General features: G+C 42.6%; 1 protein-coding gene across 1 annotated transcript; it reads right to left on the reverse strand.

Moving 5' to 3' along the window:
• Positions 1-10333: 10333 nt before the first annotated feature.
• LOC135052908 (vomeronasal type-2 receptor 116-like) lies at positions 10334-94614 on the reverse strand. Its single transcript, XM_063957453.1, has 6 exons — positions 94556-94614; positions 87493-87592; positions 85653-85955; positions 39641-39865; positions 11705-11828; positions 10334-11241 (listed from the first exon to the last, which is right to left on the reverse strand). The coding sequence occupies exons 1-6, from the start codon at positions 94612-94614 to the stop codon at positions 10334-10336; spliced, it is 1719 nt and encodes a 572-aa protein (XP_063813523.1).
• Positions 94615-144179: the final 49565 nt, after the last annotated feature.

A 144179-nucleotide genomic window follows, 5' to 3' on the forward strand; every position in this document is an offset into this window, starting at 1 on the left:
ATTCTAAGAGTATTCATATATTAGCAAGTATCACCATGGATATATGTATCTCAAACAAGGCCATATTTGGCTAATATTACAAAGACTCTGGTATGATTTAAATTACATTCTAATATTGTAAAACTATATTATTGTTATCTAGTTTATTTATCTGTTAACAAACTTCAACAATTAAGGGCATGGGCACAGACCATCCTTATTATGGAAATCCAAAGTCGCAAAAAAAATGTGATATTAGGAAAAACAAAAAACAAAAATAAAAATAAAAATAAAAATAAAAAATAAAGATAAAAATAGAAATATGTATTTGCTGAAGACGTGAATTTAGAGAATTATTCCAAAAATATCCCATAATGAATGCCTTCATTTAGGCCTCGCGGGCGAATAGTGTCAAGCCGGTAGATCCATGATGCCTCTCGTTGCAACAATAATTTTGCTCTGTCTCCTCCCCTTTTCAGTGGTAGTATCCGATCTATGATCATGCATTTGAGTGATGCCAGAGTATGTTTCGCTTCATAAAAATGCCTTGCGACAGGCTTGTCTGAATGTCCAACACTTAGTGCTGTTCTGATGGATAGGCGATGATTCGCCATTCTCTCTCTAAATGGACGAATCGTTTTGCCCACATACATCAGAGAGCATGGGCACATAAGTATGTAAATGATGAAATCAAACATACAGCTTACTCGCTGCTGAATCTTAATTTTCTTTCCAGTATGCGGATGATGGAAGTATTCACCAGAATTCATACTTCTGCACGTAGTGCAGTTGACACATCGATAGCACCCCATTTTCTGTGGTTGTAGCCATGAGTCAGAGTCAGATTTTAATAATCTATCAGGTTGCATAAGGATATCTTTCAAATTTCGCCCCCGTTTGAAGCTAATTAGAGGCTTAGTTGGTAGATATTTGTTGAGAGCAACATTGCGCCATCGTATGCTAATTTATTTATGGATATCTATGAGAATACACAGATACTCCCGCTGTTTGGAGATAGTATCGGCTTCTACCGTCGCTTTATAGACGACATATTCCTGATTTGGACGAATAATGAGGTGGCATTGCAAAATATGTTGAAAAGCCTTAATGAGCTGGACTCTCCAATCAGGCAGACTATGGAGTTCAGTAGAAATGAAATTAACTTTTTAGATGTGACCATCTATGCCACAGAGTTTGGGTATGGACACAGACTATTCAGGAAATCCACGGATCGCAACACTCTGCTGCAGTTTGGAAGTTACCATCCTGGTTCCCTTAAATTAAACATGCCGGTCTCACAATTTTTGCGAGTACTTCGCAACAATTCAGACCCAGATACAGCCAATATACAACTTGAAGAGATGAAGTTGAGATTTTCCTCTAGAGGATACAGCGAACAGATTATCAACAACTGCTTGCATAAAGCACGGAAGATCTTCTCCTCTGGAAATCGGAGGAAACAGAAGGTGCAAAATCCATTTGTGGTCACTACGACATTTGATACTGCAGGTTCAGCAGTACGACAAGCAGTAAAAGATCTCTGGCCGGTGGTGAAGAGTGATCCAGCTCTCAACAAATATCTACCAACTAAGCCTCTAATTAGCTTCAAACGGGGGCGAAATTTGAAAGATATCCTTATGCAACCTGATAGATTATTAAAATCTGACTCTGACTCATGGCTACAACCACAGAAAATGGGGTGCTATCGATGTGTCAACTGCACTACGTGCAGAAGTATGAATTCTGGTGAATACTTCCATCATCCGCATACTGGAAAGAAAATTAAGATTCAGCAGCGAGTAAGCTGTATGTCTGATTTCATCATTTACATACTTATGTGCCCATGCTCTCTGATGTATGTGGGCAAAACGATTCGTCCATTTAGAGAGAGAATGGCGAATCATCGCCTATCCATCAGAACAGCACTAAGTGTTGGACATTCAGACAAGCCTGTCGCAAGGCATTTTTATGAAGCGAAACATACTCTGGCATCACTCAAATGCATGATCATAGATCGGATACTACCCCTGAAAAGGGGAGGAGACAGAGCAAAATTATTGTTGCAACGAGAGGCATCATGGATCTACCGGCTTGACACTATTCGCCCGCGAGGCCTAAATGAAGGCATTCATTATGGGATATTTTTGGAATAATTCTCTAAATTCACGTCTTCAGCAAATACATATTTCTATTTTTATCTTTATTTTTTATTTTTATTTTTATTTTTATTTTTGTTTTTTGTTTTTCCTAATATCACATTTTTTTTGCGACTTTGGATTTCCATAATAAGGATGGTCTGTGCCCATGCCCTTAATTGTTGAAGTTTGTTAACAGATAAATAAACTAGATAACAATAATATAGTTTTACAATATTAGAATGTAATTTAAATCATACCAGAGTCTTTGTAATATTAGCCAAATATGGCCTTGTTTGAGATACATATATCCATGGTGATACTTGCTAATATATGAATACTCTTAGAATCTCGTTTTAGACTATTGATCGCTATGACAACGGAGGCAACTGTTTACATACACCTATCACTTCCTGATAAGATACTGGAACTTGCGTTCCAGAGACAGGAAGTACTGAGATTTGCAGAGCACTCTAAGTCTATCTATACCAGCTTTCAGTACACACTTCCGGTCATGTGACCGGAGCGTGCGTTCCACAGACCGGAAGTACGGGACGCAGTGGAACGCACGCCGCTTCTGCAGTGATCACAGCAGTCTATATGGCGGTTCACAATGGATATATGATTTTAAAGTAAGATTTGCACATTTATTGTTTCATATGATCCACTGAAAATAAAGAAAACTTGCTTTTGAAGACTGGTGAGTGCTCCTTTACTTTTGGATGTATATATATATATATATATATGTATATATATATATATAATGTTATAACTCTCTTTTATAAATGCATTGTAATATCTGGTGCTTGACATGTTTCATTTATGTGTTGTAAGAAATATGTGTTGAATATATCTTTGTGGCTAGTCTGTGTGAATGCGTAGGCTACCATATATCGCTGTGCATGCTGCGTGTATGCTCCATCTGTTTGGAGTTTATATGTGGTGTGTATGTAATATTTTTGACTTTCACAGTCCACCCTTTGTCAATAGACAATAACTGTCATAACTGACACACTAAAAATAATTGAAAAAAAATATTTCAAACACACAATCTATGACCTAGACACACGTATGTATTAATTTCACAAATCAGACATTGACTATATTTGGGGAAGACAGGGATGAGGATGGGACATCCTCTATATGCACTCGGCAGTCACGGGACAACTGGTTGGATGTGGGATGACATTAAACCTGTAGAGTATGCTGAAACAGTGCTATGGCCTATGATGTCTGATTTGAACAAACGTTGCACACATACATGTACTTACATCTTTGCAAACTGATGTTTGGATTCTATAAATGTTTTGCTGGGTAGAGGGAGAAAACACAAACAAATCGTGAAAGAGACATATAAAATATTCCTGGTATATATTCCTATCATTTCCTGAACATTGTTTCCATTTCTGGAACGTATGCTAGGTCTGTTTAATCATTGAACAAAGTTTATTATTTCAGTTATTGTCCTTCCTAGATAACATAAACCTTCGGAGTTCGGGGAGAGCAACTCAAAAACTTTTCTTCCACATATATTAATGAGCTCTTTATCTGCTATGTGTGAATAGGCCATTGTCTTATTGTTCTTGATTACCTCCCAATTTCCTGATTTCTTGAAATTGGTGAGATTTAAACATACCAGGGATTTATATATGGTACTGGTGGATCTTAATACTAGCAGATCTAGTTATATTATATTCCTTGTCCACCGGTCCCCCCCCCCTCAGTATCATTCAAGTACCTCAGCTAACTCTAAAGAATATGACTCTAGTCCTGCATTATTTTGTATTAGAGGTACCTGTGAGCAGATGCAACATTACATTTGGTTTAAGACCTTACCCACTAGTGAGTGGTAATCACTCAAGGGATGTCTGTCAAATGCTGCCTTATTGCTAGACTGACATCTCTGGATGCACTCATCTTCAAGTATAGGGTCCCGATGACTACAAAATACAGTATTCCTCAGACAATAGCCACATTACCTCTGAACTCCGTAACTACTAGACCTTTGATTTTCTCTGGCTTTAACAAAGTGATAGGCTGATCCTGGGATCCTATAAAGATATCACTCCTTTCTCCAGAACCAGTTCCAGTTCCACACTCGACTCCTCATGAGACCTCACAAAAATAGAATGTCTTGAAAAAAATATTTGTCAATGGGAAAAAGAAAGATAGAACAAAACAAATCTTGCTTATAGCAAATCCATTACTACGACTTGTCTTTTTGCAATTCTTTAGTACGCACAGGTAGTGTTCAGTGCCGCCTCTCAGTCTTCACGGAACAGACTCTCGGGTGATACTTCTGCAATCTCACTCCCTTTACAAGTTCCTTCTGGACTACTGACTTTCCTGCAATGGGAATTCGTGGACCCAAGTCTCTCTCTCGGCTACTTTCACTAGGATCGTGCTGTCAACAAAACTTGATACGGTCCTTCCCACCTGTCTATTAGGCAACCTGAGCATAAGAACAATCAGACAGTCTCTTGGTTCACAATCAAGACAGTTAGTAGTTGGCATATCAGGAATCAACAGTTTCAAGTTCTTTTGTTACGTTCTCAAATGCTGGCTCATCTCGATAAGGTACTGTACTGTCACCTCATTGGTGTATTTCTGATCATGGTGTGTATAGATCATGACATTTGGTTGTCTTCCAAAAAAACACATTTTTTTTTAAAGAGGGTGATTCGTTAAGTGGGGATCTGGGAGTGGTTCCGATGCTACATAACATTAGTGGTAGTGTCTATGACCACAATAGTCCAGTTTCAAGCTATCCCTTTGCTCCTAATCCTAGGGGTACCATATCTACACACAAATATCTGCACAATTTTCTTTGCGGTAAACACAGCAGTATTTGTGGTGGCAGGAAATGCATCTTCCCAATTTGAGAAAACATCAGTGCACACCAATACATATTTCAAATTCCTACAGGGTGTTAACTGTACGAAGTCGATTTGTATTACCTGAAAAGGTCCGTCTGCAGAAGGAGTATGGGATGGCTCTGTCAGTGATACCTTACCAAATGTTCTTCCTCATGCAAGTAAGACAGGTCATTGCTTTCCTTCTTGCCTGAGAAGAGAACCCTGGTTTATGCCAGTATTCTCTTACCAATTTGCACATACCTTCCCTACCCTAGGTGAGTCAGAACATGTGCTGCCTCAGCTAGGCCTAGGAGATACATCCTGGGGGCCACTGGCTTACCTTGTCCATTTCTCCGGAGTCCTGAGGACTCCTGAACATACCCCTTTGCATTCCAGACCTCCTTTTCCTGTAGGGAACACAAATTTGCATCTTAATTTAATTGTTGTATGATTGCAAATATAGAGTACCATGAGCATAACTCAAAAAAAAAGAAAAAAAATCTCTAGAGAGAAAAAAAAGAAAAGATATCAGGTCTGCATTAACCAACGGGCTGTCACTGATGTCTGGTCTCGTAGTAAAGGTCTGATTCAGATATTCCATACCATCATGCATATCAGTGTCTATACAAAAATGTCCCTTCACCAGTATTCTCATCCTCCACCCTTTGTGCATGGCAAGGCACACTGAAGTAATATACTGGTGCCATCGTGCTGATGAGACATACCGGGTTCGGACAGAACTTTGAAGGACCAATATGGCATGTGGTGTATGAACTGTCAAATCATGTACCAGTACTACGACCCAGGTATTTGACCCTTGTCCCACACAATTGCAGTTTATCCCTTAAAACCTGGTGTCCTGTCTGGAAAAGACGAAACAGAAACTGCTTTGTATCTGCCAGGGACGACTCAAATGAATCAGTGCATAACAACAAGTCATCAACATATTATATCAGCACCGACCCATTCTCAGGCTGAAAGGTCTGTAAACAGTCATGTAGGGCAAGGGAGAAAATACTCAGGCTGTCACTTGAAACCTTGGGAGAATAGGGTCCATGTATTGTACCCCCTTTGTGAACGCAAAAGATGAAGAGGAAACTGTGAAGAAAACAGAATAGAGGTTGGTGACAGATAAGTTTGTAGAGGTGGAGAGGATTTTATAAAAATGACAGCTGGATTGGGCACTACGGGGAATTGATTCACTACTTGGTCTACCTCCCCTTAAAGCTTGTTCTTGCTGTTTCACTACTGGGACTACCTCATCCATTCCATCAATCCAGTGTCCTGTCCATCCTAAGTTCATAGGGAACCCGGTATCTGTGAGATAATTTCCTCTACCTGTTATGGACATGAATCTAGAACAGTGGAATGCAACATTAGTCTTTGAGGAGTATCTAACATACCTGTTACCTTCTGAGCAGGAGTACAATATATGTATTACACATTTCAATTTACATAACAAAATCTCTGTCGATTAAGTTAGTCAGGGGCCACTGCTGCTAGGGAAATAGAAAAAGGTTTAGCATCATAGATGCCCAATCGTAACTTCAGCAGGTTTTGTCAAAGGGTAATGTTGCAGTTCTCTCGTTCCTCCCATTTGCCGAATTAGTGTTTACCAGTAATCTTATCCTGACGGGGAATTTTCTAGTACTAAAAAAACAACCAAATAAGCTTCTAGGTCATGCAAAGTATTCATTCAATCCTTCTCATCCCGTATTAAGGGTCTGTATATGGTCCAACAAACATTTCAGAGATTATGTAGACAAGGGCATTCCTAGAAATGAATACTTCTTATGTGGTAATTAAAAATAAATTCCCGGGGTTTACCCCATCTCGGTCTGCTTTCCTACTGGGAAATACTAATGTGCAGACAGGATAATCTCCATTTATGTCATTTCTTTCTTGATTTTTGTTTTATTTTTGTCTATATCTGTACTTGAATGGCTCCATACTTACCAGTTCCACTGGTCTCAGCCACTTCCCCTGCAGGCTACAGCTCCTCTTTTACCAGGTTGGATACTACTCCTCTGAATGCATGAGAAATGGCTGAAACCAGTCAGGTCACCTTCTCCTCCTAAATAAAACTTTGACATTCATTAGTGCATATATATTGGTTACATTCATATTTTTCATATTTTTATTATTTTCTATAGTTTGTATACTGGCTGTAACTGCTTCCACATCCACATATGGCAGTGTACTTGCTTTCTATTTTTACTTACTTATTTTTGCTATGAGTTCAAACAGTTATTATGTTTTTGTTCTTGTCTTATATGACTTTAGTTAAACATACTACCTGCAACCTCATGATCAAAACCACCAATCACTTGAAAATGATATTCCACCATTCATACGTACTCAATCATTACAAAAAGCCTTTGTGTGTGGACTATATTTCCCACACATATTACACCGAGTGGACCCTCTTAGCCTCTGCTCCTCAGCCTGAACCCTGGCTCCTGAACGCCTCTCGGTTGCGCATTTGGCTCCCATTGTGGGCTTTTTTCACAACCCCAAATGGACAATGCAAGCAAACGATGAAAGTTCTCAGAGTTATTTCACCAACTCCTTCTCCTCTGGAAATACCATGGGCATCTTCTGTAGTGACTACCGCGTACCCAGTGAAGATCCCTACCAGACACCTCAGCAATGGAAGTATGACATATTAACAGCAAAAAATCAATACTAACAAATTTGCAGCAGCGTTCAGGTCTGAATTACCCCAACAGTCCTCTGCGCCAAATACAAAATTGCAAGCAATGTGGAAGCTTCTATGAAGAATCCTACTTCTACTGGCTCCATAAAGCAAACACAAGGCATCTCCAATGGCAAGCAAACCACACAGATGAAAGTCCTCTACCAGCAAATCGGTGCAGGCAACAATACAGGAAACGTGCCTCCAAGCCATGGACCTACAATCAAGCTACATAATGGTATGGTGTTCAAATGCCTGTACAAAATATTTTCCTCATGAATACTGAATTTTAAAAATCACAGTGGTTACACTCATGGTTAAAGTTGTGGATAAAATGTGTTCAAGAAATGTTTTAAAAGGTATTGAAAAGGACTACATTAGTTTATTGTGTGGTCAATCAAAATTATTTCTCATGACTGGAAGGGAATGACTGTTGCCAGATAGGTGATTTGCGTAAAATATATTTTAGGAATATTGAGATTAAAGAGATATTGTCTGAATTAGAATATTGTTAAGGATGAAAGGTGGTTTTAACCCAAGTGAACAGTATGGAAATACATTTTATAGTAAGAAACAGGTTTAATAGGTTTGAACATAGGTAAATGTTTAAATTGTTTTGGAAATAAAGTTTTGTATACAGTATGTGTGTTTATTTGTGTTTACTGTAAGACATTGTGTAGGGAACAGGTTTATTCCACTCAAGCCATAAATTAGGCTAGTGAGGTTACAATATAACAAATAATTGTTTCACAATCAAATGGACCCTGTAATCCACAAGTGTATATTTTAATCAGATTCAAGATTTGCAATACAGTACCTTTGGTATTTATAAACAATCTGGCCTATTGCCAATGTATACTGCAGACCAGAGACAATGACAACATAACAACATAACATTTTTTATCTACTACCAACAAGTCCCAATTGTTGATGCTAACAACCAAGGCAAACACATACATTTACACTTTGATGATTAACACATTTTATGACCCCAATATATATGTACTGTTATCCACCTTGGTGCAGAACAATTACACATGTTTTAGGACACTTTTGAATCTGGCAGCAATCCGTTACAAGGGAACCAATAGGAATATGCCAGTTTGAAATGGTTATGTTATGTATACATGTAGATGAGTTAGTTAGAGTCAAGAGATAAAGGAAATCAGAAGGACAGAGGAAGATGCAGAGAAAAAGCTAAGTGCAGGAGGAAAGGAGACATGGTCAGACAGAGAAAAGGATCTTAAGATGGTAACTATGGAACTGCAAGTGTACAATTTGTGTTAGTAATTGTCTAATAATTTCATGTTTTTTATTAAGGAAGCACAAGTATAAATATTAATAGTGTGTATGTATATATATATATATATATATATATATAAAACTATATATCACTACTGTGTATATCTTATTCTGTATGATTTGAGTTTGCCTGTGAATAAACAATGAGATGATAAGATCTGTGAATACCATGTTTGAACTCCTTTTGGAATCATGATTTCATAACTCATATGTATGAGAACTGCATATATGTATCAGCTGGATAGTATCTAAGTCATACATAATATATTTGCAGATAAATATGATAAACGTATATTATAAAATATACATATAGATTCTACTTTTCAATAATTGGCACTCCAGACACTACTATAAAAGTATAAGATAATATAAGATTCCTCAACAAGTATCCCCTGCCTCACCCCACCGCACGTCACGGCTCTACGCTAGCATGCAAAGAGGGGCTATCTTTGATATAAATAGGCACTACTACTCCCAGTACTTTGGAGAGGGGAGAGGCAGGCACTTAATCATGTTATGTATAAAGGGAGATCCAGGGCACCACTCAGTATGTCTCTGTTGTTCCTGCTGGAGGGATGTGTTGAAGAAGGTTACATTTGTGAACCAAAATGTTGACTCTATGTATTAAAGTGGTGATGTGAGTAATAAAACTCTGAAATATTGCTTGTGAAAAAAACTGCAACCAGCAATAGATCCTCTTAGTGTACCCTGTCTCCGCTTTATATAATTTGTGGACCCCAGGAAATAAATATATCTGGAATTAATGGATAAGAAGAGGGCGCCCATAGTGCAAATCAATTTTTTTATTTAAAAACAGTTCTTGTAAAACACCACAATACAAAATACACCTTCTGACCAAGAATCTCACCGCTGTGGGCTGGACACCACAAGATGTAAAACAGAAAGCCACGGCAATAATGTAATACTTCACTAGGGAAAGAGTCAGGACCATAGACTGTATCTACTGGTCACCATAGGGTCCATCTGGACACTGCTCACTACCAGCATGACAATAATCTGGGCACACACAACATTGGATAGGCCAAAATCTTATGTGTTCCATGTAATCACTTTGTCAGTATAACGAGGCTGCAATCTCTCTTGTGGTGTTTTAAAAGAACTTTTTTTAAGTGAATTAAAAAATTCACTTGCAATATGGGTGCTCTCTATTCCCACACACAGACATATATATATATATATATATATATATAAATATTTTTTTTTCCTTTGTCCATGTCACTAAATCCAGATCTTTCTATACGTATTTACATAAACCAATTTAGAATGAAAATATTGTTAATGAAGCAAAATTTAAGGAAAACAACAGGTTTTGAATCGTATAATGGTAATGTACAGTATCTGATGGTTTATATAGTGTTTTTCCCCAGTATTGTTTTTCTGGAGTTAAATGCAGGTTTTCTAAGCAAAATATACAGTTTTGGGAAAAATATACAGCCCAGAACACCAGCACATGAGGTCAGTATGGCGAATATCTCCACAGCCACCATGTATTTCCCTTTGGTGCTCAGATAGGCTGGGATCATTGCAATCCAGACACTGCAGAACACCAGCATGCTGAAGGTGATGTACTTGGCCTCATTAAAGCTGTCTGGTAATGTCCTCACCATGAAAGCCAGAGCAAAGTTCACAGATGCCAGGATCCCTATGTAACCCAACATAGAGTATAACCCAAGCACTGACCCCTCATTACACTGAATGATGATCATTCCCTTATAGGAGTGATGGTCATACTCCTGGTATGGAGAAGAAACAGTCAGCCAGATACCACAGATCAGAACTTGGAGAGAGGAAAACACAATGACCACATGTTTAGATACTTTGAGTGTGACCCACTTCCTCCAGGAGCTTCCGGGTTTGGTGGCTTTGAAAGCAATGAAGACAGTGACAGTCTTGGCCAGTACAGAAGAGACAGCTGTGGAGAAGAAGATCCCAAATGATGTCTGTCTGAGTCTGCATGTTATATCCACCGGCTGGCCAAGGAACAAGAACACACTGAGGAAGCTCAGCAACATGGAGATCAGTAGAATGAAGCTTACAGCCCGGTTATTGGCTTTCACAATTGGGGTGTTCCAGTAATAAATAAAGTTCCCTAATATAAATAATGTTATTGCAGAGAAAGATGAAGCTGTTACTGCAGATATTTGCACCACAATGTCCTTTTCATAGGACAGAAAGTCATATATTTTGGGTACACATCTCACTCTTCTCTCATCCGGCCACTCTTCATCAGGACATCTATGGCAGATCTCACTATCTAATGTAATATAAAACCATACATATAATCTCGGTGGGTCAGTTCTTTTGTTCGTTATAAACAATCAAACTGTATGTATATTCAATATAAATCTGCAAAAAAAATTAATGTGTTTTGTCAGCAAAGGGAGCATTGGACATTTGTTCTTCTGAAATGTTTTCATGGGGTATGTACCCAAATGGGGTGTATCAGAGTATTTTTTTCTTTATTGTAATACTTCTGTCTCTCAATAAAAAGTGGTAATTAACTGAAACAAAGTACTGCAATATAATATGTAGTGAATTTGGAATGTGGTATTTTATACTTTAATGTGAGAACATCAATATAGTTTTGTGCTATTTGTATTGTGTTTTTATTCTATGGTACAGTTTGTCTTCTATACTTATATGTTACTATGACAATTGTTAAATCTTTACTCTATTATGTTGATTTATCTAATGTATATACTGTAACACATTCCTACCTGTTGTATTAGATATTTCTCCCTCAGAACATGGGACACAGTCATAGCAGCAGACATGGAATCCCCCATTAAAAGCTTTTCTGTATCCAGGAGGACATCTGTCATTGCACCGAGATGTTGGGATCTTGTACATGTATTAAAATATAAAATATGATTCCGGTTTTTTATAAATCATTTAATTTAATTATTGTTTCTTTTTATTTGCAAAACCGTTTACTATTTTTTAAAATTTCTCTTAGGGATATAATATACTGATATGACCTCATCCTCCAGTGATAACATGGACCATATCTTCTGTCCCTCAAGTCTGTTTCCTCTTTGGCATTCTAAAATTCACTTTCTCCTTCTCTCCCCACATTAACGCTTTATTTTAATACTGACGCCAGATTAGGGGTATAAAATATACCTTTTTATTAAAGCATTTCATCCTTCCTGTTTATTTGATTCTCCAGCCCTGCACAATATATATTTCTCTGGTCACCCTCCAGCTGTTTTTCCCTTCACTTTAGAGTGTAAGCTCCTCCTTCTTGTTCTTCCTTAGTACACCGCCTTTCACCAGCACTCCATGGCCTTGTCTCCTTCCTACTGCCACTCTGATTCTTGTAGCTTGCCCACATGCTGGGTACAGGATCACTGCACTGCCCTGACTCCCACCTTTGCCTCCAGCTATCTTCAATGAGTTGTCATACAGTATGTAAGCCCCAATTGTCACTTCCAGTCTGGTGTAAGCTTCTTTTTTGACACTTATGTTATGGCGTTCCTTTGTGTATTTTATGTAAAACCTACTGTAATGCCCTGTTAATGAGAAATGTTTTGTATGTGTACTCTGTACAGCGGTGTGTACATTTTGCGGCACCTAATAAATAAAAGGTAATAATAATACTGTGGGATTACACACATGAGAAATTGCACCTATTGAAATATACAGTAAATAGACTAAATTCTGTAAATCCTAGAACTTGTTTTGTTGGTGTTACATTGTACACAGCAGATCATTCATAATAATGTTTACAACGTATTTATTTTCTAATCATTCCTAACATATTCCAGCATTCATTGTTCTGTGTATAATCCACATCCCTCCTGCACAACAGCTCTGACCACTTACTGCATATCAAGGAAAGATGCTTCCCCCGGTCACACACTCCACATTGTGATCACTCTGCAGCTTATTTCTAATATATAATAATTTATGGTCAGATATCACTCTGACTCTTATTATAGGATTTACTATCAGACATGTAACAGTTTCCAAGTACTTCTAGAAGATGGTTTACATATAAGACTGATTACAGCAGTACATGTCCTTATTACTTATATTATTATTATTTATGTATGTAATTTACAGATGCTGAGGTAAGTAGATGAGGGTGCACAATCCCACACATCTATACCAGCTGCAGGGGTTGCAATGTTATCAGGGGGCTCTGGTTCCCTGCACCTGGCTGTTACAATCAGGGCCGGCGCTACCACTAGGCAGCTTTAGGCAGCTGCCTATGGGCGGCGACCACTGGAGGGTGGCACTCAATGAAACAGAGAACGCTTTCTTTATTACCCTGCCTCGCCTCAGCTCAGCCAAGCTCCTGCTCTACTTTAAGAGACGAGGAGCAGCCAGGGATGTTGTATGCGCCCAATTGTCTCGGTGCGGGTGCTGACAATTGTTCGTGAGTGAGTCAGTGAATCCCTCCCTCTCTCCCTCCCTCCCCTCCCTTCCTCCCCCCCTCCACGATTGTGCTCCCGAATGTTACCTCCCCCCCTGCAAGATTATGCTCCCCTCCGCATTATTACCAGCCCCCACTCCCGAGATTGTGTACCCAAACATTACCCGCTACCTCCCCACCGCCTGCATCTTGTTACCATCCAGGGCTGCCAGGGCCAGGCTGAGGAAGGTCAAGACCTCCCCTTTGCACTCAAAACACGGCAGCATTAGGACCCGGGACATCCTCCATGACCATGCGCCCTCCCGCCCCCCGGCTGTTGCTGCTGTGTGGCTGAGCCTGACATCGAGCGGAGCTGAGCTGCCCTGAGCAACTGAACAGCGGTCACACCAGCTGCAGCTACTGTGCCACACTTTTCCAGTTATCTGGCTGGACACATAGCACCTGCGAATGACATCTGCCTCCCGGGCTCCTCACAGCCAGCTGCGCAGTGCGAGGTGGCACTAGGTGAGCACTACTGGGTGCATTGTTTGTGTGTGGGTGACATTGTGGGTTACATTGGGTGTATGCTGTGTATGGGTGCCAGTGAATGACTGCTGTGTGTGGGTGCCAGTGAATGACTGCTGTGTGTGGGTGCCAGTGAATGACTGCTGTGTGTGGGTGCCAGTGAATGACTGCTGTGTGTGGGTGCCAGTGAATGACTGCTGTGTGTGGGTGCCAGTGAATGACTGCTGTGTGTGGGTGCCAGTGAATGACTGCTGTGTGTGGGTGACATTGGGTGAATGCTGTGTGTGGATTACTGCTGTGTGTGGGTGTCAGTGAATGACTGCTGTGTGTGGGTGCCAGTGAATGACTGCTGTGTGTGGGTTACATTGGGTGAATGCTGTGTGTGGGTGCCAGTGAATGACTGCTGTGTGTGGGTGCCAGTGAATGACTGCTGTGTGTGGGTGACATTGGGTGAATGCTGTGTGTGGATGACTGCTGTGTGTGAATGTGTGTGACAGGGGGTGACTCCTGTGTGAGTGACTATGCTAAGTTTAAATTTCCACCATATCTGCCGTGATGCTCCTGATTTGAGATGTCTATGTCCCTGCTTGGGGTAGGAGCTGCATTGGATGATAAATCGCATTGGGGAGAGGGGCTAGGGGTTAAAGAAAAGAAAGCTAGTTAGAGGTGTGGGGATGAGTGAAGGAATCAGGTGGGGCAAGGAAGCAGGCAGGGAGTGAAACAAGCAATGAGAGGTGAGGGAATGAGGGGGGGCAGGGGTAGAGAGGGAAGAAGGAGACAAATGGGTAGCAGGCAAAACGCGAGGTGTAAGTAAAGGTGAGAGACACCGGCATTCAGACACTAAGGAGAGCAAATGTTTTTTGGGATTTTTTTTTTTTTTTTGGGGGGGTGGGGGTGTTAGGCTGAAGTTTTGCCTAGGGTGCCGAGATACCTTGCACCAGCCATTGTTACAATCACATAAGATCAGGCTACTGCTGACAGGGTCAGGGCTATGGTTGTGTGTCAGCGTCTGCTCCAGCCTTTAGTTTCCCAGCCCTCAGCTACTGCCTGTGGATGTGAGTTACTGATAAGCTGTAACTGGAGTATGTCCCTCTCACACACACGCTGCAGCAGCCCTGGCAGGGAGTGGGAGGAAGATGGAGGCTGGGGCTCTTCACTAGCTTTGCATGGATTTGTTATAGGGTCTGGTTGTTCTGCAGTGCCAGGAATGCTGAGTGATGCCACTGAGGTCAGGAATGCTGAGTGATGACACTGAGGTCAGGAATGCTGAGTGATGACACTGAGGCCAGGAATGCTGAGTGATGACACTGAGGCCAGGAATGCTGAGTGATGACACTGAGGCCAGGAATGCTGAATGATGACACTGAGGCCAGGAATGCTGAGTGATGACACTGAGGCCAGGAATGCTGAGTGATGACACTGAGGTCAGGAATGCTGAGTGATGACACTGAGGCCAGGAATGCTGAGTGATGACACTGAGGCCAGGAATGCTGAGTGATGACACTGAGGCCAGGAATGCTGAGTGATGACACTGAAGCCAGGAATGCTGAGTGATGACACTGAGGCCAGGAATGCTGAGTGATGACACTGAGGCCAGGAATGCTGAGTGATGGTACTGAGGCCAGGAATGCTGAGTGATGGTACTGAGGCCAGGAATGCTGAGTGATGACACTGAGGCCAGGAATGCTGAGTGATGACACTGAGGCCAGGAATGCTGAGTGATGACACTGAGGTCAGGAATGCTGTGTGATGACACTGAGGCCAGGAATGCTGAGTGATGACACTGAGGTCAGGAATGCTGAGTGATGACACTGAGGCCAGGAATGCTGAGAGATGACACTGAGGTCAGGAATGCTGAGTGATGACACTGAGGCCAGGAATGCTGAGTGATGACACTGAGGCCAGGAATGCTGAGTGATGACACTGAAGCCAGGAATGCTGAGTGATGACACTGAGGCCAGGAATGCTGAGTGATGACACTGAGGCCAGGAATGCTGAGTGATGGTACTGAGGCCAGGAATGCTGAGTGATGGTACTGAGGCCAGGAATGCTGAGTGATGACACTGAGGCCAGGAATGCTGAGTGATGACACTGAGGCCAGGAATGCTGAGTGATGACACTGAGGTCAGGAATGCTGTGTGATGACACTGAGGCCAGGAATGCTGAGTGATGACACTGAGGTCAGGAATGCTGAGTGATGACACTGAGGCCAGGAATGCTATGAGATGACACTGAGGTCAGGAATGCTGAGTGATGACACTGAGGCCAGGAATGCTGAGTGATGACACTGAGGTCAGGAATGCTGAGTGGTCAGTAATGCTGAGTGACGACACTGAGGTCAGGAATGCTGAGTGATGACACTGAGGTCAGGAATGCTGAGTGATGACACTGAGGTCAGGAATGCTGAGTGGTCAGTAATGCTGAGTGATGACACTGAGGTCAGGAATGCTGAGTGATGACACTGAGGCCAGGAATGCTGAGTGATGACACTGAGGCCAGGAATGCTGAGTGATGACACTGAGGTCTGGAATGCTGAGTGATGACACTGAGGTCAGGAATGCTGAGTGATGACACTGAGGTCAGGAATGCTGAGTGATGACACTGAGGTCAGGAATGCTGAGTGATGACACTGAGGTCAGGAATGCTGAGTGATGACACTGAGGTCAGGAATGCTGAGTGATGACACTGAGGCCAGGAATGCTGAGTGATGGTACTGAGGCCAGGAATGCTGAGTGATGGTACTGAGGCCAGGAATGCTGAGTGATGACACTGAGGTCAGGAATGCTGAGTGATGACACTGAGGCCAGGAATGCTGAGTGATGGTACTGAGGCCAGGAATGCTGAGTGATGGTACTGAGGCCAGGAATGCTGAGTGATGACACTGAGGTCAGGAATGCTGAGTGATGACACTGAGGCCAGGAATGCTGAGTGATGACACTGAGGCCAGGAATGCTGAGAGATGACACTGAGGTCAGGAATGCTGAGTGATGACACTGAGGCCAGGAATGCTGAGTGATGACACTGAGGTCAGGAATGCTGAGTGGTCAGTAATGCTGAGTGATGACACTGAGGTCAGGAATGCTGAGTGATGACACTGAGGTCAGTAATGCTGAGTGATGACACTGAGGCCAGGAATGCTGAGTGATGACACTGAGGACAGGAATGCTGAGTGATGACACTGAGGTCAGGAATGCTGAGTGATGACACTGAGGTCATTAATGCTGAGTGATGACACTGAGTCCAGGAATGCTGAGTGATGACACTGATGCTGAGTGATGACACTGAGGCCAGGAATGCTGAGTGATGACACTGAGTTCAGGAATGCTGAGTGATGACACTGAGGCCAGGAATGCTGAGTGATGACACTGAGGCCAGGAATGCTGAGTGATGACACTGAGGTCAGGAATGCTGAGTGATGACACTGAGGTCAGGAATGCTGAGTGATGACACTGAGGTCAGGATTGCTGAGTGATGACACTGAGGTGAGGCTCAGGCTCCCTATCTGGGCTGTCACATGCCAGGTGTCTGTGAGACAGGGAGCATAGCCACTATGGTATTACCCTCAGTATTCTCCCATAATATACTGTATGTGAGCAGACACCTAATGCTGGCATCCTTCCTCAGTGATAAACTCACACAGATCCCATAGGAGGGATCCGGTTAGGATCCCGTCTATCGGGATACCAGCTGTCAGAATACTGATGCTGGAAACACGACACAGCGGTTAATTCAGGTTGCATTGCTGTCATGATGGGACCGTAATTCGCCCTCCATGGTGCCAATGCGCAGGCGCAGGTTCCATCCTGCATATGCGCACCCACCAAATGTGATAGGTGCGATTTCCTCTGCCTGAATTACAGGCATACAGTAGGTGTTCGCGGGGCATGTGCGGGGTGGCGACGGACCATTGTGGGGGCAGTGTGGGGAAACCAGAGGCGGGTCAGCTGCATTTTCAGGGTTGCGGCATGACATCACACACAGCCGCTCTGATGTAAAAAATGTTGGCTGCCCTCCTGCATATACATCCCTAATTTCTGCATGAGCAATGAAATCGCAATTGTTTTCCAATTGCATCGCCAGGCCCGCCAATTATCATGCCGGGAGGCCTTGCCCTGCGATGGGCAGCCCCCAGAATGCCACAGAAGGAATTGCAGACCCTGTTTTTTGCAAAATCTGCAATCTCTACTGAATAACCCCCACTATTAGGAATGCTGACACCAGCATCCCGATTAGGTGCACCATCCCAGCACCGGAATCCCATCAGCCAGGATGCCAAATGGCAAGCCAGCGGGACGATGCAGGGATGGGGGAAGTTAGGGTAAGGCTGCCGGGGGAGGGTTAGGTTTAGGCTCTGGTGAGGGAGGGTTAGGGGGCCGGGGGGAAAGGTAAGGTAGGTATATATACTCTGTATATAGATGATCAAGCTGCTGCTGCAGGTACAGGGGGGTGGGAGAGGAGCACTGGAGCCCCCAGGAGGACACATCAGTTCAGCTCCTACTGCCTGGCCGCGCACCTCATAGCACCCTACACATCATACTCAGTATAGATCTACCCCAGGCTGCCTGCATCAGTGTCCATGCTGTGAGTTACCCCCCAGCAGACACGGACATGGACACCACTGCACTGAAGCTGGATGTGCTGAAGTTCACAAAGCTGTGTTCCACTACAAGGTATGATCCCAGCCCCGGCTGCCTTACCCTGTACACTGCAGCGTACACCTGCGTTGTGGCAAGCTGCATTACATCACTTACCCATGTTGCTGTACACTGTATATAGATCATGTATGTTGTGTGACAGTAAGCACCTGTCCCCATTCCAACTCCTGTGCACAGTGATACCCAACAGTGGAGAAAGTGACTATTTACTCTCCTAGAACAAAGTTGTCATTTTATACAATCCTGGCCGTAATGAGCATAATGTGTAAGGGCCACTACAACTGCTCTTTTCCCATGAGCGCCAAAGTATATCAAAGCATACCAAAAAATATGCTTCGGGCCAGCCCTGTGTGTGCCTTAATACTTTACTGCTTGCATAACATCTTTACAGTGAGACTGGCACGACTTTTGGATATAATAGAAACTGTAGCACCTTTTATATAATGCCACCAGAACCACTGTGTTCATACACTGTATGCTGGTGTAAATCCAGGTCTGTTATAAGCCAGTGCCTCCACCAGTCATTGACCTCACCGCACATCACTGATAGTGAGCAGGGAGTGTACACAGCTTTTATGCTGGCTGATTATAATAAATAGATGTTGCTATTATTAGTATCTCAGATGGAACTGTGTAGTAAGATATTTGGGGTATTGTATTCATTAGCGGGTGAAAGGGGAAACCTGTCAAGTCATTAGATAAATTATCTAATGTGAATTAGTACTGCACCAAGCAACACAGGCCATGAAAGTATTATCTGTTAAGACACTGAAAGTAATCTTACAGGAGGGCTATAAAGCCTAGAGGCTTACCCATAGCAGATCAGTTCCGATCAAAGCTAGTTTTGTCTGCAGCGGATATAGCCTTCCACAAATCCCCTCCAGCTTTTAAATTGAGACAAAGTTAATAGGCGGGACCCTGGAGAATCAACTGAACTTCATTTTTTAAACTACTTAATCAATGACCATCATCTGGGACATATCCTAAACCATCTGAGATAAGAGCAAAGTATTCTCATTTGTTCATGCTATTATTGTAACTGAGTATAACTTGTTACTTTCATGTTTTTATTGATGTAACTTAGATAAATAAATGCTTATCCTTTTTTAAATGTCCTGTGTAAATCTCCATATTTAATACATTGTATCCCAGAACCTGGGTCTCTTGGGTTTTTTACACAAGATGCCTCCTGAGGAGTAACCATATGGTCACACAGCAGCTGCACACAAAGATGAAATGGTTGCAACAGTAGCGTTCACCTCTGAATTAGCTCCTGGATTTTGGAGGTGGAGTGTGTAGAAAGTCAAGAACAGATTGTGAGGGAGGGGGGGGGGGGGCAGAAAGCCTGACAAGGAAGTTAATATTGACATGGCAGAACTGTTCGATGAGAGCATGAATTTGAAGTTGCAGAAAACAGTGTGACTTCATTGACTGTAATTCAGTGGAAAGGGAAAATTGCATAGGTAGGAGGAATGTAAAGTGTGTCATGGTTGATGTGGTAACCACCAATGCTTAATAGCAGCAACCAGGACAGTAATATCTAGATCAAGGTAAATGTGTAATTAAAGAGTAAAAAGGCCTCTTTGGGGCAGAAAGGATATCCATGTACAAATAAGAGAGTTAAGAAAATAGTAGAATGTAATAAGTACAACTGTTAGGCGCCGAGGGTCCGCCCGTCAGTGTGGCCCGGCGCCTAGCAACTAGGGACGCCGCATGCGGACAGCCGTCGGCTCCCTAGCAACGTTAGACGCCGGGCGCACGGAGCCGCTCAGACCCTAGCAACGGGGACGCCACTGTCGGACCGCGTTCCCCGTTGCTGGGTCTAGATTAATCACCTCATTGGTATCCTGGCCGTGCAGCATGCAGCTGCACGGCATGATTGGTAATTACCCTGTCTGGCTCCTGATTGGAGAGCTCCCAGTTAAAAGCACTCTCTGGACTTCTCACAGACGCCGGTAATAGCTTCCTGTTTGCTGTGTCTGTTGCAGAGAGTTTTCCAGTCCTGTCTATCCGGTCGTTCTTGTCCTCAGTGGTCCAATACTCGGAAGTTGTCATCTTTTCCTGGAGTCCTGACCGAGCACCTTTAACATCCTGTGGTGTTCGTGAGTCGCGGCGTAGCCGTGTGTTGCGGCTTGACCGCTTACTATTTATTATTTGGTTATATTGTGTTTCGGAGCTTTTGCGGAGGATTCCGCTCCCACAAATCCACTCTGGTATCCAGCGATGCTGGATAGGAGTAACGGATTCGTGGATTTTTGGTTGTCCTTTTCCCTGGCGGTTTGTCCGCACATACTTCTGGTTTAAGTTAGTTAGCTTGTAGCCCCTGGCCTGGTTGCTTAGTCAGAGGGCCCCTTGTTATCACCCTGTCTCGGATTTCCCTTTGTCTCCCATTAAGACCTGAGGGGGCATCGGAGTTGGGCAGACATAATCCGCCCTTCAAACGCGGCTGCCATGGGCTCAAGCAACCATAGTCTCGCAGGGGATTTCTGATAACACGGGCGAGACAACGGAGTTAGGGCGCCAGGGGTTACTAGGCTATCCTGCTCCCGTAACCAGCATTCCATTCCAGTACTCTGACCTCCGTCATAAGATCACCTCTGGTCAGACGTACTGGTATCATAACATTATTACCGGCCTGACTAAAATTTAAAATTAAACAGGGTTTGATTTTTTCCCTTATTTCAGTTTGGAAGATTTGTCGGCCTCATGAATCCCACTGGTGTAGGGCCAAATCCTGGCCAGCTTCTAGTTAGTCAGATTCAAGAACTTACTCAGATGGTTCAGGATCTATCCCTTCGGGTGAGGTCACAGGAAGATCTGTTACGGACTTCCCCGAGGGTCGTTCCTGAACCAAAAATGCATTTGCCTGACCGTTTTTCTGGGGATTGAAAGCAGTTTTTTAATTTTAAAGAGTCTTGTAAACTTTATTTTCGTTTAAGACCAGTCTCCTCAGGTACGGAATCTCAGCGGGTCGGAATTATTATTTCTTTACTTCAGGGGGATCCCCAGACCTGGGCTTTTGGTTTAAGAACAGACGATCCGGCATTGTTGTCTGTAGACGCCTTTCTGGGGTCTTTAGGGCTATTGTATGATGACCCTGATAGAGAGGCATCCGCCGAGAGTCATTTGCGTGCTCTCAGACAGGGTAAGAATCCCGCAGAGATTTATTGTACGGAGTTTCGCCGTTGGTCGAACGACTGTGGATGGAATGACCCAGCCCTGCGCAGTCAGTTTCGCCTCGGCTTATCTGAGTCTATAAAAGACAGTCTCCTTCAGTATCCCGCTCCTGAGACTCTTGATAAACTCATGGAGCTTTCTATTAAGATTGATCGTCGTCTCAGAGAGCGGAGGGCTGAAAAAGGAGCATCTGTCGGGTCTACTCCTGGTGTTTTTTCCATTCCTGTGGACATAGAGGAGCCCATGCAGATAGGTCTCTCCAAGCTGTCTCCTGAAGAAAGAACCAGAAGGCAAAATTCTGGTCTTTGTTTGTACTGTGGGAGTAAGGGACATTTTGCCCGTAATTGTCCGAACAAGTCGGGAAACGCCTCGACCAAGTGAATTGTGAGGGGGTTCACTTTGGTCTGCAGCTTATCTCCTCAAATAATTCACTGTTAGTCCCAGCTAAAGTTTCCTTTGGCAGCCTCTGTTCCTCGGTGTCGGCTTTTGTTGACAGTGGAGCTGCAGGGAACTTTATGGACTTAACGTGGGCCAAGGCCTTAGGTATTCCTCAGTTAGCCTTGGGTAGGTGTATCACCATGCATGGTTTAGATGGGAGTCCCTTGTCCAATGGGGTTATTTCTCTCTGTACACCTCCTGTACTATTTTCGGTAGGAGCTCTTCATTCCGAAAAAAATTGAATTTTTCCTTACCCATTGCCCAGCAGTTCCAGTGGTTCTGGGTCACCCTTGGCTGGCCTTTCATAATCCCATCATTGATTGGCAGTCGGGGGAGATCTCACAGTGGGGTACCATCTGTAATAAGGAATGTATTACGCTTCCCATCAGAATAGCTGCTGTCATTCCCGCACCCATTCCTGTGGAATACCAGGATTTTGTTGATGTATTTTCCAAGGGCAATGCGGACATTCTGCCTCCCCATCGGCCTTATGATTGTGCTATTGAGCTAATTCCTGGTGCCACTTTGCCTAAGGGAAGGTTATATGCATTGTCCGGACCAGAAACTGTGGCCATGAATGAATATGTTAAAGAAAGCCTAGGGAAAGGATTTATCAGGCCGTCTAAATCCCCTTTAAGTGCAGGCTTCTTCTTTGTGGAGAAGAAGGATGGATCACTCAGACCTTGCATTGACTTTAGAGCCTTGAATAAAATCTCAGTAAAAAATACTTACCCTTTGCCGCTGATTTCTGTCCTCTTTGATCAGCTACGTTCGGCTGTGATTTTTTCTAAGATTGACCTGAGAGGAGCATATAACCTCATCCGAATCAAGTCAGGGGATGAGTGGAAAACGGCATTCAGTACTCAGTCGGGTCACTATGAGTATCTGGTTATGCCATTCGGCCTGTCTAACGCTCCGGCAGTTTTCCAGGATCTCATTAACGATGTGCTCCGTGATTTTCTTGGAAGATTCGTAGTTGTCTATTTAGACGATATCTTGATATATTCTGACTCTATTGAACAACACGTTACCCAGGTGCGTCAGGTTCTAAAAAAATTACGTGAAAATCACCTATATGCCAAGCTGGAGAAGTGTGAATTTCATGTCACGGAGGTATCCTTTTTAGGGTACATTATTTCCCCTCGGGGATTCTGTATGGAACCGAAGAAGCTCCAAGCCATCCTTAGTTGGGCGCAACCCACCAACTTAAAAGCAATTCAGCGCTTTTTTGGGTTTACGAATTATTATAGAAGATTTATTCACTCTTTCTCCGACCTAGTTGCTCCCATTGTGGCACTGACTAAGAAGGGAGCGGATCCAACCAACTGGTCACGTGAAAGCTGAGTTATCTTTTCAGGCCTTGAAACAAGCCTTTGTCTCAGCCCCGGTCCTCAGACATCCCAACCCAGAATTGCCTTTCATTGTTGAGGTTGATGCCTCGGAGGTTGGATTAGGGGCTATCCTATCTCAGAAGGATCCGGATTCTCTAGAATTACATCCTTGTGCCTTTATGTCCAGGAAATTCTCATCTGCTGAATCCAACTACGATGTTGGTAACCGGGAATTACTGGCTATTAAATGGGCTTTCGAGGAGTGGAGGCATTGGCTTGAGGGAGCAACACATACCATTTCAGTTTTGACTGATCACAAAAATCTTCAGTACATTGAATCAGCTAGACGGCTGAATGCCCGGCAAGCTCGTTGGGCTTTATTTTTTACTCGTTTCAAGTTTATTATCACCTTCAGGCCAGGTTCCAAGAATGCCAAGGCGGATGCCCTGTCACGCAGTTTTCTTCCAGTTCATGATAACAGTCCTGTTACTCCCATACTTCCGTCTTCAGTCATTCGGGCAGGCCTCACACAAGATTTATTTACCCAGTTAAAGCAGCTTCAACATCAAGCTCCTGGAAATACTCCTGCTGGTCGTCTTTATGTCCCTGAGTTTTTGAGAGCAACTGTTTTGACGGAGTTTCATGATAGCAAAGTTGCCGGGCATCCGGGGATCGCTAAGACTTTGGAATTAGTCTCCCGCTCAGTATGGTGGCCTGGTCTTTCCAAAGACATTAAGGAGTTTGTTTTTTCGTGTCAGGTCTGTGCACAGCATAAAGTTCCCCGTTCCTTGCCTATCGGTCAACTTATGCCCTTGAATGTTCCTCTCAGGCCATGGTCTCATATTTCCATGGATTTTGTGGTGGACCTTCCTCTGTCAGCCGGATGCCGAGTCATATGGGTGGTAGTTGACCGTTTTAGCAAGATGGCCCATTTCATTGCCCTTCCCCGATTGCCATCTGCCCAGGGATTGGCAGTTTTGTTCCTCCGCCATGTTTTCAGACTCCATGGGTTACCCACTGATATTGTTTCTGATCGGGGTCCACAATTCATTGCACAATTTTGGAAGTCTTTTTGTGCCTCTTTAAAGATGAAATTGTCTTTAACGTCTGGCTACCATCCCCAATCCAACGGGCAGACTGAGCGAGTTAATCAATCATTAAAACAATATTTGCGTTTGTACTCGGCCAAACTCCAAAATGACTGGTCCGAGTTTCTTCCGTTGGCGGAGTTTGCTTACAACAATGCCTGTCATTCCTCCACCAATGTGTCTCCATTTTTTACAGTTTTTGGTTTTCACCCCAGAGCTAATTCCTTTTTTCAACATTCCTCTGTCTCCTCACTGACCTTGACCGCTCATCTCAGACTCATTTGGAGAAAAGTGCACCTTGCTCTCAGAAAAGCGGCATTTCGGGAGAAAAATTTTTCTGACAGGCTCCGGCGGCCGTGCACTTTTAAAGTTGGAGATAGGGTGTGGTTGTCGACTCGCAACATTAGACTTCGACAAACCTCAGCCAGATTGGGCCCTAAATTTATTGGACCATTTCATATTATAAAAAAAATCAATCCAGTTGCTTTCCGGTTACGTTTACCAAGAACTCTCCGGATCGGAAATACTTTCCATTGCTCCTTGTTGAAACCATACGTTTCTTCCAGTAGATTTCCTCGGAAGATCTCTCAGGGGAAATCACCAATAGATGTACAGGGTCAGCAGGAGTTCTTGGTGGAGAAGGTTCTCGATTCCAAGTTGTCCCGGGGTCGGCTTTATTTTTTGGTACATTGGAGAGGTTATGGTCCAGAAGAAAGGTCTTGGGTCCTGGATGAGGATCTCCATGCCCCGAGGCTCAAAAAGGCATTTTTTCGAGAATTTTCTCAGAAACCTGGCCTTAGGGGTTCCTTGACCCCTCCTCAAGGGGGGGGTACTGTTAGGCGCCGAGGGTCCGCCCGTCAGTGCGGCCCGGCGCCTAGCAACTAGGGACGCCGCATGCGGACAGCCGCCGGCTCCCTAGCAACGTTAGACGCCGGGCGCACAGAGCCGCTCAGACCATAGCAACGGGGACGCCACTGTCGGACCGCGTTCCCCGTTGCTGGGTCTAGATTAATCACCTCATTGGTATCCTGGCCGTGCAGCATGCAGCTGCACGGCATGATTGTTAATTACCCTGTCTGGCTCCTGATTGGAGAGCTCCCAGTTAAAAGCACTCTCTGGACTTCTCACAGACGCCGGTAATAGCTTCCTGTTTGCTGTGTCTGTTGCAGAGAGTTTTCCAGTCCTGTCTATCCGGTCGTTCTTGTCCTCAGTGGTCCAATACTCGGAAGTTGTCATCTTTTCCTGGAGTCCTGACCGAGCACCTTTAACATCCTGTGGTGTTCGTGAGTCGCGGCGTAGCCGTGTGTTGCGGCTTGACCGCTTACTATTTATTATTTGGTTATATTGTGTTTCGGAGCTTTTGCGGAGGATTCCGCTCCCACAAATCCACTCTGGTATCCAGCGGTGCTGGATAGGAGTAACGGATTCGTGGATTTTTGGTTGTCCTTTTCCCTGGCGGTTTGTCCGCACATACTTCTGGTTTAAGTTAGTTAGCTTGTAGCCCCTGGCCTGGTTGCTTAGTCAGAGGGCCCCTTGTTATCACCCTGTCTCGGATTTCCCTTTGTCTCCCATTAAGACCTGAGGGGGCATCGGAGTTGGGCAGACATAATCCGCCCTTCAAACGCGGCTGCCATGGGCTCAAGCAACCATAGTCTCGCAGGGGATTTCTGATAACACGGGCGAGACAACGGAGTTAGGGCGCCAGGGGTTACTAGGCTATCCTGCTCCAGTAACCAGCATTCCATTCCAGTACTCTGACCTCCGTCATAAGATCACCTCTGGTCAGACGTACTGGTATCATAACAACAACAACAGTGCGGAAGCTACTCCTAATCAGGGCTTTTTTAGAGAAGGATGGAAGGGAGACCATGAAAATATGGTACAGGAGAGGAGAATGAGGCTGAGAATGAGGCTGGACAGAGATTTTTTTAATAGCCAGAGACAGCATAGAGGGAATGTACATAAACATGGATAAGAGATGAGATCCATTTACATTGTGTAGAGTTAGACCATTGCAGAAGAATAAAAAGACTGGAGGCAGCAGGTTCAGAAACATTGTCAGTTGGGATGTTAAAGAACAAAACATGAGAAAGGGAAGGTTGTAAGAGAAAAAGAAAGGTATCCAAGTGGCAAAATTATCAAGGAATTCATAGACTATTTTAGTTATGCAAATGTTGAATAGGTGATAGAGACAGATAGGGAGGACATCAAAGGAGGATGAGAGGGAAGATTCAGGGCAAATAACCTGGAAGGTGTAGTTGAGGATAATGAATAATCTTTTTGTTGCTTGTCAGGTCAGGGATTATAGAAAATGAACAAAATTACAAAGAAGACAGCAGTATGCCGGTTGTGTCATGTGAGGACAGCAAAGAAGTTAAGAGAATTAGAGATTAAGTAATCATGAACAGAAAGTACAGTATGTTTGGTGCACATCACTTTGTTATTACAAAGTGCACAAGAAAGAGGGAGAGAGAAAAAAAATGGTGGTGATATTTCGGGTTTGCAGGGTGGGCAATGTTTTTATCAAAGAGGTTGATATAAAGAGTAGAGGGAAATGAGTCAAGAAACAGAAAGGGAGGGAGATCATCAGTAGACTGGATCGGAAGAAGTGTGAGTGGGACATACTATTTTGTGATGTTGTGTTGAAAAGAAAGAAGAGTTAAAGAATCAAAGTGAAAATAAATGCTAGAAAACATTTAGGTTATTGCTACAAAAATAGAAAAAAATCACAAAATTGTTCACTAGCTCACACTGGGGCAGATGTATTAACCTGGAGAAGGCATAAGGAAGTGATAAACCAGTGATACGTGCAAGGTGATAAAGGCACCAGCCAATCAGATTCAAACTGTTAATTTACATAATGGAGCTGATTGGCTGGTGCCTTTATCACCTTGCACATATCACTGGTTTATCACTTCCTTATGCATTCTCCAGGTTAATACATCTGCCCCCACTGGCTGGTACATCAATTCACATAATAATAAAATCTTTACAAAAACAATTAAAAACAGCAAAAATTCAAAGTGAATTAATTTCATTAGCTGCTGTATTCAACATTAAGCTATGAGTATTAAAATTCACTAGGATATTTCATGTAAGCATATAAAGGGTTAATAGTATCAGGGCCGGACTACCCATCTGCCCTCCGGCTCTCTTGTTTGGCCACCCTTGCCTGAAGTGTGTGTCTCAAGAAAATTGAGGTGTACTGTGAGTACACGCCCCCTAACTCATGGTACACCCCTGTGAGCTTTGTTGCAAGCCCTTGTCCCCCCCATCTGACGTGTCTGTTTCAAGGGAAATGTGGGTGTGCAATGAGTACATGCCCCCTGATTTGTGTGTCTGTGCGCTCCCCCTGTGACATGTGCACACACTCACAAATGTCAGTGCTGATTTGTAGCCCCAGTACGTCCTTAAATAGCATATAACATAATCTGGCTTTCTTGTTATGCACATGCATGCACATATGGATATAGTTTGTATTTGTTTTGTAGCATGGAAGCTTATCTAGCTTTCTTATTGAGTACACATAGGGTCTAATTCAGACCTGATCTCTGCGGCCCTTTTGCATAGATAATAGTAACGGTTCCTGATTGCCTAATCATGCTGGCTAAATGGTAAAAACTCTCACCCTCCGTCTTACACGTAGACAGATTCAGCTGGAGATACACTGCACTGCCGGTCAGGTGCGGCTAGGGAGCTCCGGACGTCTCCGGCCCCCAACGTATGAAATGCCGCTGCAGTCCAAAGTGAAGCCGCTGGCTTCCGGCGTGGTGCAGTGATTCTTAGGTGATAATCGCAATGAATGATATTGTCATCAGATGTCACTTCTTTCCTCTGACTAGTTTCGCTCGTCACTGGAGCTTCCTCATAGAGTCTATGCAAAATGAATTGCTTGAGACTTTGTAACAATGAGTTTTCAGTGTAATAACACAAGGAGCCGTTCTGAGACTTTGTAACAACGAGTGTTCAGTGTAATAACACAAGGAGCCGTTCTGAGACTTTGTAACAACAAGTGTTCAGTGTAATAACACAAGGAGCCGTTCTGATACTTTGTAACAACGAGTGTTCAGTGTAATAACACAAGGAGCCGTTCTGAGACTTTGTAACAACGAGTGTTCAGTGTAATAACACAAGGAGCCGTTCTGAGACTTTGTAACAACGAGTGTTCAGTGTAATAACACAAGGAGCCGTTCTGAGACTTTGTAACAACGAGTGTTCAGTGTAATAACACAAGGAGCCGTTCTGAGACTTTGTAACAACGAGTGTTCAGTGTAATAACACAAGGAGCCGTTCTGAGACTTTGTAACAACGAGTGTTTAGTGTAATAACACAAGGAGCCGTTCTGAGACTTTGTAACAACGAGTGTTCAGTGTCATAACACAAGGAGCCATTCTGAGACTTTGTAACAACGAGTGTTCAGTGTAATAACACAAGGAGCCGTTCTGAGACTTTGTAACAACGAGTGTTCAGTGTAATAACACAAGGAGCCGTTCTGAGACTTTGTAACAACAAGTGTTCAGTGTAATAACACAAGGAGCCGTTCTGAGACTTTGTAACAACGAGTGTTCAGTGTAATAACACAAGGAGCCGTTCTGAGACTTTGTAACAACGAGTGTTCAGTGTAATAACACAAGGAGCCGTTCTGAGACTTTGTAACAACGAGTGTTCAGTGTAATAACACAAGGAGCCATTCTGAGACTTTGTAACAACGATTGTTCAGTGTAATAACACAAGGAGCCGTTCTGAGACTTTGTTACAACGAGTGTTCAGTGTAATAACACAAGGAGCCGTTCTGAGACTTTGTAACAACGAGTGTTCAGTGTAATAACACAAGGAGCCGTTCTGAGACTTTGTAACAACGAGTGTTCAGTGTAATAACACAAGGAGCCGTTCTGAGACTTTGTAACAACGAGTGTTCAGTGTAATAACACAAGGAGCCGTTCTGAGACTTTGTAACAACGAGTGTTCAGTGTAATAACACAAGGAGCCGTTCTGAGACTTTGTTACAACGAGTGTTCAGTGTAATAACACAAGGAGCCGTTCTGAGACTTTGTAACAACGAGTGTTCAGTGTAATAACACAAGGAGCCGTTCTGAGACTTTGTAACAACGAGTGTTCAGTGTAATAACACAAGGAGCCGTTCTGAGACTTTGTAACAACGAGTGTTCAGTGTCATAACACAAGGAGCCGTTCTGAGACTTTGTAACAACGAGTGTTCAGTGTCATAACACAAGGAGCCGTTCTGAGACTTTGTAACAACGAGTGTTCAGTGTAATAACACAAGGAGCCGTTCTGAGACTTTGTAACAACGAGTGTTCAGTGTAATAACACAAGGAGCCGTTCTGAGACTTTGTAACAACGAGTGTTCAGTGTAATAACACAAGGAGCCGTTCTGAGACTTTGTTACAACGAGTGTTCAGTGTAATAACACAAGGAGCCGTTCTGAGACTTTGTAACAACGAGTGTTCAGTGTAATAACACAAGGAGCCGTTCTGAGACTTTGTAACAACGAGTGTTCAGTGTAATAACACAAGGAGCCGTTCTGAGACTTTGTAACAACGAGTGTTCAGTGTCATAACACAAGGAGCCGTTCTGAGACTTTGTAACAACGAGTGTTCAGTGTAATAACACAAGGAGCCGTTCTGAGACTTTGTAACAACGAGTGTTCAGTGTAATAACACAAGGAGCCGTTCTGAGACTTTGTAACAACGAGTGTTCAGTGTAATAACACAAGGAGCCGTTCTGAGACTTTGTAACAACGAGTGTTCAGTGTAATAACACAAGGAGCCGTTCTGAGACTTTGTAACAACGAGCGTTCAGTGTAATAACACAAGGAGCCGTTCTGAGACTTTGTAACAACGAGTGTTCAGTGTAATAACACAAGGAGCCGTTCTGAGACTTTGTAACAACGAGCGTTCAGTGTAATAACACAAGGAGCCGTTCTGAGACTTTGTAACAACGAGTGTTCAGTGTAATAACACAAGGAGCCGTTCTGAGACTTTGTAACAACGAGTGTTCAGTGTAATAACACAAGGAGCCGTTCTGAGACTTTGTAACAACGAGTGTTCAGTGTAATAACACAAGGAGCCGTTCTGAGACTTTGTAACAACGAGTGTTCAGTGTAATAACACAAGGAGCCGTTCTGAGACTTTGTAACAACGAGTGTTCAGTGTAATAACACAAGGAGCCGTTCTGAGACTTTGTAACAACGAGTGTTCAGTGTAATAACACAAGGAGCCGTTCTGAGACTTTGTAACAACGAGTGTTCAGTGTAATAACACAAGGAGCCGTTCTGAGACTTTGTAACAACGAGTGTTCAGTGTAATAACACAAGGAGCCGTTCTGATACTTTGTAACAACGAGTGTTCAGTGTAATAACACAAGGAGCCGTTCTGAGACTTTGTAACAACGAGTGTTCAGTGTCATAACACAAGGAGCCGTTCTGAGACTTTGTAACAACGAGTGTTCAGTGTAATAACACAAGGAGCCGTTCTGAGACTTTGTAACAACGAGTGTTCAGTGTAATAACACAAGGAGCCGTTCTGAGACTTTGTAACAACGAGTGTTCAGTGTAATAACACAAGGAGCCGTTCTGAGACTTTGTAACAACGAGTGTTCAGTGTAATAACACAAGGAGCCGTTCTGAGACTTTGTTACAACGAGTGTTCAGTGTAATAACACAAGGAGCCGTTCTGAGACTTTGTAACAACGAGTGTTCAGTGTAATAACACAAGGAGCCGTTCTGAGACTTTGTAACAACGAGTGTTCAGTGTAATAACACAAGGAGCCGTTCTGAGACTTTGTAACAACGAGTGTTCAGTGTCATAACACAAGGAGCCGTTCTGAGACTTTGTAACAACGAGTGTTCAGTGTCATAACACAAGGAGCCGTTCTGAGACTTTGTAACAACGAGTGTTCAGTGTAATAACACAAGGAGCCGTTCTGAGACTTTGTAACAACGAGTGTTCAGTGTAATAACACAAGGAGCCGTTCTGAGACTTTGTAACAACGAGTGTTCAGTGTAATAACACAAGGAGCCGTTCTGAGACTTTGTAACAACGAGTGTTCAGTGTAATAACACAAGGAGCCGTTCTGAGACTTTGTAACAACGAGTGTTCAGTGTAATAATACAAGGAGCCTTTCTGAGACTTTGTAACAACGAGTGTTCAGTGTAATAACACAAGGAGCCGTTCTGAGACTTTGTAACAACGAGTGTTCAGTGTAATAACACAAGGAGCCGTTCTGAGACTTTGTAACAACGAGTGTTCAGTGTAATAACACAAGGAGCCGTTCTGAGACTTTGTAACAACGAGTGTTCAGTGTAATAACACAAGGAGCCGTTCTGAGACTTTGTAACAACGAGTGTTCAGTGTAATAACACAAGGAGCCGTTCTGAGACTTTGTAACAACGAGTGTTCAGTGTAATAACACAAGGAGCCGTTCTGAGACTTTGTAACAACGAGTGTTCAGTGTAATAACACAAGGAGCCGTTCTGAGACTTTGTAACAACGAGTGTTCAGTGTAATAACACAAGGAGCCGTTCTGAGACTTTGTAACAACGAGTGTTCAGTGTAATAACACAAGGAGCCGTTCTGAGACTTTGTAACAACGAGCGTTCAGTGTAATAACACAAGGAGCCGTTCTGAGACTTTGTAACAACGAGTGTTCAGTGTAATAACACAAGGAGCCGTTCTGAGACTTTGTAACAACGAGTGTTCAGTGTAATAACACAAGGAGCCGTTCTGAGACTTTGTAACAACGAGTGTTCAGTGTAATAACACAAGGAGCCGTTCTGAGACTTTGTAACAACGAGTGTTCAGTGTAATAACACAAGGAGCCGTTCTGAGACTTTGTAACAACGAGTGTTCAGTGTAATAACACAAGGAGCCGTTCTGAGACTTTGTAACAACGAGTGTTCAGTGTAATAACACAAGGAGCCGTTCTGAGACTTTGTAACAACGAGTGTTCAGTGTAATAACACAAGGAGCCGTTCTGAGACTTTGTAACGAGTGTTCAGTGTAATAACACAAGGAGCCGTTCTGAGACTTTGTAACAACGAGTGTTCAGTGTAATAACACAAGGAGCCGTTCTGAGACTTTGTAACAACGAGTGTTCAGTGTAATAACACAAGGAGCCGTTCTGAGACTTTGTAACAACGAGTGTTCAGTGTAATAACACAAGGAGCCGTTCTGAGACTTTGTAACAACGAGTGTTCAGTGTAATAACACAAGGAGCCGTTCTGAGACTTTGTAACAATGAGTGTTCAGTGTAATAACACAAGGAGCCGTTCTGAGATTTTGTAACAACGAGTGTTCAGTGTAATAACACAAGGAGCCGTTCTGAGACTTTGTAACAACGAGTGTTCAGTGTATTAACACAAGGAGCCGTTCTGAGACTTTGTAACAACGAGTGTTCAGTGTAATAACACAAGGAGCCGTTCTGAGACTTTGTAACAACGAGTGTTCAGTGTAATAACACAAGTAGCCGTTCTGAGACTTTGTAACAACGAGTGTTCAGTGTAATAACACAAGGAGCCGTTCTGAGACTTTGTAACAACAAGCGGTGATTACTGCATCTGATTATTCCGTCTCTCTACAAGCAGTTAGTGGACAATCTGAGAATACTGATTTGCACAGCAACTAATAAGTATATCCCCTATTGCACATATTGTGGTTATTATATACGCATGAGAGCTGATCCATATTTTATTTTAGGTGCATATAGAAATCCGGCTTTTGAAAATAAGAATTAATTAGAGTTGTTGAATTTATATATGCATATGATAGCTTTTTTTATTAGATTAAGAATTTTAGAGATTTATGTGATTAATCCAGAATAAAAAGGTGTTTTTATGTATATATGTGAATTCACTTTATTTGGAGTCTGAAAGGTTCTTAAATAGCGCAGAGTGTTCTTTTCTTATATTGTCTAGTTGGTAATTCCCCCTTTCTTAAAGGGGAACCGCTGATTTTATGCTTACACTAGCACAATTAACATTCAGCAGCTGATTAATATCTGTATTCCTATTAACTATTAAGGTTTGTTTTAGAATAAATATAACATTTAAAATTTAGTACTAGCGCCGTGAGACATTCTTGTATGAAGATTCTACACTGTGTTAATTTATCCATATTATTCCTCTTTCTGTTGATCATTATCAGTGTCCTACTACACAAATCAAGAGGTTCATATTTCAACTACTTCTATTATTTATTATTATCCTTTATATGACATCACAAGGAATTAACAACACCCAATTACAGAGTACATAAAAAAATACGCAAAACAGGCAAACAGTGACTTACTGTCAAAGACAATGTAGGACAAGTACAGGGTAAATAACATATCTGCATCAGCTCCCGACACTGAACTAAGTGTCATGGTGTCAGAAAACTGTGTGATTTGATGCTGTTGAAGATGGTTAAAGTAAGAGAATGAAAAGCACATGAGGAAAGAGGACCCGGCTCATGAAAACTTACATTCTAAAGGGGAGAGACCGACAGATGTGATGCAGATGAGTGAGCATGGAACAGAATGTTATGATGAGATTTGGCTGCAGTTGTTGGGTATCGAGAGCCAATTTAAAGTTTTGTAGAGAGGTGGAGATTCTGAGGGGGAGATACAAAGAATTCCATAGAAAGAGAGTGGCACAAGAAAAATATTGGAGCTTGGAGTGGGAGGAAGTAATCAGTAGGCAGTGCCTTAGCGGAGTGAAGAGTGCAGGTGGGAGTGTAAAGGGAGATAAGTTCAGAGATGTAAATGGGAGAAGAGTGGGTAAGAGCTTTGTAATGTAGCGTGAGAAACTTTACTTGTATTCTGAAAGGGAAGGAATGTTAGTTATGGGCTTGTAGAAGAGATGAGTTGGACAGTTTTGTTTGATGAGGTTGATAAACTGGGAAACAGCATTGAGGATAGATTGGAGTAGAGAAAGGCATTTTTCAGGGATTCCAGATAGAAGGAGATTACAGTACTCCAGTCTGGAGATGATCAGTGAGTGAATTAAGGACTTGGTAGCATCCTGGTTGAGAAAGGGTCTGATCCTGGAAATATTTACAGATGAAAATGGCAGGTTTGTGAGAGGTGATACATTTGTGGTTTGAAGTAGAGAAAGGAGTTAAAGATTACTCCAATACAGCACACTTGGAGGCTAGAGGATACAATGGTGCCATTAATAGATAAAGAAATTGTGGTGGGTGAGGTTGTGTGGAAGGGTGGAAAGATGATCAGGTCAGTCTTAGTCATGTTATGTTTAAGAAAGTGCTGGGACATCTACGAAAAGGTAGCATAAAGAGAGTTGGAGATATAGTATGATGGAGGAGAGTGAAGGAGAGGTCAGGGGACAAAAGGTAAATTTGAGTATCATCAGCATAGAGAGGAATTGGTAGTCAAAAAAGCTGATGAGTTTACATAAAGAGGACATATAGATAGAGAAAAGGAAATAACCAAGAACAGAACCTTGAAAGACAACAACAGTTAGTGAAAGTGGAGGTAAAGTGGCATCATGAGAGGAGAAAGAGAAGGAACAGTCAGAGATCAGACCAAGAGAGTGAAGGATATGCAGAAGAGGGTAGTCCACACTGTCAAAAGCAGAGTTTAAAATTAATTATCAGAGATCAGTGTCCCTTAAATGTTGCAGCATGAAGGTCATTGCAGACTTTGTGATGACAGTTTCAATGGAGTAGACAGGACAAAATCCAGACTGGAATGGGTCAAGCAGGGAGTGGGAGGATAGAAAGGCAGTAATGCAGTTGTACAGAATATGCTCAAGTAGTTTGTAGTGAAACATGAGGAGAGAAATGTGTCAGTACATGGAGAGGGTGTTTGGATCAATGGTAGGTTTTAAGAATAGGGGAAATGAGTGTATTCTTGAAGGCATAGGGTACAGTGCCTCATGAGAGGGAGATATTGAGGAAGTGAGTCAAATGGAGAGGTGGTGGTGAGAAGGAATGGATGATGGTTATGAATTTATCATTAGTTATAAGGAAGAAAGATGTTAGAGCTGATAAGAGGGACAGGGAGGGGTGTTAAGGGACAGGAGGTTGCTGATGGACTGGTAGGATGTGAAGTCCTAATGTACAGATAGGTCCTCCATTATCTTTGCTGACTGAGGCATTAGTCGCGATCGGGCATACGCAGCGTGCCTGGGCGCAAGGAGGCGCGCCTAGTTGAAGGGATGCGCACAGAGCGTTTAGTGTTACCTTTGAGTGTAATACCTAAGATCATCCACCAGATGTCGCTTTTTAAAATCACCAATGCGCATGCGTGTGGTCTCCATTAAAATACAATACTGAACTACAGGGTAAGAACTACTTTACTGGTGCGTCTCATTACGCTACATTATGCTACAGTATGTCATAAAGTATATAACAGTATATACAGTACAGATGCAAATAGTACAACATATACAGATGCAAACAAACGTGTTACAGATACAGTGTGGTCTATTGATGTTAGGAATATGTGAGCGTCCAAATCCCATAGTATTAAGTATAATGGGGAGAGATAAAAGATACTCCCTAAGTTCCTGGATGCCAAATCACTGTGTGAATAGTTTATACAGATGAAAATGAACATTTTAAAACACTTGTGTATGCAGACGCAACTAATGTGTGAAAGGAATAATGTAGCTCATTGACTTTACAGTATGTACAGTGCACTAAATGAGCAGCCGAGTCCCCTAATGGCATAAATGAAAACCAATAGGAAGGAATCACTGCTTGCATTACTTTTACACATGAACTTGTGTATCTTCCATGCAGCGACGTAGGCTATCAGTGAAGGCTCCCACCTCCCATGCTGAGGATCCCGGCTTCGATTCCCAAAGTGCCAATCTATATATTTTTTTCCCCTTACATTCACTTTATTAATTTTGTTTTTCTGTGTAATATATTGTAAAACATTCAATGGAAAGGTGCACACAGGTTTCACATAAATCAGGGTTTTTAGTGAACAGCTAATTAGTACCATAATAGAACATACTGTACAGAGATACTAAGGACGGTGATTTGGCACCCAGGAACTTAGGGAGGAGCTTTTATCTCTCTACACTATACATAGAAAGATTGCAATGGAGAGAGATAAAAGCTCCTCCCTAAGTTCCTGGGTGCCAAATCATCATTCTTACTATCTCTGTACAGTATATTCTATTAGGGTACTAATTAGCTGTTCATGCTAATTAGTTGTTCACTAAAAACCCTGATTTATGTGAAACCTGTGTGCACACTTCCATTGAACGTTTTACAATGGATTACACAGGAAAAAAAGAATATGAAAGTGATTGTCAGGGTAAAAAAAATTCACACTTTAGTTAGAAATTAGAACTACATTATTCCTTTTACACATTAGTTGCGTCTGCATACACAAGTGTTTTAACATGTTCGTTTGCGTCTGAATAATTTTTTTACATTTTTTTTACTCTCTCCGTCTGACCATTGGTTACCATCTATGAGTACACTATGCAGTACAGGACTATATTAAAATTACAGTCATCACTGACCATTTTCCAGAGCTTGTACTGTAGATCAATCCGCCGCTATTCAAACTAAAGTACTGGATTAGTGGAGCATTAGCCACCCAGTGGTGGAGATGTGTATTGCATGCTGAGTATCTAGTCATGCCTCAACGCGCCTGTCCGTGATTAAACTCAGCAACATAAGCTATCGCCTCGGCGTGACTAAACCTCCGTCTATGTGCTGAAACAATCAAGATAATGGAGGACTCATCTGTATAGAGTACATTTTGGATGTGAAGTAAGTGGAAAAATCAAGAGCCTAGAATGAGGAGGGGAGATGAGTTTTTGGTTATGTAAACTTCTCTAGACACATGCATTTAATTGTAATATCCTTGATATTCAAAGATTTATCTAATCACGACAGGTTTCACAGACTAACAGAGCAACATCTGCGATCCCAGAATGTCCAAGTTATTCAATATTGAAAACAGTTTGATTAACGATAGAGAATAATGGAGATTTCGATAAGTTTACTCTGATGAATTCCCCCAATGAAAAGAGTAAAGATTCTTCAAAAATATTTATTTTATTGAAATCCCTTTGGCATTTTGTTTAATTATAAATGAATTCCAAATTGGAAAAAATATTTTCCCTTTTGTTATCTTACTTTTTACAATTTTACTTTGCTATTATATAAATTTATATTTTTAAAGAAATAATTCACTGTGGGGGAATTCCATAGTGCTTGAGGTTTACTGAGGTCAAACAAACAACTCACATACTGTACCTCACACCTGATTTTGGATTACCACAGTTATGAAGGAATCTAATATCTATGGGATCTAATTATAAAAAAAACTATGGTTGAAGGTTTTTCAGCTCTGAAAAAAATATACTCATCTCTCCATGCAGAATATCAAGATTGTATGTTAATATTTCAGATCTCAAAGCTGTGAACATAAGAACAGTCTGCACATGTTGACATGTTCATTGTTGTCATTTTATCAATGTTCAAAATACCAAAATCCTAATTTAGTCTACTATCTTGATGGCAGTGACGATAGGCAGACAGAACCTGGGGCAAAAAAACCATGGTATGGTTGACACAACGTTTTCTCAATTTCTCCTTTACCACCAAATTCAGCTCAATTTTCAGAATTAAAAGCATTAACCAAGTCTTGACTTATGTCAGAAGAGAGGACCATAAATACTCATACAGAAAGTTCATATGATTTTGTTGTATTACTTGATTTTGGCGATTCATATAAAAAAGAGACTTCATAACAGTAACAAGCAACCAATATGTACATGTTAAAGCAGTTAAGGAGTTGCCAGAAGTCATACAATTAAAACCTACTCTTGGCTGCTACAAATACCAATCCCAGGACAAGATAAAACTAATAATGTAAATAACTGTGTGCAGTTATAGCATCCATGAGTAATCTGATTAAGACCTACTGATATAGTAATATCTTCACATTATTTCTAGACGTATACTTTGTCTCCTGTATTGTCTATTTGCAAATTAAAAAATCAGTAAGGAAGGTTAAAACACTACCTTCATATATTTCCTTTTACACATCCTATAACCAAATGTAATTCAAGTTACAGAGGCTAGAATGACTCAGTGTGATTTGGTATCGGATGAAGGGGACAGTATGTCATTGCTAAGGCACAAGATTATTTCTGTATGTATAGTATGCTAATGTAATACCATCTGTTCAAAGTACACATTTTACTACACTACTTTAAAAATAAACCAAATAATCTGTAACATTCGCAAGTGGGAGAGGTGATGGAAAACTAGTACTACTACTACTACTACTACTACTACTACTACTACTACTACTACTACTACTACTACAACAACTACTACTACTACTACTACAACAACTACTACTACTACCTATTACTACCAACACTTCCACAACAACTAAAACTAATTCTACCACTATCACTAATACTACTACTACTACTACTACTATTACTTACTACTACAACTCCTACTCCTACTACTACTACTACTAATAATAATAATAATAATAATAATAATATAAAATTGATTTAATCACAATGTTCTTGTATATTCTTTGTTGTCTAACAAATTTTGGGAACCTAACTTCAGTGCTTCATGAAACTCAAAGTGCTTGAGATGACTAATAATATGATCATGTGTTTTATATCTGCACAGTGTGCCTTCATCAGTTTGCCATAAAGGTGGCACCTACTGTTTGCCCTATCACACTATGCTGCACCAAGAGGCTCTCTGAAAAATCCCTTTAGCAAATTTACTATTTTCTCTCACTAATCTCGGCTAGGAAGATATTCCATGTCCAGTCAAAATAATTCATTACACAGAAGTTAATGATGTTTTTCTTTGTGTAACAAATTTGTTGCCAGATGTCATGTATCTAGGCTTACCATACATACCGTGTAACTGGGGCACACATGAAACACACAGATTCTCTAGCTGAGTAATACCAGGTGAAATGCAAGTTTGAAGTCAGCCAGCGACAGAATATGTGTGATTCATGTGTCCTGGTATAAAGGGATAGTACGGCACATCTGCATGTATAATACACCAACTGCATTCCTACTGTATATGATATACTGAATTTCATCATCTCTTACCATGCCATTTTTCCACGTGATTTCTCCTGCTTTTATATTATAAAACTGGTCATCTTGTGATTCGTCAAAGATGGTCACAGGCTTTATAACAAATTCATATGATGTATTAGTTTTATATATAACCCAATTTTCCATTAACCACTTGGAGGGCAGATCTCCTCTCTCATTGAAGGTCATCTCTTCTCCAGTGGGATCTGTGTAATGAAGGTTTCTCATAGAGTGCTGCTTTCAATAGGAAATAAAAATGTCTGTATAAGTAATGGCACAAACACAGTAAATGTTCTGGACATATAAATCCACTTATAGCATAACTGTGGCCATAGATTTTATAGGTAATGAGAGAATGGGTCTATTTACAAAACATAGGAAGTAGAGATGAGTGGGTTCGGTTCTCCGAGAACCTAACCCCCCCGAACTCCACGTGGTTTACACGGGTCCGAGGCAACTTCGGTTCTTCCTGCCCGACTTGGAAAACCCGAATGAGGCAAAACGTTATCATCCCGCTGTCGGATTCTCGCGAGATTCAGATTCCATATAAAGAGCTGCGCGTCGCCGCCGTATTCACTTGTGCATTGTAGACAGAGCGGAGAGGACGTGGCTACGTTCTCTCAGTGGAAATCTCAATATCAGTGCTCAGTATCAGTGCTTACTGATAACTTATTGCTGCTCAGTAATACTTCTAGTTGTGTGTCTCTCCTGCTCAGTGTCAGTTCTAGTATCCTCATCAGTGCTCAGTATCACTGCTCATTGTCTTGTGCTACATTGTGTGGTGCTCAGTATATTTCAGTACATTACTAATAGTCCAGTGCTGCATCTTGCTGCTCAGTGTCAGTTCTTCTCAGTATAATCCTCATCAGTGCTCAGTATCACTGCTCATTGTCTTGTGCTGCATTGTGTGGTGCTCAGTATACTACAGTACATTATTAATAGTCCAGGGCTGCATCATGTTGCTCAATGTCAGTTCTAGTCCGCATCAGTGCTCAGTATCACTGCTCATTGTCTTGTGCTACATTGTGTGGTGCTCAGTATACTACAGTACATTACTAATAGTCCAGTGCTGCATCTTACTGCTCAGTGTCAGTTCTAGTATTCTCATCAGTGCTCAGTATCACTGCTCATTGTCTTGTGCTGCATTGTGTGGTGCTCAGTATATTTCAGTACATTACTAATAGTCCAGGGCTGCATCTTGCTGCCCAGTGTCAGTTCTTGTATCCTCATCAGTGCTCAGTATCACTGCTCATTGTCTTGTGCTGCATTGTGTGGTGCTCAGTATGTTACAGTACATTACTAATAGTCCAGTGCTACATCTTACTGCTCAGTGTCAGTTCTAGTATTCTCATCAGTGCTCAGTATCACTGCTCATTGTCTTGTGCTGCATTGTGTGGTGCTTAGAGATGAGCGGGTTCGGTTTCTTTGAATCCGAACCCGCACGAACTTCACTTTTTTTTCCACGGGTCCGAGCGACTCGGATCTTCCCGCCTTGCTCGGTTAGCCCGAGCGCGCCCGAACGTCATCATGACGCTGTCGGATTCTCGCGAGGCTCGGATTCTATCGCGAGACTCGGATTCTATATAAGGAGCCGCGCGTCGCCGCCATTTTCACTCGTGCATTGAGATTGATAGGGAGAGGACGTGTCTGGCGTCCTCTCCATTAGAATAGAGATAGATAGATTAGATAGAGAGAGATTGTGCAGAGTCGCAGACAGAGTTAGTTTACCACAGTCAGTGACCAGTGCAGTTGCTAGTTAACTTTTATTTAATATAATATATCCGTTCACTTCTCTCTGCTATATCCGTTCTCTGCCTGAAAAAAAAAACGATACACAGCACAGTCAGTCACACAGTGTGACTCAGTCTGTGTGCACTCAGCTCAGCCCAGTGTGCTGCACAGTCATCAATGTATAAATTAAAAGCTTATAATTAATTGTGGGGGAGACTGGGGAGCACTGCAGGTTGTTAGCAGGAGCCAGGAGTACAATTATATTAATTAACAGTGCACACTTTTGCTGCAGGAGTGGTGACCAGTGCCTGACCACCAGTATAGTATTGTTGTATACTACTAATATCTCTTTAAATATCAACCAGTCTATATTAGCAGCAGACACAGTACAGTGCGGTAGTTCACGGCTGTGGCTACCTCTGTGTCGGCACACGGCAGGCAGTCCGTCCGACCAGAATTGTATTATTTATTATTATATACCTACCACCTAACCGTGGTTTTTTTTTCATTCTTTATACCGTCATAGTGTCATCCTAATTGTTACGAGTATACTACTATCTCTTTATCAACCAGTGTACAGTGCGGTAGTTCACGGCTGTGGCTACCTCTGTGTCGGCACACGGCAGGCAGTCCGTCCGACCAGAATTGTATTATTTATTATTATATACCTACCACCTAACCGTGGTTTTTTTTTCATTCTTTATACCGTCATAGTGTCATCCTAATTGTTACGAGTATACTACTATCTCTTTATCAACCAGTGTACAGTGCGGTAGTTCACGGCTGTGGCTACCTCTGTGTCGGCACACGGCAGGCAGTCCGTCCGACCAGAATTGTATTATTTATTATTATATACCTACCACCTAACCGTGGTTTTTTTTTCATTCTTTATACCGTCATAGTGTCATCCTAATTGTTACGAGTATACTACTATCTCTTTATCAACCAGTGTACAGTGCGGTAGTTCACGGCTGTGGCTACCTCTGTGTCGGCACACGGCAGGCAGTCCGTCCGACCAGAATTGTATTATTTATTATTATATACCTACCACCTAACCGTGGTTTTTTTTTCATTCTTTATACCGTCATAGTGTCATCCTAATTGTTACGAGTATACTACTATCTCTTTATCAACCAGTGTACAGTGCGGTAGTTCACGGCTGTGGCTACCTCTGTGTCGGCACACGGCAGGCAGTCCGTCCGACCAGAATTGTATTATTTATTATTATATACCTACCACCTAACCGTGGTTTTTTTTTCATTCTTTATACCGTCATAGTGTCATCCTAATTGTTACGAGTATACTACTATCTCTTTATCAACCAGTGTACAGTGCGGTAGTTCACGGCTGTGGCTACCTCTGTGTCGGCACACGGCAGGCAGTCCGTCCGACCAGAATTGTATTATTTATTATTATATACCTACCACCTAACCGTGGTTTTTTTTTCATTCTTTATACCGTCATAGTGTCATCCTAATTGTTACGAGTATACTACTATCTCTTTATCAACCAGTGTACAGTGCGGTAGTTCACGGCTGTGGCTACCTCTGTGTCGGCAGTCGGCAGGCAGTCCGTCCATCCATAATTGTATTATTATTATAATATATACCACCTAACCGTGGTTTTTTTTTCATTCTTTATACCGTCATAGTGTCATACTAGTTGTTACGAGTATACTACTATCTCTTTATCAACCAGTGTACAGTGCGGTAGTTCACGGCTGTGGCTACCTCTGTGTCGGCAGTCGGCAGGCAGTCCGTCCATCCATAATTGTATTATTATTATAATATATACCACCTAACTGTGGTTTTTTTTGCATTCTTTATACCGTCGTCATAGTGTCATACTAGTTGTTACGAGTATACTACTATCTCTTTATCAACCAGTGTACAGTGCGGTAGTTCACGGCTGTGGCTACCTCTGTGTCGGCAGTCGGCAGGCAGTCCGTCCATCCATAATTGTATTATTATTATAATATATACCACCTAACCGTGGTTTTTTTTTCATTCTTTATACCGTCGTCATAGTGTCATACTAGTTGTTACGAGTATACTACTATCTCTTTATCAACCAGTGTACAGTGCGGTAGTTCACGGCTGTGGCTACCTCTGTGTCGGCAGTCGGCAGGCAGTCCGTCCATCCATAATTGTATTATTATTATAATATATACCACCTAACCGTGGTTTTTTTTTCATTCTTTATACCGTCGTCATAGTGTCATACTAGTTGTTACGAGTATACTACTATCTCTTTATCAACCAGTGTACAGTGCGGTAGTTCACGGCTGTGGCTACCTCTGTGTCGGCAGTCGGCAGGCAGTCCGTCCATCCATAATTGTATTATTATTATAATATATACCACCTAACCGTGGTTTTTTTTTCATTCTTTATACCGTCGTCATAGTGTCATACTAGTTGTTACGAGTATACTACTATCTCTTTATCAACCAGTGTACAGTGCGGTAGTTCACGGCTGTGGCTACCTCTGTGTCGGCAGTCGGCAGGCAGTCCGTCCATCCATAATTGTATTATTATTATAATATATACCACCTAACCGTGGTTTTTTTATACCACCTAACCGTGGCAGTCCGTCCATAATTGTATACTAGTATCCAATCCATCCATCTCCATTGTGTACCTGAGGTGCCTTTTAGTTCTGCCTATAAAATATGGAGAACAAAAAAGTTGAGGTTCCAAAATTAGGGAAAGATCAAGATCCACTTCCACCTCGTGCTGAAGCTGCTGCCACTAGTCATGGCCGAGACGATGAAATGCCAGCAACGTCGTCTGCCAAGGCCGATGCCCAATGTCATAGTACAGAGCATGTCAAATCCAAAACACCAAATATCAGAAAAAAAAGGACTCCAAAACCTAAAATAAAATTGTCGGAGGAGAAGCGTAAACTTGCCAATATGCCATTTACCACACGGAGTGGCAAGGAACGGCTGAGGCCCTGGCCTATGTTCATGGCTAGTGGTTCAGCTTCACATGAGGATGGAAGCACTCAGCCTCTCGCTAGAAAACTGAAAAGACTCAAGCTGGCAAAAGCACCGCAAAGAACTGTGCGTTCTTTGAAATCCCAAATCCACAAGGAGAGTCCAATTGTGTCGGTTGCGATGCCTGACCTTCCCAACACTGGACGTGAAGAGCATGCGCCTTCCACTATTTGCATGCCCCCTGCAAGTGCTGGAAGGAGCACCCGCAGTCCAGTTCCTGATAGTCAGATTGAAGATGTCAGTGTTGAAGTACACCAGGATGAGGAGGATATGGGTGTTGCTGGCGCTGGGGAGGAAATTGACCAGGAGGATTCTGATGGTGAGGTGGTTTGTTTAAGTCAGGCACCCGGGGAGACACCTGTTGTCCGTGGGAGGAATATGGCCGTTGACATGCCAGGTGAAAATACCAAAAAAATCAGCTCTTCGGTGTGGAGGTATTTCACCAGAAATGCGGACAACAGGTGTCAAGCCGTGTGTTCCCTTTGTCAAGCTGTAATAAGTAGGGGTAAGGACGTTAACCACCTCGGAACATCCTCCCTTATACGTCACCTGCAGCGCATTCATAATAAGTCAGTGACAAGTTCAAAAACTTTGGGTGACAGCGGAAGCAGTCCACTGACCAGTAAATCCCTTCCTCTTGTAACCAAGCTCACGCAAACCACCCCACCAACTCCCTCAGTGTCAATTTCCTCCTTCCCCAGGAATGCCAATAGTCCTGCAGGCCATGTCACTGGCAAGTCTGACGAGTCCTTTCCTGCCTGGGATTCCTCCGATGCATCCTTGCGTGTAACGCCTACTGCTGCTGGCGCTGCTGTTGTTGCCGCTGGGAGTCGATGGTCATCCCAGAGGGGAAGTCGTAAGCCCACTTGTACTACTTCCAGTAAGCAATTGACTGTTCAACAGTCCTTTGCGAGGAAGATGAAATATCACAGCAGTCATCCTACTGCAAAGCGGATAACTGAGTCCTTGACAACTATGTTGGTGTTAGACGTGCGTCCGGTATCCGCCGTTAGTTCACAGGGAACTAGACAATTTATTGAGGCAGTGTGCCCCCGTTACCAAATACCATCTAGGTTCCACTTCTCTAGGCAGGCGATACCGAGAATGTACACGGACGTCAGAAAAAGACTCACCAGTGTCCTAAAAAATGCAGTTGTACCCAATGTCCACTTAACCACGGACATGTGGACAAGTGGAGCAGGGCAGGGTCAGGACTATATGACTGTGACAGCCCACTGGGTAGATGTATGGACTCCCGCCGCAAGAACAGCAGCGGCGGCACCAGTAGCAGCATCTCGCAAACGCCAACTCTTTCCTAGGCAGGCTACGCTTTGTATCACCGCTTTCCAGAATACGCACACAGCTGAAAACCTCTTACGGCAACTGAGGAAGATCATCGCGGAATGGCTTACCCCAATTGGACTCTCCTGTGGATTTGTGGCATCGGACAACGCCAGCAATATTGTGTGTGCATTAAATATGGGCAAATTCCAGCACGTCCCATGTTTTGCACATACCTTGAATTTGGTGGTGCAGAATTTTTTAAAAAACGACAGGGGCGTGCAAGAGATGCTGTCGGTGGCCAGAAAAATTGCGGGACACTTTCGGCGTACAGGCACCACGTACAGAAGACTGGAGCACCACCAAAAACTACTGAACCTGCCCTGCCATCATCTGAAGCAAGAAGTGGTAACGAGGTGGAATTCAACCCTCTATATGCTTCAGAGGTTGGAGGAGCAGCAAAAGGCCATTCAAGCCTATACAATTGAGCACGATATAGGAGATGGAATGCACCTGTCTCAAGTGCAGTGGAGAATGATTTCAACGTTGTGCAAGGTTCTGATGCCCTTTGAACTTGCCACACGTGAAGTCAGTTCAGACACTGCCAGCCTGAGTCAGGTCATTCCCCTCATCAGGCTTTTGCAGAAGAAGCTGGAGGCATTGAAGAAGGAGCTAACACGGAGCGATTCCGCTAGGCATGTGGGACTTGTGGATGCAGCCCTTAATTCGCTTAACAAGGATTCACGGGTGGTCAATCTGTTGAAATCAGAGCACTACATTTTGGCCACCGTGCTCGATCCTAGATTTAAAGCCTACCTTGGATCTCTCTTTCCGGCAGACACAGGTCTGCTGGGGTTGAAAGACCTGCTGGTGACAAAATTGTCAAGTCAAGCGGAACGCGACCTGTCAACATCTCCTCCTTCACATTCTCCCGCAACTGGGGGTGCGAGGAAAAGGCTCAGAATTCCGAGCCCACCCGCTGGCGGTGATGCAGGGCAGTCTGGAGCGACTGCTGATGCTGACATCTGGTCCGGACTGAAGGACCTGACAACGATTACGGACATGTCGTCTACTGTCACTGCATATGATTCTCTCAACATTGATAGAATGGTGGAGGATTATATGAGTGACCGCATCCAAGTAGGCACGTCACACAGTCCGTACTTATACTGGCAGGAAAAAGAGGCAATTTGGAGGCCCTTGCACAAACTGGCTTTATTCTACCTAAGTTGCCCTCCCACAAGTGTGTACTCCGAAAGAGTGTTTAGTGCCGCCGCTCACCTTGTCAGCAATCGGCGTACGAGGTTACATCCAGAAAATGTGGAGAAGATGATGTTCATTAAAATGAATTATAATCAATTCCTCCGCGGAGACATTGACCAGCAGCAATTGCCTCCACAAAGTACACAGGGAGCTGAGATGGTGGATTCCAGTGGGGACGAATTGATAATCTGTGAGGAGGGGGATGTACACGGTGATATATCGGAGGGTGAAGATGAGGTGGACATCTTGCCTCTGTAGAGCCAGTTTGTGCAAGGAGAGATTAATTGCTTCTTTTTTGGGGGGGTCCAAACCAACCCGTCATATCAGTCACAGTCGTGTGGCAGACCCTGTCACTGAAATGATGGGTTGGTTAAAGTGTGCATGTCCTGTTTTGTTTATACAACATAAGGGTGGGTGGGAGGGCCCAAGGATAATTCCATCTTGCACCTCTTTTTTCTTTTCTTTTTCTTTGCATCATGTGCTGATTGGGGAGGGTTTTTTGGAAGGGACATCCTGCGTGACACTGCAGTGCCACTCCTAGATGGGCCCGGTGTTTGTGTCGGCCACTAGGGTCGCTAATCTTACTCACACAGCTACCTCATTGCGCCTCTTTTTTTCTTTGCGTCATGTGCTGTTTGGGGAGGGTTTTTTGGAAGGGACATCCTGCGTGACACTGCAGTGCCACTCCTAGATGTGCCCGGTGTTTGTGTCGGCCACTAGGGTCGCTAATCTTACTCACACAGTCAGCTACCTCATTGCGCCTCTTTTTTTCTTTGCGTCATGTGCTGTTTGGGGAGGGTTTTTTGGAAGGGCCATCCTGCGTGACACTGCAGTGCCACTCCTAGATGGGCCCGGTGTTTGTGTCGGCCACTAGGGTCGCTTATCTTACTCACACAGCGACCTCGGTGCAAATTTTAGGACTAAAAATAATATTGTGAGGTGTGATGTGTTCAGAATAGGCTGAAAATGAGTGTAAATTATGTTTTTTGAGGTTAATAATACTTTGGGATCAAAATTACCCCCAAATTCTATGATTTAAGCTGTTTTTTAGGGTTTTTTTAAAAAAACACCCGAATCCAAAACACACCCGAATCCGACAAAAAAAATTCGGTGAGGTTTTGCCAAAACGCGGTCGAACCCAAAACACGGCCGCGGAACCGAACCCAAAACCAAAACACAAAACCCGAAAAATTTCCGGCGCTCATCTCTAGTGGTGCTCAGTATATTTCAGTACATTACTAATAGTCCAGGGCTGCATCTTGCTGCCCAGTGTCAGTTCTAGTATCCTCATCAGTGCTCAGTATCACTGCTCATTGTCTTGTGCTGCATTGTGTGGTGCTCAGTATATTTCAGTACATTACTAATAGTCCAGGGCTGCATCTTACTGCCCAGTGTCAGTTCTCAGTATCATCCTTATCAGTGCTCAGTATCTCTGCTCATTGTCTTGTGCTGCATTATGTGGTGCTCAGTATACTACAGTATATTACTAATAGTCCAGTGCTACATCTTGCTGCTCAGTGTCAGTTCTAGTATTCTCATCAGTGCTCAGTACCACTGCTCATTGTCTTGTGCTGCATTGTGTGGTGCTCAGTATACTACAGTACATTACTAATAGTCCAGGGCTGCATCTTGCTGCTCAGTGTCAGTTCTCAGTATCATCCTTATCAGTGCTCAGTATCACTGCTCATTGTCTTGTGCTGCATTGTGTGGTGCTCAGTATACTACAGTACATTACTAATAGTCCAGGGCTGCATCTTGCTGCTCAGTGTCAGTTATAGTATCCCCATCAGTGCTCAGTATCACTGCTCATTGTCTTGTGCTGCATTGTGTGGTGCTCAGTATATTACAGTACATTACTAATAGTCCAGGGCTGCATCTTACTGCTCAGTGTCAGTTCTAGTATCCCCATCAGTGCTCAGTATCACTGCTCATTGTCTTGTGCTGCATTGTGTGGTGCTCAGTATATTACAGTACATTACTAATAGTCCAGGGCTGCATCTTGCTGCTCAGTGTCAGTTCTAGTATCCCCATCAGTGCTCAGTATCACTGCTCATTGTCTTGTGCTGCATTGTGTGGTGCTCAGTATACTACAGTACATTACTAATAGTCCAGGGCTGCATCTTGCTGCTCAATGTCAGTTCTAGTATCCTCATCAGCGCTCAGTATCACTGCTCATTGTCTTGTGCTGCATTGTGTGGTGCTCAGTATAATTCAGTACAGTACAATAGTCCAGGGCTGCATCTTGCTGCTCAGTGTCAGTTCTAGTATCATCCTTATCAGTGCTCAGTATCACTGCTCATTGTCTTGTGCTGCATTGTGTGGTGCTCAGTATACTACAGTACATTGGCCCTCATTCCGAGTTGTTCGCTCGGTAAAAATCTTCGCATCACAGCGATTTTCTGCTTAATGCGCATGCGCAATGTCCGCACTGCGACTGCGCCAAGTAAATTTGCTATGCACTTTGTAATTTTACTCACGGCTTTTTCATCGGTCTGGCGATCGTAATGTGATTGACAGGAAATGGGTTTTACTGGGCGGAAACAGGCCGTTTTATGGGCGTGTGGGAAAAAACGCTACCGTTTCCGGAAAAAACGCAGGAGTGGCCGGAGAAACGGAGGAGTGTCTGGGCGAACGCTGGGTGTGTTTGTGACGTCAAACCATAAACGACAAGCACTGAACTGATCGCAGATGCCGAGTAAGTCTGAAGCTACTCAGAAACTGCTACGAAGTGTGTAATCGCAATATTGCGATTACTTCGTTCGCAATTATAAGATGCTAAGATTCACTCCCAGTAGGCGGCGGCTTAGCGTAAGCAACTCTGCTAAAATCGCCTTGCGAGCGAATAACTCGGAATGACCTCCTTTACTAATAGTCCAGGGCTGCATCTTACTGCTCAGTGTCAGTTCTAGTATTCTCATCAGTGCTCAGTATCACTGCTCATTGTCTTGTGCTGCATTGTGTGGTGCTCAGTATATTACAGTACATTACTAATAGTCCAGTGCTACATCTTGCTGCTCAGTGTCAGTTCTCAGTATCATCCTCATCAGTGCTCAGTATCACTGCTCATTGTCTTGTGCTGCATTGTGTGGTGCTCAGTATACTACAGTACAATAGTCCAGTGCTGCATCTTGCTGCTCAGTGTCAGTTCTAGTATCCTTATCAGTGCTCAGTATCACTGCTCATTGTCTTGTGCTGCATTGTGTGGTGCTCAGTATACTACAGTACATTACTAATAGTCCAGGGCTGCATCTTGCTGCTCAGTGTCAGTTCTAGTATCCTCATCAGTGCTCAGTATCACTGCTCATTGTCTTGTGCTGCATTGTGTGGTGCTCAGTATACTACAGTACATTACTAATAGTCCAGTGCTGCATCTTACTGCTCAGTGTCAGTTCTAGTATCCTCATCAGTGCTCAGTATCACTGCTCATTGTATTGTGCTGCATTGTGTGGTGCTCAGTATATTACAGTACATTACTAATAGTCCAGGGCTGCATCTTGCTGCTCAGTGTCAGTTCTCAGTATCATCCTTATCAGTGCTCAGTATCACTGCTCATTGTCTTGTGCTACATTGTGTGGTGCTCAGTATATTACAGTACATTACTAATAGTCCAGTGCTGCATCTTGCTGCTCAGTGTCAGTTCTAGTATCATCCTTATCAGTGCTCAGTATCACTGCTCATTGTCTTGTGCTGCATTGTGTGGTGCTCAGTATACTACAGTACAATAGTCCAGTGCTGCATCTTGCTGCTCAGTGTCAGTTCTAGTATCCCCATCAGTGCTCAGTATCACTGCTCATTGTCTTGTGCTGCATTGTGTGGTGCTCAGTATATTACAGTACATTACTAAGAGTCCAGTGCTGCATCTTGCTGCTCAGTGTCAGTTCTAGTATCCCCATCAGTGCTCAGTATCACTGCTCATTGTCTTGTGCTGCATTGTGTGGTGCTCAGTATATTACAGTACATTACTAATAGTCCAGGGCTGCATCTTGCTGCTCAGTGTCAGTTCTAGTATCCGCATCAGTGCTCAGTATCACTGCTCATTGTCTTGTGCTGCATTGTGTGGGGCTCAGTATATTACAGTACATTACTAATAGTCCAGTGCTGCATCTTGCTGGTCAGTGTCAGTTCTAGTATCCTCATCAGTGCTCAGTATCACTGCTCATTGTCTTGTGCTGCATTGTGTGGTGCTCAGTATATTACAGTACATTACTAATAGTCCAGTGCTGCATCTTGCTGCTCAGTGTCAGTTCTAGTATCCTCATCAGTGCTCAGTATCACTGCTCATTGTCTTGTGCTGCATTGTGTGGTGCTCAGTATATTACAGTACATTACTAATAGTCCAGGGCTGCATCTTGCTGCTCAGTGTCAGTTCTCAGTATCATCCTTATCAGTGCTCAGTATCACTGCTCATTGTCTTGTGCTGCATTGTGTGGTGCTCAGTATATTACAGTACATTACTAATAGTCCAGTGCTGCATCTTGCTGCTCAGTGTCAGTTCTAGTATCCTCATCAGTGCTCAGTATCACTGCTCATTGTCTTCTGCTGCATTGTGTGGTGCTCAGTATATTACAGTACATTACTAATAGTCCAGGGCTGCATCTTACTGCTCAGTGTCAGTTCTAGTATCCTCATCAGTGCTCAGTATCACTGCTCATTGTCTTGTGCTGCATTGTGTGGTGCTCAGTATATTACAGTACATTACTAATAGTCCAGTGCTGCATCTTGCTGCTCAGTGTCAGTACTCAGTATCATCCTTATCAGTGCTTAGTATTACTGCTCATTGTCTTGTGCTGCATTGTGTGGTGCTCAGTATATTACAGTATATTACTAATAGTCCAGTGCTGCATCTTGCTGCTCAGTGTCAGTTCTAGTATCCTCATCAGTGCTCAGTATCACTGCTCATTGTCTTGTGCTGCATTGAGTGGTGCTCAGTATAATTCAGTACATTACTGATAGTCCAGTGCTACATCTTACTGCTCAGTGTCAGTTCTCAGTATCATTCTTATCAGTGCTCAGTATCACTGCTCATTGTCTTGTGCTACATTGTGTGGTGCTCAGTATACTACAGTACAATACTAATTGTCCAGTGCTGCATCTTGCTGCTCAGTGTCAGTTCTAGTATCCTTATCAGTGCTCAGTATCACTGCTCATTGTCTTGTGCTGCATTGTGTGGTGCTCAGTATACTACAGTACATTACTAATAGTCCAGGGCTCCATCTTACTGCTCAGTGTCAGTTCTAGTATCCTCATCAGTGCTCAGTATCACTGCTCATTGTCTTGTGCTGCATTGTGTGGTGCTCAGTATAATTCAGTACATTACTAATAGTCCAGGGCTGCATCTTGCTGCTCAGTGTCAGTTCTAGTATCATCCTTATCAGTGCTCAGTATCACTGCTCATTGTCTTGTGCTGCATTGTGTGGTGCTCAGTATACTACAGTACAATAGTCCAGTGCTGCATCTTGCTGCTCAGTGTCAGTTCTAGTATCATCCTTATCAGTGCTCAGTATCACTGCTCATTGTCTTGTGCTGCATTGTGTGGTGCTCATTATACTACAGTACATTGGCCCTCATTCCGAGTTGTTCGCTCGGTAAAAATCTTCGCATCGCAGCGATTTTCTGCTTAATGCGCATGCGCAATGTCCGCACTGCGACTGCGCCAAGTAAATTTGCTATGCACTTTGTAATTTTACTCACGGCTTTTTCATCGGTCTGTCGATCGTAATGTGATTGACAGGAAATGGGTTTTACTGGGCGGAAACAGGCCGTTTTATGGGTGTGTGGGAAAAAACGCTACCGTTTCCGGAAAAAACGCAGGAGTGGCCGGAGAAACGGAGGAGTGTCTGGGCGAACGCTGGGTGTGTTTGTGACGTCAAACCAGGAACGACAAGCACTGAACTGATCGCAGATGCCGAGTAAGTCTGAAGCTACTCAGAAACTGCTACGAAGTGTGTAATCGCAATATTGCGATTACTTCGTTCGCAATTATAAGATGCTAAGATTCACTCCCAGTAGGCGGCGGCTTAGCGTAAGCAACTCTGCTAAAATCGCCTTGCGAGCGAATAACTCGGAATGACCTCCTTTACTAATAGTCCAGGGCTGCATCTTACTGCTCAGTGTCAGTTCTAGTATTCTCATCAGTGCTCAGTATCACTGCTCATTGTCTTGTGCTGCATTGTGTGGTGCTCAGTATATTACAGTACATTACTAATAGTCCAGTGCTACATCTTGCTGCTCAGTGTCAGTTCTCAGTATCATCCTCATCAGTGCTCAGTATCACTGCTCATTGTCTTGTGCTGCATTGTGTGGTGCTCAATATACTACAGTACAATAGTCCAGTGCTGCATCTTGCTCTCAGTGTCAGTTCTAGTATCCTTATCAGTGCTCAGTATCACTGCTCATTGTCTTGTGCTGCATTGTGTGGTGCTCAGTATACTACAGTACATTACTAATAGTCCAGTGCTGCATCTTACTGCTCAGTGTCAGTTCTAGTATCCTCATCAGTGCTCAGTATCACTGCTCATTGTCTTGTGCTGCATTGTGTGGTGCTCAGTATACTACAGTACATTACTAATAGTCCAGTGCTGCATCTTGCTGCTCAGTGTCAGTTCTAGTATCCTCATCAGTGCTCAGTATCACTGCTCATTGTATTGTGCTGCATTGTGTGGTGCTCAGTATATTACAGTACATTACTAATAGTCCAGGGCTGCATCTTGCTGCTCAGTGTCAGTTCTAGTATCATCCTTATCAGTGCTCAGTATCACTGCTCATTGTCTTGTGTTGCATTGTGTGGTGCTCAGTATATTACAGTACATTACTAATAGTCCAGGGCTGCATCTTGCTGCTCAGTGTCAGTTCTCAGTATCATCCTTATCAGTGCTCAGTATCACTGCTCATTGTCTTGTGCTACATTGTGTGGTGCTCAGTATATTACAGTACATTACTAATAGTCCAGTGCTGCATCTTGCTGCCCAGTGTCAGTTCTAGTATCCTCATCAGTGCTCAGTATCACTGCTCATTGTCTTGTGCTACATTGTGTGGTGCTCAGTATACTACAGTACATTACTAATAGTCCAGGGCTGCATCTTGCTGCTCAGTGTCAGTTCTAGTATCCTCATCAGTGCTCAGTATCACTGCTCATTGTCTTGTGCTGCATTGTGTGGTGCTCAGTATATTACAGTACATTACTAATAGTCCAGGGCTGCATCTTGCTGCTCAGTGTCAGTTCTAGTATCCTCATTAGTGCTCAGTATCACTGCTCATTGTCTTGTGCTGCATTGTGTGGTGCTCAGTATATTACAGTACATTACTAATAGTCCAGTGCTGCATCTTGCTGCTCAGTCTCAGTTCTCAGTATCATCCTTATCAGTGCTCAGTATCACTGCTCATTGTCTTGTGCTGCATTGTGTGGTGCTCAGTATACTACAGTACATTGGCCCTCATTCCGAGTTGTTCGCTAGGTAAAAATCTTCGCATCGCAGCGATTTTCTGCTTAATGCGCATGCGCAATGTCCGCACTGCGACTGCGCCAAGTAAATTTGCTATGCACTTTGTAATTTTACTCACGGCTTTTTCATCGGTCTGTCGATCGTAATGTGATTGACAGGAAATGGGTTTTACTGGGCGGAAACAGGCCGTTTTATGGGTGTGTGGGAAAAAACGCTACCGTTTCCGGAAAAAACGCAGGAGTGGCCGGAGAAACGGAGGAGTGTCTGGGCGAACGCTGGGTGTGTTTGTGACGTCAAACCAGGAACGACAAGCACTGAACTGATCGCAGATGCCGAGTAAGTCTGAAGCTACTCAGAAACTGCTACGAAGTGTGTAATCGCAATATTGCGATTACTTCGTTCGCAATTATAAGATGCTAAGATTCACTCCCAGTAGGCGGCGGCTTAGCGTAAGCAACTCTGCTAAAATCGCCTTGCGAGCGAATAACTCGGAATGACCTCCTTTACTAATAGTCCAGGGCTGCATCTTACTGCTCAGTGTCAGTTCTAGTATTCTCATCAGTGCTCAGTATCACTGCTCATTGTCTTGTGCTGCATTGTGTGGTGCTCAGTATATTACAGTACATTAATAATAGTCCAGTGCTGCATCTTGCTGCTCAGTGTCAGTTCTAGTATCCTCATCAGTGCTCAGTATCACTGCTCATTGTCGTGTGCTGCATTGTGTGGTGCTCAGTATATTACAGTACATTACTAATAGTCCAGGGCTGCATCTTGCTGCTCAGTGTCAGTTCTCAGTATCATCCTTATCAGTGCTCAGTATCACTGCTCATTGTCTTGTGCTGCATTGTGTGGTGCTCAGTATATTACAGTACATTACTAATAGTCCAGTGCTGCATCTTGCTGCTCAGTGTCAGTTCTAGTATCCTCATCAGTGCTCAGTATCACTGCTCATTGTCTTGTGCTGCATTGTGTGGTGCTCAGTATATTACAGTACATTACTAATAGTCCAGTGCTGCATCTTGCTGCTCAGTGTCAGTACTCAGTATCATCCTTATCAGTGCTCAGTATCACTGCTCATTGTCTTGTGCTGCATTGTGTGGTGCTCAGTATATTACAGTATATTACTAATAGTCCAGTGCTGCATCTTGCTGCTCAGTGTCAGTTCTAGTATCCTCATCAGTGCTCAGTATCACTGCTCATTGTCTTGTGCTGCATTGTGTGGTGCTCAGTATAATTCAGTACATTATGTCACGATCCGGGTATCTGGACGCCATTTCTTACCCATCAGATGCCTCCTAAGGCTGGCTCAGCGCTCCAGGACCGGATCCCATCTGTTATCCTAATGTTCACATTCCTGCATCCTCTCCTGTCTCTCTGAGACGCTGTCACAGTAACGCCTTATTACATCTGGCATGGCGTCTCCCGCGGCCTCCGCCGCCGTCCCTGAGCTTCTGCATGCAGAGTGTCAGAGTGGCGATTACGTCAGCCGCGGCCTCCGCTGTGTCCGCGTGGTTGGATGTGCACTTGTCAGCCTGGCGTCTCCTGTCTCCAGTGGCCGGCGCCGCCATTACTGTTTTCATTACCACATGGATTACAAACCAAACTTCCCTCCAAGTGTCTGCATGGGCGCAGCCATCTTGGATTCTGTCAGCTGATCATTTCCTCCAATCTGTTGTCAGTATTGTTAATCTGCATAATTGCCTAGCCAATCCCTTCCTTGCTGCAGGTATAAATACACTGTGCCTGAGCAAGGAAGGCGTCAGTGCTTTGGTTGTCAAACCTAGTTCCTGTTTGTCTCTCTCCTGTGATTGTCTTCCAGGTTCCAGCTCCTGTCTCAAGACTTCCACCATAGAGACCCGCACCAGCATTCCACCTGCGGTGTAGCTTGACTCTCCAATCCATTGTGGATTCATCTGTTTCCAGCTACAACATTACCTGCTTCCAGCTCAGCTTCCAGCAGAGTACAGCTTCCCTTAAAGGGCCGGTGTCCTTTCTACACTTTACCACTCTCCACCGGTATTATTATTTCTCCGCTCTCAAGTTCTACATTTCAGTTCATATTTCATCGCTCCCAAGTTCATTTATTATTTAACTGGTTCCAGCCAGTATCCACTCCGTGCTAACAACAGTCTGGTTCCAGCCAGTATCCACAGCAGCTGTTTTACCTTCAGCAACCCAGCTTTTCCTGGAACACCAGCTGACACAATCCTGGGTTATCTCCATTGCTACAGTCGGGCCTGGTAAGGACTTTCCATCTAGAAGATCATAAGAACTATCTCACACTACCAGTGCCCTGTGGCTCCTGCCATCCTGTAGTACCCAGGAACTGTATTTATTATTTGCTGACTTTTACGTTTTCTTTTACTGCTGCTGTGTTGCGGAGTTGTCATAATAAACATCATTGACTTTTATCTAAGTTATTATTATTTTATTATTATTATCATTTATTTATATGGCGCCACAAGGGTTCCGCAGCGCCCAATTACAGAGTACATATGCACATAATCAAAACAGTGACTTACAGTTGAAATCAATTTTGGACAAGTACAGGGTAACTAAGCATAACTACACCAGTAAATGACAGAGATAAGTTCCAGGTGGCCCAAAAACTGTGATTTGGGCAGTTGAGAATTATTAAAGAAGAAAAGGGTGAGCACATGAGGGAAGAGGGCCCTACTCGTGAGAGCTTACATTCTAGGGGTAGGGGTAGACAGACAGGGGTGACACAGATGGGGTACATTGAGAGCATGGAACAGGGGGTTAGGATGAGATTTGGCTGGGTTTGGTAAAGAAATGGGTCTTGAGAGCCCGTTTGAAGTTTTGTAGAGAGGTGGAGAGTCTGAGGGGGAGAGGTAAAGAATTCCAAAGGAAGGGAGCAGCACGTGAAAAATCTTGGAGATAGGAGTGGGAGGAAGTAATCAGGGGACAGGAGAGGCGGCGTGCATTAGCAGAGCGAAGAGGACGGGTGGGAGAGTAAAGGGAGATAAGGTCAGAGATGTAAATGGGAGAGGATTGGGTGAGAGCTTTGTAAGTGAGAGTGAGAAGTTTGAATTGGATTCTGAAGGGGAAGGGAAGCCAGTGAAGGGCTAGTAGGAGAGGGGAGGTGGATGTAGTGCGTTTGGTGAGGAAGATGAGCCGAGCAGCAGCATTGAGGATAGACTGGAGTGGAGAGAGGTAATTGTCAGGGAGGCCAGTTAGGAGGAGATTACAGTAGTCCAGTCTGGAAATAATCAGTGAGTGAATAATGATCTTAGTGGCATCCTGGGTGAGAAAAGGTCTGATCCTGGAAATGTTTTTGAGATGAAAATGACAGGTTTGTGAGAGGTGCTGAATGTGTGGTTTGAAGGAGAGGGAGGAGTCAAGGATTACACCAAGACAGCGTACTTGGGGGCTAGAGGAGATAGTCGTGCCATCAATGGATAATGAGATTGTGGGAGGTGAGGTTGTGCGGGAGGGTGGGAAGATGATCAGCTCAGTCTTAGACATGTTGAGTTTAAGAAAGCGCTGGGACATCCAGGAAGAGATAGCAGAAAGACAGTTAGAGGCACGAGTGAGGAGAGCCGTGGAGAGATCAGGGGAGGAGAGGTAGATTTGAGTGTCATCAGCATAGAGGTGGTACTGGAAATTAAAAGAACTAATGAGTTCACCTAAAGAGGACGTATAGAGAGAGAAAAGGAGAGGCCCAAGAACAGAACCTTGGGGGACACCAACAGTTAGTGGAAGTGGGGGCGAGGTAGCATCATGAGAGGAGACAGAGAAGGAACGATCGGAGAGGTAGGAGGACAGCCAGGAGAGGGCAGTATCACGTAGACCAAGAGAGTGAAGGATTTGCAGAAGAAGAGGGTGGTCCACAGTGTCAAAAGCAGCAGAGAGGTCAAGAAGAATAAGCAGAGAGTAGTGGCCCTTAGATTTGGCGGCATGGAGGTCATTGCAGACTTTTGTGAGGGCAGTTTCAGTGGAGTGGAGAGAGCGGAAACCAGACTGGTATGGGTCAAGCAGTGAGTGAGAGGAAAGAAAGGCAGTAAGGCGATTATAGACAATACGCTCAAGAAGTTTGGAGGCAAAGGGGAGGAGAGAGATCAGTCGATAGTTGGAGAGAGTGTTAGGATCAAGGGTAGGTTTTTTTAAGAATAGGGGAGACAAGAGCATGCTTGAAGGCAGAGGGGACAGTGCCTGATGAGAGGGAGAGATTGAGAAGGTGGGCAAGATGGGAACAGGCAGAAGGGGAGAGGTAGCGAAGGAGGTGGGAGGGGATAGGGTCGAGTGGGGAGGTTGTGGGGGGGGAGGAGTGTAAGAGGGCCATGACTTCCTCACCAGATACTAGGGAGAAAGATGTCAGAGTTGGTAAGAGGGTAGGGGAGGGGTGGCAAAGGATGGGTGGTGGCTGGTTGCTGGACTGGTGGGATGTGATGTCCTGACGTATGGAGTCAATCTTGGATGTGAAGTAAGTGGCAAAGTCAAGAGCAGACAATGAGGAAGGGAGAGGAGGTGGTGGTGGGCAGAGGAGGGAGTTAACAGTGGCAAAGAGGCGCCGGGGGTTGGAAGAGTGGGTAGAGATGAGGATTTTGAAGTATGATTGTTTAGCAAGGGAAAGGGCAGCACTGAAGGATGAGAGCATGAATTTGAAATGGAGGAAGTCTGCTTGAGAGCGTGATTTCCTCCAGTGTCGCTCGGCAGTACGTGAGCATTTTTGTAGATATCTGATGCATTTGGTGTGCCAGGGTTGAGGTGTTGATCTGCGAGGGTGAATAGTGGTTGGCGGAGCAACAGAGTCAAGGGCTGAAGTAAGAGATGCATTGTATAGAGATGTGGCTTGTTCAGGGCATGTGAGAGAGAGAAGAGGAGAGAGAATCGAGTCAAACAGGGAGGATAGGGATGAGGTGTCAATAGCCTCAATATTACGCTTAGTGATGGTAGCCTTAGGAGGGAGAGATGGGGGAGCAGAGATAGATAAGTTGAATGAGAGCAAGTGGTGGTCAGAGAGGGGAAAAGGGGAATTGGAGAAATCAGAAATAACACAGCGGTGAGTGAAAACCAGATCCAGTGAGCTCCCGTTCACATGGGAGGGTGAGGAGGTCCACTGGGAGAGACCAAGTGAAGAGGTGAGGTTAAGGAGTTTAGAGGCAGGTGGTTTTGTGGGGTTATCGATAGGGATGTTGAAATCACCTAGGATAATGGTGGGAATGTCAGAAGAGAGGAAGTGAGGAAGCCAGGAGTCAAAGTTGTCGAGGAATTTAGAGGAAATGCCAGGTGGACGGTAAATGACAGCAACTCGAAGATTAGTGGGTTGGTAGAGGCGAATTGCATGGACCTCAAATGTAGAGAATGTAAGAGATGGTTCTGGAGGTATAAGTTGGTATGTGTAGCTTGAGGGTAAAAGGATCCCAACACCACCCCCATGACGACCCCCAGGTCGGGGTGTGTGTGAGAATGTAAGGCCCCCAGCCGAGAGAGAAGCAGGAGAAGCGGTGTCATAGGGTGTAATCCAGGTTTCAGTAATGGCCAGGAGGTGCAGGGAGTTGGATATGAAGAGGTCGTGAGTGGGGGTCAATTTGTTGCAAACAGATCTGGCATTCCAGAGCGCACAGGATAGGGGGTATGAGTTTGTTGGAGAGATGTGAATGAGATTATCTGGATTGCTATGGCGTTGAGGTAAGCTTGATGGGGAAGGAAGGGATAAAGAGGGTGAATTGATGGTGCTGGGGCCTTGGCTAGGAAGGGAGACTGCAGGAGTGAGGCAGGGAGGGAGTGCAGTATGATACTGGTGGAGGAGAGGTGAGGAGACAGGCAGAGGAGGGAGAGAGCAGGGTTGAGTGCTGGGGTATAAATGGTGTGAAGGGGCAGAAGTGAATTGCAGTGGGGAAACAGAAGAGGAGGGGAAGGGAGGCAGACAGAGGAGAGGAGACAGCATGAGATGTAGGAGACTGGGAGAGAGGGATAGAGGTGGTAACAGGGGACAGAAAAAAGGAATAGGAAGACGAGGATTAATGAGGGATGTTGCCAGCCTGGCCATAGTGTGGATGGGGTAAATAGTGGTAGCAAAATAAGAGTAGGAGGAGGAGTGGTGGCTGAATAAGAGAGCAGTGAAGTTTGCAGAAATAAATTCAATGTTAAACTGTCGTTATTATCTACAGGTAACAGTAAATCAAATATTTGCTGATGTTAGTTGGAAAATTACACAGTGTTGGCAAACTGCAAGTCAGTGTTACTTCATTAAATATGCTTCTCAGTGACCCATTTGTTGTCCAGGTGTTTGCAGGGTCAGAGTAGAAGTTGCAATGCAGGTGTTTGTGCAGAAAGTGAATGTATAGTTTTACAAATAAGTGAGGTTTGGAGAATATTAGGAGTAAACAAACATTTGTAGCTGCAGTCCAAGTATTGGGGTTTGTGTTGTTTTTTTGTGTGCAATTGATGGTGCTTCCTTTCAGTTTCCGTCCAGTAGAAGTCCAGTAAAAGTCACAGATGACACCCTTAGAAAGTTTATCCCTTTGAAAGCTTTCACCCCACACTGAATCAGCTACGCTGTTTCAGCTAGACTACAAGCTAATATAAAGAGCAACAAACATGTGTATGTAAGCACATTGATTGATTGGACCCACCCCTAGCCCATCACCCACTTAAAGCAATAAAACTTACACAGACAAATGGTGTGGGGGTATGAAACCATCACACATTCCCCAAATGCAAAAAATAAAGTTTGCTTAAATCTGCTAATGATTAATAAGCTAAACATACCTATTGCTAAGCATTCATGAAAGTCATATATGATAATTAACAGATGCAGTGTGGCTTGCTGGCGCTTGTAGTCCCACTAGACATACCTATTGCTAAGCATTCATGAAAGTCATATATGATAATTAACAGATGCAGTGTGGCTTGCTGGCGCTTGTAGTCCCACTAGACATACCTATTGCTAAGCATTCATGAAAGTCATATATGATAATTAACAGATGCAGTGTGGCTTGCTGGCGCTTGTAGTCCCACTAGACATACCTGTTAAGAGAACAATGAGATATGAGGTTACTTCATACTCCTTGCAAATTGATCACTAATTTTCCAGTAAAAGTCACAAAGTTGTCGTGGTCACGCCTTCGGGCAGTTATTATTCATGTTACTTACATGTCCAGGGGTCTGATACAACCTCCCAGGTTCCGGTACATCTCAGCCCCTACAACTGAGGCTGCCTCCCGTCAGCTCAGGCCCTCAGTTGTGACACATTACTAATAGTCCAGTGCTACATCTTACTGCTCAGTGTCAGTTCTAGTATCCTCATCAGTGCTCAGTATCACTGCTCATTGTCTTGTGCTACATTGTGTGGTGCTCAGTATATTACAGTACATTACTAATAGTCCAGTGCTGCATCTTGCTGCTCAGTGTCAGTTCTAGTATCATCCTTATCAGTGCTCAGTATCACTGCTCATTGTCTTGTGCTGCATTGTGTGGTGCTCAGTATACTACAGTACAATAGTCCAGTGCTGCATCTTGCTGCTCAGTGTCAGTTCTAGTATCCCCATCGGTGCTCAGTATCACTGCTCATTGTCTTGTGCTGCATTGTGTGGTGCTCAGTATATTACAGTATATTACTAATAGTCCAGGGCTACATCTTACTGCTCAGTGTCAGTTCTAGTATCCTCATCAGTGCTCAGTATCACTGCTCATTGTCTTGTGCTGCATTGTGTGGTGCTCAGTATACTACAGTACATTACTAAGAGTCCAGGGCTGCATCTTACTGCTCAGTGTCAGTTCTAGTATCCCCATCAGTGCTCAGTATCACTGCTCATTGTCTTGTGCTGCATTGTGTGGTGCTCAGTATATTACAGTACATTACTAATAGTCCAGGGCTGCATCTTGCTGCTCAATGTCAGTTCTAGTATCCTCATCAGTGCTCAGTATCACTGCTCATTGTCTTGTGCTGCATTGTGTGGTGCTCAGTATATTACAGTACATTACTAATAGTCCAGTGCTGCATCTTGCTGCTCAGTGTCAGTTCTAGTATCCTCATCAGTGCTCAGTATCACTGCTCATTGTCTTGTGCTGCATTGTGTGGTGCTCAGTATATTACAGTACATTACTAATAGTCCAGGGCTGCATCTTGCTGCTCAGTGTCAGTTCTCAGTATCATCCTTATCAGTGCTCAGTATCACTGCTCATTGTTTTGTGCTGCATTGTGTGGTGCTCAGTATTAGAGATGAGCGGGTTCGGTTTCTCTGAATCCGAACCCGCCAGAACTTCATGTTTTTTTTCACGGGTCCGAGCGACTCGGATCTTCCCGCCTTGCTCGGTTAACCCGAGCGCGCCCGAACGTCATCATGACGCTGTCGGATTCTCGCGAGGCTCGGATTCTATTGCGAGACTCGGATTCTATATAAGGAGCCGCGCGTCGCCGCCATTTTCACACGTGCATTGAGATTGATAGGGAGAGGACGTGGCTGGCGTCCTCTCCGTTTAGAATTAGAATAGATTAGAGAGACACTTGATTTACTAATTTTGGGGAGCATTAGGAGTACTCAGTAGTGTACAGTGCAGAGTTTTGCTGATAGTGACCAGTGACCACCACTTTTATTTATAATCCGTTCTCTGCCTGAAAAAAGCGATACACAGCACACAGTGACTCAGTCACATACCATATCTGTGTGCACTGCTCAGGCTCAGGCCAGTGTGCTGCATCATCTATTATCTATATATAATATTATATATATCTGTCTGACTGCTCAGCTCACACAGCTTATAATTGTGGGGGAGACTGGGGAGCACTACTGCAGTGCCAGTTATAGCTTATAGCAGGAGCCAGGAGTACATAATATATTATATAGTGAGTGACCACCAGACACACAGTGCAGTTTATTTAATATATCCGTTCTCTGCCTGAAAAAAGCGATACACACAGTGACTCAGTCAGTCACATACCATATCTGTGTGCACTGCTCAGGCTCAGGCCAGTGTGCTGCATCATCTATATATATTATATATCTGTCTGACTGCTCAGCTCACACAGCTTATAATTGTGGGGGAGACTGGGGAGCACTACTGCAGTGCCAGTTATAGGTTATAGCAGGAGCCAGGAGTACATAATATAATCCGTTCTCTGCCTGAAAAAAGCGATACACAGCACACAGTGACTCAGTCACATACCATATCTGTGTGCACTGCTCAGGCTCAGGCCAGTGTGCTGCATCATCTATTATCTATATATAATATTATATATATCTGTCTGACTGCTCAGCTCACACAGCTTATAATTGTGGGGGAGACTGGGGAGCACTACTGCAGTGCCAGTTATAGCTTATAGCAGGAGCCAGGAGTACATAATATATTATATAGTGAGTGACCACCAGACACACAGTGCAGTTTATTTAATATATCCGTTCTCTGCCTGAAAAAAGCGATACACACAGTGACTCAGTCAGTCACATACCATATCTGTGTGCACTGCTCAGGCTCAGGCCAGTGTGCTGCATCATCTATATATATTATATATCTGTCTGACTGCTCAGCTCACACAGCTTATAATTGTGGGGGAGACTGGGGAGCACTACTGCAGTGCCAGTTATAGGTTATAGCAGGAGCCAGGAGTACATAATATTATATTAAAATTAAACAGTGCACACTTTTGCTGCAGGAGTGCCACTGCCAGTGTGACTAGTGACCAGTGACCTGACCACCAGTATATAATATTAGTAGTATACTATCTCTTTATCAACCAGTCTATATTAGCAGCAGACACAGTACAGTGCGGTAGTTCACGGCTGTGGCTACCTCTGTGTCGGCACTCGGCAGCCCGTCCATAATTGTATATACCAGTGACCTAACCGTGGTTTTTTTTTCTTTCTTTATACATACATACTAGTTACGAGTATACTATCTCTTTATCAACCAGTCTATATATTAGCAGCAGACACAGTACAGTGCGGTAGTTCACGGCTGTGGCTACCTCTGTGTCGGCACTCGGCAGCCCGTCCATAATTGTATATACCAGTGACCTAACCGTGGTTTTTTTTTCTTTCTTTATACATACATACTAGTTACGAGTATACTATCTCTTTATCAACCAGTCTATATATTAGCAGCAGACACAGTACAGTGCGGTAGTTCACGGCTGTGGCTACCTCTGTGTCGGCACTCGGCAGCCCGTCCATAATTGTATATACCACCTAACCGTGGTTTTTTTTTCTTTCTTTATACATACATACTAGTTACGAGTATACTATCTCTTTATCAACCAGTCTATATATTAGCAGCAGACACAGTACAGTGCGGTAGTTCACGGCTGTGGCTACCTCTGTGTCGGCACTCGGCAGCCCGTCCATAATTGTATATACCACCTAACCGTGGTTTTTTTTTCTTTCTTTATACATACATACTAGTTACGAGTATACTATCTCTTTATCAACCAGTCTATATATTAGCAGCAGACACAGTACAGTGCGGTAGTTCACGGCTGTGGCTACCTCTGTGTCGGCACTCGGCAGCCCGTCCATAATTGTATATACCAGTGACCTAACCGTGGTTTTTTTTTCTTTCTTTATACATACATACTAGTTACGAGTATACTATCTCTTTATCAACCAGTCTATATATTAGCAGCAGACACAGTACAGTGCGGTAGTTCACGGCTGTGGCTACCTCTGTGTCGGCACTCGGCAGCCCGTCCATAATTGTATATACCACCTAACCGTGGTTTTTTTTTCTTTCTTTATACATACATACTAGTTACGAGTATACTATCTCTTTATCAACCAGTCTATATATTAGCAGCAGACACAGTACAGTGCGGTAGTTCACGGCTGTGGCTACCTCTGTGTCGGCACTCGGCAGCCCGTCCATAATTGTATATACCACCTAACCGTGGTTTTTTTTTCTTTCTTTATACATACATACTAGTTACGAGTATACTATCTCTTTATCAACCAGTCTATATATTAGCAGCAGACACAGTACAGTGCGGTAGTTCACGGCTGTGGCTACCTCTGTGTCGGCACTCGGCAGCCCGTCCATAATTGTATATACCACCTAACCGTGGTTTTTTTTTCTTTCTTTATACATACATACTAGTTACGAGTATACTATCTCTTTATCAACCAGTCTATATATTAGCAGCAGACACAGTACAGTAGTTCACGGCTGTGGCTACCTCTGTGTCGGCACTCGGCAGCCCGTCCATAATTGTATATACCACCTAACCGTGGTTTTTTTTTCTTTCTTTATACATACATACTAGTTACGAGTATACTATCTCTTTATCAACCAGTCTATATATTAGCAGCAGACACAGTACAGTGCGGTAGTTCACGGCTGTGGCTACCTCTGTGTCGGCACTCGGCAGCCCGTCCATAATTGTATACTAGTATCCAATCCATCCATCTCCATTGTTTACCTGAGGTGCCTTTTAGTTGTGCCTATTAAAATATGGAGAACAAAAATGTTGAGGTTCCAAAATTAGGGAAAGATCAAGATCCACTTCCACCTCGTGCTGAAGCTGCTGCCACTAGTCATGGCCGAGACGATGAAATGCCAGCAACGTCGTCTGCCAAGGCCGATGCCCAATGGCATAGTACAGAGCATGTCAAAACCAAAACACCAAATATCAGTAAAAAAAGGACTCCAAAACCTAAAATAAAATTGTCGGAGGAGAAGCGTAAACTTGCCAATATGCCATTTACCACACGGAGTGGCAAGGAACGGCTGAGGCCCTGGCCTATGTTCATGGCTAGTGGTTCAGCTTCACATGAGGATGGAAGCACTCAGCCTCTCGCTAGAAAACTGAAAAGACTCAAGCTGGCAAAAGCACCGCAAAGAACTGTGCGTTCTTTGAAATCCCAAATCCACAAGGAGAGTCCAATTGTGTCGGTTGCGATGCCTGACCTTCCCAACACTGGACGTGAAGAGCATGCGCCTTCCACCATTTGCACGCCCCCTGCAAGTGCTGGAAGGAGCACCCGCAGTCCAGTTCCTGATAGTCAGATTGAAGATGTCAGTGTTGAAGTACACCAGGATGAGGAGGATATGGGTGTTGCTGGCGCTGGGGAGGAAATTGACCAGGAGGATTCTGATGGTGAGGTGGTTTGTTTAAGTCAGGCACCCGGGGAGACACCTGTTGTCCGTGGGAGGAATATGGCCGTTGACATGCCAGGTGAAAATACCAAAAAAATCAGCTCTTCGCTGTGGAGGCATTTCACCAGAAATGCGGACAACAGGTGTCAAGCCGTGTGTTCCCTTTGTCAAGCTGTAATAAGTAGGGGTAAGGACGTTAACCACCTCGGAACATCCTCCCTTATACGTCACCTGCAGCGCATTCATAATAAGTCAGTGACAAGTTCAAAAACTTTGGGTGACAGCGGAAGCAGTCCACTGACCAGTAAATCCCTTCCTCTTGTAACCAAGCTCACGCAAACCACCCCACCAACTCCCTCAGTGTCAATTTCCTCCTTCCCCAGGAATGCCAATAGTCCTGCAGGCCATGTCACTGGCAATTCTGACGAGTCCTCTCCTGCCTGGGATTCCTCCGATGCATCCTTGCGTGTAACGCCTACTGCTGCTGGCGCTGCTGTTGTTGCCGCTGGGAGTCGATGGTCATCCCAGAGGGGAAGTCGTAAGCCCACTTGTACTACTTCCAGTAAGCAATTGACTGTTCAACAGTCCTTTGCGAGGAAGATGAAATATCACAGCAGTCATCCTACTGCAAAGCGGATAACTGAGGCCTTGGCATCCTGGGTGGTGAGAAACGTGGTTCCGGTATCCATCATTACTGCAGAGCCAACTAGAGACTTGTTGGAGGTACTGTGTCCCCGGTACCAAATACCATCTAGGTTCCATTTCTCTAGGCAGGCGATACCGAAAATGTACACAGACCTCAGAAAAAGAGTCACCAGTGTCCTAAAAAATGCAGCTGTACCCAATGTCCACTTAACCACGGACATGTGGACAAGTGGAGCAGGGCAGGGTCAGGACTATATGACTGTGACAGCCCACTGGGTAGATGTATGGACTCCTGCCGCAAGAACAGCAGCGGCAGCACCAGTAGCAGCATCTCGCAAACGCCAACTCTTTCCTAGGCAGGCTACGCTTTGTATCACCGGTTTCCAGAATACGCACACAGCTGAAAACCTCTTACGGCAACTGAGGAAGATCATCGCGGAATGGCTTACCCCAATTGGACTCTCCTGTGGATTTGTGGCATCGGACAACGCCAGCAATATTGTGTGTGCATTAAATATGGGCAAATTCCAGCACGTCCCATGTTTTGCACATACCTTGAATTTGGTGGTGCAGAATTTTTTAAAAAACGACAGGGGCGTGCAAGAGATGCTGTCGGTGGCCAGAAGAATTGCGGGACACTTTCGGCGTACAGGCACCACGTACAGAAGACTGGAGCACCACCAAAAACTACTGAACCTGCCCTGCCATCATCTGAAGCAAGAAGTGGTAACGAGGTGGAATTCAACCCTCTATATGCTTCAGAGGTTGGAGGAGCAGCAAAAGGCCATTCAAGCCTATACAATTGAGCACGATATAGTAGGTGGAATGCACCTGTCTCAGGCGCAGTGGAGAATGATTTCAACGTTGTGCAAGGTTCTGATGCCCTTTGAACTTGCCACACGTGAAGTCAGTTCAGACACTGCCAGCCTGAGTCAGGTCATTCCCCTCATCAGGCTTTTGCAGAAGAAGCTGGAGGCATTGAAGAAGGAGCTAAAAGGGAGCGATTCCGCTAGGCATGTGGGACTTGTGGATGCAGCCCTTAATTCGCTTAACAAGGATTCACGGGTGGTCAATCTGTTGAAATCAGAGCACTACATTTTGGCCACCGTGCTCGATCCTAGATTTAAAGCCTACCTTGGATCTCTCTTTCCGGCAGACACAGGTCTGCTGGGGTTGAAAGACCTGCTGGTGACAAAATTGTCAAGTCAAGCGGAACGCGACCTGTCAACATCTCCTCCTTCACATTCTCCCGCAACTGGGGGTGCGAGGAAAAGGCTCAGAATTCCGAGCCCACCCGCTGGCGGTGATGCAGGGCAGTCTGGAGCGACTGCTGATGCTGACATCTGGTCCGGACTGAAGGACCTGACAACGATTACGGACATGTCGTCTACTGTCACTGCATATGATTCTCTCAACATTGATAGAATGGTGGAGGATTATATGAGTGACCGCATCCAAGTAGGCACGTCACACAGTCCGTACTTATACTGGCAGGAAAAAGAGGCAATTTGGAGGCCCTTGCACAAACTGGCTTTATTCTACCTAAGTTGCCCTCCCACAAGTGTGTACTCCGAAAGAGTGTTTAGTGCCGCCGCTCACCTTGTCAGCAATCGGCGTACGAGGTTACATCCAGAAAATGTGGAGAAGATGATGTTCATTAAAATGAATTATAATCAATTCCTCCGCGGAGACATTGACCAGCAGCAATTGCCTCCACAAAGTACACAGGGAGCTGAGATGGTGGATTCCAGTGGGGACGAATTGATAATCTGTGAGGAGGGGGATGTACACGGTGATATATCGGAGGGTGAAGATGAGGTGGACATCTTGCCTCTGTAGAGCCAGTTTGTGCAAGGAGAGATTAATTGCTTCTTTTTTGGGGGGGGTCCAAACCAACCCGTCATATCAGTCACAGTCGTGTGGCAGACCCTGTCACTGAAATGATGGGTTGGTTAAAGTGTGCATGTCCTGTTTTGTTTATACAACATAAGGGTGGGTGGGAGGGCCCAAGGACAATTCCATCTTGCACCTCTTTTTTCTTTTCTTTTTCTTTGCATCATGTGCTGATTGGGGAGGGTTTTTTGGAAGGGACATCCTGCGTGACACTGCAGTGCCACTCCTAGATGGGCCCGGTGTTTGTGTCGGCCACTAGGGTCGCTAATCTTACTCACACAGTCAGCTACCTCATTGCGCCTCTTTTTTTCTTTGCGTCATGTGCTGTTTGGGGAGGGTTTTTTGGAAGGGACATCCTGCGTGACACTGCAGTGCCACTCCTAGATGGGCCCGGTGTTTGTGTCGGCCACTAGGGTCGCTAATCTTACTCACACAGTCAGCTACCTCATTGCGCCTCTTTTTTTCTTTGCGTCATGTGCTGTTTGGGGAGGGTTTTTTGGAAGGGACATCCTGCGTGACACTGCAGTGCCACTCCTAGATGGGCCCGGTGTTTGTGTCGGCCACTAGGGTCGCTAATCTTACTCACACAGTCAGCTACCTCATTGCGCCTCTTTTTTTCTTTGCGTCATGTGCTGTTTGGGGAGGGTTTTTTGGAAGGGACATCCTGCGTGACACTGCAGTGCCACTCCTAGATGTGCCCGGTGTTTGTGTCGGCCACTAGGGTCGCTAATCTTACTCACACAGCTACCTCATTGCGCCTCTTTTTTTCTTTGCGTCATGTGCTGTTTGGGGAGGGTTTTTTGGAAGGGCCATCCTGCGTGACACTGCAGTGCCACTCCTAGATGGGCCCGGTGTTTGTGTCGGCCACTAGGGTCGCTAATCTTACTCACACAGCTACCTCATTGCGCCTCTTTTTTTCTTTGCGTCATGTGCTGTTTGGGGAGGGTTTTTTGGAAGGGACATCCTGCGTGACACTGCAGTGCCACTCCTAGATGGGCCCGGTGTTTGTGTCGGCCACTAGGGTCGCTAATCTTACTCACACAGTCAGCTACCTCATTGCGCCTCTTTTTTTCTTTGCGTCATGTGCTGTTTGGGGAGGGTTTTTTGGAAGGGCCATCCTGCGTGACACTGCAGTGCCACTCCTAGATGGGCCCGGTGTTTGTGTCGGCCACTAGGGTCGCTAATCTTACTCACACAGCTACCTCATTGCGCCTCTTTTTTTCTTTGCGTCATGTGCTGTTTGGGGAGGGTTTTTTGGAAGGGCCATCCTGCGTGACACTGCAGTGCCACTCCTAGATGGGCCCGGTGTTTGTGTCGGCCACTAGGGTCGCTAATCTTACTCACACAGCTACCTCATTGCGCCTCTTTTTTTCTTTGCGTCATGTGCTGTTTGGGGAGGGTTTTTTGGAAGGGACATCCTGCGTGACACTGCAGTGCCACTCCTAGATGGGCCCGGTGTTTGTGTCGGCCACTAGGGTCGCTTATCTTACTCACACAGCGACCTCGGTGCAAATTTTAGGACTAAAAATAATATTGTGAGGTATTCAGAATAGACTGAAAATGAGTGTAAATTATGGTTTTTGAGGTTAATAATACTTTGGGATCAAAATGACCCCCAATTTCTATGATTTAAGCTGTTTTTTAGTGTTTTTGGAAAAAAACACCCGAATCCAAAACACACCCGAATCCGACAAAAAAAATTCGGTGAGGTTTTGCCAAAACGCGTTCGAACCCAAAACACGGCCGCGGAACCGAACCCAAAACCAAAACACAAAACCCGAAAAATTTCAGGCGCTCATCTCTACTCAGTATATTACAGTACATTACTAATAGTCCAGTGCTGCATCTTGCTGCTCAGTGTCAGTTCTAGTATCCTCATCAGTGCTCAGTATCACTGCTCATTGTCTTGTGCTGCATTGTGTGGTGCTCAGTATATTACAGTACATTACTAATAGTCCAGTGCTGCATCTTGCTGCTCAGTGTCAGTACTCAGTATCATCCTTATCAGTGCTTAGTATTACTGCTCATTGTCTTGTGCTGCATTGTGTGGTGCTCAGTATATTACAGTATATTACTAATAGTCCAGTGCTGCATCTTGCTGCTCAGTGTCAGTTCTAGTATCCTCATCAGTGCTCAGTATCACTGCTCATTGTCTTGTGCTGCATTGAGTGGTGCTCAGTATAATTCAGTACATTACTAATAGTCCAGTGCTACATCTTACTGCTCAGTGTCAGTTCTCAGTATCATTCTTATCAGTGCTCAGTATCACTGCTCATTGTCTTGTGCTACATTGTGTGGTGCTCAGTATACTACAGTACAATAGTCCAGGGCTGCATCTTGCTGCTCAGTGTCAGTTCTAGTATCCTCATCAGTGCTCAGTATCACTGCTCATTGTCTTGTGCTGCATTGTGTGGTGCTCAGTATACTACAGTACATTACTAATAGTCCAGGGCTCCATCTTACTGCTCAGTGTCAGTTCTAGTATCCTCATCAGTGCTCAGTATCACTGCTCATTGTCTTGTGCTGCATTGTGTGGTGCTCAGTATAATTCAGTACATTACTAATAGTCCAGGGCTGCATCTTGCTGCTCAGTGTCAGTTCTAGTATCATCCTTATCAGTGCTCAGTATCACTGCTCATTGTCTTGTGCTGCATTGTGTGGTGCTCAGTATACTACAGTACAATAGTCCAGTGCTGCATCTTGCTGCTCAGTGTCAGTTCTAGTATCCTTATCAGTGCTCAGTATCACTGCTCATTGTCTTGTGCTGCATTGTGTGGTGCTCATTATACTACAGTACATTGGCCCTCATTCCGAGTTGTTCGCTCTGTAAAAATCTTCGCATCGCAGCGATTTTCTGCTTAATGCGCATGCGCAATGTCCGCACTGCGACTGCGCCAAGTAAATTGGCTATGCACTTTGTAATTTTACTCACGGCTTTTTCATCGGTCTGGCGATCGTAATGTGATTTACAGGAAATGGGTTTTACTGGGCGGAAACAGGCCGTTTTATGGGCGTGTGGGGAAAAACGCTACCGTTTCCGGAAAAAACGCAGGAGTGGCCGGAGAAACGGAGGAGTGTCTGGGCGAACGCTGGGTGTGTTTGTGACGTCAAACCAGGAACGACAAGCACTGAACTGATCGCAGATGCCGAGTAAGTCTGAAGCTACTCAGAAACTGCTACGAAGTGTGTAATCGCAATATTGCGATTACTTCGTTCGCAATTATAAGATGCTAAGATTCACTCCCAGTAGGCGGCGGCTTAGCGTAAGCAACTCTGCTAAAATCGCCTTGCGAGCGAATAGCTCGGAATGACCTCCTTTACTAATAGTCCAGGGCTGCATCTTACTGCTCAGTGTCAGTTCTAGTATTCTCATCAGTGCTCAGTATCACTGCTCATTGTCTTGTGCTGCATTGTGTGGTGCTCAGTATATTACAGTACATTACTAATAGTCCAGTGCTACATCTTGCTGCTCAGTGTCAGTTCTCAGTATCATCCTCATCAGTGCTCAGTATCACTGCTCATTGTCTTGTGCTGCATTGTGTGGTGCTCAGTATACTACAGTACAATAGTCCAGTGCTGCATCTTGCTGCTCAGTGTCAGTTCTAGTATCCTTATCAGTGCTCAGTATCACTGCTCATTGTCTTGTGCTGCATTGTGTGGTGCTCAGTATACTACAGTACATTACTAATAGTCCAGGGCTGCATCTTGCTGCTCAGTGTCAGTTCTAGTATCCTCATCAGTGCTCAGTATCACTGCTCATTGTCTTGTGCTACATTGTGTGGTGCTCAGTATATTACAGTACATTACTAATAGTCCAGGGCTGCATCTTGCTGCTCAGTGTCAGTTCTAGTATCCTCATCAGTGCTCAGTATCACTGCTCATTGTCTTGTGCTGCATTGTGTGGTGCTCAGTATATTACAGTACATTACTAATAGTCCAGGGCTGCATCTTGCTGCTCAGTGTCAGTTCTAGTATTCTCATCAGTGCTCAGTATCACTGCTCATTGTCTTGTGCTGCATTGTGTGGTGCTCAGTATACTACAGTACATTATTAATAGTCCAGTGCTGCATCTTGCTGCTCAGTGTCAGTTCTAGTATCCCCATCAGTGCTCAGTATCACTGCTCATTGTCTTGTGCTGCATTGTGTGGTGCTCAGTATAAATTTAGTACATTACTAATAGTCCAGGGCTGCATCTTGCTGCTCAGTGTCAGTTCTCAGTATCATCCTTATCAGTGCTCAGTATCACTGCTCATTGTCTTGTGCTGCATTGTGTGGTGCTCAGTATACTACAGTACAATAGTCCAGTGCTGCATCTTGCTGCTCAGTGTCAGTTCTAGTATTCTCATCAGTGCTCAGTATCTGGTGGTAGGGGATTCTATCATCAGGTAGGCAGATAGGGCAATCTGCTACCGGGACCGTGATCGCCGTACAGTCTGTTGTCTCCCGTCTGCTCGGGTACGGCACATCGCGGACCGGGTAGATAGATTGTTGGGAGGGGCTTGCAAAGACCCGGCGGTCTTGGTGCACGTTGGCACCAATGACAAAGTTATCGGAAGGTGGGATGTCCTTAAGAAAGATTATAGGGACTTAGGAATGAAACTGAAGACAAGGACATCTAAGGTAATATTCTCGGAATTATTACCCGTGCCACGCGCTAGTCCAGGGAGGCAGAGGGAGATTAGGGAGGTAAATGTGTGGCTTAGGGATTGGTGCAGGAAAGAGGGGTTTGTGTTCCTGGAACACTGGGCGGACTTCTCAGTCAGGCGCCATTTTTTTTGTCGTGACGGATTGCACATGACTGAGGAGGGGGCAGCGGTGCTGAGGGGAAGGATGGTTAGAAGGTTGGAGGAGATTTTAAACTAGGAGCCTGGGGGGAGGGTTAAGCTAGAAACTACGGGTCATGCAGTGAGAATAGTGGGGATGGCGGTAGTAAACGAAATGGGGGAGAAGTTGGGGGGAGGGTAAGAGCAGGCGGTAAGGTTACTAACATGGGTACTAAAAGGGATTTTACTAAAGCACTAACCAATGACGATTACAGGTCATCCTTGCTACATAAGGTGAAAGATGTCCCTAACGCAAGGGAAAATACTTATCTTAGTTGTATGTATGTAAACGCCAGAAGCACTACTGGTAAAAAGGGTGAACTAGAAATACTTGCAGCAAGCAAACAGTATGATATTATAGGCATTACTGAAACTTGGTGGGATGAATCTCATGATTGGACAGTCAATCTAGAGGGCTATACACTGTTTAGGAGAGACAGACTAAATAAAAAGGGTGGAGGGGTGTGTCTTTACGTAAAGCCGTTTTTAAAACCTAATATATGGGAAGATATTCAGGAGGGGACTGTAGACACTGTCGAGACTTTATGGGTAGAAATTGCATGCGGAAAAAAATTAATAAAAAAGTTAGTATTGGGTGTATGCTATAGGCCGCCTGGTATCAACGCATCTGATGATGAATTGTTACTAAAGCAAATTGAAAGAGCAGCAGGAGTAGGAGACATAGTAGTGATGGGAGATTTTAAAAATCCAGAGATAAACTGGAAAAACGACTTATGTGATACTGCTAGGGGCAATATGTTTTTAAACACACTTAATGATAACTACTAAGTCCAACTAATTGAGGAACCAACTAGGTACAATGCAATCTTAGACCTGGTATTAACAAACAATGGGGATTTGGTATCAGGTATTATAGTAGGAGAACCCATAGGAAACAGCGACCACAATATGGTCACATTCAATATCAGTTTCTATAAACAGCCCTATACTGGCTCAAGTAGGACTTTAAACTTTAGCAAAGCGAATTTTGAAAAGATGAGAGTATTTTTCAGGGATATTGAATGGGAAGGTTTGTTTTTAGGAAAAAATACTACGGAGAAATGGGAGGTACTAAAATTCCTGCTAGCTAAAAATACACTCAAATGTATTCCTATGAGTAGCAAAAAAAGGAATAAAAATCATAAACCGATGTGGCTTAACAAAAAGATTAAGGAACCTATGGGCAAGAAAAGGTGAGCATTTAAAAAATACAAATCTGACGGGGAAGCAGAGTCAATTCAGCACTATAAGGAATGTAACAAAATTTGCAAAAAGGAAATAAGAGCGGCTAAAGTAGAAACTGAAAAACTAGTAGCAAAGGAAAGCAAAGCGAATCCCAAAAAATTCTTTAAATACATTAATAGCAAGAGATTAAAGAAGGAGAGTATAGGCCCTTTAAAAGACAAGTTGGGAGTCTTAAGCAAAAATGGTAATGACATAGCAGACACACTAAATGAGTTTTTTTCAACAGTATTCACTAGAGAGGACCCAATTCAGGGACTGACACACAATCTCAATAATAAGAATATGACACTGATAGGTACTTATTTAAGCGAGGAAGTAGTCTGTGACCGATTAAAACATTTAAAGATTAATAAATCACCAGGGCCCGATGGCATTCATCCAAGGGTTCTAATGGAGCTTCACTCTGAACTGGCAAAACCGCTATCTTTGATCTTTAAGGATTCAGTTATATCAGGTATGGTTCCCAAAGACTGGCGTATAGCGGAAGTAGTGCCTATATTCAAAAAGGGAAGTAAAGCTGAACCAGGTAATTATAGACCAGTTAGTCTTACATCTATAGTGGGGAAAGTATTGGAAGGTATTCTAAGAGATAGTATTCAGAAGTTCCTTGAAACCAATATTTTCATTAAAAGGAATCAACATGGGTTTATGAAGGACAGATCCGGTCAAACCAACTTACTTGACTTTTATGAAACAGTAAGCGCAAACCTAGATCAGGGTAAAGACGTGGATGTAATCTTTTTAGACTTTGCCAAAGCGTTCGATACTGTACCATACATGAGACTTATCTACAAGCTACAAGAATCAGGGCTAGGAAGCACAATATGCACTTGGGTCAAAACTGGTTAGATAATAGGGAGCAGCGCATTGTGGTTAATGGATCTTTTTCAACTTGGACTGAAGTGCTAAGTGGTGTGCCGCAAGGTTCAGTATTAGGACCGCTATTGTTCAATATTTTCATTAACGACCTAACAGAAGGTCTAGAGAGCATGGTGTCAATTTTTGCAGATGATACCAAATTGTGTAAGGCTATAAATACAGAGGAGGATGCCGAGTCTCTTCAGAACGACTTAGTTAAATTAGAAGCATGGGCAGCCAAATGGAGAATGCGCTTCAACACAGACAAGTGTAAGGTAATGCACTGTGGTAACAAGTACAAAAATTACACCTACCTACTAAATGGGGTCAAATTAGGGGATTCTGTACTGTAAAAGGACTTAGGTGTCCTCATAGTTAGCAAGCTAAGCAGTAGTACCCAAAGTAGGACTGCAGCAAAGAAGGCTAATAAGATATAAGCATGCATAAAATGGGGTATTGATGCTAGGGACGAGAGTATTATACTCCCGTTATATAAATCACTAGTGAGGCCACACCTTGAATACTGTGTACAATTCTGGGCATCGTACTACAAAAAGGATATCCTGGAGCTAGAAAAGGTACCGAGGAGGGCGACCAAACTAATTAAGGGCATGGAGACGATGGAATACAAGGAAAGGCTTGAAAGACTAGGCATGTTTACATTGGAAAAGCGGAGACTAAGAGGGGATATGATCAACATCTACAAATATATAAGGGGACAATACACAGAGCTAGCGCGGGACCTGTTTTTGGTTAGATCAACACAGAGGACTCGTGGACACTCGCTCAGGTTAGAGGAGAGGAGATTCCGCACAATACGGCGTAAAGGCTTTTTCACGGTAAGGACAATACGTGTTTGGAATTCCCTGCCCGAGGGAGTTGTAATGGCGGAATCTGTCAACACCTTTAAGAATGGGTTAGATAAATTCCTAATGGATAAGGATATCCAGGGGTATGGTGCATAGTCATGCATTATAGTTACTATAAATAGGGATAAAATGCAACGGCTGACAGCAGCATCAGTCAGAAATTTTAGTCAAATCATCATGCATAGGAGACCACAAATAGGTTGAACTCGATGGACAATTGTCTTTTTTCAACCTCAGATACTATGTTACTATGTTACTGCTCATTGTCTTGTGCTACATTGTGTGGTGCTCAGTATACTACAGTACATTACTAATAGTCCAGTGCTGCATCTCGCTGCTCAGTGTCAGTTCTAGTATTCTCATCAGTGCTCAGTATCACTACTCATTGTCTTGTGCTGCATTGTGGTGCTCAGTATAATTCAGTACATTACTAATAGTCCAGTGCTGCATCTTGCTGCTCAGTGTCAGTTTTCAGTATCATCCTTATCAGTGCTCAGTATCACTGCTCATTGTCTTGTGCTACATTGTGTGGTGCTCAGTATACTACAGTACATTACTAATAGTCCAGTGCTGCATCTTGCTGCTCAGTGTCAGTTCTATTATTCTCATCAGTGCTCAGTGTCACTGCTCATTGTCTTGTGCTACATTGTGTGGTGCTCAGTATATTACAGTACATTACTAATAGTCCAGTGCTGCATCTTGCTGCTCAGTGTCAGTTCTATTATTCTCATCAGTGCTCAGTGTCACTGCTCATTGTCTTGTGCTACATTGTGTGGTGCTCAGTATATTACAGTACATTACTAATAGTCCAGGGCTGCATCTTGCTGCTCAGTGTCAGTTCTAGTATCATCCTCATCAGTGCTCAGTATCACTGCTCATTGTCTTGTGCTACATTGTGTGGTGCTCAGTATATTACAGTACATTACTAATAGTCCAGTGCTACATCTTGCTGCTCAGTGTCAGTTCTAGTATTCTCATCAGTGCTCAGTATCACAGCTCATTGTCTTGTGCTGCACTGTGTGGTGCTCAGTATAATTCAGTACATTACTAATAGTCCAGGGATGCATCCTACTGCTCAGTGTCAGTTTTCAGTATCATTCTTATCAGTGCTCAGTATCACTGCTCATTGTCTTGTGCTGCATTGTGGTGCTCAGTATACTACAGTACAATAGTCCAGGGCTGCATCTTGCTGCTCAGTGTCAGTTCTAGTATCATCCTCATTAGTGCTCAGTATCACTGCTCATTGTCTTGTGCTGCATTGTGGTGGCAGTATACTACAGTACATTACTAATAGTCCAGTGTCTTGTGCTGCATCTTGCTGCTGTAGGGTGCTGTGGTAGTGTCCTGTCACTGTGCATAGGTCATCATCATTCCAGTCACAGTGGTATCTGATATCTATCTAGTGGTATCTAATTCCAGACATTACTGCCATCTAATTCCAGATATATTACTGGCATATAATTCCAAACATAAAAAAATGGAGAAAAAAATTTGGAGCGTAAAATAGGGAAAAATCAAGATCCATTTCCACCAAGTGCTGAAGCTGCTGCCACTAGTCATGGCAGAGACGATGAAATGCCATCAACATTATCTGCCAAGGCCGATGCCCAATGTCATAATAGAGAGCATGTAAAATCCAAAAAGCAAAAGTTCAGTAAAATGATGACCCAAAAATCTAAATTAAAATCGTCTGAGGAGAAGCGTAAACTTGCCAATTGGCCATGTATGACACGGAGTGGCAAGGAATTGCTGAGGGCCTGGCCTATGTTCATGGCTAGTGGTTTAGCTTCACATGAGGATGGAAGCACTCATCCTCCCACTAGAAAAATTAAAAGAGTTAAGCTGGCAAAAGCACAGCAAAGAACTGCGTTTTAAATAACAAATCCCCAAGGAGAGTCCAAATGTTTCGGGGGGTGCGATGCCTAACCTTCCCAACACTGGACGGGAAGAGGTGGCTCCCTACCACCATTTGCACGCCTCCTGCAAGTGCTGGAAGGAGCACCCACAGTCCAGTTCCTGATAGTCAGATTGAAGATGTCACTGTTGAAGTACACCAGGATGAGGATGTAAAATAAAAAAGGGGGAGACTAGATGGGCCAAGTGGTTCTTATCTGCCGTAAAATTCTATGTTTCTATGTTTCTATATGGGTGTTGCTGGCGCTGAGGAGGAAATTGACAAGGAAGATTCTGATGGTGAGGTGGTTTGTTTAAGTAAGGCACTCGGGGAGACACCTGTTGTCCGTAGGATGAATAAGGCCATTGACATGCCTGGTCAAAATACAATAAAAATCACCTCTTCGGTGTGGAATTATTTTAAAAGAAATGTGGACAACTGGTGTCAAGCCGTGTGTTGCCTTTGTCAAGCTGTAATAAGTAGGGGTAAGGACGTTAATCACCTAGGAAAATCCTCCCTTATACGTCACCTGGAGCACATTCATCAGAAGTCATTGACAAGTTCAAAAATGTTGGGTGACAGCGGAAGCAGTCCACTGACAACTAAATCCCTTCTTCCTCTTGTACCCAAGCTCCTGCAAACCACCCCACCAATGTCAATTTCCTCCTTAGACAGGAACGCCAATAGTCCTGCAGGCCATGTCACTGGCAAGTCTAACGAGTCCTCTCCTAACTGGGATTCCTGCGATATATCCTTGAGTGTAACGCCTACTGCTGCTGGCGCTGCTGTTGTTGCTGCTGGGAGTCGATCATCATCCCAGAGGGGAAGTCGGAAGACCACTTGTACTACTTCCTTTAAGCAACTGACTGTCCAACAGTCCTTTGCGAGTAAGATTAAATATCACAGCAGTCATCCTGTTACAAAGCAGATAACTCAGGCATTGACAACTATGTTGGTGTTAGATGTGCGTCCGGTATCCACCATTAGTTCACAGGGACTTAGAGAATTGCTTGATGTAGTGTGTCCCCGGTACCAAATACCATCTAGGATCCACTTCTCTAGGCAGGCGACACCAAGATTGTACACAGACGTCAGAAAAAGAGTCACCAGTTTCCTAAAACATGCAGTTGTACCACGGACATGTGGACAAGTGGAGCAGGGCAGACTCAGGACTATATTACTGTGACGGCCCACTGGGTAGATGTATTACCTCCCGCAGCAACAACAGCAGCAGCGGCACCAGTAGCAGCATCTCACAAATGCCAACTCATTCCTAGGCAGGCTACTCTTTCTATCACCGCTTTCCATAAGAGGCACTCAGCTGACAACCTCTTACGGAAACTGAGGAACATCATTGCAGATTGGCTTACCCCAATTAGACTCTCCTGGGGATTTGTGACATCGGACAACGCCACCAATATTGAGCGTGCATTACATGTGGGCAAATTCCAACACGTCCCATGTTTTGCACATACAATGCATTTGGTAGTGAATAATTTTTTAAAAACCACAGTGGAGTGCAGGAGATGCTGTCGGTGGCCCGAAGAATTGCGGGCCACTCTTGGCATTCAGGCACCGCGTGCTGAAGACTGGAGCACCAGCAAACACTCTTGAACATGCCCTGCCATCAGCTGAAGCAAGAGGTGGTAACGAGGTGGAATTCAACCCTCTATATGCTTCAGAGGATGGAGGAGCAGCAAAAGACCATTCAAGCCTATACATATGCCTATGATATAGGCAAAGGAAGGGGAATGCACCTTACTCAAGCGCAGTGGAGAATGATTTATATGTTGTGCGAGGTTCTCCAACCCTTTGAACTTGCCACACATGAAGTCAGTTCAGACACTGCCAGCCTAAGTCAGGTAATTCCCCTCATCAGGCTTTTGCAGAAGCAGCTGGAGAGAATGAAGGAGGAGGTAAAACAAAGCGATTCCGATAGGCATGTGGGACTTGTGGTTGGAGCCCTTCATTCGCTTGGGTGGTCAATCTGTTGAAATCAGAGCACTACATTTTGGCCACCGTGCTCGATCCTAGGTTTAAAGCCTACGTTGTATCTCTCTTTCCGCCAGACACAAGTCTGCAGATGTTCAAACACCTGCTGGTGAGACACTTGTCAACTCAAGCGGAACGTGACCCGCCAACAGCTCCTCCTTCATTTTCTACCACCACCGGAGCTGACAGGAGAAGGATAACAATTCCAAAACCACCCCTGGTCGTGATGCAGGGCAGTCAGGAGCAAGTGCTGACATCTGGACAGGCTGAAGGACCTTCCAACGATTACTGACATGTCGTCTACTGTCACTGCATATGATTCTGTCACCATTTAAAGAATGGTGGAGGATTATATGAGTGACAGCATCCAAGTTGGCATGTCAGACAGTCCGTACGTATACTGGCAGGAAAAAGAGGCAATTTGGAGGCCCTTGCACAAACTGGCTTTATTTTACCTAAGTTGCTCCAGTGTTTAGGGCAGCCGGTAACCTTGTCAGCGATCGGTGTAGGAGGTTACTTCCAGAAAATGTGGAGAAGATGATGTTCATCAAAATGAATTATAATAAATTTCTCCGTGGAGACATTTACCAGCAATTGCCTCCAGAAAGTACACAGGGACCTGTGATGGTGGATTCCAGTGTGGACGAATTAATAATCTGTGAGGAGGGGGATGTACACAGTGAAAGGGGTGAGGAATCTGACGATGAGGAGGAGGTGGACATCTTGCCTCCGTAGAGCCAAATTGTGCAAGGAGAGATTGATTGCTTCTTTTTTGGTGGGGGCCCAAACCAACCAATCATTTCAGCCACAGTGATGTGGCAGACCCTGTTGCTGAAATGATGGGTTTGTTAAAGTGTGCATGTCCTGATTATACAACATAAAGTTGGGAGGACCCAAGGGCAATTCCATCTTGCACCTCTTTTTTTTATTTATCTTTGCATGATGTGCGGTTTGGGGACTATTTTTTTATCTGCCATCCTGTCTGACACTGCAGTGTCACTCCTAGATGGGCCAGGTGTTTGTGCCGCCCACTTGGGTCGCTTAGCTTAGTCATCCAGCGACCTCCGTGCACATTTTAGGACTAAAAATAATATTGTGAGGTGTGAGGTGTTCAGAATAGACTGGAAATGAGTGGAAATTAGGGTTATTGAGATTAATAATATTATAGAATCAAAATTACCCCAAAATTCTATGATTTAAGCTGTTTTTGAGGTTTTTTTAAAAAAAATCCACCCGAATCCTACATAAATTTGAAAGGAAGGTTTTGCCATAACGCGTCCGAATCCAAAACACGACCACAGAACCGAATCCAAAACCAAAGCACAAAACCCGAAAAATGCCCGCTGCACATCTCTAATAGGAAGGTGATAAAGTACCAACCAACCAACTGCTGTCATTTATCACACACAGCCTGTAACATGACAGATAGGAGCTGAGTCTCTGGTACTTTATCTCTGTCCACTTTATCTCTCTCCACTGCTTAGTAAATAGGCTACTTTGTTCTTAAGGGGGGCATGTACAAAGAAGTGATACAAGTAGAGAATTGAGCGAGTGGAGAAGTTGCCCATGGCAACCAATAAGCTGCTCTGTATGCTTTTATAGTATGCAAATTATAAATGTTACGTCAATGCTGATTGGTTGCATGGGCATCTTCTCCAATGGCTCACTTATCCACTTTATCACTGCTAAGTACATGTCACCCTTAGTTTAGAATGTGCCAAATGCTGACCCTGTCAGTCCTGATATCTCTGAATAGCCCATTTTTCCCCTGACCAGGGATGGTGTGATAGTCAGCAGTTTGCCCCTTGTGTATTCTGTCATCTTCTATGAATGACTGCACAGATACAGTAGAACATATTGTAATGATGATTTTTTTCAACTCTGTTCAGTCTGCTGAAATAAGTAACTTAGGCCCTCATTCCGAGTTGTTCGCTCGCTAGCTGCTTTTAGCAGCCGTGCAGACGCTAAGCCGCCGCCCTCTGGGAGTGTATCTTAGCTTAGCAGAAGTGCGAACGAAAGGATTGCAGCGCGGCTACAAAAAAAAATTAGAGCAGTAGCTTCAGATCTACTCCTAGCTAGCGATCACTTCAGACTATTTAGTTCCTGTTTTGACGTCACGAACATGCCCTGCAATCGGCCAGCCCCTCTCCCGTTTCCCCAGGCAAGCCTGCGTTTGTATCTGACACGCCTGCGTTTTTCAGCACACTCCCTGAAAACTGTCAGTTACCTCACAGAAACGCCACATTCCTGTCAATCACTCAGCGATCAGCAGTGCGACTGAAAAGCGTCGCTCGACCTTGTGTGAAACTGCATTGGCTTTTGTGAAAGTACATCGCGCGTGTGCACTGCACCGCATACGCATGTGCAGAAGTGACTATTTTTAGCCTGATCGCTGCGCTGCTAATGACAGCAGCTAGCAATCACCTCGTTAGTCTGCTGATTTAGTGGAAACAATGTGCTAGTTCCATGCCAAAAAAACCACAATCTACTGTAGATGCTAGATCTTCTCCATATGCATATTGCTAGGTAATAAAGGGAACATTACATGTATTTCTATGTAGAGGTTGTTGCTTTGTCAGACAACTTTATTGTTGTTTGTCTTTATGTTTTCCACAGAACTAAGAAAAACTGTTTGACAGAGTAAATGTGACTGATGTAGGACCTGAGAGATTGACATGTTACCATGCGAGGGCCAAAAGTCAGTGTCAAACAATTATCTCTCAATTTATTACATACATACAAATAAAATATCTGGGGTGGTTACTGGGATTGTAACACACAGCAGCACATTGGGAACTTAATTCCAGCCAGTCGCTACTAGTATATTGGAGTTTTGGAACAAGCCCTGTACTTCACCAACAGTACTTTCTAGATACAGCAAATCTTCTACAGTATATACAGAAATACACCTACATATCCAGTTCTAGTGATACTTGAACTAGTGATACTTGTGGTAATTCAGATCTGATTGCAGCAGCAAATTTGTTATCTAATGTGCAAAACCATGGGGGTAATTCAGACCTGAACGCTAGGTTGCGTTTTTGTACAGCCTGCGTTCATGTCTGAACTGCGCATGCCTATGCAACGCAATGCACAGGTGTGTTGCACGGGTAAAAATCAGATCGCCGCTCAGCAATGGGTTTGTGTGAACAATCCATTTGCACGCATGAACGCAAGGATATTGACAGGAAGAAGGCATTTGTGGGTGGCAACTGACCGTTTTCAGGGAGTGGTTGCAGGCATGTCCAATGGTTTGCAGGGAGGGTGTCTGACATCAATTCCAGTCCTGGACAGGCTTAAGTGATTGCATTGGCTGAGTAAGTCCTGGGCTGTGCAGAGACTGCATAAGATCTGTATGTATAGCTCTGTTACACATGCGTTTGCACACTTGCACAGCGAAAATACACTCCCCCTGTAGGTGGTGACTATCTGATCGCAGCAGTGCAAAAATCACCTACTAGCAATCAGGTCTGAATTACCCCCCATGTGCACTGCAGGGGGGCAGATATAACATGTGCATGGAGAGAGTTAGATTTGGGTGGGTTATATTGTTTCTGTGCAGGGTTAATACTGGCTGCTTTATATTTACACTGCAATTTAGATTTCAGTTTGGACACGCCCCACCCAAATATAACTCTCTCTGCACATGTTACATCTCCACCACCTGCACTGCACATGGTTTTGCCATTAGCTAACAAATTTGCTGCTGTGATCAGATATGAATGAGGGTCACTGTCCTTTAGTTGTGTCTGAACATGCTACTGTGTATCTGCCAATTACTGCTAATGATCTCTGTGACTTATCTGTCCTCTCCAGTCCTGGCTTTACACTGATGACTTATCTTCCTGAGATGCCTGCCTCAGACATAGATTGTTTCCCATCTGCTCTTCCCACCACCCATGACCATATGTAGATCACTCCTTGACTTCCAACCACATTACCTAATTAGTTTGTCTATGCCTCCTGATATAATATACTCCCGTCTTCTTTGTCACATTAGCTGCTTACCTGGGGGACTATGACATATGCAGCACAGCAGAAAGGACAACATGGAGGGATCAGCGACATGTATATACTGGGTGCGGTATGATATACTGACAGCGGCAACCCACCTGTTGGTATATAAGCAGTGAGGCATCCTGTGTTTGCTGTTCTTGCTGCACTTTGGGCCCGGTGGTGAGATTTGCTCACAATAGATTCTATTCCCACTCGGTAGGTGGTGTGGAACCAACAGCTGAGTGTGAATTAGAGGAGGTGTAGGGATTCTGACCGCTGGTAAAATGTCAGAGGTTTTGATTCCGGAGTCAGTCTCCTGAACACCGGAATCCTGACCACAAGCATTATAAGTACATCCTGTTTATACTCTATACCCTGAAGATAAACAAGACCAATACAGACTTATGAGTCTGCAGAACCACTGACTGGATAATGATGTATAATTATGCCACCATTCAATCGATTTGAGCCTAACATCATGGCAATAGTGTTGGCAAATCAAATTCAAGTTCTCAATACGGACAATTATCTCGTTACTCTCTTACATACACACAACTTACTGTTTGTTTTAATTCAAATGTTTTATCTTTATTTTTATGCAGATTCATTCTGTTCAGAGCATGAGCCAGAGCATATACTGACATGTATGTATAGTGGGGCTTCAATTCTGCAACGCCATAAATTGTCCCTGGAAGATGATTTTTGCCACTGCAATTATGTCCAGAAAACTGATACATACGCTGATAAACAGTATTTTTGAAAATATTTTGTGAAAGACATTTATAAAACAGGAGCCAAATATCTTCCAGTATTGGGTCATTTGTTCTTTCAAATGGGATTGCATTGTTAATAAAATTATTAATATTGGGGAATTTTTTAGGAGGTAATATAAAAATTAAGCTACAATTTATGGATGGGAAGAAGATATCATCAAAATATTTTACATAAGTCCATTTGTCACTGAGGATTAATGTAAAATTTTCATTAAAAGCTTCATTCTCAAAAAAAATATTAAAAAAATGCATGGAACCAACACCACACATTACTAGAATTCTAGCTGTAAATTGTTTCATCTCCTGAAGTTTCTTTCTATTAACGTCTAAATCAAAGGAAAGTTTCGTGATAAACTCAATGCAGATCCCTTGTTGGCTCATCAGTTTACTCATTTCTAGTAATTCCATGTCCCCACTACCATCACTTGGTGTAATGACTCCAACCCAGTTCCAACCAAAATGTAGCAGACACTTAACAATAGCTGCATAACGGTCCTGATCATCTGGGACAATCCGGGAAAAAGTTGGATATAATAGTCTGTCATTTAGGACAGGGTCAGTGGCTCCATAATTGATCTATGGAAATGAAATATACTGTTAGAAGTAGTAGCTTAGTATAATAGCAGTAAAAAATGTAATCACTGGGGTAATTAGCAATATTCTAACATGGTACAGTATTTTGTGAATTTGAGATCAGTGCTCCAGCCATATGCTTTTAGTATACTTGAAGTTTTGGAACAACTCCTGCTCTTCAACTATTATTTGGCTGCAAGGAACCTTAAAACCAGATTATCTGAACACATTTATAATGTGAAAAAAGGTTTAGAGACACATACGGTTTCTAAGCACTTCAAAATCAAGCATGCATGTAAACCTTGTCATTTTAAGTCCTTTTGGGGCATCCAAACTATAAAACCAACCCCACGTAATAAAGAAACTGAAGTCACCTTATCCAAAACGGAGATGAAGTGGATTTATAAACTGAAAACTCTAGTACCTTTGGGCCTCAATAGTGATTTTAAACTGAAGTGGTTTTTATGAAAACATTTTTAATTAATTAATTTTTTTAATTAATTAAATGTTTTAATTAACTTTTTTTAATAATTGTATTTTAATTTCTTGCGAAAGAATAATTTTTAAATCGTTTAAATGATTTAGTGGATCTCCGTTAAAGGACTAATTCCGTGTTAAGATCTACCTCATCTCTTCTTTGTAATTATTTATCTCAATCCCATTTAATGTAGATGTTTACATGTGTTTTATAAGAATGTAATATTGATTTCTTATTTTTGAGATATGGATCAAACATGTTGCCGATCATTTGTTATTGAAAACGGGAAATGGAACGCAAGTCACGCTAGTCGTGACACGCAGACGTCACTTCCGGTAATGCCACTTCCGGGATTGTGAAGTGAAGCGCAAACGTCACTTCCGGTGATGTGTACGTGACGGCCGGGAGGACTTCAATGAATCAAACAGCTGTGTCCATTCTCCTAAATCAGTGTGCTATTTAAAGGTTGCTAAGTTGTGCTGTCCCTCACGCTTCTGAAGAAGGATAAATGATCCGAAAGCGCTTAAGCCTGTGGGACCTATCTGTGCGGCATTTACGGAGGATCCGGAGGACACACTTGACAGTTTTGGGACACCTTTAGTTACCGGGACTTTGGGTGACTATATCTCCACACTGTCCGCTGCAGTTTTCTGGATATCTTCTGTTATATGCTGTTTTTTAACCTTTGTTTGTGAGTGCGTCTTGTATTAAATTTATTTTAAATCATATACACAGACGGTATTGCACTATCATTATTTTCTATTTAAGCTTCTTATGGGAACACATTTAAGAAGTAAAAACCAGCCAGAATGAGATTCTGCTTACTACATGCAAATTTACCAGCTATACTATCCCATTGTTAATCAATCTGGAGCTGGAACTATTCTATCAAATTTATTGTGTAAGCCTTTCCTTGACCATCTAAATCTTGTTGTGATAAGGTTGCGCCACTTGGTTTCACTAATTTTGGGTGTATATTATTTGGCTGCAGTCAAAATCCTACACATGGTAAATACACAATGAAGGAAGTATATGTATTTACTGTAGTTCTTGTAATATTACCTTCTCCTTGGATTGTGTGAACCTGCTGCTGCTTACTTGAAAATTACTGTTTTTGGCCCAGACCTCTTTGAATTCTATAGCATCTGCAATCCTGACCTTGCTTGATCAGTGGAGGAATATACAGATGTGTCCACATACACCTTTCCAATAGCCTGTCACGTATGGCACAGTTTAGCATGCCATGGACTCAGAGATTTAGCTATGTTTTGTGATTTTTCTTTATTGGCTTCTTTAACATACTACTTTATACATATTATTATGGCAAACAAAAATTCTAAAATCCATCCACTCGCTACTCGTAAAAAAAAGTTAGCTGTGCTATACATGACGCTCCAACTGTAGCAAAATATATAAGGTGAAAGTGGTCACATCTGTAGCGCAGAGTCCTGTACTGCAGGTGCTCTTCTTGAGACTGTGAGTGAAATGATCCAACCTTATGTAGTCAGCAGAGGACAGGTACACACACCATTTCCATTTCTGAGGAGTCTGGTCAGAAGTGGTCTTCATGGAAGAATTGGGGCCAAAAAGTTATACCTTTGATGTGGAAACTATGCAATCAGCTTCACTATTTATGAAAACATAGGAACTGGGGTACAGAAAAATGGCAGCAGGCGCTCTAGACTGATGATTCAAATGTTGAAATATTTGGCAGTAACAGAAGGCAGATTGTTCACTAAAGGGCTGGAGAGCAGTACAATAATGAGCGTCTGTAGGCAACAGAGAAGCACAGTGGATGCCTTTTGCAGAATATGGACTGCATTTCAGCAAATGGTGTCCTGAATGCTGATTAATACAGACAGGTACTTCTTCAGCATCATGACTATCTGGGATTACGTAATGAGACTGAAGTATTTGAGCAAGCCTACATCCACAGTAAATCTGTATCCAATAACTTAAAAAACCTCCACTGTGAGGAGCAATCAAGTATAAAAATCTACCAAGAAAAGACTACAGTCCTTCAAATGGATCTAAATACAATGTATAAATTCACAGATCCAATTCCTTCCCCTTTCGGATAATCCCCAGTGCATCCAGAGGCCTACGTATGTAGCACAGAAAAGCACATGATTAGGTATTTATCATATCATTTCAAACTCTTTGTACCTAAGCATAGTGTATTTATATAAACCATTTGGTCTCAAAATCTGCATTTAACCCCTGTGGGTACAAAGTCCTCATAGTATATAATTTTCATTTCAAGTTTGGCCAGTGCAGTTTCTGCATCTCGAGTTCTTCAATGTGGTTTAGCTATCTTAATGTCACATATATTTCTCAATTCCTTAATGTCACAGTTATGTTTGTCTTGGAAATGTGCAGAAACGCTATGCCTATCATATCCCTTCCTAATGTTACGATTATATTCATTCAGCCGCTCCTTTAATGATCTACTTGTACTATATGTCCAACATATTGTAGAGCGCAACTGCATTTTAATAAATACACATTTTTGCTCCTACATGTAATAAAATCATTGATTTTTTCTTTTTTATTGTTTACATTTGAAACATATTCAGTAATTTTACTTTCTGTTTTGCACATAATGCGCAAATTTTGATCCCAGTGGGACTATTATATCGGAAGTCTAGTGAGAGTCAGGAACACTAATACAGTTTAACAATCATTTATTTACAATACCATTGACAAGAATTCAAATATACTTATCCACGTTCCTTAAGGTAGTTATATAGGATGGTCAGAGTCCTAGCATAAGGTGTAGTCCCAGGGAGCCTTCTGTCGCTGCATAGCTCATAGGTCTTGTCAGTCAAAGGAATCCTATTGCCAATCTCAGGTCTCAATGGAGGCTGCTATCAGTATGACATGACCCTCTATTTAACCTAGAATTCTAGGAGGTGATCAAAGGATCATATCTCTATACACATGTCATTGGAGTCCCTGGTCACTCGTACAATATTGTGAAATCTGTTGTTGTATTGTATTCTAATGTAAGACAAATAGCCTTTTACCTTTGCGTATTTTAGATGTCTAGGCCACTTGATCAAAGGTAAACATCTATTTGTTGACCACGAATAGACATATTGGGGTATATGCAATTGCGGTCGAATTCCCGAAATTGTCGAAAAACTGGACTTTTTCGCCAAAGAAAAAAAATCGACAATGCAATTCAGTACTTTCCGTCAAAAAAACGGACTTTCAAAATTCGACTTTTGGAAATTCGACATTTGTCAAATTCGAAATTTCTGCAATGGTACAAATGCGGCAATTCGACAAAAGTATATTCAATTGAAGTTTGGAAATTCGACAACAGTGCTTTTAGACAGTAAATTCGTCATTTTCAATCCGCCACACTTTGGTGGGGTAATTGAATAAAACATTTTTAAAACATGTTTTTTTTGGTGTTTTTTTTTTATTGGTAATAGCATATCTATTTATATTAGAAGGGATTAGGTACTTGGATTGTCTTTTTTGTAGGCACAAGTATTATTTATATATTTAAAAAAAATATATATATATATTTTTTTAGATGGAATGGTAAAATCCCGGAAAAAAATGGCGTGGGGTCCCCCCTCCAAAGCATAACCAGCCTCGGGCTCTTCGAGCTGGTCCTGGTTCTAAAAATCCAGGGAAAAAATGGACAGGAGATCCCCCGTATTTTTAAAATCAGCACCGGGCTCTGCGCCTGGTGCTGGTGCAAAAAAAAAAACGGGGGACAAAAAGAGTAGGGGTCCCCCTGGTACCTGTAGTACTACTGGAAAAAAAATACCCAAATAACCTTCAGCCAATCAGCGAGCGCAACGTCCTGGCACTCTGCTGATTGGCTGCGCGTCTGAGCTGTCAGACAGCGCATCGCAAAGCCTCTCCATTATATTCAATGGTGGGAACTTTGCGGTTAGCGGTGAGGTCACCTGCGGTCAGCGACTGACCGCGGGTAACCCCACCGCTGACGGCAAAGTTCCCACCATTGAAAGTAATGGAGGGAGCTGTGCGATGCGCTGTCTGACAGCTCAGACGCGCATACAGCCAATCAGGTGAGTGCCACGAAGTAGCGCTTCCTGATTGGCTGAAGGGACCTCTGTGACAGCAGTCACGTGGGGTCCCGGAATTCAGGGAAAAGGGTCCCATGTGTAAACATGGGACCCCTTTCAGTCCGGCTTGGTCGGGTGTTCGTTTTTCTTTTTGCCAAGTACGAGGATTTATATCTGGACACTGGATTGAGATGAGTATAATTTTATTTACAGGTACCCCGGATCGTCGGATCAGGAGACGTTGGAGTCGGCATGTCAACATAGGTAAGTATGTGTGTGTCAGCAGGTGTGAAATAAAGTTTTACTCTCAAGGTGTGTGTCTCCTGTTTTTATTTGGGTATTTTTTTTCCAGTAGTACTACAGGTACCAGCGGGCCCGTTTTTCTCCAACATGCTGGTACTTGTGGTTCTCCAAGTACCAGCTTGCGGGGGAGGCTTGCTGGGACTTGTAGTACTACAGGAAAAAAACAATATTCTTGACAACTACTCAAGGCTATCAGCCCCCATCCGCAGCCCTTGTATGGAAGGGACAGCCTCAGGCTTCACCCCTGGCCCTTGGGTGGCTGGGGGGGACCCCTTGATTGAAGGGGTCCCCACTCCCCCAGGGTACCCCGGCCAGGGGTGTCTAGTTGGATATTTAATGCCACGGCCGCAGGGCGCTGTATAAAAGTGACCCCCGGCTGTGCATTATCTGTCCAGCTAGTGGAGCCCGATGCTGGTGTAAAAAATATGGGGGACCCCTACTCTTTTTGTCCCCCATATTTTTTGCACCAGCAACAGGAACAGAGCCCGGTGCTGGTTTTAAAAATACTGGTGATCCCCTGTCCATTTTTTTCCCGAATTTTTAGAACCAGGACCAGCTCGAAGAGCCCGAGGCTGGTTATGCTTTGGAGGGGGGACCCCACGCAATTTTTTTTGGGTTTTTTCCAGTTTTTTACCGTTTTTTTTAAAAATCAGATCAAAATCCGTCAAATCGGCCGTTTTTCGACAGCGGGACTGTCTAATCCGTTTTTCATTGAATATGGTGAATTTCGGCACCCACTTGCCAGAATTCAATGGTCGAATTGTGTCGAATAAAAATACGGGCGAAAAATTTCAGCGATTCGCCGCTAATTGCATATACCCCATTGTCTGGCACACATTCTCTGTATGCTCCCAGTGTGACTAGGTGGACGGATCATGCTGACTACGCTGGAATGCGATGGAGCCGCATCAGATGAGCGTGGCTCCATCTGTACAAAAAAGTTACTAACAGGGACATGATACAAACTACCGGATATTAGTGTGAATGGGGAATTACAACTCTTGCAGCAAATCAAAAATGCTGCAAGACTGGGGAAGGTACTAATCATTAGTGATTTTAACTATCTGGATATAAATTGGAAAACCAAATCAGATGATACAGCCAGGGAAAACAAGTTCTTAACAATGCTAAAAAATCATTATTTGTCTCAAGTAATCTAAGAACCAACTAGACTAAGGACTATACTGGATCTGGTACTAACTAATAATGTGGCGATAATATCAAATACTAAAGTAGGGGAGACCTTGGGAAAAAGCGATCATAATACAGAATGGTTACATTCGACAATAGTTTCAAAAACAGCTCTATATGGGCACAACTAAGATCTTAAACTTTAGAAAAGCAAAATTCAAAATGCTGAAACATACACTAAAGGAAATTAATTGGAAAACTATGGGGGTTATTCAGAGTTGATCACAGCAGCAAAGCTGTTATCAGGTGGGCAAAACCATGTGCACTGCGGGTGTGGCAGATATAACATTTGCAGAGATAGTTAGGTTTGGATGGGTTATTTTGTTTTTGTGCAGGGTAAATACTGTCTGCAATTTAGATTTCAGTTTTAACACCCCCCACCTAAATCTAACTCTCTCTACACATGTTATACCTTCCCCCGCTGCAGTGCACATGGTTTTGCTCAACTGCTAATAAATTTGCTGCTGCAATCAACACTGAATTAGGCCCTTTGTTTCATTTTAAGGATCCAGATGAAATGTGGGAGGCTTTCAAAACTTTACTGAATAAGAACATTGAAAAGTTCATTCCCATGTGCAGCAAACGTAGGAGTAGTAAATTCAAACCAATGTGGCTTTATAAAAGGATAAGGTACAAATAAATTAAAATAGGCATGCGTTCAAATCATTTAAATCCACCGGGAAGGCAGAATCATTCCAATAATACAAAGAATGTAACATAAAATGAAAAAAGGAATCAGAGCTGCTAAAATTGAAAACAATTAAAGTACTGTATATAAACAGTGAAAGGTTAAAAAAGGGGAACATAGGACCATTATAGGGTGAGTTGGGTGTCTTGATTAATGAGGACAAAGAAAACGATGAATTATTTAACTTTTTTTTCATAGGTATTTACTAGAGAGGTTCAGTTTGTTGGAGTAATGCACAACAAAAGCCATGATAAGGTCCCGTTGCTAAGTGCTTTGTTAAATGAGTAAGTAGTCCAGGAGAGACTAAGTAAAATTAAGATAAATAAATCTCCAGGTCCTGATGGTCTTCATCCAAAGATTCTTATGGAGCTTCACTCAGAATTAGCAAAGCCTTTATATTTGATTTTCTATGATACAATTCCATCAGTCTTGGAACCAAAGGGCTGGTGTATAGCAGAGGAAGTCCCAATATTTAAAAAGGGAACTAAAACTCATCCCGGAAATTATAGACTTGTAAGTTTGACAAATATAATGGGAAAAATATTGGCAGGTACATTATAATAAGGTATAGCATACAGGAGTTCTTGGAGACCTCCAAAGTTATTAATAGGAACCATCACGGTTTTGTGAGGAATAGGTATTGTCAGACTAACTTAATTAGTGTACAGTATATGAAAAAGTAAGTGATAATGTAGATCAGAGAAAGCAGTACTGGAACTGATGTCAGACACCCACCCTGCAAACGCTTGGACACACCTGTGTTTTTTCAAATATTCCCAGAAAATGGTCAGTTGACACTCACAAACACCTTCTTCCTGTCAATCTCCTTGCAATCGGCCGTGCGAATGGATTCTTCGTATAATCCATCACCCAGCAACTATCCGCTTTGTACTCGTATAATGCACCTATGCATTGCGGTGCATACGCATGTGCAGTTCTGAACTGATCGCAGCGCAGCAAAAATCCAAGTGTGTGATCAGGTCTGAATGATCCCTAATGTGTACATTTCTGGGGTTATACTATAAAAAAGATATCATGGAACTTGAAAAGGTTCTGAGGCGAGCCACCAAATTGATTAAGGGGTTAGAGGAACTGGAATATGAGTAAATGCTTGCTAGGTTAGATATGTTTACACTCAAAAAGAGGCATCTAAGAGGAGAAATTATTGATACTTACAAATTTATAGCGGGACAATACAAAGAGCTATCAGGCGATTTAAAAAAAATCTGTACACTGAACACGCGGTCACCCTCTGATGTTAGAGGAGAAAAACATTTTATACCCAATGCAGGACAGGACTCTTCACAGTAAGTGCAGTAAGGATTTGGAATTCTCTGCCAGAAAATGTAGTATTAGTGGAATCAGTCAATATGTTTAAAAATGGATTAGATAAATTTCCTAACCAAAAGAAATATCCCAGTATTTAGCATTTAAAAAAGAACATATTTGAGAAATATTGTGAATTACAGTTTTTAGTTAAACTTATTAACATAGCTACACCAGGGTCATTATAGGGGTATGGGACTCAGGGTGGACAGTGTCTAGGTTGACACCCAATAGGTTGACACCTATTGGTCTACAGTGGCTAGGTCGACACTTGAAATATGTCGACATGAACAAGGTCGGCAAGAAAAAATGTTGACAAGTTTTGATGTTTTTTGTGTTGTTTTCTTCGTAAAGTGATGAGGAACCTCAATTAGTGCCCCGTGTCCCTTCGCATGACTCTCTTCACTTCGGGCAAGGTGCTTCGCTATGCTACCGCTGTGCTCGGCACAGGTTACAGGTCCCAATTGTAGTCCACATGGAAAAAAACAAAGAGGAATTTTGACATGGATTGGGTCTCTATATTATTGTGCATCTTTATTAGTTGCTTTATTACCACATACTGGTATCTTACACAACAACCATCCCTCTGGCATCATGGGCTGAATCAGGAGAGCCGGTTACTTCACTCATGTTTATAAATGTCATTATATTTATCAGCCAAATTGCCCAATATTGTGCTCTGGTGCTATCTATTGCATAGTAATAGATTACGTTTGATGTTTATAAGTATAAATATGTGCTCTATTCAGCTCATTAAGCTGCTGCTGGTGCTCTGATTGTTCCTGCAGGGTTATCTCAGTCAGGTGATGAATTGTATTGTGTAGGTGGGAGCAGAACATATCATAACCATGGTCACCCATTTTTGATACTTCTACACTGCCCCATATGTTTTTGGGTACTCAAAAAGTCATCACTAACAATTTCCTATTATTAGAAAGAGCTTAGAAATCAAAATTGATCATCTAAGATCAGTCTAAACAGTTTGGGATTTGGGGTTTGATTTGGAGTTCGATTTAGAGTTCAATATCAAATTGAACTTTCTTAAATTAGGGGATTTCATGTTGGTCTATGGGAAAACATTGATATTTTTAAGAAATGTGATTTCTATTGGGATATGAGTTGAATCTGTCTTTATTATTGACATTTTATTTGGTCTTTAATAAATCAACTAAAACCCACATTGAATGGAAATCAAATTGAAACAGAATGCTAAATCACTTAAATCACCAAAATCCAACTTTAGTAAATTTGGCCCTTGGTTTCAAAATATTTGGAAAAAAAGATGTATTAGCACCTCGACTTTTAAAAACCAGCATCAGGCTCCACTAGTCCACAGCCAAGTGTCACAACTGAGGGCTGAGGCTGACTGAGGGAAGCCTCAGATGTAGGGGCTGGCATGTAGGTGAACCATTGAGATTGAGATTAGGTTCCTAGACATACAGGATGTTAGAACACCATAAACCCGAAGGCGTGACCACAACAATGGAGTAAAATATAACAGTCAGTTTATTGAACACACAGTATAAATCTTGGCAATGAGAAATCCTCAACAGTGAGTGCAGAATGAAAATGCCGTACAGTTCCTGGGAATGTAACTGGTATTTGAGACTGTGGCTATGCAGAACAAGAAAACAAAGTCCTTTCCAAAATCCGGAGTTGGAAAGTCCGTGGCCACAGCTAACTGCTGTAATGAGGAATGAGCAAGTACTGCACAGTAGGTGGCAGACAGGAGACTGGGATAGGCACTGATACACTGAGGTTGAAAAGCTGTAGGTAGGATTGCCAGAGACTACTGGACGAAACTGGTGTGAGGAAAGATGTGCTGAACTCACCACTGGAGCAACAGTTCGATGGTGAGCATCGATAGATACTGTGGTCCGATGTTGTGTGGAATGATATGCAGGATGATATATGAATACCGCTGGAGATGATATGATGCACCGCTGTAGGCAGATGGTAACACCAATCCCTGCTGGAGGCTGAAAGCGATGTAAGTGACATGCTGGAAGCTTGAAGCCAGTGACACTTTACCACAGAAGCTAGTGAACGATGCTGTAGATAATGGAAGCAATAACGATACCAGGACACCACTGGAAGCTGGAGGCAGAATAGAACCAATGCTAGAAGCCGATGTCAGGACCGCAGCAGTAGAAAGCCAGGAAGCAGAGCTGGAACACTGCAGGATTCAGGCTGCACCGCAGGATGGTGATTGCTGCCGGTATTTTGTAGAAGCTGAATCACAGGAGCTGGAATATCTGGAAAGTCAAGCTGAGAATTCACCAATCAGGAGAGACATGTATGCAGGATTGACAACCAAAGCACTGACGATTATTCAGCCCTGGAGCAGGATATTTGTACTAGCTGATGAGCAAGGATTGGCTGGATAATTAAGGCAGAGTCCAGACTGCAGAGGATAGGCTGAAAACAACATGTGATGAAAAACAAACATGGCTGCGCCCATGTTTGAAACTGGAGGGAAAGTCTTTGTACTTACATGTGAGAACCGGCAGTAATGGCGGCGGAGGCCGTGCATGGTAGGAGACGCCGTACTTTAAACAAATGGATATTTTGTATAATGTGGCCGATGTACCGAGGAGCAAACTTCATACTTGGAACTCTTAAACTCAGATTTTTAGTAGACAGCCAAATACGGTCACCTGGTTTGAGGGCTGGAATTGCTCTACCCTTCTTGTCTGCAAACTTTTTGTACCTTGAGGAAGCTTTCAAGAGAGCTGTCTGGATATTCTTCCAGTTTTTAGAAAACTGACAAAAGGCGACATCAGCTGCAGGTACTGCTGTTGCTGGAAGCGGTTGAAACTCTGGAACCTTTGGATGGAGACCGTAACTGGCAAAGAATGGCGTAGAAGAGGATGAAGAGTGGTACTGGTTATTATGACATAATTCGGCCCATGGAAGAAGATGAATCCAGTTGTCTTGAGAAGATGATATTTAAATTCAGAGGAAGGACTCCAAGTCCTGATTCACCCTTTCGGTTTGCCCATTTGTTTGGGGGTGATAAGCGGTGGAAAACTTTAGCTTGACTTGGAGTGGTGAACACAGACTTCGCCAGAATTTGGCTACGATCTGGACACCTCTATCAGAGATAATCTCTTCTGGAAGACCATGTAGTCTGAAAATTTCTTGAATAAAAACTTGAGCCAGCTTGGAAGCTGATGGAAGACCGGTGAGAGAAACGAAGTGATCCATCTTGGTGAACCGGTCAACTGCAACCCAGATGTATTATATTTGTTACATTCAGGAAGATCTGAAATAAAGTCCATAGATAAATGGGTCCATGGGCGATGAGGAAACGACAAGGGTACCAGTTGTCCAGCGGGCAACTGGCGAGGTACCTTGTGCTGGGCACATTTAGGGCAGGATGCGATAAACTCTGCAGTGTCTTTCTTCAGGGTCGGCCACCAGTATGATCTGGAAATCAATTTAAAGGTTTTCTAAATACCCGCATGTCTGGAGAAGTGAAAGGAATGCACCCACTGCAAGAGCTTCCTTCTAAGGGACGGTTTCACATAGCTTTTCCGTGGCGGATGCATAGAGTCCACTCTCTCAGCGGAGAATACCACTGGATCGAGAATGGGATATTTACCAGTAGACTCAGACTAATTTTCTTGCTCCCAGGAGCGGGAAAGAGCATCAGCCTTACGATTCTGTGACCCTGGACAAAATGAAAGTTTAAAGTCAAACCTGGAAAAGAAGAGTGCCCATCTGGCTTGACGAGAGTAGAGGCATTGGGTGGCATTTAAGTACAGAAGGTTCTTGTGGTCTGTGTGGATAGTGATGGTATGAGAAGCTCCCTCCAGTAGATATCTCCATTCTTCATGAGCGAGTTTAATAGCTAAAAGTTCTTGATCACCAATGGCATAATTACGCTCAGCAGACGAGAACTTCTGTGAGAAGAAGCCATAGGGATGTAAGTGGCCATCCTCGTCTGTTTGAGAGAGCACAGCGCCGACTCTGACTGAAGAGGCATCCACCTCTAAGGTGAAGGGTGAGCTGGTATTAATCTTTTTCAGAACTGGAGTGGAGACAAACTTCTGTTTTAGTAGATAAAAAGCTTGAGTAACTTCTTCCGACCACTTGGAGGGATTAGCACCTATTCTTGTAAGAGCAGTGAGAGGTGCTACAATAGTAGAGAAGCCCCGAATGAACCTCCTGTAATAATTGGTAAACCCCAGAAATCTTTGAACACCCTTGAGAGTTGTGGGTATTCGCCAATCATGGATAGCCTGAAGTTTCTCAGGATCCATCTCTAATCTGGAACCGGACACGGTGTACCCCAGAAACGGAATTGACTTGACCTTGAACACACATTTTTCCAATTTACAATAGAAATGGTTGGCACGGAGATGGGACAGAACTTCCTTGACCCAATGATGATGCTCCTTTTTGTCATTAGCAAAGATAAAAATATCATTGAGGTAGACCACAACATGTCGGTAGAGGACATCACAAAAAATGTTGTTCACAAAATGTTGGAATACTGCTGGAGCATTACTTAGTCCAAAAGGCATGATGAGGTACTCGTAATGTCCATCACGGGCGTTAAACGCGATCGTTTACTCGTCACCCTTACGGATACGTATGAGATTGTATGCACCCCTCAGGTCCAACTTGGAAAAGATGGTGGCTCCACTGACACGATAAAAAAGCTCGGAGATAAGAGGCAAAGGATACTGATTTTTCACTGCGATGTCGTTGAGCCCACAGTAGTCAATACAGGGTCGCAGACCACCATCTTTCTTTTTCACAAAGAAGAAGCCTGTGCCAACCGGTGAGGAGGAAGGTAGAATGAAACCTTTGGCAAGGTTTCCTTTTATATACTCTTCCATGGAGTGTGTCTATGGAAGCGACAACGGATAGGTGCATCCTCGAGGTGGAGACTTCCCTGGAATGAGATCAATGGGACAATCCCACTCCCTGTGAGGAGGAAGAATATCTGCAGAGAATTTACTAAAAACATCAGTGAAATCTTGGTACGGTGAAACATCTGTAGACTTGGAAGAAGAGGTGCAAGCTGGAAGTACCTTTTTATAAGACAAGTCTCTGAACAGGAAGGACTCCATGTAAAGATATGTGTAATCTTTCAATCAGTTTGTGGATTATGGAGACGAAGCCATAGAAGGCCTAGAACCACAGGATGCATGGCTTTTGGAATGATCAGAATAGATATCAACTCAGAGTGAAGAGCTCCTAACTTCAGACGGATAGGCAGGTTCTTAAGATTAATGACTGAGTCGGAAATCCTGCTGCAATCCACCACAGTCAGGCATATGGAGGATGAGAGTCTCTCGGTGGGTAGGGACCACTGCTCAACAAATTCCGCAGTCACAAAGTTTCCGGCTGCTCCAGAATCCAACAGAGCGATGAGATTCCTGGAGCGCTGAGATGCCTGAAGAGAAACTGGAAGGTTACAGTTACATAAAGATTGAGAGGAATTAATTACTCCTAGCTGACCCTCTCCTTGATTGGCTAGGATTTGGAGTTTCCCTGACGCTTCGGACAAGCGTTGATGACATGAGATGGAGCAGTACAATATAGACACAGGTGTTCTGATAAGCGTCTTCTATGCTCTGCAGGAGACAGACGAGAGTATGTTGTACTGCATGGGCTCATCTTTGGGTGGAGATAACTGACGAGGAGGTATAACACTGGAGGTTTTAAGAAGTGTGGACCATCATCGTTCAATTGCCCTTTCACAGAATCTGAGATGAACTTTGATGCATAGGGATATGAGCTCATCAATTTCAGGAGGTAAGTCTCTAGTAGCAAGCTCATCTTTAATTCGCTCAGAAAACCCTTGCCAGAAAGCTGTGTAGAGAGCGTCATCATTCCATGAGAGTTTACATGAAATGATCTGGAATTGTACTAAATATTGACTGACTGTACATGTTCCCTGATGTAGCTGGAATAGATCAGTGGAGGCAGATGTCACATGTCCTGGCTCGTAGAACATGCGCCTGAAGGTTGCCACGAAAATTGTATAGGAAGAAATCAGGACATCAGACTTCTCCCATAGAGGTGAGTCCCAATCCAGAGCAGGACCACTGAGGAGGGAGATGATGTAGGTAACCTTGGTGAGGTCGGTTGGAAAGTTGTCATGCTGCAACTCAAAGTGAATTTCACACTGGTTTAGAAAACCTTGACAGGCTTCAGGGGAACCATCAAACTTGGCTTGTGTCAGCAGATGAAGACGAGGAGCAGAAACGGGACTTGTGGGTGGGGTTACCACCAAAGGTACTGTAGTCGGCACACTGAACGCCCCTGGACCACAGAGGGTTGTTTGAATCCCATCCAGCCAGGAGGAGAGGTCCTGGAGACAGCAAATCACTTGCCTCCTGATGTTCTAAACGGGCTGCAAGTTGTTTTATCAGGCTGATAGCTTGGCCCTGGTCTCTGGCTGTATCCATATGGTCAGTGCTTACTGTCACAACTGAGGGCTGAGGATGACTGAGGGAAGCCTCAGATGCAAAAGCTGGCATGTAGGTGAACCGTTGAGATGAGATTAGTTTGCTAGACATACAGGATGTTAGAACACCATGAACCTGAAGGCGTGACCACAACAACGGAGTAAAATTAAACAGTCAATTTATTGAACACACAGTATACATCTTGGCAATAAGATATCCTCAACAGTGAGTGCAGAATGAAAATGCAGTACAGTTCCTGGGAATGCAACTGGTATTTGAGACTGTGGCTATGCAGAACAAGATAACAAAGTCCTTTCCAAAATCCGGAGTTGGAAAGTCTGTGGCCACAGCTAACCGCTGTATTGAGGAACGAGCAAGTACTGCCCAGTAGGTGGTAGACAGGAGACTGGGATAGGCACTGATACACTGAGGTTGAAGAGATGTAGGTAGGATTGCCAGAGACTACCGGACGGAACTGGTGTGAGGAAAGATGTGCTTAACTCACCACTGGAGCAACAGTTCGATGGTGAGCATTGATGGATACTGTGGTCCGATGTTGTGTGGAATGATATGCAGGACGATATATGAATACTGCTGGAGATGATATGAAGCACCGCTGTAGGCAGATGGTAACACCAATCACTGCTGGAAGCTGAAAGCGATGTAAGTGACATGCTGGAAGCTTGAAGCCAGTGACACTTTACCACAGAATAACAAAAGAACAATACTTTGAAAAATTGTGCGCACTAGGTAGAAGTGCAGCTGAACAATTCACACATAAATGTGCACCCAAAAACACATTTAGATTAGTACATTTGGAAGAAGATAGTGTGAACAGATAATAGCGCTCTCCAACCACCATGAAAAAGGAGAAGACCTTTTGTCAGTGCAACAATAATAATAAAAACAAATCACCCTATTAATGGATGAAATAAATGCCAGTGGAATAGTCATAGGCATCCAGCTCAGTCCTTATAGAATAGTCGATCATCCGTTCTTATATCTTTTCTGAATAGCCGTGAACACCTGAAAAAAAGTATCTCTCTAGTCCCTGTTGCAAGGGACAAATTGAGAGATACTTATAAGGAACATATATAGTGTAGACGTCCTTAAAATAAAGACAACTTTTTATTCTTTCAAGGTTCCACTTACAGAAAGACAAAATTAAAACAGCATAACATATACTCAGTGGGATATATCACCAATCCAGATGGCACAAGAAAGGGGGGAAACCTCTGACACCCGATGTATGTGGTGAGGATGGGTCCCGGTTCCGGATACACGGCTCCCAATACAAGAGGTCCTCCCAGGAGATTGGATCAGCCCACGAGACACACAGCAGACACGAGCCACGCTCTACGCGTTTCGGACCGTTGGTCCTTCGTCAGAAGCGTGGTTTAAAATGGCTTGAGTCCCCTTATTTAAACCCTACAAACGAGTGTCCTCAGCTGGGGTTCATTGCCGCTAATCGGCAAAAAAACCCGGTGACGCGCTTCCGTTCTCGGACGCGTTACCGGAAGCGGAAGTCCTCTGCGGTCCATATGCGTTCCACCAATGCCGGAAATGTCCTCCTTCGTGCGTTCCACTCGATGATCAGTCGCACAATTCTTTCAGCAAGGTGGTATACAATGTCCATAGCAGAAAAAAGTCCACAAGCCCTAGGGCTCAGTCCAGGTATATACAAAAAATAGAATAATAAACAAGTATAAATAAACCATAACAGTTAGTTTACAAATTAAAATTAGTTAAGGTAAGAAACATTTGAGTTCAAATTCACCGTTTAGGCCCCTCGGAACAAGGGTCCCCAAACGGTGAATCCACCTCATCTCAGCCTGTGCCAGTCTTTTTTCTATATCTCTGGTTCTCCAGACTGGGAGGATCAACTGAATAGCACAGAAAATTTTTAAAAAACATTCCTTAGTGTTATGGATTTTTTTTAAATGTGAAGAAACTGTGTGGGTTTCTAGGCCTTTGCGTATATTGTAGATGTGTTCAGCCCATCTCACCTTGGCACATCTACTTGTTCTCCCAACATAAAACAAACCACATGCACACTCCAGGATGTATACAACATTTCTGGAGTGGCACGTGATGAATTCCCTTATTGGGTATACCTGGCCATTCACTTTAAATTCAGTTATTTTTCTCAAAGGGGATTTCACAGTCTTACACATCAGGCAGTCGCCGCAACGGTGAAAACCCTTAGTCCTTATGCTTTGCCTGGACTCGCTCTCTACACTGCTCCTAACCAGTTGGTCCTTTAGAGATGGTGCCCTTCTATATACGAAGACAGGCTTCTCTGGTAACAGGGGTCCGAGAATTGCATCTTGTTTGAGGATGTTCCAATTGGATCGGAACACCCGCTCTATTCTCTTGTGTGACTGATTGAATTGGCTGATGAAGGCCCACTGGAATTTCCCATTATTCGACTCTTTTGATTTACATTTGGTTTCCAATAAAGTGTTTCTCTCTATATTGGATACTCTTGATCTTGCTTTATCCAATAAACTGGTGGAGTATCCTTTCTTGATGAAACGGTTCGAAATCTCATCAAACTGTTGATCACAGATATGTATATCCGTGCAGTTCCTCTTAATTCTTGCAAACTGGCTGAAGGGAATCCCATCCAGCTAGTTCGCATGGTGCTCACTCGTTCTATCTATAAAGCCATTAGAGTCTGTGCTCTTCCTATATGTTTTGGTATTGACCTTCCCATTGGCAATATAGATACTCAAATCTAAAAAAGAAACCTCCATGTCACTGATGGTGAAAGTAAACTTGATTGACATGTCATTAGTGTTAAGCTCATCACAAAAAAGTTGAAGGGAAGCATTATCCCCCCTCCACACAAAAAACACGTCGTCAATATAACGCTGCCATGACACCAGGCCCGACCCCAGCTCACCACCGGGCCAGATGTATGTTTCCTCCCAGTAGGCCATGAACAAATTTACATAGCTGGGGGCGAACCTGGTGCCCATGGCAGTGCCGACACGTTGCAAATAAAACGTACCATCAAAATTAAATAATTATTCAGTAAAATAAATTTGATACTGTCCAGAATAAACTCTTTCAATATTTCGCTCATAGAGCTGGAGTTCAAAAAGTAGGAAACCGCAGTGAGACCTTGGTGTAGATCTATTATTGTGTACAATGTACACACATCTGCTGTACATAGAACATCATTTTCTTCCCATTTATATGACGTTAATCTTCTCAACATATCTCCAGTATCTTTTAAGAAAGCTCTGGTAGACTGTACCAATGGCTGAAGATGATAATCCACCATTGCCGACAAATTGCTTGTTAGGCTGTTACACCCGGAGACAATTGGTCGACCTGGGGGGTGGAGGGGGTCCTTGTGGACCTTTGGAAGGACATATAGAGTAGGAATAGATGGATCTGAGATATTAAGGTAGACAAATTCTTTATCTGTGATTGCCTTCATGTCTAAAGCCTTTGTACATAGGTCGGACAATGCTTTGGCAATCTTTGATGTAGGATCAGACTACAACTTAAGGTAAGTTTTATCGTTCATTAAGTTGCCTATAGATTTCTTGCATATAGGCTTCCCTATTCATAAGGACCACCCCTCCACCCTTGTCCGCGGGCTTAACAATTAATTCCTTGTCATTTTTAAGATTCTTAACTGCCAGGAATTCTTTTTTGGTAAGATTAAGTCTCTTATTTTTTCTCATATTATCCGTCACGATGACTTTCTCTATTTCGTCACACACTACTTTATTGAAAGTGTCCAGACAACTTCCCTTAGCATGTAAGGGATAGAATGTGGAAGGGGGCTTAAAAGATGAGTTTTCACTATTAGTAATAACTACCGGAGGTTCTAAAGAATTGTCCTCCTTAATCTGAAAAAAACGTTTGATGGTAAGCTTCCTTACAAATTTTTGTACGTCTATAAAGGTGTCAAAGGAATTGGGCTTACAGGAAGGCGCAAATTTTAAACCCTTCTGCAACACCTTTTTTTCCTCCTCATCAAGAACACGATCAGAGAGATTGAAGATTTTTCCTTCAGTGGAACCCAAATCTGTATCTGGATTATCAATCATCACTGGTATAGTGGTTTTTGGATTTCTTTTAAACTTTCGTTTGAGACCCGCCCTTTTACCTCTTTTATTGGTCTTATGGCGTGCCCCACTTACTACTATGTCGGTAGAAACACCTACCAATGGTCCCTCGGGGTTCTTTGGCCCCACTCTAAAAAAGAAGCCGTTTCTTGTTCGACATATGGACCATTCCGGACTCTATTAAATCTTTTTGGAGAAGATAATCTTCTATCAAAGTCTCGAAATCTGGGTCTGGACCTATATGTGGCCCACCTATCATTTAACCTTTGATGATTGATTTGATTTGGTTCATCCCCAGATCTATTGTGGGGGATGGTGTTATTTCTGTTCGTAGGGGGATGATAGATGTTATCTCTATTAGATGGATTAGAGGATTTCCCTCTTCTCCATGAGGCGATCTTTCCACTCTGACCTGAAGGACCCTGGTGTGGACCTTCCAGGTTAGTTTCTACCGTTTGTTTGACATTTCTAGTTTTTCCCTTTTTCTTATTGATCTTATTTACTATTTGTACCCCTGGATTAGATCCTACGGGGAATACTTCTGTCCCTACATCTGTTGTTTCCACGGAATCCCTTTTAAACTTCTTTAGTTTCCTATCCCTCAATTCCTTCGTACTTTTATTCATCCTTTGTAGGAGTAATTTTTCTAAACCCTGGAATTCTTCTGATTCCTTATAAGGACGTACTAATGATTGTAGTGTGTCTATCTCATCATTCAATTGAGTCATATTTTTCTTTCTCTCTCTGATAATCAAATCTATCAGGGAGAGTGAACAGGAATTAAGGATCGTGTCCCATTCTTTCCTAAACTCTGTTTCAGATGTATTAAAAGTGGGTGGTTTGAGAATTTTGAGACCCTTAGGTATGAGGTGGGAGCTCTGGTAGTGTTCCAGCATTACTACCTCCCACCACATCCTATTTTCTTTCATCATGGTTTGTTCAAGTTTCTTAAATACTGAATTTAGATCCTCATCTGAAATCTCAATACTACTAGATGTATCAGAAAAGGTGGATTGAATTAATGTATTCCTGCTTTCCCTAAAATTAAACATGGCTGCAGCACAAAATCAAAGAAAGGATGCAAAAAACCAACAATAACAAAAGAACAATACTTTGAAAAATTGTGCGCACTAGGTAGAAGTGCAGCTAAACAATTCACACATAAATGTGCACCCAAAAACACATTTAGATTAGTACATTTGGAAGAAGATAGTGTGAACAGATAATAGCGCTCTCCAACCACCATGAAAAAGGAGAAGACCTTTTGTCAGTGCAACAATAATAATAAAAATAAATCACCCTATTAATGGATGAAATAAATGCCAGTGGAATAGTCATAGGCATCCAGCTCAGTCCTTATAGAATAGTCGATCATCCGTTCTAGGGTGATAGGGTGATTTGTTTTTATTATTATTGTTGCACTGACAAAAGGTCTTCTCCTTTTTCATGGTGGTTGGAGAGCGCTATTATCTGTTCACACTATCTTCTTCCAAATGTACTAATCTAAATGTGTTTTTGGGTGCACATTTATGTGTGAATTGTTTAGCTGCACTTCTACCTAGTGCGCACAATTTTTCAAAGTATTGTTCTTTTGTTATTGTTGGTTTTTTGCATCCTTTCTTTGATTTTGTGCTGCAGCCATGTTTAATTTTAGGGAAAGCAGGAATACATTAATTCAATCCACCTTTTCTGATACATCTAGTAGTATTGAGATTTCAGATGAGGATCTAAATTCAGTATTTAAGAAACTTGAACAAACCATGATGAAAGAAAATAGGATGTGGTGGGAGGTAGTAACGCTGGAACACTACCAGAGCTCCCACCTCATACCTAAGGGTCTCAAAATTCTCAAACCACCCACTTTTAATACATCTGAAACAGAGTTTAGGAAAGAATGGGACACGATCCTTAATTCCTGTTCACTCTCCCTGATAGATTTGATTATCAGAGAGAGAAAGAAAAATATGACTCAATTGAATGATGAGATAGACACACTACAATCATTAGTACGTCCTTATAAGGAATCAGAAGAATTCCAGGGTTTAGAAAAATTACTCCTACAAAGGATGAATAAAAGTACGAAGGAATTGAGGGATAGGAAACTAAAGAAGTTTAAAAGGGATTCCGTGGAAACAACAGATGTAGGGACAGAAGTATTCCCCGTAGGATCTAATCCAGGGGTACAAATAGTAAATAAGATCAATAAGAAAAAGGGAAAAACTAGAAATGTCAAACAAACGGTAGAAACTAACCTGGAAGGTCCACACCAGGGTCCTTCAGGTCAGAGTGGAAAGATCGCCTCATGGAGAAGAGGGAAATCCTCTAATCCATCTAATAGAGATAACATCTATCATCCCCCTACGAACAGAAATAACACCATCCCCCACAATAGATCTGGGGATGAACCAAATCAAATCAATCATCAAAGGTTTAATGATAGGTGGGCCACATATAGGTCCAGACCCAGATTTCGAGACTTTGATAGAAGATTATCTTCTCCAAAAAGATTTAATAGAGTCCGGAATGGTCCATATGTCGAACAAGAAACGGCTTCTTTTTTAGAGTGGGGCCAAAGAACCCCGAGGGACCATTGGTAGGTGTTTCTACCGACATAGTAGTAAGTGGGGCACGCCATAAGACCAATAAAAGAGGTAAAAGGGCGGGTCTCAAACGAAAGTTTAAAAGAAATCCAAAAACCACTATACCAGTGATGATTGATAATCCAGATACAGATTTGGGTTCCACTGAAGGAAAAATCTTCAATCTCTCTGATCGTGTTCTTGATGAGGAGGAAAAAAAGGTGTTGCAGAAGGGTTTAAAATTTGCGACTTCCTGTAAGCCCAATTCCTTTGACACCTTTATAGACGTACAAAAATTTGTAAGGAAGCTTACCCTCAAACATTTTTTTCAGATTAAAGAGGACAATTCTTTAGAACCTCCGGTAGTTATTACTAATAGTGAAAACTCATCTTTTAAGCCCCCTTCCACATTCTATCCCTTACATGCTAAGGGAAGTTGTCTGGACACTTTCAATAAAGTAGTGTGTGACGAAATAGAGAAAGTCATTGTGACGGATAATATGAGAAAAAATAAGAGACTTAATCTTACCAAAAAAGAATTCCGGGCAGTTAAGAATCTTAAAAATGACAAGGAATTAATTGTTAAGCCCGCGGACAAGGGTGGAGGGGTGGTCCTTATGAATAGGGAAGCCTATATGCAAGAAATCTATAGGCAACTTAATGACGGTAAAACTTACCTTAAGTTGAAGTCTGATCCTACATCAAAGATTGCCAAAGCATTGTCCGACCTATGTACAAAGGCTTTAGACATGAAGGCAATCACAGATAAAGAATTTGTCTACCTTAATATCTCAGATCCATCTATTCCTACTCTATATGTCCTTCCAAAGGTCCACAAGGACCCCCTCCACCCCCCAGGTCGACCAATTGTCTCCGGGTGTAACAGCCTAACAAGCAATTTGTCGGCAATGGTGGATTATCATCTTTTCATCCATTGGTACAGTCTACCAGAGCTTTCTTAAAAGATACTGGAGATATGTTGAGAAGATTAACGTCATATAAATGGGAAGAAAATGATGTTCTATGTACAGCAGATGTGTGTACATTGTACACAATAATAGATCTACACCAAGGTCTCACTGCGGTTTCCTACTTTTTGAACTCCAGCTCTATGAGCGAAATATTGAAAGAGTTTATTCTGGACAGTATCAAATTTATTTTACTGAATAATTATTTTTATTTTGATGGTACGTTTTATTTGCAACGTGTCGGCACTGCCATGGGCACCAGGTTCGCCCCCAGCTATGCAAATTTGTTCATCGCCTACTGGGAGGAAACATACATCTGGCCCGGTGGTGAGCTGGGGTCGGGCCTGGTGTCATGGCAGCGTTATATTGACGACGTGTTTTTTGTGTGGAGGGGGGATAATGCTTCCCTTCAACTTTTTTGTGATGAGCTTAACACTAATGACATGTCAATCAAGTTTACTTTCACCATCAGTGACATGGAGGTTTCTTTTTTAGATTTGAGTATCTATATTGCCAATGGGAAGGTCAATACCAAAACATATAGGAAGAGCACAGACTCTAATGGCTTTATAGATAGAACGAGTGAGCACCATGCGAATTAGGCTGGATGGGATTCCCTTCAGCCAGTTTGCAAGAATTAAGAGGAACTGCATGGATATACATATCTGTGATCAACAGTTTGATGAGATTTCGAACCGTTTCATCAAGAAAGGATACTCCACCAGTTTATTGGATAAAGCAAGATCAAGAGTATCCAATATAGAGAGAAACACTTTATTGGAAACCAAATGTAAATCAAAGGAGTCGAATAATGGGAGATTCCAGTGGGCCTTCATCAGCCAATTCAATCAGTCACACAAGAGAATAGAGCGGGTGTTCCGATCCAATTGGAACATCCTCAAACAAGATGCAATTATCGGACCCCTGTTACCAGAGAAGCCAGTCTTCGTATATAGAAGGGCATCATCTCTAAAGGACCAACTGGTTAGGAGCAGTGTAGAGAGCGAGTCCAGGCAAAGCATAAGGACTAAGGGTTTTCACCGTTGCGGCGACTGCCTGATGTGTAAGACTGTGAAATCCCCTTTGAGAAAAATAACTGAATTTAAAGTGAATGGCCAGGTATACCCAATAAGGGAATTCATCACGTGCCACTCCAGAAATGTTGTATACATCCTGGAGTGTGCATGTGGTTTGTTTTATGTTGGGAGAACAAGTAGATGTGCCAAGGTGAGATGGGCTGAACACATCTACAATATACGCAAAAGCCTAGAAACCCACACAGTTTCTTCACATTTTAAAAAAATCCATAACACTAAGGAATGTTTTTTAAAATTTTTCTGTGCTATTCAGTTGATCCTCCCAGTCTGGAGAACCAGAGATATAGAAAAAAGACTGGCACAGGCTGAGATGAGGTGGATTCACCGTTTGGGGACCCTTGTTCCGAGGGGCCTAAACGGTGAATTTGAACTCAAATGTTTCTTACCTTAACTAATTTTAATTCGTAAACTAACTGTTATGGTTTATTTATACTTGTTTATTATTCTATTTTTTGTATATACCTGGACTGAGCCCTAGGGCTTGTGGACTTTTTTCTGCTATTAACATTGTATACCACCTTGCTGAAAGAATTGTGCGACTGATCATCGAGTGGAACGCACGAAGGAGGACATTTCCGGCATTGGTGGAACGCATATGGACCGCAGAGGACTTCCGCTTCCGGTAACGCGTCCGAGAACGGAAGCGCGTCACCGGGTTTTTTTGCCGATTAGCGGCAATGAACCCCAGCTGAGGACACTCGTTTGTAGGGTTTAAATAAGGGGACTCGAGCCATTTTAAACCACGCTTCTGACGAAGGACCAACGGTCCGAAACACGTAGAGCGTGGCTCGTGTTTGCTGTGTGTCTCGTGGGCTGATCCAATCTCCTGGGAGGACCTCTTGTATTGGGAGCCGTGTATCCGGAACCGGGACCCATCCTCACCACATACATCGGGTGTCAGAGGTTTCCCCCCTTTCTTGTGCCATCTGGATTGGTGATATATCCCACTGAGTATATGTTATGCTGTTTTAATTTTGTCTTTCTGTAAGTGGAACCTTGAAAGAATAAAAAGTTGTCTTTATTTTAAGGACGTCTACACTATATCTGTTCCTTATAAGTATCTCTCAATTTGTCCCTTGCAACAGGGACTAGAGAGATACTTTTTTTCAGGTGTTCACGGCTATTCAGAAAAGATATAAGAACGGATGATCAACTATTCTATAAGGACTGAGCTGGATGCCTATGACTATTCCACTGGCATTTATTTCATCCATTAATAGGGTGATTTGTTTTTATTATTATTGTTGCACTGACAAAAGGTCTTCTCCTTTTTCATGGTGGTTGGAGAGCGCTATTATCTGTTCACACTATCTTCTTCCAAACTTTACCACAGAAGCTAGTGAACGATGCTGTAGATAATGGAAGCAATAACGATACCAGGACACCACTGGAAGCTGGAGGCAGAATAGAACCAATGCTGGAAGCCGATGTCAGGACGCAGCAGTAGAAAGCCAGGAAGCAGAGCTGGAACACTGCAGGATTCAGGCTGCACCGCAGGATGGTGATTGCTGCCGGTATTTTGTAGAAGCTGAATCACAGGAGCTGGAATATCTGGAAAGTCAAGCTGAGAATTCACCAATCAGGAGAGACATGTATGCAGGATTGGCAACCAAAGCACTGACAATTATTCAGCCCTGGAGCAGGATATTTGTACCAGCTGATGAGCAAGGATTGGCTGGATAATTAAGGCAGAGTCCAGACTGCAGCGGCAAAGGCTGAAAACAACATGTGATGAAAAACAAACATGGCTGCGCCCATGTTTGAAACTGGAGGGAAAGTCTTTGTACTTACATGTGAGAACCGGCAGTAATGGCGGCGGAGGCCGTGCATGGTAGGAGACGCCGTACTTTAAACAAATGGATATTTTGTATAATGTGGCCGATGTACCGAGGAGCAAACTTCATACTTGGAACTCTTAAACTCAGATTTTTAGTAGACAGCCAAATACGGTCACCTGGTTTGAGGGATGGAATTGCTCTACCCTTCTTGTCTGCAAACTTTTTGTACCTTGAGGAAGCTTTCAAGAGAGCTGTCCGGATATTCTTCCAGTTTCTAGAAAACTGAAGAAAGGCGACATCAGCTGCAGGTACTGCTGTTGCTGGAAGCGGTTGAAACTCTGGAACCTTTGGATGGAGACCGTAGTTGGGAAAGAATAGCGTAGAAGAGGATGATGAGTAGTACTGGTTATTATGACATAATTCAGCCCATGGAAGAAGATGAATCCAGTCGTCTTAAGAAGATTGCCTGGATAATTAAGGCAGAGTCCAGAATGCAGCGGATAGGCTGAAAACAACATGTGATGATAAACAAACATGGCTGCACCTATGTTTGAAACTGGAGAGAAAGTCTTTTTGAACTTTTTATGTGAGAATCGGTAGTAATGGCGGTGGAGGTCACGGAGGGCAAGAGACACCATACTTTAAACAAATGGATATTTTGTATAATGTTGCCATGCCAGCACTGCCGCGATCACAGAAGAGAACCTTGAGACACAGACCTGCAGCGCGCTGCCCGCAGACAGCACAGGTGGAATGCAGGCCTGGAATGCCAGGCCAGTTTCAGGAGTTACTTAGCAGGTAAATAATGGGGGCTAATAACCTGGATCTTGACACCTATGACACATTTATACAGGCCCCTGTGGCCATTGCATTACCCCCTCCCAACTACTCAGCCATGGTGGCGTTTTCTTTTGGGTTTTCTGGGTTTGCAAAAACACAGGTGTGCCCAGGCATTTTTAAGGGGGCCTCTGACATCAGCGATGACCACTTCCAGCCTCTTGTGTCACAAGAATGACCTTGCCTTGCACAGATAGCAATTTGTGTGTGGTTTTGTGATCAGACTGCATATTGTGATGCATTCACAATTTCTGCAATGGGTATTTTTTCACTATTTCTGTGCAACAACTATTGTATTTGATCGCAACAACTACTTTGTAGTAGAAATTGCAATACTTAAGGTCTCATGAGCAATTAAAGAACTCACAGGACAATTGTATTATTGCAGGATGTGTGTGCCCTTATAAGTAATGTGCATTATAGACTTGATTCCACTATGATAACATGCATAAAGCAAAGTATTGAAACCCAAGACCCCCAGTACCAGAGTTAGTCATATTATTCAGGAAGTATGTGCCACAATGATGAAATACCTCTATTTGTAATACAAATGCACCTCTATGGGAAAAATACAATGGTCAGGATATATTCAGCAGCCCCAAGAGGCACAGAGAAGAACAACAGCCAATGAGAGAGAGGCACATTGTACAGAGAAATGTGGGGATATTAGCAGGTACTGTATAATAAAATACAGATAAAATACAGAGATCACTTACCTGTGGGTACTGGTACAGACTCAGTAACTGGGCCATCACATGGCTTGTATGAAAATCAGAATCACCAACAAATCCAAACACTTTCTCATGTTTCCTACAGGAATAATTAGGAGCCTCCATCATTTCTCCAGACAATATCTGCAGGACATACTGTAAGGTTTTCTTTCGATCCCCACAAGTGTCATATATGTGATAACCCAGAGTCACATTTGGGAGAAGGTTGGGGTCCTTGTTAATTTCATCAATTGCAAAGATAAATGCCAGGATACTTCTGTACTCTTCAATGTCAGGTCTGCAAAATGTTGAGTATGTGCCACAATTAGTAAGCCAATCACTAATTACAGATATTTAGTTTCTGTAGCCCAATGTTTAGTCAGTACACTCAAGGGCAATAATTCATGGCGGACAGCTGCAAAATTTCTGCCGGAAGTGTCTATCATGATCTCTACCAGATACACCTGAGTTTTGGCTATACAATTTCATGGACATTCCTGTTTCAATATATTTAAAAAATCACTACTCCGGCATTTGATGAATGCTGCAGAGAGCCTCAGTTTGCCCGAATGTGTCTCTTTGGTTCCATAGCATAGACCATTACATGCTCATGGATGACCTAACCTCTTTCATAAAGTTACCTTCTTCTGATTTTGTGGCTACCTGGAATAACTGGTTAGCCTTTAAAGAAACCAGAGGATACGATGAACACATTTTCTTTTACTCATCTACACAGCGTGATTAACTCGAATGACTCTCTTCCCCTTCCAACTTCTGCCCTTTCCTTCCCCTATTTCCTATCACCTTTCTTTTGTCTTTTCTTATCCATTCTTTTGATATTTACTATAGTGATCCTAGTATTGCTTGTGCCAACCACTCACTCTTACTCTATGTTGTAAAAGAAAAAGTACATAGTGAGTATAAAGTCACAAATAAAGCATAATGATATTTAGTGCAGAAGTCTTCTTTTGCATTTTTTACAACTTCATCTCACACATAAGTAGAGGTCCGGTATGATATACCAACAGATGTGTTGCCAGCTGTGAGGCAGCGAGTCCCCTTGTGTGCTCGCCATGCTGTGGGCCTGGTGGCAAGCTTTGCTCATCACAGTTTCTATTGCCACTCAGTTGGTGGCGTGGAACCACCATCCGAGTAGCAATCATTGGTGGGTGTCAGTATGCTTGCCTTCAGCAAAATACCAGCTGTCTGGATACCGTCGCTGGTCTCCTGAACGCCAAAATCCTGACCGCAAGCATTGTGACTGCACCCCAGAAGTACATAACATGCTAGCCCCAGTGGTCACTGCACCCTTACATTGTACTTTTGTTTCATTAGTGATGCCACTGAGATCTATATAAAAGGAAAAATATACTTAGCGCTGCTGAGTCTCAGTGACTGTTTCTTGCAAATGTCGCTATTTGGCGCTAATTCAGACATATCTATATATTCTCACATCTGCTGATCCACATTTTTATTTGTTCTTAATCATATTCTGTATAAATGTGTTAATATTTTTCACAGTCACTGATATATTATTATTTTTAGCATATATTCAGAATTTTGACGCTGTGTAATTGTTGTGGTTCTCTTTTTTGGAAGTTGCATTTTTCAGCTGTAAAAGGATGGTTCAGGCCCTACAGTATGTTGGTTATACAGCTAGCAATCGTTCTTTGTATAGTACAGTAAGTGTCTAGTACAGCAGCTGCAGAACCTCATTACTGCTGAACACAAATCATTATACTGTTCTATAATTCATATTATAATAACAAAGAAAAACAGACAAAGTAAATTTCAGGGTTAAAATATTATCAACAATTAATTTGGGTAAATATCAGGATAACATTTTTAATCCATAAAATTGTGCAGCAACTGTGACCATCAGGACACTTACAGCGTAAGCTTCTCATGTACAGACCACAGTCATCATAGTTTAATACTCACTCCAGATCTATCAGGGCTGCAGCGATGTTCCCTGCCAGAGTCTCATCATATATACCTGTCACTGATCATTATAGTGTAATACTCACTCCAGATCTATCAGGGCTGCAACGATGTTCCCTGCTAGAGTCTCATCATATATACCTGTCACTGATCCCTATAGTGTAATACTCACTCCAGATCTATCAGGGCTGCAACGATGTTCCCTGCTAGAGTCTCATCATATATACCTGTCACTGATCATTATAGTGTAATACTCACTCCAGATCTATAAGGCTGCAGCGATATTCCCTGCTAGAGTCTCATCATATATACCTGTCACTGATCAGTATAGTGTAATACTCACTCCAGATCTATCAGGCTACAGCGATGTTACCTGCTAGAGTCTCATCATATATACCAGTCACTGATCATTATAGTGTAATACTCACTCCAGATCTATCAGGGCTGCAGCGATGTTCCCTGCTAGAGTCTCATCATATATACCTGTCACTGATCATTATAGTGTAATACTCACTCCAGATCTATCAGGGATGCAGCGATGTTCCCTGCTAGAGTCTCATCATATATACCTGTCACTGATCATTATAGTGTAATACTCACTCCAGATCTATCAGGCTGCAGCGATGTTCCCTGCTAGAGTCTCATCATATATACCTGTCACTGATCATTATAGTGTAATACTCACTCCAGATCTATCAGGGCTGCAACGATGTTCCCTGCTAGAGTCTCATCATATATGCCTGTCACTGATCATTATACAGTGTAATACTCACTCCAGATCTATCAGGCTGCAGCGATGTTCCCTGCTAGAGTCTCATCATATATACCTGTCACTGATCATTATAGTGTAATACTCACTCCAGATCTATCAGGGCTGCAACGATGTTCCCTGCTAGAGTCTCATCATATATACCTGTCACTGAACATTATATTGTAATACTCACTCCAGATCTATCAGGGCTGCAGCGATGTTCCCTGCTAGAGTCTCATCATATATACATGTCACTGATCATTATAGTGTAATACTCACTCCAGATCTATCAGGACTGCAGCGATGTTCCCTGCTAGAGTCTCCTCATATATACCAGTCACTGATCATTATAGCGTAATACTCACTCCAGATCTATCAGGGCTGCAGCGATGTTACCTGCTAGAGTCTCATCATATATACCTGTCACTGATCATTATAGTGTAATACTCACTCCAGATCTATCAGGCTGCAGCGATGTTCCCTGCTAGAGTCTCATCATATATACCTGTCACTGATCATTATAGTGTAATACTCACTCCAGATCTATCAGGGCTGCAGCGATGTTCCCTGCTAGAGTCTCATCATATATACCAATCACTGATCATTACAGTGTAATACTCACTCCAGGGTCAATATTTACAATAAATTCGAGTTTGTCCATTTTTTTTTCTAAGTCCCAACACGGGAATTCACTAAGCACAAATATCCGCAGTGTTTGGACTATTCGTAATGGTTTGAATGGCAAAGTTCAGAAATACGAATGAATAGACCATCGGTCAAACGCGGCTGTTATTTCATAGAACACGGGTATTCACTATTCATTCGTATTTGGGTGTTAGTCTGTGAGTGCTCAATTGCGGTCGTATTATTTTGCGAATCGTAAAAAAAAACTGCAAAAAAATAGACCTGATTTTTTCAGCCATGTTTACATGTGTTGACACTTACAAATCATTCACACCTGACTTATCATGCCTATAAAAGGGACACAAATTTGTCTCATCCAAAATATTGTATTGCCTTATGTTTGCTTGAGTAAATTTGGAGTTTTAAAAGTCAATACATATTTTTCAACATATATCCATTATTACACACATTAGTGTTAAAAGTTAAAATATTTTTCATTTTGTGGGTTCTGCCTCAGGTTTTTAAATATGATTACTCATTTTTAACACACACAAACATGCCACAACAATAATGTCATTCATTTTGGGTATTACATTTTAAAAATTTACACAAACATATTCGAACACTTTTACACAACTCTATTGTGTTTTTCTTGTAAAGTCGTCTACAGAAGAAATGTAAACCAGTTTTAATTCACATTGTAAGTTGCATTGGTCATGGATGATTCTGCCTGGCTGCCAATTATTGTGTCTGTAGGATCTGAGAATGATTGGAATCTAGAAAGAGTAATGCTTATTAAAAAAATCAAGTGGTCTGTTTACTTCCTGCTAAACATATTCTGCCTGGCTGCCAATTATTGTGTCTGTAGGATCTAAGAATGATTCAATCTAGAAAGAGTAATGATTATAAATAAATCAAGTGGTCTGTTTACTTCCTGCTAAACATATTCTGCCTGGCTGCCAATTATTGTGTCTGCAGGATCTGAGAATGATTGGAATCTAGAAAGAGTAATGATTAGAAAAAAATCAAGTGTCCTGGTTACTTCCTGCTAACATCTATGTGCAACTCAAACAACATTTCCTTCCTCCCAAAAAATTCAAAGATGGTAAAGAATAAATGTGCGTACAAATTTCCTGTTGTTGTTTGTACCACTTATAATTAATTATGTTGTACAAATTGTCAAGGAGCTAAGTGTTATATGTATTATGACAAACATACACACTTACTAAGTATTTTGATTAACTTCTCTGAAATTAAAAATGTGAGGTTTATTTGTTAAGTTTTTTTGGGTAGCTGCTTGTCCTGCCCTTTGCCTTTAACACTGTCATGTTGGCATGCTCTGGTGGAGCGTCTTGGTGGTGATGACACTGGCATGATATTTGGAGTAGTCATACCAGAACTGCTGCTTGTTTGCTGTTGGTGCATGGATCTGAGTGTTTCATTGAGGTTAGTGAGGGTGGCATTGAGTTCATTAGTAGCAGCATTTTGATTGTCTACAATTCGGAATAAAGATTAATTTATATTTTGATTGTTTTGAAAAATTTTGATATAGCTTTGCTGATGTCTGTGCTGTTCTTCCATTAGTCTGTGCTGTTCTTCCATTATGCGCTGTAAGTTGCCCATGGCATGTGTTCCATGGTATTGCCAATTCTCGTGGTTTGTTCATTTTGTTGACTCATATTTTGGATAATTCTTTTGAGGTGACATGGTAGCTTTGCAAACATTTGTGTCTGCCTACACAGGCAATCTTCATTAGTGGCCTGCTGTCTAGCCCAAATGTTCTAAAACACGTGATCAGGGCCTTGTGTTACTGGTGTTGTTGGGCTGTGTTGTGGTGGTGGTGTGCTTTGATGTGGTGGTGTACTCACAGGTGCTGGGGGGCTGATTCCTTGGCTTAATGGCTGCATTTCTAACATGATTGTCTCATCCATATCACTGTGTTGCTGTTGTTGTGGAGGGAAGCTGTTACCAGGACTAGAAGCTGTAATTTAAAAAAAATATCCGTTAGTTATTAGTGATGAGCAGGTTCGGTTCCTCGGAATCCGAACCCCCCCGAACCTCACCTATTTTACACGGTTCCGAGGCAGACTCGGATCCTCCCGCCTTGCTCGGTTAACCCGAGCGCGCCCGAACGTCATCATCCCGCTGTCGGATTTTCGCGAGATTCAGATTCTATATAAGGAGCCGCGCTTCGCCGCCATTTTTCACTCGTGCATTGGAAATGATAGTGAGAGGATGTGTCTGGCATCCTCTCAGTTTTGTTCAGGGGGCTGCAAATATCTGTGCTCACTGCTTTATTGTGTGGACTGGGTAAATAGGAGGAGTATAGTGCAGAGTTTTGCTGACCAGTGACCACCAGTATTATACGTTCTCTGCCTAAAAAATGCTCCATATCTGTGCTCAGTGTGCTGCATATATCTGTGCTCACACTGCTTTATTGTGGGGACTGGGGACCAGCAGTATTATATAGGAGGAGTACAGTGCAGAGTTTTACTGACCAGTGACCACCAGTATTATATGTTCTCTGCCTGAAAAACGCTCCATATCTGTGCTCAGTGTGCTGCATATATCTGTGCTCACACTGCTTTATTGTAGGGACTGGGGACCAAAGGTATTATATAGGAGGAGTACAGTGCAGAGTTTTGTTGACCAGTGATCACCAGTATTATATGTTCTCTGCCTGAAAAACGCTCCATATCTGTGCTCAGTGTGTTGCAAATATCTGTGCTCACACTGCTTTATTGTGGGGACTGGGGACCAGCAGTATTATATAGGAGGAGTACAGTGCAGAGTTTTGCTGACCAGTGACCAGTGACCACCAGTATTATACGTTCTCTGCCTGAAAAACGCTCCATATCTGTGCTCAGTGTGCTGCATATATCTGTGCTCACACTGCTTTATTGTGGGGACTGGGGACCACCAGTATTATATAAGAGGAGTACAGAGCAGAGTTTTGCTGACCAGTGACCAGTGACCACCAGTAGTATACGTTCTCTGCCTGAAAAACGCTCTATATCTGTGCTCAGTGTGCTGCATATATCTGTGCTCACACTGCTTTTTTGTGGGGACTGGGGACCACCAGTATTTTATAGGAGGAGTACAGTGCAGAGTTTTGCTGACCAGTGACCACCAGTATTATACGTTCTCTGCCTGAAAAACGCTCCATATCTGTGCTGCATTGTAGTATATAGTAGGAGTACAGTGCATAATTTTGCTGACCACCAGTATATAATATATAACAGTACGGTACAGAAGGCCACTGCTCTACCTACCTCTGTGTCGTCAAGTATACTATCCATCCATACTTGTGGTGTATTTCAGTTTTGCACAGTTTGCTGACCACCAGTATATAATATATAGCAGTACGGTACAGAAGGCCACTGTTCTACCTACCTCTGTGTCGTCAAGTATACTAACCACCCATACCTGTGGTGCATTTCAGTTGTGCGCAGTATATATAGTAGTAGGCCATTGCTATTGATACTGGCATATAATTCCACACATTAAAAAATGGAGAACAAAAATGTGGAGGGTAAAATAGGGAAAGATCAAGATCCACTTCCACCTCGTGCTGAAGCTGCTGCCATTAGTCATGGCCGAGACGATGAAATGCCATCAACGTCGTCTGCCAAGGCCGATGCCCAATATCATAGTAGAGAGCATGTAAAATCCAAAAAACAAAAGTTCAGTAAAATGACCCAAAAATCAAAATTAAAAGCGTCTGATGAGAAGCGTAAACTTGCCAATATGCCATTTACGACACGGAGTGGCAAGGAACGGCTGAGGCCCTGGCCTATGTTTATGGCTAGTGGTTCAGATTCACATGAGGATGGAATCACTCATCCTCTCGCTAGAAAACTGCAGTGCCACTCCTTGATGTACCAGGTGTTTGTGTTGGCCACTTGGGTCGCTTAGCTTAGTCACACAGCTACCTCATTGTGCCTCTTTTTTTCTTTGCATCATGTGCTGTTTGGGGACTATTTTTTTAATCTGTCATCCTGTCTGACACTGCAGTGACACTACTAGATGGGCCAGGTGTTTGTGTCGGCCACTTGGGTCGCTTAGCTTAGTCACACAGTGACATTGGTGCACCTCTTTTTTTCTTTGCATCATGTGCTGTTTGTGGACTATTTTTTAAATCTGCCATCCTGTCTGACACTGCAGTGCCACTCCTAGATGGGCCAGGTGTTTGTGTCGGCCACTTGGGTCGCTTAGCTTAGTCATCCAGCGACCTTGCGCAAATTTTAGGACTAAAAATAATATTGTGAGCTGTGAGGTGTTCAGAAAAGACTGGAAATGAGTGGAAATTATGGTTATTGAGGTTATTAATACTATGGGATCAAAATGACCCCCAAATTCTATGATTTAAGCTGTTTTTGAGGGGTTTTTGTAAAAAAACACCCGAATCCAAAACACACCCGAATCCGACAAAAAATTTTCAGGGAGGTTTTGCCAAAACGCGTCCGAATCCAAAACACGGCCGCGGAACCGAATCCAAAACCAAAACACAAAACCCGAAAAATATCCGGTGCACATCACTATTAGTTATCCATATGTTTGATAAATTATAACAAATCACTACATATGGAACACATGTCATTGACTGTTGCTTTCAGATATCCTGGCTAGCAACATCATCACTCATAACTTAAATACATACAAATGACTGTTTGTGGCAAATGTGTCTGGTTACTTCATTGTGAAAGTAAACACATGAGTTTTATTGTAGATCAGACATACTCCACCATAAAAACACATTGTAATCCATAATGTGTTACCTTATAGCTTTTCAAAAACAAATATAGTAATGTTTTTATATGTATTTGGCAATGTTAGGTCAAACACACATGTGAAAATGTGTTAAACAACCTTACTATTTTCCAAAATTACACATGAGTTTCTGTTGCAGCATCTTCCACACAATGTGCTACTGTATGGCTGAAGTGGACATACATATCTTTACAGGATGTGGACAAGGCCATTTTGCTAGGATTCCATTTCATGTTTTACTGACTTCGGTAAGTATATCTGATTTTGATGTGTTTGGACTTAATGCATTTAAGTAAAAGTTTTATTATGATCAGAAATGTAATAAATTTATTTCAGTTTGATACTCACAATCAAGATGAGGGGAGTGTGGTTCGCGTCTTGGAGGTGTGTCCAAAATTTGGAGTGGGGGGACCGAACATACTGTCGATAATCTTCGTGGCGGGGAAGCCTGCTGTGGTTGGTCCTGGACATCACACCTTGCTTTCTTTGCTGCCACATGTTTTTTTTTGGTGGTGTGTTACATAAGTCCGCCTTCTGCTGCTCCAGACTTCTTTTGATGGATCTAGTATTGAAAGTTAAATTTTGTTATGGCCATTCCTTTACAAACATACCCTATACTACAATAGACACTTTACCTGCTTCCGTAGCGTCGTCATCATCATCAGATATAGGACGACCAGTACTGCTTTTTTCCAACACTGTAAAACCAAAAAAAAAAAAAAAATGTATTCATGCTATTGTTGATACATCCACCCATTATGCTTATAAACCTTAAATCTGTTAAAAATGCTTGTTTTTTTTAATTAAATAAAACATAAGAACCGTAAACCAAAAAACCACTACATAAAACAATAAACATTGTCCAATAGCCACATTCACTATGGAAAGTGCAACACAGGAAAACATGTACAGGACACAGACATAGGACACAAGTAAAAATACATACACTAACAACCAAAAACACACATCTTCATTTTGTAATGAAAGGAAACAATTTACAGATGCAATAAGGAAATTGCTCTGTGATGTGGCACTCCAAACACACATTACCACTATATGAGCCAAACAAAAACAAAACCCAAATAAAACATAAAAAAATAAAAAAATTAGACTGCAGTGTAGTGTCAGGGTACAAATACAGACTCAAACTGAACAAACAAATAGTGGGATTTAAAAAAAAAAAAAAAAACATTCAGTACTAATGACATTACACATGTAAGTGGTTTCCAAACCACTTTCCACTACTCCAGCCTCTAACATGACAACCACTGTTTTTGCAACATTGCACATAGATAACCTAAATATAAAATCTAGTCCAAATTGAAAACTTAAAAATGTGCAAAAGGAAAACATTATTGCAGGACAATTCAATGACACACCAAGTCCAAACTACACACGGAAAATATACAGAAAAAAAACACATGACATACAATAAAGTAAGGTGTGACATTGGCTTTTGTAGAAAACATTACCAAAAACAATGTATTTGCTGACACACACTTGAAGATGGGAGTAATATGCAACGTCACATGACACACATTTGAAAAAAAAAAACAAAAAAAACAGAAGTAAGGTCATAGAATGTTAATGCAAATACAAATGCTCACCATTCTTCCTGGGCCTATCTGAATCCCGGACATGGGTTGCAGAGACAACTTCAGGAGGTTTTACACTCTGCATGGGCTCCTCATAGTCCAGATATCTTGAAATATACGGCTGGCCACCACCGGTTTTTCGAGCCGACTTCGCCTCCTTGGCCATTTTGGACTTGATTCGTTGCTTTATGTCAAAGTACCGTTTGCGGCACGTGTGCTCCGTCCGCTTGACCACCCCCTCACTATTGACAGCAGCAACAACTTTCGCCCACAACACTGTCTTCTTCCATGTTGGCACCTTGGCGGGCTCAGGCCCAAATAGCTGCCGCTGATACTTCATCAGCTCCAGCACCAATGCCACATTTTCTGCATAACTAAACTTGACATTCCACCCAGTCTTAGTAGTGGTGCGTGGCTGCGGAGCTGTCTGAATGTCACTATCACTGTCACTTGAGGCTGCTGCAGCAACCTCACCCACCTCCTCCACCTATCTAACCTCACTCACACTCACCTCCTCCACCTGACCGACCTCTTCCTCCTCACTCACACCCTCTACCTCACCCACCTCTGAGTCACACATAATTGTGTGTCTAAACACTTAACACAGAAAAAAAAGACAAACAACACACTCCTCCACTACCACTGCACAACTTTCACACACACACACACACACACACACACACACACACACACACACACACACACAAACACTGACAAGGGACTATAAAGAAAAAAAACTTGGACAAAAAAATTAGACAAAACCACAAAAGACAAGACTACAAGAATGACAAGACTACTTTCTAACACAATACTACACTCAGAAATCGCAAACAACACTCCTCACCAAACCAAAAACTCACCTACCTCCACAGCACAACCTCCCTACTCACCACTAACTAAACCCACGTGGTGCGGACGGTTTGGGGCGTATTTATATGGTTGCAAACAGACACTCCTACATATGAAACACAACCAATCATGAATGGGGATGAAAAACAAAACTAAAAATGAAAATGCGGCCGGGGTTTAAAAAAAAACATGCCGCGTTTAACTTAGAAAATAAACCAGAAAAAACAACAAAAACACGTACGCAAACGACAATGACGGCCGTAAATGTGCCAAAAAAAAAACGACTGGCATCGACATCGGAAAAAACGATAACCATAAAGTCGACTGCTTCGTAACTTTGCGTATATAGTTTCAAAAAGTTGCATGAAAATGCACCCGATACAAAACGACTTAAAACACTACACAAACCGACTCAAACACGGATATTAGTAAATAATTAAATATAGGCCCAGATCTATCAGGGCTGCAGCGATGTTCCCTGCTAGAGTCTCATCATATATACCTGTCACTGATCAGTATAGTGTAATACTCACTCCAGATCTATCAGGGCTGCAGTGATGTTCCCTGCTAGAGTCTCATCATATATACCTGTCACTGATCACTATAGTGTAATACTCACTCCAGATCTATCAGGCTGCAGCGATGTTCCCTGCTAGAGTCTCATCATATATACCTGTCACTGATCACTATAGTGTAATACTCACTCCAGATCTATCAGGGCTGCAGCGATGTTCCCTGCTAGAGTCTCATCATATATACCTGTCACTGATCACTATAGTGTAATACTCACTCCAGATCTATCAGGGCTGCAGCGATGTTCCCTGCTAGAGTCTCATCATATATACCTGTCACTGATCATTATAGTGTAATACTCACTCCAGATCTATCAGGCTGCAGTGATGTTCCCTGCTAGAGTCTCATCATATATACCTGTCACTGATCATTATAGTGTAATACTCACTCCAGATCTATCAGGGCTGCAGCGATGTTCCTTGAGAGAGTCTCATCATATATACCTGTCATTGATCATTATACAGTGTGTGACTGTTACACAGTGTGTGTGACATATACAGAAATGAGACACTGTGACACTGTCACCTCTGCAGAACTGTCACATCATCAGTCACACTCACACCTGGAGATACACCTGGTGGTAGCTGCACACATGTTGTGGTGTATCTCGGTACATGTATGTAATAGGAGGCATGTCATCATGGAAATGTGTGTCCCTATTTCACTATTGTAATATTTTTTTCCTGGATAACAAAACAAACAGAACGACCCCTGTAAAACAAGCAATTACAGTATATAGTTAAAATACAGAAAATACACTAAAAAAGACTTACGCTACACATATAGTGCGGAATGTAGACATGCCGTATGCAGATTCATACTCTATGGTTTTGTAATGCGCAGATAATAGTCCTCCAACAATGATGTTTCCATCTTGGTAATATTTAAACTCAAATGCAGACTTTTCTGCAGCAAGGTGACACTGACTGGCTGAGTCCTGTGTTATACTCCCATAACATATTATCAGCAGGATAACTGACCACAGGTAACAGGCATAGTGTACAGGAGACCAGGACATGACACACACAGGCTCTGCACAGTCACTATAATCCCTGACAGCTCTGCAGCTCCTCAGTGCTGCAGTTTATATACATTATCTGGGACTGATATAGGCTCAGAGCTGCAGCTGCAGAATTATAAACAATTGTAATAATTGCGTCTTTAAATTCAAGAATAACATCTATATTTGATTGTGTTTTAATTTTTATAATAAGATATCTTTATTACCTTAATTTTAAGATCTGTGTTTCATCCCGGATGAGTTTAAGACAATTTAAAAATAGAAAAACATGGTTTTCAGAGCATCAGATGAAGGAACTGATGTTGAACTACATGTGTCATTGTGTATTACGTGTATTGTGTACATTTAGAAGTTGAGATTATTTCTAATAAATATTTAAAATGCAAGCATTAATATATGCTGTGGACGCAAGGCACATTTTATTACCATATACGATAAAAATGCGCTGTACATCGCAAACACTACATCCCTTAAGAGAAAACAAGCATTCGCACACATTGTATTACTGAGGTCCAACACTCAGAGATGTATTTGATATTTTTAAAGGGTATGCATACAATATAACACATGTACAATATATATATATATGGTTACAGTTGCAATTACACAAGAAGCAGTTGTAGTTACATAAGGATCAATTACAGCCAGCAAACTTCACCCTGTCCCATGCTCAATGCACAGTCCACTCCATCTTTTAATCTGCCCCAATAGCAACTAACAAAATAACACAGAACTTCTTGGGTGAGGGAAAATACCTCAAAACAGTCAAAAAAGAACACCTGTACAGACAAGCGCTTAATTAGCAGCAAGCGGATGGTGATCCAAAAAAGGGGTGCTACCCTCACCCCAGAAACGTTACCCAAATACTAAAAGAAAATTGGATCTCCTATCCACTGCGCTCTCCCACTATGCAAATTCGTGAAAAAGGGGAAAAACCTCTACTTATCTGAAGGAGTTGGTGTATTTTTCTTCCTCTCTTTCTATCCCACCTTCTTCACTTTAGGATTTAGTGTAACTAATGATAAGTGATATTATTCCAGAGGTCCCATATGAACAACCATGCAAGAGAAAATAAAACACAATCTAGTGTAATACCATCACATAAATCTCTTCATTAGATAAAAATGCAATATGGATCCTTATATTCAAATCTGAAAAAGATATGATCCACACATGTGTATAAAAAATGCAAATTTTTAATGCTAAAATGGTTTTCAATTAAACAGTGTGCTTCAGTCACATAGATGACACTTGTCCACTTTTACATCCAATAATATGTGAGGGTGGCTTCCTACCAGATTTGGGAATTTTGAAGTGCTTATAAAAAAGCTGTGCAGATGTTACAGCAGTCCCAGGAACAATCAGCCTCAGTGGTCAGCACCTCGTCCTTTCCTCTTCCGGTATGTTCGCCACAGATCCTCACCCTCATCCAATGCGTTTCGATCAGTTCCGCTGATCTTTGTCAAGGCATATCCTGGTGGTCTCCTTTCCCAGCTATTTATACCCTCAGAACTATATGTTCCTAATTACTGGGAGGAGCCACTCTCACTTACAGTAAACACGATTTTTTACATTCATTCAATTGTCATCTCCTAATCTAACATCCAAACACTATTCTAAACAGCATCTCTTTAATTCATAATTAACTAAAAAACGAGTCATATAAAACGATTTATAAACATAAAACATAAAATATCGATGACCGGAAGTGCCCTGTGTGAACAGGAACAACTTCCGCCTATGCTCATACAAAGGTTCCACACCGCCAGGCGATGGAATCTGGTCCGTCCGCAATCGCGTCACTTCCTGACACGTGATCGATTAGTCACGTGATCGCGGCTTTCCGCATTAGTGTGGTTTCAGTCCCGTCAAACGGAGTGTCCGATCACATGATGCTGCATGCCCGGAAGTCCCGCAATCGCCATTTTTAAAAGTCCAAGAGAAACTTTAATGGACTGTCATCCTATCATTATACAGGGGCGGAAATATCTACAGCGCCATATTGCTTCCTGGAAAAAACGGGAATTTGCCTTTTATTTCATAGCAATAGTTATATACAATAATCAGATATTCTTAATAGGAAATTACCATACCTACAGTTCACATCCCCCCACTTAATATAGGGACAATGGGCTGGAGAATATAACTGGATAATTCTGGTACAATACAATTCACTTGAAGCTAAACTTAGTTGAGGAACCATTTGACCTCGAAATCTTTATTCAGGCCACCCGGAATTAGGGTTTTCAATGAGTATATATATTGCATTTCGGTTTTTGCTAGAATTGCAGCTGCATTGTTACATCTCCAACTCCCCTTTATTTGCTTTAATGCTCCAAATACTTTTAGCTGTTTGATATCCCGGCCATGGATGTTCCTGAAATGGGATGAAAGCGCATGTGTTTCAACCCCATTTTTTATATTGCGTAAGTGCTCTGAAAATCTTGTTTTTAAATATCTACTAGTTCTGCCGATGTAAAATAAATCACAGCTACACCCCAAATAGTATATCACATTCTTTGAGGTGCAAGTTATGAATTCATTAATTTTATTAGTTTGCCCATTTATTTCAATTTCTGTACATTTCGCTGTACCTTTAATTTCTTTGCACATACAGCAAATCCCACACCTGAAAAAACCTTTCGAAACGCGTTGGATGAGGGTGAGGATCTGTGGCGAACATACCGGAAGAGGAAAGGACGAGGTGCTGACCACTGAGGCTGATTGTTCCTGGGACTGCTGTAACATCTGCACAGCTTTTTTATAAGCACTTCAAAATTCCCAAATCTGGTAGGAAGCCACCCTCACATATTATTGGATGTAAAAGTGGACAAGTGTCATCTATGTGACTGAAGCACACTGTTTAATTGAAAACCATTTTAGCATTAAAAATTTGCATTTTTTATACACATGTGTGGATCATATCTTTTTCAGATTTGAATATAAGGATCCATATTGCATTTTTATCTAATGAAGAGATTTATGTGATGGTATTACACTAGATTGTGTTTTATTTTCTCTTGCATGGTTGTTCATATGGGACCTCTGGAATAATATCACTTATCATTAGTTACACTAAATCCTAAAGTGAAGAAGGTGGGATAGAAAGAGAGGAAGAAAAATACACCAACTCCTTCAGATAAGTAGAGGTTTTTCCCCTTTTTCACGAATTTGCATAGTGGGAGAGCGCAGTGGATAGGAGATCCAATTTTCTTTTAGTATGAGGGAAAATACCTATATACTGTGTATTGGGGGAAGTACATGTCTGGGACTGAGTCTTTTGTTATGGGACCAAGGGAGGGTGATCTCTCATTCATGATGTGTTATTTGTCAGTTCTTATGCAAGCAATGTCCTGCCTTGAAGATCACATCATAGGGATTAGCCATTCTGTTTTTCAGGAAGTTCTTTGTTCAGTTTAAAATTGTGGCTTCATATTCCTGAGTTTAATCATAACTAATCGTTGCAATGTGCTATAATCTACCCATTGCTATCAAATTAACATACTCATTCCCCTGATAATTTTGACAGCAAGCATGACATGTTTAACATGTTCCGTTCCAATAATACACATATATATGATGTTATAACTCTCCTATATAAATACATTATAATGTCTGGTGCTTGACATGTTTAATTTATGTGTTGTATGAAATATGTGTTGAATATATCTTTCTGGTTTGTCTGTGTGAATGTGTATGCTACCATATATCGCTGCGCACACTACGTGTATGCGCATGCAGAGGGACCTATCTCTTTGGAGTTTTATTTGCTGTGTATGTAATATTTTTGACTTTGACAGTCCACCCTTTGTCAGTAGACAATAACTATCATAACTAACACACTAAACATAATTACAAAAAATATATATTTCAAACACGTAATCTGTGACCTAGACACACATATGTATTCATTTAGCTAATCAGACATTGACTATATTTGGGGAAGACAGGGAGGAGGAAGAGACATCCTCTATATGTACTCGGCGGTCACGGGACCACTTGTTAGGTGTGGGATGACATTCAACCTATAGAATTTGCTGGGACAGTGATATGGCCTATGATGTCTGATTTGAACGAATGTTGCACAAATACATGCACCTACATCTTTGTACACTGATGTTCGGAATCGATAGAGGTTTTGCTGGGTAGAGGGAGAAAACACAAACAAATCGTGAAAGAGACATACAAAATTTTCCTGGTATATATTCCTATCATTCCCTGAACATTGTTTTCATTTCTGGAATGTATGCTAGGTCTGTTTCATCATTGAACAAGGGTTATTATTTCAGGTAGTGTCCTTCCTAGATAACATAAATGTTTGGAGTTCGGGGAGAGCCACTCATACACTTTTCTTCCACATATATTAATGAGCTCTTTATCTGTTATGTGTGAAAAAGCCATTGTCTGATTGTTCCTGATTACCTCCCAATTTCCTGATTTCCTGAAATTGGTGAGATTTAAACATACCAGGGATTTATCTATGGTACTGGTGGAATTTAAGACTAGGGGGTCTAGTTATATTATATTCCTTCTCCACCGGTCCCCCCCTCCATGTAATTCAAGTACCTCAGCTAACGCTAAAGAATATGGCAATAATACTGCATTATTCGGTCTTAGAGGTACCTGTGAGCACATCCAACATTCTGTTTGGTTTAAGAACTTACCCACTAGTGAGTGGTAATCACTCAAGGGATGTCTGTCAAATGTTGCCTTATTGCTAGACTGACATCTCTGGATGCACTCATCTTCAATTATAGGGTCATAATAACTACAAAATAGAGTATTCTTCAGACAATAGCCTATCACATTACCTCCGAACTCCGTAACTACTAGTCCTTTGATTTTCTCTGGCTTTATCAAAGTGATAGACTGATCCTGGGATCCTATAAAGACATCAATCCTTTCTCCAGAACCAGTTCCAGTCCCATACTTGACTCCTCATGAAAACCACACAAAAATATAATGTCCTGAAAAAAAAGTTTGTCAAAGGGAAAAAAGAAAGATAGAACAAAACAAATCTTGCCCATAGCAAATCCATTACAACTGGTCTTTCTGTAATCCTTTAGTACGCTCAGGTAGTGTTCAACAGTGTCGCCTCTCAGTCTTCACGGAACAAACTCTCGGGTGATATTTCTGCGATCTCACTCCCTTTATGAGTTCCTTCCGGACTACCGACTTTCCTGCGATGAGAATTCATGGACCCAAGTCTGTCTCTCGGGTACTTTCACTGGGATCGTGCTGTCAACAAAACTTGGTACGGTCCTTCCCACCTGTCTAATAGACAACATGAGCGTAATATCAATCACACAGTCCCTTGGTTCACAATCAAGACAGTTAGTAGTTGGCATATCAGGAATCAACAGTTTCAAGTTCATTTGTTAAGTTCTAAAATACTGTCTCATCTCGATAAGGTACTGTACTGTCACCTCATTGGTGTATTTCTGATCATGGTGCGGATCGATCATGACATGAGGTTGTCTTCCAAAAAAAAGCACTAAAGAAACAAAACAGAAATTTTAAAGATGGTGATTCATTAATTGGGGATATGGGAGTTGTTCCAATGCTACATATCAGTAGTGGCAGTGTCTATGACCACAATAGTCCAGTTTCAAGCTATCACTTTGCTCCTACTCCTAAGGATACCATATCTGCACACAAAATTCTGTACAATTTTCTTTGCGGTAAACACAGCAGTATTTGGAAATGCCTCTACCCAGTTTGAGAAAACATCAGTGTACACAAATACATAATTCCGATTCCTACAGGGTGTTAACAGTATGAAGTCAATTTGTATTACCGGAAAAGGTCCGTCTGCAGAAGGAGTATGGGATGGCTCTGTTGGTGCTACCTTACTAAATGTTCTTCCTCATGCAAGTAAGACAGGTCATTGCTTTCCTGCTTGCCTGAGAAGAGAAACCTGGTGCACACCAGTAAGCTCTTACCAATTTGCACATACCTTCCTTACCCTAGGTGAGTCAGACTATGTGCTGCCTAAGATACGCTTGGGAGATACGTCCTGAGGGCCACTGGCTTACCTTGTCCATCTCTCCAGAGTCCTGAGGACTCCTGACCATAACCCTTCGCCTTCCAGACCTACTTTTCCTGTAGGGAACACAAATTTGCATCTTAACTTAATTGTTGTGTGTTTGCAAATGTAGAATACCATGAGCATAACTCAAAAAAAAAGAAAAAAAAAACATCTCTAGAGGGAAAAAAGAGAAAAAAAATATTAGGTCTGCATTCACTAACGGGCTGTCATTTATATCTGGTCTTGTAGTAAAGGTCTGATTCAGATATTCCATACCATCATGCATATCAGTGTCTATACAAAATGTCCCTTCACCAGTATTCTTATCGTCCACCCTTTGTGCATGGCAAGGCACATTGCAGTAATACTGGTGCCATCGTGCTGATGAGACATACCGGGTTCAGGCAGAACTTTGTAGGACCAATACGGCATGTGGTCTATGAACTGTCAAATCATGTACCAGTACTGCGTCCCAGGTATTTGACCTTTGTCCTAAGCAACTGTAGGTTATCCCTTGAAACCTTGTGTCCTGCTGGAAGAGACGAAACAGAAACTGTTTCGTATCTGCCAGGGATGATTCAAATCAATCAGCGCCCAACAACAAGTCATCAACATATTGTATCAGCACCAACCCACTCTCAGGCTGAAAGGACTGTAAACAGTCATATAGGGCTCGGGGGAAAATACTCAGGCTGTCACTTGTAACCTTGGGAGAATTGGGTCCATGTATTGTACCCCCTTTGTGAACGCAAAGATGAAGAATAAACTGTGAAGAAACAGAATAAAGGTTGGTGACAGATAAGTTTGTAGAGGTGGAGAGGATTTTATTAAAATTACAGCTGGATTGGGCACTACGGGGAATTGATTAACTACTTGGTCTACCCCCCTTAAATCTTGTGCTTGCAGTGTCACTACTGGGACTACCTCAGCCATCAATCCAGTGTCCTGTCCATCCTAATTTCATAGGGAACCCGGTATCTGTGAGATGATTTCCTCTAGCTGTGATGAACATGACTCTAGAACAGTAGAATGCAACATTAGTCTTTGAGGAGTTTCTAACATACCTTGTACTTTCTGAGTGGGAGTACAATATATGTATTTCACATTTCAATTAACAAAACAAAATCTCTGTCGATTAAGTTAGTCAGGGGCCACTGCTGCTAGGAAAAAAAGAAAAGGGTTTGCATAATTAGTGTTTACCAGTGATCTTATCCTGATGGAGAATTTTCTAGTACTGCAAAAAAAACAAAAAAAACAACAAGCTTCTAGATCATGCGAAGTATTCATTCAATCCTTCTCAACCCATATTAAGGATCTGTACATGGTCCAACAAACATTTCCGAGCTTATCTAGACAAGGGCATTCCTAGAAATTAATACTTCTTATGTGGCAATTAAAAAGAAATACCCGGGGGTTACCCTATCTTTGTCCGCTTTCCTGCTGGGAAATACTAATGTGCGGACAGGATAATCTCCATTTATGACATTACTTTCTTGATTTTTATTTTATTTTATTTTTGGGGGATTTTACTATATATGTACTTGAATGACTCCATACTTACCAGTTCCACTGGTCTCAGTCACTTTCCCTTCAGGCTACAGCTCCTCTTTTACCGGTTGGATACTCCTCTGAGTGCATGAGAAATGGCTGAAACTAGTCAGGTCACCTTCTCCTCCTAAAAAAAACGTTGACGTTCATTAGGACATATATACTCTAGGTGACATTCATATTTTTATTATTATTATTTTCTATAGTTTATATGCTGGCTGCAACTGCTTCCACATCCACATATGGCAGTGTACTTGCTTTCTCTTTTTTTCTTATTCATTGTTGCTACGAGTTCAAATAGTTATGTTTTCGTTCTTGTCTTATATGACTTTGGTTAAACATACTTCCTGCAATACCTCAGGATCAAAACCACCAATCACTGGAAATTATATTCCACCATTCATATGTACTCAATCATTACAAAAATCCTCTGTGTATGGACCATACTTCCTACTCTTAATATACCGAGTGCGCTGAAAGGATTTGCCCTTATACCTTAACCCTCGATGTGATGGCCTCTTAGACGTCTGGAGTGTAAACTTTAACCACAAGGTACATGCACAACACAAGCAGTAAAAATTCACACTGTTTTATTGAATGTTTAACATTGGTATAAAAAGAGAACACATAAGGGTGTAACTGATAAGTGTAAAAGGGCTCATTGGCTTAGGGGTAGGTGCCTGGGTGGGGTACGTAGGGGTGGTTAATACTTGACATAACATAATTGGATATAGCAGTTGCTAGGCAGATGTTATATACGTTGCATCAGACGGAACTTAACAAAGGATCTTTTAGTAACACACAGAAGTAGAAAAAGCAGGTTTCATCTAGTATAGAGCTGACCTTGGATGCCAGACCCACACAAGCCTGGTATCTGTATGAGAGACAAAGGCATCTAGCACAAGGTAGCACGCATCTATGCAAACACATAACAGTTCATATAGCATGTTTTAACCCTTCATTAGGGAGGTAGAAATATTCACTTTTACACTATACTTATTATAAGGAAATTGATCATATAAAAAGTAATATTTACAAAGACAGAAGAGCTAACCCTTCAATCCCCTCTTAGAATCATGATTATTATATGACATGATTCTTGAGTGAGGCTCCTTTTAAATTTCTCCCTGTGGTGGTGTTAGATGTATAACAGGTATAGTTTCCAGGATATATGGTTATGGTGCTTCCTGGGTTGGGATTTTTTGACAATATGGGATATTCCCTTTTCCACATTTCGCACTGACTGTCATTTGTTTTGGTGTCATTGGAAAGGCTGAAAAAACAATTTTCCTGTTCTAGGGGTATATTAAGGGGCACTGTACCTAGGTGGGGCCTAGATTTGCCACAGACATAACAGTTGCTTTTATTGTGTTTGTTAGCACTATACTTCATCCATTCCAACCAAAAATTAATGTCAGAGAAACCAGTTTCAATAGCTAGGGTGTCTTCAAAGGTAGGGTTAGTAATAGCCACCATATCTTTAGAAGTGGCAATATGGGGCTTTAAAGGTTTGTTTTGGGGAGCAATTTTAGGCTGGTATTTTGGGTTTTTATACATGTCCCACAAATAAAACATTTGCCTTGCACTATAGTATCCTGCTTGCCACCCCACAGCTTCCCAGGAATTGCAATTAGATCCATAATATCTAATGTCATAGTACCATTCGTCAGTAACACAAATATATACTGTCTCAGACATTCCTGATTTCCTCCTTTGTTGTATATAACATAAAATAGTCAAGGATATATGTGGCTACGTGTGTGTTAGAGGAATTATACCACAAGGTGGGGATCCCATTAGTGTGTGTAATATCAACCTCACATATTGTGTGGTGAGTGAGGGCCAGTAGGGCTATCAAGGTAGTCCCCAGGATAAAGATAGGGGACAGGTTCCTCATCTTCTTCTGTTCTTCTTTCTTCGCTAGGTGGGAGGTCAGGGCTGTCTGCCCCGGTTCGTACCTCACTGGAATCACTTGCTTCCCTCTCTAGGTCTGGTCTAGGAACCTTTTTTTACTCGGGATGCATGGATCCAGGTAGGACTTTCCTCTGTCAGGACTGCTGTTCGGGTAACTGCTACGACCTCTGTCTCTGGACCATAGGTGAAGTCTCCTGGGCTCTTGTTCCTGGGGAGCACCTTCACCACGACTCTGTCTCTGACTTTAAAGGGGTGTGTAGGTTCCTGTGGATTCAAAAGGGTTTTTACAAACAACCTCATGTTCAATTTCATTCAGTTTTGTTATCAGGGACCTGACATACTCTTCTCTGATGAGTTCTAGATCTCCTTCCTGTATTACTAGTGGTTTCTTAGCCCAGGGTGTAGGAAAAGGGTCTACCCATTAGTATTTCAAAGGGTGAGTATCCTAGAGTTTTCTGTGGGGTATTCAAGATGCTGGTGTTTAGCTTTATTAGGGTTGTTCCTGAGGCAAGTGATGCATCTGCTAACATACTGGTCCACAAGTGATTTGGCATTAGTAACATAAAAATCATTGGTTAGTAGGAGGAGTGTTGTGGCTTCACCACGGTGACCAACACCACGGCACTGGGCAACGAGCAAAGGGGCACTGGACTGGGGCATACAGGGTTTCCCCTCTTTGCAGATTAATCCTGATTTAGGATTTTTTCTGCAGAATTGGGTAAGTTCAGTCGGAGAGATCAACACAGTATCAGGGAGGGTGACAATGGCATAGCCAGCCTGGTATGTATTGTCATTGGGCCTACTACATGAGCCGTCAACAAAAACTACGTCTGCGCCTGGTATGGGAACGGGAGACATGTCAAGTCTGGGAGAAGTTTCAGCTTCAATGGAAGCAGCACAGTCATGTAGGTCGGGTGGTTCATCCTCAGGACCTTTCAAGCCTAAAAGGGCATTGAGAATGGGTGCAGGGCCAGAAGAACTAGCAGTGTACTCAATGGTAAGGGTAGGGTTACTCAAAAGGAGTATTTCATATCCACTAAGGCGTTGTGCTGACATGTGCTGTGTGTGCAAGCCTTTAAGTATTGCCAGGACATCATGTGTGGTGTGGAGTACTGTGATGTGGCCTAAAGTGAGGGTAGTGGCCATTTCTGCAACCATTGCACAGGCTGCCAAAGCCCTGAGGCAGGCAGGCATACCTTGCACAGACACTGGCATGACTTTGGGGAAAAAATGCCACGGGGCGCAACTTCCCTCCATGAAACTGTGTGAGCACCCCCGCCATGGTTTTACAATTGTCCCTTGCATATAGATGGAAAGGTAGTACATAATTGGGGAGGCCAAGTGCCGGACTTTTTATCAACATACATTTTAAACTTTCATATGCAGTTAACATTTCTTGTGACCATTGTACAGTTTTAGGTTTGTCCTTCAGTGTGGCTTGTCTCAAAATGTTATCATAATAAGAGCAATCAGATATCCACTGTCTGCAGTAATTTACCATACCCAGGAAGGACAGTAGTTCCCTCTGGATAGTTGGGGTGACCAGGCCCAATACAGACTGTATGCGTTGTGGACTGACTTTCCTCTCTCCCTGAGTGAGCACAAAACCTAAGTAATCAACATGCTTTTTTTTACACCATTGCATTTTTATTTTGGACACCTTGTGTCCACATTCACAAAGCCAGTTTAGTAATGAAACACCATCCTCTCGGCAGGCCTCCTCAGTTTTACTACAGAGCAGCAGATCATCTGCATACTGTAGCAGGACTGAACCATGGTGAGGTTGCCAGGGCCTCAATGTGGCCTGGAGACAACAGGTGCGTCAATAATCTGCACCAGGTAAGTTGTTTACCCTCAAAAGAAAAGGCAAAAAGTAATTGTGTCTGTGAATCTACAGGTATGCTGAAAAAAAGGCATTCTTCAAATCAATTACAGAGAAGAACACAGCATCTGCAGGGATTGCAGAAATGAGTGAGTTTACATCTGGAACAATTGGTGCAATTGGGACAATTGGCTGATTGATCGCTCTGAGATTCTGTACAAATCTTATACTGCCATCAGCTTTTGCAACAGGGTTCACAGGAGTACAGTATGGTGATACAATATGTCTGAGAATACCCTGTTGTAAGAATTGCTGTATCATGGGGTGGAGACCTTCTATCTTTTCTGGTGAGAGGGGACACTGCATAGGTCAGAACACAAAACACTGGTTGTTGCACCGCTGTCCACTAAAAAGGGAATTTTACTTCCATTTATAATAAGTGGCAGCAGAGGTGAATCTTTACTATGACGGGAGAGTTGAATAAAGGCTGGGATACCCTCCTCCGGGCCCCGTCAGTGCGCGGGGTCTTTGGAATCTTCCCTGACTGCGGGGTTGGTTCTGTCTGTCAAAGCGTCTGGAGTTCCGATAGTTATGAGTGAGTGGGGAAGTGAGTAAGCTTTCTGAGTTAAGCAAAGGTAAGCCAGCGTCATCTGTCCAGCAGTCCTTAAACCTTTTCCAAAACGCAGTAACAGACTATGAAGGTTTCTGTTTACAAGCTACAGCGACAGGCAAAAAGCACAGGCTTTAAAGACTTCCTTCATATGTGTATAGCTGCGTCCTTTGCAAGCTTTGCGCAAATAAGATATACAGCCATCGAGGGTAATAGTGGGCTTGGGACAGTGTTTTACTATTATCTAAACTCTGGGTTATTGATGCTAGGGATAGAGCTAGTGGACGCACCCTCCAGCAGTGGAGTTGGAGGCGATCCCATTTAGTGTGAAAGGGTTACTGCTGCCAAGAGATTTGTGTCTCTGAGCGCAGGATACATTGGAATGCAAAGGGGGGAGGCGAGAGGGATTTTCAAAGATTTACAGTTCTCTGCAGCTTCGCTTCTGTGCTATTGGGAACTGACATTTTTTCTTAAATCTCCATATAGAAAGGGTAATTACTGCCTTCCCGTAGGAATGGGTCCTGTCCTGCTTTCTCTGTCCATCCCGCTAAATTATCCACCCATGGGTTAACTAAGTAATACTCTGAGGTAGAGTTGCGGGCGACATACATCTTGCATGTCTCACCAGGGAGGGGCGGGGGATATGCAGTTTTTTACTCTGACTAGAGCCCATTGTCAGACAGTAATATAAATCAACAGTACAACTTTTAAAAGAAAATTATCTAAAATATACAACACTCTACTTACTTATACATGCATCAGCTTAACCAGTTAATTAGTCATTGACAATATCACAATATTATCTGTATAGTGAGAACATGAAATCTTTTGACGGTACGATACTTACCATTCGTACAAGATGTCAGAAAAATACAGCGTTTTAGACAGGAAGCAAGAAAAGTGTTTGAGTAAAGATATCTGGCAGACGAAAACTTACCAGCCGTCTGGACCAAATATAAGAACTTATCTCACTACAAACATACAAGAATATAGACGATCAAATCGAGGTATGATCTACGTTACGTATAGACCCCAGGTCTATTTTTTTTTAAGTATCCCAGATACTAACGTCTTTGGAGAATTGCGCTTGGACGCCTGGTCCTTTCTCAGACGTATCTTTAAGTCCCAGACATTAAAGATTCTATGGTATCCCTGATACCTGTTTTATGCTTTTACATAAAACTTCGTAATATTAAGTCCCGGACTTAAATATTACCTTGTCACGTGTTCCCGGAACACTGACACGGATTCAGCTTCAGTGTATGACCGCAATCCTGTATGGCAAAGACAGACAATAAATTCTCTATTTTTACCATTCAGGGACGATCACTGAATCCCGGACGAGCCCCCAGCTGAAAGGATTTGCCCTTATACCTTAACCCTCGATGTGATGGCCTCTTAGACGTCTGGAGTGTAAACTTTAACCACAAGGTACATGCACAACACAAGCAGTAAAAATTCACACTGTTTTATTGAATGTTTAACATTGGTATAAAAAGAGAACACATAAGGGTGTAACTGATAAGTGTAAAAGGGCTCATTGGCTTAGGGGTAGGTGCCTGGGTGGGGTACGTAGGGGTGGTTAATACTTGACATAACATAATTGGATATAGCAGTTGCTAGGCAGATGTTATATACGTTGCATCAGACGGAACTTAACAAAGGATCTTTTAGTAACACACAGAAGTAGAAAAAGCAGGTTTCATCTAGTATAGAGCTGACCTTGGATGCCAGACCCACACAAGCCTGGTATCTGTATGAGAGACAAAGGCATCTAGCACAAGGTAGCACGCATCTATGCAAACACATAACAGTTCATATAGCATGTTTTAACCCTTCATTAGGGAGGTAGAAATATTCACTTTTACACTATACTTATTATAAGGAAATTGATCATATAAAAAGTAATATTTACAAAGACAGAAGAGCTAACCCTTCATGCACCCTCTTGGTCTCTGCTCCTCAGCCTAAACCTTAGCTCCTGATTTCTTCTTGCATGCCCATTTTGGCTCCCATTGTGGGCTTTTTTCACAAAACACCAAATGGCCCACACAAGATGACGGTGAATAGTCCCTTTGAGCGCTTTTCACCCACTCCTGCCTCTGCTGGCCAGTACGACGGTCCACTCCATTAGTGACCCCCGCGTACACAGACTAGGCCCCTACCAGACACCTCAGCACTGGAAGTATTGAAGTGTAAACAGCAATAAATTAATACCCCACCTTTTTCAGTGAAGGTTACAGGCCTGCTACTTTTGGGTTTCTATCAACTGGAATTTTTTTGGGTGGGAAACAACTTATCGATCACCCTTTCCAATTAATGTCCACCAGGAAGATTTCCTGAGAGTCAGCGAAAAATTCCTTTACTTTACACAAATCACGTCTTTGTATGCTTTACACAGCGCGTATGATGACACAATTGTGCAGAATTACGCAAATGGTATCACATTGCGCTGCATATCACACACACACATACACACATGCGGTCCAATTGCACAGCTTATAGATACTTGTTATCTATACACCCTATGTTCATGGGAGTCGAATCAACAAGCTGCGCTCCACAGCCGGAGTGTAACACCAACCCTTTGGTCAACATATCACGCTCCTCTGCACATTTTTACCTTGAAAAAGAACACACACACCACGTGCCTCAAATACCAATAAAACGTAAGGTTGCTAACCTTCCCACCACCGAGCCTCTGCTAACTCAGTGTCTCAACGACAAGATCCCGCTTTGTCCTGGTTCAATCCACTCACACTTACTTTTCAACAACCCATACTTTTAGATTATCTGTACTGAAAAAAAAGTCATTTACCAGTGATTGATAACACCCCCTTAAAGGTATTACACTTTAAACAAAGTATTATAGTAATGTGCTTTAAAATCGGATAGTTACCTGTTAAAATGTGTTTTATCCCATCTTAACAATCAATTTCTATTATGCGGCTAACTTCTGCTTGTGTAAATACACACTCATGTTTCCTGCCTGTGCATCCACGTACTATTGTACTATGACACGTGTATACTTGCGTATGCAAATGTGTATCGCTGCATACCTTTGCACGCAGCTTGCCACACTCTGTCACCCAACTTTAGTAATACAATAAAAAAAACACTTTTTGTATTGGCCCTCATTCCGAGTTGTTCGCTCGCAAGGCGAATGTAGCAGAGTTACACACGCTAAGCCGCCGCCTACTGGGAGTGAATCTTAGCTTCTTAAAATTGCGACCGACGTACGCGCAATATTGCGATTACAAACGAGTTAGCAGTTTCAGAGTAGCTCCAGACTTACTCTGCCTGTGCGATCATTTCAGTGCTTGTCGTTCCTGGTTGACGTCACAAACACACCCAGCGTTCGCCCAGGCACTCCCACCGTTTCCCCGGCCACTCCTGCGTTTTTTCCGGAAACGGTAGCGTTTTCAGCCACACGCCCCTGAAACGCCGTGTATCCGCCCAGTAACACCCATTTCCTGTCAATCACATTACGATCGCCGGAGCGAAGAAAAAGCCGTGAGTAAAAATACTTTCTTCATAGTAAAGTTACTTGGCGCAGTCGCAGTGCGAACATTGCGCATGCGTACTAAGCGGATTTTCACTGCGATGCGATGAAAAATACCGAGCGAACAACTCGGAATGAGGGCCATTGTGTAGTAGTAGTTAGATAAATGCTTCCACGTTCCCTTTGAGCACCGGAAGTTCCCTCCCAGAAAGCTTCCGCTATGTGTTGCCTAAACTTTTAGGTAGCACTTATGAAATGCAAATATTTTGTGAATTTTCGTTAACAATAACACTTTAACAATCATTTTTAAAAAAACTTGAATATTTTATGGCTATTGACTATAATTTAAATGCTATGATTCAGATTGGATAGCTATCTTGCAGAACATATGATGATATAAATACCCATATAATAATAATAATATAACGTATATATATATATATATATATATATACATACACATTATTTATTGCACTTCTATGAAACCCCTCACACAGCATATGTATTCACACACACATACTGAATTAATGTAATTTTCTACAAAGCCTCTAATTTGCATATCAACAGATGTTCACATGCTTATTGTCCAGGCTGGTTGAACAGGTTAATTAACATTTCAATTGAGCAAGCAGAGGGTTAACAAATCCTGGAGAGAAAAAAAAAACACTCTTCATCTGTGTGTAATTTTTACATCAAGTATTTATTTATCATTATTTCTCTCTCTAGGCCCAATTGAAACATTATTTAGAATCGACTATGGCATGGGTTAGTTAAATTCATTGGTAGCTTTTAAATGGTGTTGGATTTGTACATACATATTGCTTATTTGTGACAAAGGAAACAGATTGTTTAACAACCTGAAAGTCAGCTGCTAACTAGGTGGATAGGGAGTGACCTTACGTATCTATAATGGCCACTGCTCCATCCCCTTCCCAAGCCATGTGCATAGACAAAATGGTGGTCACACCATGTGGCCAGAATACCATGCGGCTAGCTCTTTTGTCACAAATAAATCCCAATTTATACAAGCACCGGTAGTTGCCCTAAGAGACAATTCCCACTGCATGGTAACAACACTTACACACACTTTTTCAGTGTGACCAAAGCTTTTCTGCTTCAGGCCTACGTTAGCAGTATGTGAATATGCCTCAGCATGCTTTCACAGCTATATCATACCTATGTACCAACTTTTACATACTTTTTAAATTTACTTAATAGATAAACAATCCAATTTGAATCAAACACAATATGACTTATTGAACTTTGTTTAGCAACAATAAATGTACACTGTAGCATTTCAAATATTGTGCATTTTTGTCACACTCAAACAACAAAGAAATATATTGTCCCCTGATTGATATCAACGACTTACTGACAACACAAAAAAAAATGGCATGCAGTTCAGCAGCTTCTAGATGTGTCCATCTTTAGCTGGTAGACCACAGTAGCATCTGTACAGGGCATCATTAAGTACATGATATCCCGGATGAGCACCCAACTGAGAAGTTCAGATTATCTCTAATAAATATTTGAAATGCCAGTGTTAATATATGCTTCGGATGCAAGGTGCATCTTATTACCATATATGATAAAAGTGTGCTGTACATCGCAAACTCTACATCCCTTAAGAGAAAACAAGAACTCGCACACATTGTATTACTGAGGTCCAATGCTCAGAGATGTATATATTTGATATTAAAAGGGTATGCATACCATATAACACATGTACAGTATATACATGGTTACAGTGTTACAATTACACAAGAAGCAATTGTAGCTACATAAGGATCAATTACAGCCAGCATAATTCCCCCTGTCCCATGCTCAATGCATATTCCGCTCCACCTTTGAATCTGCCCCAACAGCAACTAACAAAACAACACAGAACTTCTTGGGTGAGGGAAAATACCTATATTCTGTGTATTGGGGAAAGTACGTGTCTGGGACTGAGTCTTCTGTTATTGGTCCAGGGGAGGGTGATCTCTCATTCATGATGTGTTATTGGTCAGTTCATACGCAAGTAACGTCCTGCCTTGAAGATGACATCATAGGGATTAGCCATGCTGTCTTCCAGGAAGTTCTTTGTTCACTTTAGAATTGTGGCTTCATATTCCTACATTTAATCATAACTAATTGTTGCAATGTGCTACAATCTACCCATTGCTATCAAATTAACACACTCATTCCCATGATAATTTTGACAGCAAGCATGATATGTTTAACTTGCTACATTCCAATAATACACATATATATATGATGTTATTACTCTCCTATATAAATACATTATAATGTCTGGTGCTTGACATGTTTAATTTATGTGTTGGATGAAATATGTGTTGAATAAATCTTTCTGGTTTGTCTGTGTGAATGCGTTTGCTACCATCTCTCGCTGTGCAAGCTGCATGTATGCGCATGCACAGGGACCCATCTGTTTGGAGATTGTATTTGCTGTGTATGTAATATTTTTGACTTCAACATTTCTCTACTTAAAAAATAGATTATGCAAATGCAGAGGGCACAGTGTGTGAGTAGTACTAGAGAAGTGTCCAGAGGAATCAGATAATCAGGTAATCAAGGAGAAGTCAGAAAGCAAAGTCAGAATCAAGCTGGAAAAGAACACGGAGTAGCAATCAGCAGTCTGGATTAGTAACACTGGAGCACAGGAAAAACAGCCTGACATTCGGACAGTACTCTATTAGCAAAGTGGGGAATGATAGATTTGAATTTTGCACTAAGTGCCACGACACATGACTGCACACATAAATCTGGTAGGGGTTTCAGTTGGCATCCCGATGATAGGATGCCAATGGTTAGAAGACTGGTACCGGAATCCCGACACCACTGAAAATCCTGATGCCGGAATCTCAGCAGTCATAATCCCATATGTACAGTAAGTATGCCGGGGAAGGTTACAGTTAGGCTGTGAGGGCAGTTGTGTTCATTTTAGTCACTAGGTGGAGAATGGGGAGAGTTATGCTACGAGAGGGGGGGGGTGGTAGTTTTAGGCTGTGAGATGGGAGGGTTAGGACTAGGCTACGAAGGTGATGTCTGTGGTTGGGGGAAAAGTAAGGGTTAGTGTTAGCATACCTTCTAAAAAGTGTTGGGATTCTGATATTTGGGATGCCATTGTTGGGTTTCTGACCATCTGCATCAAAACTGCCAGGAACCTTTACTTGACCCTCCATAAGAGAGCTGTGTTCCCACTCCAGCCCAGAGCATGCTGCTAATACAGACACAAGGGTGTGGTCACCAACTTCACCGGGCCCAATAAGTAAACCCTGAGTTCTGGCACTATTTTGTACGGTGTATTTATGCAAATGCAGCTTATGCAGAACATCAAGAAAGCATATATACAACTAATAAGAGGCAGGTACAAGTACTCAGGAATGATGACTTGAAGTAAACCAGATGCAAATGCTGGTGATGCAGAGGCATAGGCATCCATGATGGGGACAACTTTCTCTATGTATGAATATATGGTGTAGGATCTAAATGTGGACCCTCAGTTGGTTGATGGCTAGGTGAGCTCTTATGTGTGTCAGGACCCCTGGTCTGAGCTTAGTACCAGCTAGTGAGAATGAACATAGGATAGACATGGGATAACTCTGTGGTTTCAATATTTTCTGATTTACTTGTAAAGTGGTTCCATATTTGTAGCACATTACATGGGTGAATTCCTCTTACAGTTTCTTGCCAAAAAGTTCCTCTTAGAGTTTCATGGTAAAGCTCCTAGGCTACTTGTAAGTTTCTGCTAATGAATAAGCTTAAGCTAGTAGTAAAATGGTGACTGAAGAACAACATGGCTGCTGACTATAAAATCACATTTCTCATTTCCCATCTTTTTATTAAGTACATAGCCTATTACCTTTTGTCTGCCTGAGATCACAGTCTTGCGTTGTATCAACAGGTGCTCTTACATACTGTATACAAACTTCTGCAAATTATGGGGGTCATTCCGAGTTGTTCGCTCGTTATTTTTTTCTCGCAACGGAGCGATTAGTCGCAACTGCGCATGCGCAATGTCCGCACTGCGACTGCGCCAAGTAAATTTGCTTTGCAGTTATGAATTTTACTCTCGGCATTACGAGTTTTTTCCTTCGTTCTGGTGATCGTAATGTGATTGACAGGAAGTGGGTGTTTCTGGGCGGAAACTGGCCGTTTTATGGGA

This window comes from Pseudophryne corroboree, chromosome 1 (genome assembly GCF_028390025.1).
Source record: "Pseudophryne corroboree isolate aPseCor3 chromosome 1, aPseCor3.hap2, whole genome shotgun sequence".
NCBI lineage: Eukaryota > Metazoa > Chordata > Amphibia > Anura > Myobatrachidae > Pseudophryne > Pseudophryne corroboree.

Bases quoted from the DNA above. Each gene is read 5' to 3' on its own strand.
- LOC135052908 (XM_063957453.1), bottom strand. From the start codon at position 94,614: ATGAGTGAAGTAACCGGCTCTCCTGATTCAGCCCATGATGCCAGAGGG. The intron at 87,593-94,555 runs GTAAGATACCAG...CCACTGATCAAG, and splicing joins GCCAGAGGGATGGTTGTTGT to CAAGGTCAGGATTGCAGATG. The intron at 85,956-87,492 runs GTAATATTACAA...TCATTTCCATAG, and splicing joins TCACACAATCCAAGGAGAAG to ATCAATTATGGAGCCACTGA.